General features: G+C 37.4%; 1 protein-coding gene and 1 pseudogene across 6 annotated transcripts; one reads left to right on the top strand and one right to left on the bottom strand.

Moving 5' to 3' along the window:
- Positions 1 to 29,596: 29,596 nt before the first annotated feature.
- ECT2 (epithelial cell transforming 2) lies at positions 29,597 to 92,013 on the top strand. 6 transcript variants are annotated; one of them, XM_041731444.1, is made up of 25 exons: positions 29,597 to 29,706; positions 33,879 to 34,032; positions 35,521 to 35,600; positions 35,704 to 35,796; positions 37,708 to 37,890; positions 39,258 to 39,347; positions 40,074 to 40,181; positions 41,133 to 41,206; positions 42,096 to 42,226; positions 42,364 to 42,479; positions 43,007 to 43,069; positions 44,385 to 44,607; positions 48,355 to 48,491; positions 51,974 to 52,093; positions 59,379 to 59,447; positions 61,021 to 61,131; positions 61,795 to 61,891; positions 64,340 to 64,421; positions 71,861 to 71,939; positions 72,288 to 72,407; positions 75,413 to 75,551; positions 77,464 to 77,618; positions 87,298 to 87,405; positions 88,457 to 88,603; positions 91,597 to 92,013. In XM_041731444.1, the coding sequence occupies exons 2-25, from the start codon at positions 33,903 to 33,905 to the stop codon at positions 91,684 to 91,686; spliced, it is 2,745 nt and encodes a 914-aa protein (XP_041587378.1). In that variant the 5' UTR covers positions 29,597 to 29,706; positions 33,879 to 33,902; the 3' UTR covers positions 91,687 to 92,013. The 6 variants fall into 6 exon arrangements, with proteins under 6 accessions (XP_041587378.1, XP_041587376.1, XP_041587379.1 ...); XM_041731442.1 differs by lacking the exon at positions 29,597 to 29,706 and adding an exon at positions 31,074 to 31,196; XM_041731445.1 differs by lacking the exon at positions 29,597 to 29,706 and adding an exon at positions 33,261 to 33,342 and having other exon boundaries at positions 44,385 to 44,520.
- On the bottom strand, positions 81,466 to 81,863 carry LOC121477591 (annotated as a pseudogene).
- Positions 92,014 to 107,740: the final 15,727 nt, after the last annotated feature.

The raw sequence follows: 107,740 nt of genomic DNA, 5'->3' as shown, positions 1-107,740 counted from the left end.
CTTGTCCATAAAGAAACATCAAGCTAAGGAAGGAGACGTGCAGGGGCCACACACACGCGGATGCCAGCAGAGCATAAAGGACAGAGAGATTAAGGCTGACTGGGGAAAAGGGGAAGTTTCCAAAAGAGATCATTTTTGAGAGGGTGTTGAAAGATGTGTGGGACGTTAGCCAAAGTCCGCGGGTGGGAGGGCAAAGGGGGGCAGAGGTAACAGGAAGAAAGTTGTCAGATACACAAGTGTGCAGACTTCGTGGGGACACTGAGGCTGGATTCACTAGTGTGGGACTGGCCGGGCAGGTGCCAGGTGCCGAGTACAGAAATGGGGACAGGGGGACAAGGGGTGAGGGAAGGGGTGGGGGCGGCTCCCTGCAGGGCTTCCTGGTCAGATCTGAGCAGAATAAGGAGCCCAGGAATCATTCTACAGCTTTGACTTGATTTTGCCAGATAAAAGTGGACTGAGCCTCTCTGTCCAGATTTGAGAATAATTCTGGTTTAAAACAGTTGTCCTAATGAATGAATAAATTTAAAATATTAAAAAAAAAACAGTTGTCCTGGTATGATTATTAAGAAGCGGCCTCTATCACTCTTAAATACGTGCTGGTTTGGACAGTGAGTTCTAGGACTACCTAGATACATGTCACTTGGGGACTATCAATCTATGTTTAATAGCAATAATAACAAACTTGTAATTAAATAGTTATAAACTGGGGATCCCTGGGTGGCTCAGCGGTTTGGCCCAGGGCGCAATCCTGGAGTCTTGGGATCGAGTCCCGCGTCAGGCTCCCGGCATGGAGCCCGCTTCTCCCTCCTCCTGTGTCTCTGCCCCTCTCTCTCTCTCTCTCTCTCTCTCTCTCTCTCATAGATAAATAAATAAATAAATAAATAAATAAATAAATAAATAAATAAATAAATCTTTAAAAAAAATAAATAGTTATAAACTGCAGGGAAGAGAGCTCCCCAACAGGTGTGCCCCAAATGGGTTATAGGTGGGCCGCAAGACATGGATGCTGAAGTGTTTCGTGGAGACAAAAACTCAAAAACATTTTTTTATAGCTCCTCAAAATTTATCAGCCTGCATATCCTCCTTGAGAACCACTTGTATCATCTTCTACATAAATAAATCCCGTGAGTTCTAGCACTCAAGCCCATGTGGACTGATTCCCTCCTTATTTCCTCCACTCTCCCCTGGCACACGCTTAGAAATGTAATCAAGTCTACGGCATGAAAAAAAGATTGGGAAAGACTACCCTAGATTAATTTAAATGTGGGAGCTCAAAAAAAAAAAGGTGCAGATTCAGGGACCTAGTGACAAAGTGAGCGTGAGCAGTCCCACGTGCACGGCTGGAGCCACGAAAGGTGGGTCACGAACACAGCCCCCGAGACAAAACGGGGAACTCCACCGGGGAGGACTCTGCTCTCAGGCCAGCCGGACTCAGCAAGGGAGAGCAGGAAAGTAGGAGGCCAGAACATTTGATTCTAGTCTCTGTTTTGCCAGGATGCACTAATTATGTGATCTTGAGGATGTCCTTGAGCTTTCTGAACCCCGGTTTCCTCACTTGATAAATGCACGTCATTTATGCCAGCCGGTGATCCATTATAAAAATAACATGAAGCGTGAGGCGCCTGGCTGGCTCAGCTGGTGGAACATGTGACTCTTGGGATGGTGAGCTCAAGCCCCACATTGGGCAAGAGAGTCTACTTAAAAAAAAAAAAAAGTAAAACACAAAGTTTTTTCTTTAAGATTTATTTATTTTATTTGAGAGAGAGAAAGAGAGGCAAGGGAGGGGCAGAGAGAGTCTTAAGCAGATTCCTCACTAAACACAGAGCTAGACGTGGGGCTTGATCCCATGACCCTGAGATTGTGACCTGAGCTGAAACCAAGAGTCAGATGCCTGGGTGGTGTCCCAAAACGGATTTTTTTTTTTTTATGATGTATGCCTGGGTGGCTCTCCGGTCAAGCATCTGCCTTTGGCTCAGGGCGTGTCCCAGAATCCGGGATCAAGTCCTGCACTGGGCTCCTCTTTCTCCCTCTGCCTAAGTCTCTGCCTCTCTCTGTGTCTCTCATGGGTAAATAAAATCTTTTTTTTAAAAACTGACATAAGTGAAACCCTTTGTAAAAGCTGGGGCACTGTGTGAATGTAAAATTTAATAAAAAGATGAGGTTCATCAGGGTCTCCTCTCTCTTAGGGCTGGCCTCCTCTTCCTGTGTCGACCCGGGTACCCCTGGGGTGTCCCTGATAGGCTTCCTCAAGCTTACTCTCACTCCATGCACATCCATTCCCATGACTTGCACCACCACTCATTCACCGACCCTCCAAAATCCATGTCTGCAGCCCAGCTCTCTCTCTCTCTCTCTCTCTCTCTCTGGCTCTGGTCTTGTACGTGCAAACTATTTACAAAAAGCTGTCCTGGACTAGTCCCATAGCCACGCAAAACAAGGTCCCAAACTCTACTATCTTCACTTTCAGATCTGCTTTCCCTCCATGAGGGTCACCATCCTGATGGTTCATGCCCGCACCCAGGCTCTGCCTCAGGAGCCACCTCTGCCTCCCTTCTCTCCTTCAGCCCATCAGCCAGTCTGTCAGCTTCACTGCAAGTTCGTGCTCTCACCTCTCTTCTGGATTAGTTCCTCAGGGGACTCTCACCTTCATTTACTTTAAGCTCCAGTCTCTACACTATCACTGAGAAAGACTGTTCTAGAACACGGACTTGGCTATGCGATTTCCTTGTTAAAAGTCTCTCAGTGGCTCCTTTCTCGGCCCACAGAGCCCTTCACTACCCGGCCTGCGCTTCCTTCCAGCCTTACCTCTCTGAGGTCTACACCACTTCTAGTTCCCCAGCTATCATCCTGTCCCATTGGCATGTCCCTTCTGGCTGGAATGCCCTTCCAACCTCCTTCAGGCCCCTCCCCACCTCCTCCCCCACCTCCTCCACTGGGCTCCTGCGGAAAGGCAAGCTAGTGCAGTGGTTAAGCTCTTCAGCTCACAGTGAGGCAGGCAGGAGTTGAATAGTGATTCTACCTCTCATCAACTGTGTCATCTTGAGCAAGTGATTCTTCTTTGCATTTCAGTCTCCTCTTTTGTATGATGAGGGGAATAAGAACATCCACCTCATAGAATTATAGGATGGACTCCATGAATTACATGCAAAAACCACAGCACAGTATCTGGCACAGTAAAGCCTCGCTATATGCTCTAGAGATGTTAGGGTTTGTTTTTTTTTTTTTATTGCAAACAATCAACCTTGATAACTCAGGTTAGATGCCAGTGAGAAAGGACAACAGTCCTCAATGCCCTCTGCCTGGGTCGACATTAGAGCAACCCATAAGGCCTCTGTCCATAACTCTTGTCGTTCAAGAACACCCTCTGGGTAACCACCAACAAATAGGCTTATCTCCCCTTCACCCCACTGTAAATGCCTCAAGATTAGGTGTGCGTCTTTCTCATTTTGTTTTGCCAGTTCTCAGCACTGGTTTTCAGTTAATATTTTTTGAATGAGTGATGACTTCCAAAGGGTAGGATTTTAATTTTATTTTGGAAACCCTAATTTTATTTTAAATTTATTTTAATAACCTGATAGGTTATTAAAATTTTGGACACAAATTAGGTAGAGACTACAGCTAGGTTTGCCACTTGGAAATTCAATTACATTTCTTAATTCTTTTTAAACATAAAATGGGGTAGATAAGTAATGGTCCCACATGCCATTTCATTTGGCAGTGGAAATACATACTCACTATTTTAAAAGAAGTCATTGTGCATTAGCAGACCATTTAAGAACAATTACCGTGCTTCTGCGCCTCACAGAAATGTCTTCAGGTCAAGCCCAAGTCCTACGTTAGAAATAGAACTTCCCACTAAAATAAAGTGCTATAGCATTCTTGTGCTCAGGGCTATATTTGTAGTTCTAGGAAAAATAAAAAGGAAAACTATTAATCAGGCCTTGTCTAACACACTGGGTTAGAATCAATCAGAATCAGTTGATTCAATCAGACCTTAATTTTTAAAAAATATTTATGGATTGATTTTAGAAAGAGAGAAAGGAGGGAGATGGACAGAGGTAGAAGGAGAGAGAGAGAGAATCTCCGGCAGGCTCCACACAGAGCGCGGGGTCCCATGCAGGGCTCAATCCTATGACCCGGAGATCATGACCTGAGCCAAAATCCAGAGTTGGTCACTAAGCCGACTGAGCCACCCAGGGGCCCACCCCAAAAGTATTCGTAAAGCTTGTCTGCTACCAGGTGTTGATAAAAATTCCATCAAGTCAGCTAAAAATGATCGAGATTGGCGAAATCTCTAATGTACACGAAGAAATATGTATCGTGGCAAGTCTACAAGGTGGTGGCCAAAACTTATTATTTACCCATGTTTTGGGGTCGAATTTACCTGACGGTAGCAAATGTTCCAGCTCACGAATGGTTATGTAAAAGGTTAGCAAATTGGAGTTCTGCAAGGCATCCAGCTCGGCGGGACCGAACCCTCACCCGCACAGCCCGAAAGCGCATCATGCACTTTGATATTTGGGGACACGTTACAAGGTGAAAAACCTGTTCAACTAGTTCAACAGCACTGTTATCCCTAAGAATGAGGGGAAACGCTCTGCAAAAACATCGATTTCAACAACCTGTTTTACAGTTATGTCATTAAAAAGATACGCAGGAGAGGGGCGCCCGGGTGGCTCAGCTGGTTAAGCAGCCCCCTCCTGATTTCAGCTCAGGTCATGACCTCGGCATCATGGGATCAAGCCCTGCATGGGGCTCCGAGCTCCTTCTGGAGTCTGCTTGTCCCTCTGCTCCTCCCCAACTTGCACCCACCCTCTCTCTCTCTCAAATAAATAAACAAATAAATAAATAAAATCTTAAAAAAAATACATTGTAGAGGAACTAGTAAATTGAGAAATGATCAAAGTAAGCTCAGCCCAGCCTAGCCCTTGCTCTGAACTCCCTCTAGATACCTGCTGCCTTCAGCCACCATCTTTACCTTCCTCTAAACCGTGCATAACCTCTCCCTCCTCTGAGCTTCTGGAATTGTGCCTCTTCAGTAATGCTCACCTGCAATGACCTGTTTAATAGCTGTATATTAATGTGTCTTCTGCATTCCATCAAGCTATAGGTTCCTTTAGGTCAGTTTGGCATCTTCCCAAACCTCCCCCCCATGAAGCATGCCACAGTGATAGCTGTATCAGGGGATCCAGGATGCCTTTGTTTTTTTGTTTGTTTGTTTTGTTTTGTTTTTAAGAAATTTGCTTTTCTTATAGAACAATTACTAAAATAGGAATCACATTGCGGGGGGGGGGGTTGTGCACATCAATTCCTCTTAAAGTAGGAAACCTACAAAAAATTTTTAAATAATTTCTTATCACTACATATTCATTGTAGAAAAGCTAGAAAATATAGAAATGAAAATTGAAGATATAACCCTATGGCCCAGAAAAAAAAAGAAAACCACTACTATATTAAGTTACACCCTTCTTCTTTTTCTCTGAGTTTAGATAGATGTAGACATATGTTTATGTGTGTTTTGGTATACAAGTATTATAAATGGGATAATGGTATATATATATGCTCTTTTGTTGCATTTTCCCACTTAACATACAGTACAAGTCTTTTGTAGGTCATTTAACATTATTTTACAACCTAAATGTTTTGACTGTATAGTATTTTAAAAAGCATGTTCCGTGATTTATGTAATCTTTTATTTTTCTTGCTTTCATTTTTTAAAAATAATGCTGCAAAAGAGAAAGAAAAGAAAGAAAACAAGGTGGCTAACTGTTCCCCCATATTTCTTATGAAACAGCAGTGCTGGGGCGCCTGGGGGGCTCAGTCTGTTGAGCAACCAACTCTCAATTTCACCTCAAGTCATGGTCTCGAGGGTCCTGGGGTCAAGCCCATGCCTGGCTCTGCACTCAGGGTGGAGTCTGCTTGAAATTCTCTCTCTTCCTCTCTCTCTCAAAATAAATAAAATCTTAAAAAACAAAAAACAAAACAGCAGTGCTTTTGGACTAGTTGAGCAAGGTTTCTGACCCTGTAAAATATTTCCATCTTTACAGCTATAGCTTTGCCTGTATCACTGGTGACTTTAATTCATAATGAAGGACTGTTGGGTCAAAGAATAAACATATTTCTACTGCTTCCAACGCATACTGCCAAACTCAGCAGTGTACACTTCTCAGTATCTTCACCTGTCCTGGTTTTACCATTTTGAAAAACCTTTCCTTGCACAGCATTTAAAAATCATCTCTCCCTGCGTTTGTCCCTCCAGTCTCTTGCTGACCAGTCTTCTCCACTGCCTCTCCCAAGCCTTTTGTTTGCGCTTTTCCACAGCTCACGTCTTACGAAGGCTTTGCTCTAACACTGCAATTTGCCTACCTAGTACTTTATGCCCTTCGACTCTTACAGTCAAACTGCCAACCAACTAATCTGATAAACTAATCCATGCTGATGTGAAATGGCTCATTCCCAGCGACATGTGTCCAATATAACCAGCGCAATTTAAGGGCTATACATCATCTCATCTGCAATGCATTTTATTTACCTTAAAGAGCAGTGGTTCTCAAGGTTTCCTGCACACAGAAATCACCTGGGGAGCTTTTGAAACTACTGGATGCCTGGGACTCACCTCCCAGAGATTCTGCATAAATCTGGTATAGGATAGAACTTGAGCATCAGGATTTTCAAAGTTCCCTAGGTGATTTTAATGCAGCATCTGGGTTTGAGATGGACGTTAGAGAAAGATCTCAGGTAGCTTCTTTTTAGGTAATACTGGAGGATGCCAAGGGGGGAAAAAGTACAATGAACAAAATCTCAATAATCTGAATCATCTGCATAAGATACAGGAGATAAGAGTGGGTAAGAAGAGGTGCAGCATTTGCCAATGACATGGAATAAAAGTAGCATTCATAGTTCTTGATGCTGGGCACGTGCCAGCTGTGCTAAGAAGTAGGCCACGCTTCCCGCTGAAGTGGCTTCATTGGCTTTTGTAATTGAGCGAATTGCTTGGGTAACAAACTTGATGCCATGCAATGTAGCGGTGGCGCTCCAGGTTTCAAGGAGATAAGTCGCTTCTAGTTTACATTTGTTTTACTGTTTCAAGAAAGTTGGGCAATCTCCCAGATTTTCTCCACAATCCATAGCAGAGCTTTGAAACAACTCTGAGAGGAATAACTACAAGTTCCAGGCATTTAAATACATTACTGGGGGCGCGCCTGGGTGGCTCAGTGATTTGAGCGTCCGTCCACCTTTGGCTCAGGTCGTGATCCCGGGGTCCTGGGATCGAGTCCTGCATCAGGCTCTCCTTGGGGTGCCTGCTTCTCCCTCTGCCTGTGTCTCTGCCTCTCTCTCTGTCTGTGTCTCTCATGAATAAATAAATAAAATCTTTTAAAAAATACATACTGAAGCTCATAGCAACCTTGTAAGGTAGATGTCAACCCTATTTTACAGGAAAAAAACAGAGGAGCAGAGAAGGTTAGTAAACTGCCTGGCCTCGACACCAGAGGGTGGCCTGGTTGGGATCAGACCCAGGGAGGCAGCACTTCAGCAGGCAGCCTCATACATATTTACAGTGTGTCAAGTCACATTGCCTTTTCCCCCAGGCAATTTGAAGTGACAGTGACGTTACTAAATTGCTTTACTGGGTAGAATGTGCTTCCATGTGGTCTGAATGATCTTTCTGATATTTCACAGCTTAGAAGAAAAGAGATGAGAGCCACTTCTGTGCAAACCCACTCTCCAGCCACAGTGTCAAGTGAGGATACTTGGTTACCTCATTTATCTCTGTGACCGGGCTCTACACACAGTATCATTCCCAAACACCAGATCACAGGGTCCAACGGCCTTGCCTCCGATTGGGTTGCCACCCTATAGTTGGGGAAGAATGGCTTTTCTCCAAAACTGGCTTTTCCCAAATTATACATGATGGGAAGGACTCCTTTGGTGACCTGAAATCTGAGAATGATCTCTGCAGCCAACATAGCAGTTTCTTTTTTCATGTTTTTCTTATTCTTCTTACTGTTGAAGGTCATTATAACCCACCCAGGTAAAGACCATTGTCACTCCCAAACTGCGTAATTTTGGAAGGAAGAGAGGGACTGCAGGGCTTCCTACAGGAAGACTGCCTTTCTTGGGAGAAAAAAAAAAAAAAAACCCTAGAGAAGGAGATGGTCATTCTTCCACCATGTCAGCATGACAGTCAGCAGGAGGGAAGGAAGGGGATCTATAACTTCATAGACCATCCCTACCAGACAACAGGGGACTTTGGGGTGGAAAACATGGCTGGTTTTAAGAAAAGCAAATTCCTGGGATGCCTGGCTGGCTAAGTCAGTGGTGCATGTGGCTCTGGATCTTGGGGCTATGAGTTTGAGCCCCACCTTGGATGTAGAGATCACTCGAAAAGAGATTCTTTAAAAAAATTAATTATAAAAAAATCCCTGGTAGGAAAGTGCTACAATACCCTACTTAAGGGGCCTTTTGATAGGACAAAGCCTCAGAGACTTTCTACACACAATTAGAATGGACAGGGAAAAGGAACATCAACCCTCTAGGAAAATCATGATCCGCCCCCCCTCTTTCTCTTTCTCTAGTCATTCCTGAAAAAAAGGTTACAAAATAACCTGAGATTAAGGAGGGTTAGAATAATAGGGCCCAGCTTTGGCTGCAGCTTGTGCTTTAGATTTTAGATTCTCTGGCACTAAAATTAGTGTCTCTTACTATTGAACAAAGTGCAGGCCGTTATGGAGGAAAAAGACATTCCTACGCACCCTATAATAGAAACGTCACCCCGCCAGGGCAGGCAGGAGGCCCTTGGCTCCGGCGAAGATTATCTCCTCGACAATCAAGGGCATAAAATAAGTGCTGCGGGGCAGGCAGGGAACAGGTGCACCTGCGCACCTGCCGCCCCCGCGCCCCGGGCTCCGGCCTCCTCCCGGGGCTGAGCCGCTAAGCTGCGGGCGGGAAGCGCCAGCTCCGAGCTGTGGCTCCAGGCCCTGCACCCCGCGCTGGTGGAAGGGGGGCGCTCTGCAGGCGCCCCAGCCCCAGGTCCCCTCTGCAGGAGGTCCCCTCTGCAGGCTCCTCAGCCCCAGGTCCACTCTGCAGGAGGTCCCCTCTGCAGGCTCCCCAGCCCCAGGTCCACTCTGCAGGAGGTCCCCTCTGCAGGAGGTCCCCTCTGCAGGCTCCCCAGCCTGGAGGTCCCCTCTGCAGGCTCCTCAGCCCCAGGTCCACTCTGCAGGAGGTCCCCTCTGCAGGCTCCCCAGCCTGGAGGTCCCCAAGGATGCACAAAGCCACAGGGGGTGGGGGTGGGCATCCTGGCTCAAAATGGACAGCCCAAGAAAGAAAATAAAAATCCTCGGTCTTCTAGAGCCAGACATGCAATGGGATGTAAATGCTAGCTGATGTGTCATGCAAAATAAAAGAGAGAGACATAGAGATTCCTATAGCTCAATCAGTGACATGCCTGTGGTCTACCTAGCATCCAAGTCTTGATTTCCCAACCTCATTCGCCAATAAAAAGGAACCTGGACTCTGCTGGCTCTTTGGAGAAAAGCTTGATTCCAAGGCTGGGACCAGTGAAGTACAAGGCGAGTCGGTTGTGCAAGAAGCTAAGGAAGCGCTCCAAAATGATGGGACTGGTCAGAAGGACACAGGGGACCGCCTGAAGTATCTCCCAATGGCTAAAGCTGGGTAATCTTAACATCCAAATAAATAATTAGTGGGTTACAAATAACATAAAATCCAGGAATTTATTACACATGAATAAAAATAAACAGGGAAATGCCACCTGATAAAAATAATTCTTTCAATGGGTCAAGGATAGCAGAAAAACCATTTGAATCCAGATTTCCGATGGGGGAGAGGGTGGGTGTAGAATGGGGCAAAGAACTCCAGCAGCAGAATTACCACCAGGGGATTCCCAAAAGAAAACATTTGGAAGAACTGTTTTAGGGAGGTGGTAAGAGAACAGCTCCAAACTTACTGGACACGGCCTCAAAACACCTGGCACGTATAATCTTGAGCCTTAAGATAGCCATTTAGATGGAGTCTGATTCAAGGAAGTGAAATAGTCATAAATTTGGGACTGATAATGAGATTTTTAGGAGAACATGTGTTTCTTGTTCAGAATTGGAAGGAAACATTCATGTGAAGGGCAACACTTCAACGGTATTTCAAGCATTCAAGTTTGAGGTCACGGTTTTGTATCTTTTGTTGTTGTTGTTGTAGCTACTGGTTAAGCACATGACTCTAAACAGAAAAGGAGGATCCCTGGGTGGCTCAGCGGTTAAGTGCCTGCCTTCAGCCCAAACTGACCACTGGATTTATCTGTTTTCAGGCCATCTGTAAAATAATTCAAAGTTTTACCTTGTAGGTTTTGATGTTTTCTTCCTGGCTTTTGACTTGCACTCATAAAATCGTACATCTTAGAGCTGGTGACAAACCACAACAAACCCACCACATCTGACTCACCCTTCCTTTCTTGAGCAGTAGTACAAGCTCAGTCTTAGGATGAAACTCTCGAGGCCCAGAGCACTGGCTCAGTCCTCTAGTTTGTAAGTGATGGAACCAATATTTAGTCCTCCCACCTCCCTGTACAGGACAGTTTCCTCCCTTAAGTAGGACACTAAGAGATAGAAACCAAGAAGGAACCCAGAAACCACAGTAACTCTCTGTGCTTCTTCTGTAAATCTTAAAATTAAAAAAAAAAAAAACAGAAAAGGATGTGTATGTTTGTGGGTGAATGTATAGGGTATAAGGTTAGAAGCAAATCCTTGTGGGTGATTAGAAATGATCCCAGAGATATCAACCAAACTGACCACTGGATTTATCTGTTTTCAGGCCATCTGTAAAATAATTCAAAGTTTTACCTTGTAGGTTTTGATGTTTTCTTCCTGGCTTTTGACTTGCACTCATAAAATCGTACATCTTAGAGCTGGTGACAAACCACAACAAACCCACCACATCTGACTCACCCTTCCTTTCTTGAGCAGTAGTAACAAGCTCAGTCTTAGGATGAAACTCTCGAGGCCCAGAGCAGCTGGCTCAGTCCTCTAGTTTGTAAGTGATGGAACCAATATTTAGTCCTCCCACCTCCCTGTACAGGACAGTTTCCCTTAAGTAGGACACTAAGAGATAGAAACCAAGAAGGAACAAAGAAACCACAATAACTCTCTGTGCTTCTTCTGTAAATCTTAAAATTAAAAAAAAAAAAATGGGGCCACTTTGAGACAAATGTAAATGCCTTCGGTACTTGTTTCTAATACTTCATCCGTTCATTCAACAGATACCCCTGACCTATACTGGGAGATGAAGGAGGGAGGCAAGACAATAAGGTCTCTGCTCTTTTTGATTTTTACATGCGTGGTGTGATGGAGGTGGTGGGGAGAATGTAGGAAAGATAAAGATTCTCTGCAGAAAGGTACAAGTTGGGGGCTTTGACCAGAGATTTTTATTGCCTAAAATCAGGCACATTCCATTTTCTAAAAATTCCTGTGCTCTCCAGGGAACTGAATGTTATTTTGGTGTCCTTGGTGGATCTGCCTACAAGAAAAGTGTGGTCCACGTAGATGACTGGGCATGGTTGTTGGTCCTGGGGTGTATGTGATGGAAGGTCATGACCTGGTAGCGATCAGGGGCCCAGGCAATCAGTCACCTGTGAATTTGAATATCATCTTCAAATAAATTCCAAAGTCCTTTTCTAGGCTAGTCTGGCTGTCGCTGCCTGCCTCTGTGATCACCGCTTGTCCTCCCCGCCTGTCTTCTATGCTGCAGCCACACTGGCTTCCCTCCTATCGGATGTACTAGGGCTTTTCTGCCTCAGGATCTTTCTATGTGTCACATTCCGTGCTATTTCCTCTGCCTGGCACTCTGCCCCCTGCTTTGCATCCTAGTTGGCTCATTCCTATTATTGAAATATCTGCTTAGATGTCAATTCCTCAGAGTGACAATATTTTACAAAGTTCAGGATGCAATTGGGCCCTGAAGCTTGTTAAGCACCTTCTGTAACTGCTAACTGACCACGCAGCAGTGGGATTCTTATCTTTGTCACAAAGCGAATGTAAAGGATCCACCCCTGAGTAAAGATGGAAATGAGTTAGATGGAAAGAGAATTATGTTGTTGGGTATTCATATCCTGAAGGAACGTGTTTTATAAAGTAATTTTCAAAATTTCTGAAAATATTGAGTTGATTTTATTTCAGAATCTTGTTTCAGAAAGTCTATTGAACATTTATTTGCCTGCTTAAAAGCCAGTGTTTTTAGGAGTGTTCTGGTTAAGTATCTTTTTTCCACTTACCTTTTTTTTTCTCAGATTGTCAGACCGATGCAAACAACTATGGGTAATCTGTTTGAGGCTTGTCTTCCTATAATCCCTGAGAAAGTGATTTCATACATTTTTTGTTATAAAATAGCTCCTTCTGTTTTATGGGTGCATCCAAGAACCGGATATATTTTCGTGGCCTATGTATAAAATTGTGTATCAAGGAATTGATAACATTCAAGATTATATAACATCACAATATGTCACAATAACCTTATTATCTTTGGACATAGATTGCATTTGTTTTCTAGAGTCTGCAGACGTTTACCAATGACCTACTACTACTGAACACTTGTCATGCTTGGGGGTGGGACAATATCCCTGTATGGAAGGAATTCTTAATTTAGTAGGAAAAAAATAGTAAACAGGAAAATAAAAGAAAATTTGCTAAGTTCTATGGTAGAGGTGTAGGAAGGGGAGTCTTCAAAGGTGAGAAAAGGCATATGCAGGTATACTGTGCGATCTAAGGTTTGTGGCGAGAGCATGGTACCTGCGGGGAGCAACGTCTGTTGATTTTATGAACAATACCATATAGTAAATTTTATCAGCAGAAGTTTCAGGTCTCTGTTTGTTGTCGTTTTTAAGTAGGCTCCACACTCAACGTATGACTTGAATCACCACCCAGAGATCAAGAGTCACATGCTCTGCCAGTGGAGCCAGCCAGGCATCCTTCAGGTCTGTTCTTCACTGAATTACCAGTGGAACCAGAGATAGTGATAAATGATCAGAATTTATTTCACTGATTTAATTGAATGTATACAAATCCAAGATAGGATAATCTGTGTATGCTTCTCAGGAACAAATGACTTCTATTTATAAATGTACTTTTAACAGTTACTTAAAATATCCACTGGCCTAAGTTCTTGGGCCAGGTAGTCAGGATGACATTTACATTTTAGCAATGAGACGTGCTAAAAATAAATCAAGTGGGTTATATATTCAGTTAGGCTTCTCTATTGTTTCTTGGTTCATAAACATGTACTTATCTTGGAAAAAATAAACCATTAGTTTGTTCGGATGGGCATTTACTTTTGTTAATGGGTCATTCTTTACTCACAGATTTAAAATACCTTTTTAAAATAAACTGAATTCTTGCATAAAAAAAAATATCTGACATCTAAGCAGATATTTCAATAATAGGAATGAGCCAACTAGGATGGCATATAGGTCCCACTATACTCCCAGAAAGTTATTCTTTTTAAAAATTTGAACCCCAGATTTAAGTTCTTACCTATTCCAGTGCCTGCCCTAAGCTCTATATCCAGGTCCCAACTCAGTCCTAGGCACACAGCCAAAGTTCAATAAATGTGTAGAGCTGATAAAGTCTAATACTGAGATCTGAAAGGCTGACAATGTGAAAAAGAGATCATTACTTCTCTTCCACCCCTAAATATAATTAGGTAACAAATTGAATATTACGTAGTAACTAAAAACAATAGGTCTGTTAAATTTAAATCTGTTTCTTATGCATGTATAATTTTGGAAAGTAATCCAAAATTTTGAATATCTCCTCTGAGAGAAAGAGAGAGGATTTGGAAATACCCAAATCCTTTTTTTAATAAAATTTTTATCCCTGTTTTTTTTCCCCAGCTCTATTGAGATATAATTGATACATTACTTTGTGCAAGTCTAAGGCATACCACCTTATTTGATACACTTAAATATTGCAGAACGACTACCCCCATAGCCTTAGCTAATACCTCCATCATGTCACATATTATCATTTCTTGTGGTGAGAACATTTAAGATCTACTCTTCTTGCAACTTTCAAGTATATAATATGGTATCATTAGCCATAACCACCATGCTGTGCATACCATCCCCAGAACTTTTATTTATCTTATAGCCAGAAGTTTGTTCTCTTAGAGCAACATCTCCCCATTTTCCCTACCTCCTCCCCAGGCAACCACTGGTTTACTCTCATTCTCTCTGAGTTTGGCTTTCTTACATTTCACATATAAGTGATGTCGGTATTTTTCATTCTGTGTCTGACTTAAAACTGGAAATCTGGAAGAAAAAAAAAAACCTGGAAATCTGTGCCCTTTAACCAATCTCACTCTGTTTCCCCTACCTCTCAGCCCCAGGCAATCACTTTTTCTACTACTGTGTTTCACAGTTTGACTTTTTTTTTTTTTTTTTTTTTAAGATTCCACATACTAAGTGATATAATACAGTATTTGTCTTTCTCTGTCTGGCTTTTTTCACTTAGCATAATATGCCCACAGGATCCATCCATGTTTGCTGCAAGTGGCAGCATTTCTGTTTTTCTCATGGTTGAATTAGTCCACTGCGTGTGTGCACATGCACCTGCTTGTAACAGAATTTCTCTATTCATACATCTGTTGATAGACATAGATACTTATGTTTTTTTCCATATCTTGGCTACTGTGACTAATACTTCCCATGTGAAGTGCAGATTTCTGTCTGATTTTTTTTTAAAGATTTCATTTTTTATTCATGAGAGACAGAGAGAGAGGGAGGCAGAGGGGGAGGCAGGTTCCCCGAGGAGCAGGGCACCTGATGCAGAACTCGACCTGGAGACCCTGGGATCATGACCTGAGCCCAAGGCAGACACTCAACTGACTGAGCCACCCAGGTGCCTCTCTGATATTCTATTTTCATTTCACCAGGGATATTGACCTCTAGCTTTCCTTAAAAAAAAAAAAAAAAAGATTTTATTTATTTACTTATGAGAGACACAGAGACACAGGCAGAAGGAGAAGCAGGCTCCGTGCAGGGAGCCTGATGTGGGACTCGATCCCAGAACTCAGGGGTCACGACCTGAGCCAAGGGCAGACGCTCAACCGCTCAACCGCTGAGCCACGCAGGTGTCCCAAGTCCAATGTTTTCTTACTGCTTTTCTGTCTAGATAACTTAGCCAATATTGAAGTCTCCTGCTGTCATTGTATTGTCGATTTCTCCCTTCAAATCTGTTAGTATATGCTGAATATATTTAGGTGCTCTAATGTTGGGTCCATACGTGTTTGTGTGTGTGTGTGTATGTATATAGGATTATTACATCTTCTAAGTGAATTGATCCCTTTATCATTAGGTATTAATATTACATCAGCACTATTTTAGGATTTTTCCCCCTGAAGTTTGTTACTTAGTTATAATTTGATATACATATTAAAAAATATGGCAAACTTTTGATGCACTTGTTTAAATGTTTTAAATTTCTGTTAAAGTTTGTGTCAATATAAAAATCCATTGATTTTATCAAAATAAGTACTTTTTAACAATGTTTATATTCATGTGGCAGAAAATACAGCCAGTAAAGAGATACATGGGAAAATGTTTAACCTTACTAAGAGTCAAGAAATGTAAAAAAATTATCAGGGTTCTGTTTTTCCTTCCAAAAAGTTACTAAGAGAGAGTATATCATAGATGAGAATAGATGTTATAAAAGATAGGTAAATACACAGAATCCAGTTTCCTTTTATAAATGATACCATGATATGAGTCTTTATGTGGAAGATCAAATTCCTTAATAAAGACTACTTTAAAATTATTATATATTCAAAATATAAAAAAATAAGTTTCTCCTACATATTAAGTAAGCAAGGATTGTATCTAAATGTAAGTAGAGTGCTTAGCCCTTAAAATAATTAAAAAGCAGAATACTACCACAAACAACTGCTTAGGTAATAATAAGTAAATATGTATTATGGCAACAACTAAGTTTAAAGAAATGCAAAAAGGCTTAAATACAACTGGAAGTAAATACACCCTAACCTCAGATGCATTTATGTTTATGTAGTAGAACTATGGATAATTTTAATTTCTTTTTATTACTTGGAGTTTTTCCATTTTCTTCATTCATTATTATAGTGTTTTAAAAATAACATAGAAACAGGTCACAAAAATGCCAAAGAACATTGGTACCAGAACCATCTCAGATCAGATAAACCTGAAGCTTTATTGAAAGTTATATATCTATTTACATTTATTTATTTAATTTAGAAATTGTATTTATAAAACAATCCTCTATATTTGTCTCAAAGTGCCTGTCCTAACAGAAACAAAGTTGGCTGGAAATTCTTTAGTCAGCTCTGTCATTGGCTGTCTATATGACCTTGGGAAAGTTACCCATCATTCTTGACTCTTAGTTTCTTCATCTGTAAAATAATGGTTTGGACCCAACATCTCTAAGGTTCCTTCTTGTTCCAAGAGCTATCCGTTATATGAGAATGCAAATACAAGCTACACATGTTACAAAAGGCACTGTAAATAAGGCTCTAAAAACATACTTTTATAGGAAAAATGCATAAGCTACTATGGAAAAGTAATTTATGTGTGAAAAAAACAAGAAATGGTTAAAATATAGTATTGACTTAATAAGTGATCATGATCAAATCACAGAAATGTGTATGTGGCAAGAAATTCTATTATTGAGAAAAAACACGAAGCATGATTAAAGTCTTCTAGATTCATTGGCCTAAAGTTACTTTTCTATTCCTTTGGTAAAATGAATCATTCAGTTGTGGCAATGTTAATGACTATTTACAAATTACTTTATAACTTTACTTTTATACTTTTTATAATTTATAAAAAATTACTTTATATATATATAACTTTATATATATATATACACATATCAAGATCTATACACATACTATTAATTGTATATGATGGCCTATTTCTATTAAATAAAAGTCCCATTGATTTGAGAAATTATTTGATCATCTACCTCATAATAGATGCATCTCACTAGTTTTTAAAAATTATCTTTTGGGCTCAGTTGATCCAGGGTGCGATGCGCCTCTCGATCTCGGGGTTGTGAGTTCTAGCCCCACGTTGGGTATAGAACCTATCAGAAAGAAAGAAAGAAAGAAAGAAAGAAAGAAAGAAAGAAAGAAAGAAAGAAAGAAAGAAAGAAAGAAGAAAGAAAGAAATTAAAAAGGAATCCTCTGACTTTTCATATGCTTTATAGTGAATACTTTTGGGGGCATATGAATGGGACATTATTCCAAACAAAACTTTAGGGATCCCTGGGTGGCTCAGCTAGGTTTAGTGTCTGCCTTCGGTCCAGGGCCTGATCCTGGGGTCCTGCTTCGGGCTCCGTGCATGGAGCCTGCTTCTCCCCCCTGCCTGTGTCTCTGCCTCTCTCTCCCTGTCTCTCTTGAATAAATAAATAAAATCTTTTTTTTTTTTTTAAGAAAACTTGCATGAGCATCGTAGTCAGCATTTGGTATATCCCAGAATTTTTTTGAACACTGTTGATAAATGTTGGTAATTTCCCACGTTGTGAGTTGTAGGTCTGCAAGCTGGAGGCTATCTATCTATCTATCTATCTATCTATCTATCTATCTATCATCTATCACGGTCCTACTCTCTCTCACATCTCAGACACCCAGCATGTGCCCTAGACTGTGCCATTAGCAGCACTTAAGGAATGCCCTTGATTCAAAAGAGCATTGTGAGGAAGGAGGTGTTGCGTAGAGTCAGGCTGAGAGGCACCGAGTTCTCCGTGGTATCAGAGGTGAGGGTTGCTAGTAGTGTCTGTGCTCCTTGTTTCCGGGGCACCGTGGGCAATCTGGTGGTGGCTTTGCCCCAAACAGCTTTAGCCTCTGAGAATAATTCGCATTTTCTGTTAAAAGTAGCTCGAGTGAGTTGGTTCTGTTGTTTGTAACCAAAAGCCCTTATATGGTCATTTACAGAATAAATTCACAATTATGGTGCTCAGTTTTGTTTCTCTTGCCTCTCACATTAGTCGTCCTTTTAATTGTTAACGTCCTTGATCATGACTATAAGATCATGATTCCTGGATTATTAAAAAGGATATCTTAATAATCTCCTTGCCACCAGTATCTGTTCCTTTTCTTTTTCTTTTCCTCATTTAGAAAATGAAGTGGGCAGAAACTGATTTTAAGGTGTTCTCTAGCACTAAAAGTCTATGATTTATTCCCTGCTGTTCTTACTGATTGGCTCTTCTCTGCCCAGAATACCTTATCCTAAATTTCACACTTGAGTCTTTGCCACAGAAAATAAATATGAAAAAGAATAGCCTGAAGACCAGCAGCTAAGATTTGAAGGGTAGGGCAAGGCCCATATACTGAATCTGTGACCTTGGCAACCTTGCATTAATGTGTTTTGGTTGTTTTATTTGGTACTATACCCCTCACGGTTATGAATATTTCTGTAACCCTAAGAAGAATGAGAAATAATAATAAGAGTATGAAAAGCATAAATTTAAATCCATAATATTAATATTTTTAAACTGCTTGACATATGAAGTAGTAATAGGTTTTATAATCAATATAATTTGTATTTAAGATTTTATTTATTCACGAGAGACACACAGAGAGAAGCAGAGACACAGGCAGAGAGAGAGGCAGGGTCCATGCAGATAGCCCCGTGTGGGACTTGATCCCAGGACCCCAGGGTCACGCTCTGAGCCAAAGGCAGATGCTCAACCACTGAGTCACCCAGGCGTCCCTTGTGTGTAGTATGATAAATGTGTATGTACTATTTAAGAAAATCTGACATATCAGACTTGTGATTTTTTTACTAATAATTATGAAATTTCAATTATATGTTTTAATGTTTCATTAAGTAAATAATCAATGTTTAAATTTAATTCATTTTGATTTAGTATCTTATAACTCACGTTTAAATAATTAGTGTAGTGGGATGCCTGGGTGGCTGAGTCAGTCCAGTGACTGGCTCTTGGGTTCCCCTTAGATCATGGTCTCAGGTCATAGTTTCTGTGTCAGGGGACCCAGCCCTGAGTCAGACTCCATGTTTGGCAGGGAGTCTGCTTGAGATCCTCTCTGTCTCTAAAATAATATATATATTTTAAATAAATAGCATGGGGCACCTGAGTGGCTCAGCGGTTGAGTGTCTTGTTTGGCTCAGGGTGTGATCTGGGGATCCGGGATTGAGTCCCACATCGGGCTCCTGGCAATCCCTGGTTGTACAGAATGTGTCCACATTTGAGAGGAGATATAAATAGGTGAACTAAGTGAAGCAAGTAGAGGTATAGCCCAGTAATGTGGTGTAAGCCAAGGACAGTGAGCTAAAATCTAGGTCTTCATTTTGGATGGCCCTGGAAACAATGCCTATGCTTAAATCTCCTTCTCCTGTTTCAAGAAGAGGAACTGTGCTATAATAATCAATTTTTTTCTGTCCTGAGGAATTCTAAAGTAAAGTCAAGAAATCAAGCCAGAGCTTCCTCAAGACAGTGCAATGTTGGTTTTGCTGAAAAGAATTCCTTCTTTTTGATAATCTTGTGATAATCAAACACAATTGATTTCAACTGATTTTTCTTTAGGGACTTAGGATAATAAGATAGTAAATATATTCATTACAACTCTAAGAAGATAATGAAATAGACTAATAGACTAGAAACTCGAGCTTTTTTTTTTTGAGATTTGCACTCTTATCTGTAAAGCTTATGGACAGATGACTTAATTTCTAATTTACAATTTCAGACACATGTATGAATTGTGGGTTTTGCCATAAGGTGTTCCAAGAGTTTCTGGGAAATAGAAACTTATGTTTCTTATTTTCATAGCAGGGAAACATATTTGTTCAATCTGCTTTGGAGGAGAGTTGGTAAAAGACCTTGAGTGTTCATGGGACAGTGCTTGGATGTATGTTAATGTATGCTATTGATAAGCCAATATCAATAGCAAGGGTTTGATAAGAAAAGTGGCACAGTGAGAGCTACTTTGTTTCCCTAAGTTTTAAATTATAAAAGTAATCCATGTTCACAATTTAAAAAATCAAGCAATGTAGAAGTGTTGTCTAGAGGTATCTACTATATGACATTGGCTTTTAATTTCATATCAGTGTTCCCAAGAGCAGTGATTTAATGCATATAAGTTCCTTGGTCGGTCACTTGCATGTGAAAAGAAAAAGAAAACAAACAAAAAATAATTTAATTAGGAAAATGAGACAATGTAATTTTAAAATATTGATAAACATCTCAACTCGATATGATACTATACATAACAGCTCCATTAAATCTTCAAAAAGAGAAGCAGGCAAAAATGTTAATGAAAAATTAAAGGAAATTATGCTTAATGAAGGAGAAAATAGCCTAATATTTTAATAGCCTCTATAAAGTAAGTTCAACTGTGTGTGAAAGTGAAGGTAAAAATAATGATAAAGCATTAGGGTTTTTTTTTTTTTTTCACATCTGTGACTATATCAAGCATCACAACTTTCATGTTAGTGTGCATTAGGGAAACATTTTTCTCTTTTATACATATTACCATGAAATTACCTGTCTACTGTGGATAGTGAGGATGCCGTATGGCCTTGTGAACTCCAGCGGTATAAAAAGAGAGGTGGTAAGATGAAATAGGGACTGTGTAGATAGAGCTCACCAAACCCTGAGCTCTCGGAGGGCATCAATTCGCTCTGCATCAATGATGCTCTGCATCAATTCGCTTCACAGTTGCATCCCCAGTGCCTAGCACAGTGCCTGGTGTATATAATACCTCATAACTATTTGTCAGATGAAAATAGTAATAACACTTATTGAGTGCTTTCAGTGCACTATCTAAACACCAATATTATTTTACACAATCCTCAAAAAACTCACAAACTACTTCATAGCATATCTATTAGTGCAGGAATTTATAGCTCATGGGATATGAGCTCAAAGGCATTGGGACCTAAGAGAAATTTATAGTTTGGTCGCTATAAGGCAAAGGTTAAGAACTTTTGGAATCATACAATTGCCTGAATTTTAGTTTTCTTCTGATTTACCGTTGTCCAAAATATGGAATTTCTTTTCCTGTCTGTGCTGTCTGGTCCTTAGCATCTCACACAGTTTACTTGGTCTCATATGCTTGCTACAATTTCAATAGCTCAGTCATCTGGGTTTAGAACTTTGGTTTTCAGCCACTTGACTATGATATGCAAAACTTTCTTGGTATCCATCCAAAGTTGGGTTTGCTGATATTTTGGAAGTAGAGATATTTTCTTCTGGCAAAAGCTATCTATATCTTTTGTCAAATTTGAGAAATTAAAAAAAAAATTTTGAGAAATTTTTGGCCATTGTTCCTTAACAGAGGGACTCCAGGGCCGCCTGGGTGACTCAATTAAGCGGCTGCCTTCGACTCAGGTCATAATCCTGGGGTCCTAGGACCGAGCCCCGCGTTAGGCTCTCTGCCTAGGGATGAGTCTGCTTTTCTCTCTCCTTCTCCCTCTGCACTTCCTCCTGCTTGGTATCTCATGTGGTCTCTGAAATAAATAAAATATTTTTAAAAACCCAATGGGATTCCAATTATATGTGATGTTTTTCCACAGTTCCCTGAAGCTTTCATTTTTTTTATCTGAAGTTTTTCTGTCTTGTTAATATTGAATAATTTCTATTAATCTCTCTTCAAGTTAATGGACTCTTTCTCTGACACTTACATTCTACTGTTTAGCCTGTCCAGTTAATTTTGGATTTTAATTGTTACATTTCTCATTCTAGAAAATTTTGAAAATGGAAAACAGATTCCATTTTGTTTTAGAAGTATGTTTGGTGAGGTGTTGTTTCACTTACATACAGTGAAATTCTTGAGTTTTGACAAAGGTACACATTTGTGTAGCTATTACTACAATCAAGACATGAGTACTTCCACCATCCCCGAAACTTTTCTGGTGCCATCTGTAGTAAACCTATTTCCTCACCTGTAGCCTCTGTCAATCACGATCTGTTTTTTGTCCCTATCTTTGTCTTTTTCGGAATGCTATATAAATGGGATCATACAACATCTAGCTTTTTGTTTCTGGTTTATTTCACTTACCATAATGCTCCTGAGAGTCATCCCTTTTGTTGCATGAAGATTGCTGAGTGGCATTCCATGTTTGGGATGTACCACTATCTGTTTATGCATTCATCAATGATACACATTTAATTTTTTTCCAGTTTTTAGCAAGCATGAGGACAATTTCCTCAAAGATTCTTATATGTAAGAATGGGATTGCTGGATCTTGTGCAATCATATGTTTAACTTTTTTTTTTAAGATGTATTTATTTATTTGAGAGAGAGAGCGAGCAGGGGGAGGGGGAAAGGGAGAGCGAGTAACTCCAGCAGACTGCCTGCTGAGCATGGAGCCCAAAGCGGTGTCAGATGTGGGGCTCATCTCAAGACCCCTGGGATCGCCACCTGAGCCGAACTCAGCAGGCAACCACTTAACCGACTGAGCCACCCAGGTGTCCCTCTTCCCCTATTTCAATTCAGCTTGGCTTTTATGTATTTTTTATATATAGGAGTTCATTGTGATGTTTCATTTGAAGAAATACTCAAAAAGCTCAGAAACTTAACTACAGAAAACTATAGTTTTCTGTAGTTTAAAATGTATGGCTACCACAGGGGAGGTGGAGGAAATAGGTGATGGGGATTAAAGAGTGCATTTGTCATGATGAGCACCAGGTGATGTATGGAAGCATTGAATCATTAAGTTGTACACCTGAAACTAATATTACACTGTATGTTAACTGGAATTTAAATGAAAACTTGAAAAAAGTTTGAAAATAGTTGATAAATGAATTCTTATTATAACATGTAAGTAATATTTAGAAGTTTTAAAATCTTTCCTTTCTTCCTCCTTTTGATTTTTCATTCCCCATTTCTTCTTTTGCTGATTCTTAAAAAAAAAAAATCTCAGTTCCTAGGATGTGGCAGGTATTCTACTATGGAGGGACAGATAACAAGCAGTAACATAACTGCAGGTAATAATGGCCATGAAATAACAAAAGAGCAAGGCAAAGGGGACCAGCGGTGTTTGGGGAGGGGCTGCAGTTTTGGTTGGGGTCAACTAGGCTGATGGAGACAGTGCATTTGAATAAGAATGGAAGGAGAAGAGGAAGAAAGTCATGCCTGTTATGAGGGAAGAACATAAAAGCAGAGGAAACAGCCTGAGCTAGGAGCATGTCTCCCATGTGCTCCTCACAGGAGGAGCAGCAGAGAACCCAGTGTGGCTAGAGGTAAGTAAAACTGAAGGGGAGAGGAGTTGGTGATGACGTCTGTGAGGATTGTGTTGGGGCCTTAAAGTCTACTGTGAGAACACTAGTTTTCGTATGGAAGAAATGGGAAGCCATTATAGGCTGTTGAGCACAGTGACAAGATCTGACTTACGTTTTAACAGGAATGTTCCAGCTGCTTTACTGAGAAAAGACAGTGGAGGCTTAAGGGTGAAACTGGGGAGATGAGTTTGTAGCTACTGCAATAATTCAGGTAAGAGAAGATGGTAGCCTGCAAAACGATAGAGGGGCTAAGAACTGCTCTGGATTTATTCTGAAGGTAGAGTTGACAAGATTTGGATTTGTAAAAGCAAAACATCTTGGCATTCTTGGTCACAAGCAGTAGAAAACAATTCTATCTTGAAGGGAAAATGATTGATTTTTTTTTTTTTTTTTGGTGCAGAATCAGTGTAAGGATCAGTCTTAGAATGGGCAGGAGCTAGAGAGGAGGAGTAATAGGTAGTGGAAACACTAGCAAAGATATTTGGACTCAAAGACTCTGGTCTGCACACTGCTGTTGCTATCGGAATGCATATGATTCCTACTCCTTTCCATATCTTTAGCACATGCTAAAAATTCAAAGTTCTATGAAGAGCATCTGATTGGCCGAGCTTTAATCATGGGAAGAATGTGGCCCTGTTCATATCTGTGGTAACAGAGAAGCACTACCATTTACTAAAACCATATTCCATGAGGGATTTCTCAAAAGGGAAATTGGACTATTCTTAGGAAGGAATGGTTAAATGCTCAATAGCTGGGAAAGCAACAATTGTCCACTAAAACATGATGCTAAAACATTTGAAAATTAGAAAAAAAAAAGAAAGAAAAAGGAAAGGAGAGGGAGAAATAATCTCCTTAAATGCTATTGGCCAGATACAGACATGAAGAAGAACTCTTGTATTTCTTCAGTTAATTCTTTTCTACACATAGGATTTATATATAGTTGCACTGTGCACTTATATATCATTTATCACATTTTATTTTATTTTTTATTTTTAGTTATCACATTTTAAATAATTTTCCCAATGCATTTCTATTATTTCTTACACATAATTTTTCCTTCATTATTAACCCCGCAGTTAGACTGCTTATTGCAAACGGGCATACAACTGAGATCCAATATCCACCATTTTTTGATGACCTGGTTCCATTTTTATTTCACCAGCATTAACAATTCCATTTTTTCCCATTCATTTGAACGGCAGCAATAAAACTATTGCCAAGTACAAAGTATTCAACTTGTTGCCATAGCAAATACTATTTTACTAAGATAAAGTTGCTGTCAAAACTAAACAGGCAGACTGTATTACTTTAGGATACCTCAGGTATGGGACACCTGGGTGGCTCAGTAGGTTAAGTGTCTGCCTTCGGCTCAGGTCATGATCCTGGGGCCCTTGTTATCGGGTTTCCTAGTCAGTGGAAAGCCTGCTTCTCCCTCTCCCTCCGCTCTCCATCCATACCCCCCAACCCCCACTCATGCTCTCAAAAAAAAGTAAAAAAAAAGTAAGTAAAATCTTAAAAAAAATAAGTAAAATCTTAAAAAAAAAAGGGATACCACAGATATTTATAAATTAGTTGATAGTGTGGAAGAGATAATTTATGCGTGTCAGTGTATAACATATAAAAGAGTGTAGTCAGTGTATAACATATAAAAGTGTAGGAAAACTCATGTTTTGATATGAATAATAGCCTATGTTCATAAACTATCAAGTCTTACCTGAATCAGTTCGGTACCGTTAGCATTAACTCTCTTCCACTCATAGCTGCCCTGGCTGTGGTACAAAAATCATTCAATTCTTGGGTAACTTATTTGAATGTCAAAAATGCGAATTATTTTACTCTTGAAGTAAATTTATTAATTTTGGAAATGTGCCATTTAATTTTTTCTGAAAAAATGTCATAAATAATGGGTTAGATAAAAGTAAAAATAAGAGAAACTTTCTTTAGTATCTTTGAAAAAAGCATCACTGATACAATAAAAATAAGTTCATTCATTCATTCACTCATCGAGTTATTGGTTATTTCAACAAATATTTAATTGAGTGCCCTCTGTATGCTAGGTCCTGTGGTTAAAATGGCTCTGATAGTTGTGGATAGTTAGGAAAGACCTTCCCAGGAGTGGTAAAGTGAGCAAATGCTAAAGGATGAATAGAAGTTGCCTGTTCTAGGTTAAAGGGATGGGAATCAGAAGGATTGGTAGATAGAAGAGCAGGTGCAGAAAACCTTGAGAAGGAAGGCAAGTATAGAGTATACTTGAGTATAGAACTCAAAGAAAGCAAACATGGTGTAAAATGAAGCTGGAAATGTAGGTAGAGATCAGACCATACAGGCCTAGTAAGATTGGAATAGTGCTTTGATGAGTTTGTATTTGCAAAATGTCACTCTGAATACAGGTTGGAGAATGGATTAGAAAGTAAGGTGTATTCGTAGAGAACAATTAGGACTTATTCAGGCACCACCTACTAAATGCCAGGAACTGTTGCTAGGTGCCGGAGATACGTAAGTGAACAAGACCAACAAGTCTTTTCAGTTCTTGCCGAACTGAAAGTATCTTAAAGTTTTCAGACGTAAATTAAAAATATAAGCACTATGAATAAAGATATTGGTATTTTTAGAAGTACGATGTAAAACATAAATATTAATATTTTAATGAAGACAATAGAGTCATGAAAATAAAACATTTGATCTTGATTTTGTCACTAACTAGTTATCTGACCTTGGTAAAGGAATATAGTCTCTATGGTGCTGGCCTTGGTAAAATTCAGCTGTAAGATAAAGAATGAGACTAACGAGCTGAGATTTTTTTTTTCCACTTCTAAAATTTTATTAATCAAATTACATAATTTGAAATAATGGCCTCATCGTATTTGGAAACCTCTTGCTCCATCAAGCAAAGCTAATTCTCTTTGTCCAAGTGAAACTTTAAGTGTGAAATTCGTATAGTCTTGGAAATCTGTTAAGTGATTTATAGCCTAATGATTCATATGAATAAAGCTACGATTCATATCCTAATTACTGGTTATTGAGGTATGTAAAATAGCTTCTTCTGGCTCCCAGTGATTATAATTTCTTTTTTAAAAAATATTTTATTTATTTATTCATGAGAGAGAGGGGGGGGGGCAGAGACACAGGCAGAGGGAGAAGCAGACTCCACACAGGGAGCCTGACGTGGCACCTGATCCCAGGTCCCTAGGACCACACCCTGGGCTGAAGGCAGGCGCTAAACCGCAGAGTCACCCAGGGTGCCCTGACTGTAATTTCTAGAGCATGTTTTACGGGCAGAGATGACAGGTTAAAAGATGCTGCATTTTAACAAACGTGGAAACAGGACTTTTCCATTGGAAAATGTTATTAATTCCAAGAAGGACAGATTTCCATTAAAATTTTTGAAATAAATGTCTTAAGTGATAAGTTCTTAGAGGGGTCGATTCTTTGTATACTGTGTGGCATCAAAGGTATGTACTTCAAAAATGCTTTGAGGTGGTAAGGATGCTGCCAGAAGGAGAAAAACAATTTCATAAAATCTGTGGCATCACAATGTTAATATTTAAATGTAGTAAAACATTCAATCCTATGATGAAACATTTAAATTTACTATAAAATAGTATCATTGGGTGATAACATTTCATATTTTAAAACTTGATCAAACCACATGAAAGCGTTTTAATTTTTTATGATTTTATTTATTTGAGAGAGAAAGAGCACATGCTTGAGCATGAGGGGTTAGGAAAGGAGAGGAGGAGAGGGAGGGGAGAAGAAGACTCTTTGTGAGCAGGGAGCCTGAGGATGCCAACTGGGGAGAGGGTGGGGCTCAATCCCAGGACCCTGAGATCACCACAGGAGCCAAAGGCAAGCATTTAGCCAACTGAGCCACACAGGTGCCCTAATATTTCACATTTTAAAAATAAAATCTAGGAATTATAAGGTATTTCATAACAACTTTAGGTAATTAAATCAAAGTCCACTACAACAGATATTGCAACAGATTTAATAATTTTTCAGATATACTGGTTCTTATTGTATGAGGGTAGGTGGGTATGAGGTGGAGAGATATCCCATAACTGAAAACTAACTTTCCTAACTCCCCATTCTCTGCTGCTCTGAAGTTGAAAGAAAGAGATATGGAGGGTGAGGGAATGAAGGAAAGAGAGGAAATATGAATAAAAGGGAATAAACTAGAAGAAGAGCAAGGGTGGGATAAGAGTCAAGAGAGTCCAGAGTGTCACCCAATTTGGAGATGGAGGTGGGAAAGCTAATCCTCCAAAGGAAGCATCTCAGTAGGTCTATCTTTCACATTTCACTTTCTCCATCTCCAGAATTTTTATTCTCTGCCTTTAGAAATTGTTTTATTGCTTGGGGGAAAATATGTCACACACCACTAAGTACTTAAATTCAGTTAAATTCCTTTAGTATTTTGTATCTGCAACCTGTTCACTTGGTATCCTGGGAGTTGGTGACACACAGGAATTGTTTGATGGTTTATTCTTTCAAGTTACCCCTTATTTTGGTGTATCTATCTGCCCCATATAAACAGAGGTCGACATATAAATTTAACAACTGTACTTCCAGTGAAGGGGCCTGGAGAATGAGGCTAACATTTAATGTAAAGAATCTCAGCTAGGACCTGCCTTGGAAGGGGACAAAAGCCTGGCCAAAGGCAGCAGCAAGAGAGCTATGTCTTTCCAGACCAGAGAAGACAGCTTGAGCACAGCAGGATTTCCTTAAAGGAGAAAAGGAAGAATAGATTTGGTATAGAAGAAAAATCATCCTCCCTCTGGTAGGGAAAGAAAGCAATGGAGGTCTGGGCTGCCCCAAGCTTGGAGTTGGTTGGAGAGGGGAGTAGTTTGTGGCCTGGGAGGGTAGGGCAAAGGGAGGCATGGGTGCCATTGCTCCTGTGCTCAGGGCTGAGAAGGCTGTGTAGAGGACCACCAGTCCCATCAGGCAACTTACAGGGTCCCTCAGTTGAGATAACAGTAGCAGTAATATTAACAGCTAACGGTTCTTGTATGTTCACATATGCCGGAGTATGTCTTAATTATATATATATAATTCCAATTATATATATATATATTTCTTGCAATTTCCAATATAATATATATTGGAAACCTCTTGCTATATATTTTTTATATTAAAAATATTTTTTTAAAGTAGGCTTCATGCCCAACGTGGGGTTTGAACTCATGACCCTGAGATCAAGAGTTATTATATATATATATATATATTTATGAAACCTCTTGCTATATATATAATTTTATATATATTATATATATATATTTAAAAGTAGGCTTCATGCCCAACGTGGGGTTTGAACTCATGACCCTGAGATCAAGAGTTATTATATACATATATATATATTTATGAAACCTCTTGCTATATGTATATTTTTTATATATATAAAAAAATTTTATATATATTTTTAAAAGTAGGCTTCATGCCCAACATAGGGTTTGAACTCATGACCCTGAGATTAAGAGTTATTATATATATATATTTATGAAACTTCTTGCTATAAATATATATTTTATATATATTATATATATATATTTAAAAGTAGGCTTCATGCCCAACGTGGGGTTTGAACTCATGACCCTGAGATCAAGAGTTATTATATACATATATATATATTTATGAAACCTCTTGCTATATATATATTTTTATATATATAAAAAAATTTTATATATATTTTTAAAAGTAGGCTTCATGCCCAACGTGGGGTTTGAACTCATGATCCAGAGATCAAGAGTTATTATATATATATATATATATATATGAAACCTCTTGCTATATATATATTTTTTAATTTATTTTTTATTGGTGTTCAATTTGCCAACATATAGAATAACAACCAGTGCTCATCCCATCAAGTTATATATATTTTTATATATAAAAAAAATATATATTTTAAAGTAGGCTTCACGCCCAACGTGGGGTTTGAACTCATGACCCTGAGATCAAGAGTTATTATATATATATGAAACCTCTTGCTATATATATATATTTTTATATATTAAAAATATATATATTTTTAAAAGTAGGCTTCATACGCAACGTGGGGCTTGACCTCATGACCCTGAGATCAAGAGTCCTATGCTCTATGGCTGAGCCTGTCAAGCACCTGTTTTAATCGCATCCATTAAATGCTCACAGCATGATAAGGTACTACTGGACCCTTCTAGGGAAGGACAAACGGAGGCCGGTTGCCCGCCTCCCGCCCCCGAAGGAGGCTTCCCGGGCCGCGCCCTTCGGAGGTCGGAGTCGGGGGGAGCCGGGCCCCAGGGTGCTCTCCGCCCGCGTGCGGCTTCGGCGGCGGGAATTTCCGGATGCCGGGCACACCTGGCTTCACCTGCAAGCGCCTTCCAAGGTGAAATTTCAATGACCACTTTCCTCCCCTTTCGCCTTGGCGGCCTTCACAGCATCACCGGGCGCGGCGGATCTGCAGGTGACTCAACAGGGAAACCGAGAGTTAGCAGAGGGCATCACTCATTTTTTTTTTCCCCCGTATTGTGTTCCAGGCCTTTCAGGCCTTCGGAGGTGGCCTGACAAACTCAGCAACACGAATTCAGTGATTTCTCACCTGTCGGGGACCCGCCGGAGCCTCCCTTTGCAAGCACAGGGTCCCCCTCTCTTATCGGGTGGGCTCTAAGATTAGGGCCCCGGATTCCCCTTTCCTCTGTCACCTGCACTATGCAAAACCTACCTGGCGGGAGATGGGGGGAGGGTGTATCTTTCTTAAGAGATGACGTTATAGGGTATTAGGCTTAGAAGTGGAAGGGAGGTGGGGGGGGTGGGGGGGACTGGGTGACAAGCACTGGGTGTTATGCTAAATGTTGGCAAATTGAACTCCCATAAAAAAAATTAAAAAAAAAAAGCAAGCAAAAAAAAAGAAGAAGAAGTGGCAGGGACTCGTTTTCACAGTGGCGTGCAGCAATTACGATTACGGGGCAAACGCTGGATTCTTGGCTACGCTCTGCAGGGGAAGGCAAGACCTCCCGGCGGGGAGGAGGCAGCAGGAAGCAATGGGCTTTGGCTCCAGGAGACTCTGGGATCCCCTGTGACATTTGTTCAAATGTTTAAAAAAAGAAAAAAAAAACCAAACAAACAAAAACCTCGGAGAAACCCTGAGGATGAGGTTCCCCAGCCCAGAGCAGCGCTCAACGTACATTAGGATTTGAACTAGCGGCTGCTGCTTTCAGCGCCCCGGGGGCTCGACCCCGCCGTCCCAGGTCAGCACCTCCGAAGTCGACTTTATTTATTTATAAGATTTTGTTTATTTATTAGAGTCACAGGCACAGGGAGAAGCAGGCTCCACGCCGGGCGCCGGACACGGGGCTCGATCCCGCGGCCCCAGGGTCGCGCCCCGGGCGGAGGGCAGGCGCCGCGGACCGCGCAAGCGCACTGGCAGGGCAGCAGCTCCCAGCGAGCGCTGGGGAGTCACCCGTGGGGGCAGCGATTCAACGTAGACGGCGTAGTGACGCTTTAAAAAAAAAAAAAAAAAAAAGGTCGTCTGCGGGGAGGAGTGCACGGGAACTCGGGCCGGGCTGAGGTCGCGGGGGGCAGCGCCCCGGCGGCGGCCCCGGACACACCTGCCCCGCCGCCATCCGGGCCCCTCCCCGCACACCCGGCGTCCCGACGTGCGAGCCGTTAGGGTGATTTGAAACGCACGTACCACCAATCAGCGGGCACGGGCGGAGGCCGCGGCCAATCAGCGGGCGCGGGCGGGGAGGCGGGCGGACGGCCGCGGCCAATCGGCGCCCCCCTGGGGCCCGCGGCCTATGGGAGGCCGGTTGACATCCTGCGCCAATCGGCGCGGCTTTTAGAGAGCGCGGCTCACTTTTTGAATCGGTGGTGGCCGACCCCGCGAGGATGGCGCCGGCCGAGGCGGGCGTCGGTGCGTGAGCGGGTGGGCCGCGCAGCGAGCTTCCGAGAGCGGTGAGGACCCTGTGGGGGGGGGGGGCGGGGGCCGCAGCTGCCGGGCTCCGGGGCCTCGCTCCCCGCTCACCGCGCTCCCGGCCGCCGCGCCGTGGTGCGTGCTGGGGCCCGGGGTCCCCGGCGGGCCGGGCGTCGTCAGCCCGTACCTGGTTCGCTCCTTCTGGCGGAGGGATGTGGGGGGGCGGGGAGGGGGGTGAGGAGGGGGGAGAGGGGCGCAGGGGGCGCCGCCGGGGGGAGGGATGTGGGGGGGAGGGGAGGGAGGGGGCGGGGACGCGGGGGGAGGGATGTGGGGGGAGGGGTCGCCGCCCCATCCCTGCGGTTCCGGCGGCGGCTGCCTTAATCTCCACCGGGCCTAGTGGTTTCCCTCTGCGGTTCTTCTGGCCGTGTTCCCTGGAGGAAGTCTATTTTTTTCTTTTTTTCCAGATTTTAAGGGTGTCAGGCCCTTCCGCACCCCGCCCCCCGCGGGCGCCTCCCTCCCGGGACCCGATTTGTTTGGTTTTAGTGGCTGAAAGCGCATCCCCTGCGGGCAGCCCGGGGCCCGACCCGCCGTGGGCCCGACCCGCCGTGGGCCCCACCCCCGTGGGCCCGACCCCCGTGGGCCGGGCCGGGGTGCCCGCCTCACCCCTCTCTTGCAGGTGCAAGGTCTGTAGGACGCAGACAGTAGTAGTCCCCGCCTCTCTTAGGGACACCTTCAGAGACCGAGGAAATGCCAGCGCAAGAGCTTGGAACAAGGCGTCCCTTAGGCGTTGAATGGATGTTGACCCACCGTGGTGCGATGGTGACGCTGTTACTGGTGATGCTGTCGGTGTTACCGCCCCACACAGCATTTCGTTTAGCTTCTCTGAAGGATGACTGCCTAAATATATATGTATATAAAAGTAAAGAAGTAAAAGGAAACCTAAAATGAATGTTTAAGCGACAGATTTTTGACTTCGGGATGACAAGAGGCACGTGTGACAGTCATTTATTTAGTCTAAGGCTGCTTGAGTATGTTCTTGGATGAGAGGGAAGCTCGATGGGTTTATGAGATGTGATCTGTGGTCTTTATTTAAAAAGCTTACAGGGGATCCTTGGGTGGCTCAGTGGTTTGGCGCCTGCCTTTGGCCCAGGGCGTGATCCTGGAGACCCTGGTTGAGTCCCACGTCGGGCTCCCTGCATGGGGCCTGCTCCTCCCTCCGCCTGTGTCTCTGCCTCTCTCTCTCTCTCTCTCTCTATCATAAATAAATAAATCTTTTAAAAAGCTTACAATGTGAGTCAAAACGATCGGTGTTTTTCCAGCCATAATCCAAAGCGCTGGATGTCATCCACTGCCCCCACAACTCTTGTTTTTTTTTTTTTTTTTCCGAAATTTGAAGCTATTTCAGCAGTAAATTGATCACATGCGGTATTTATCAGAGACGATTTTAATTTTTGATTACCTAGTTTGATGCCCTTTAAACAGGCATAGGAGAAAAAATGTGAACTGTTATGACGTTTTTGATTATTAAAATCTCCCTCCTTCGTTGCTTAAAGTACATTAGTTCATCTCTCGACTTGTTTTAAGGTTACAGGAAACCTTGAATGAGAGCCTTTGTAGAGTTTTTCTTTTTCATGGAAACCGTTAAGTGTAGGAGACAAAAAAGGGCTGGATGGGGATCCCTGGGTGGCTTAGTGGTTGAGCGTCTGCCCGTCTGCCCTCGGTCCAGGGTGTGACCCGGGGATCCTGGGATTGAGTCCTGCATCGGGCTTCCGGCATGGAGCCTGCTTCTCCCTCTGTCTGGGTCTCTGCCACTCTCTCTGCACCTCTCATGAATAAATAAATCTTTTTTTTTTTTTTTTTTAAAGGGGGCTGGATGGAATTTGTCATTGATTCTAAATAGAGGCTGTTAGTAACAACTATCAGAGCATCCCTTTGGAGAGGCTTAGAGTGATGATTGATGGGGAAGTACATAGTAAGACAAAAAGTCCACATTTTGAATTTTATGGAAGTTTTCAATTGTCACTCACTTTAAGATGTCCTCTATTCAGTTTTCATCACAACTGGATTTGGGTTGTGCCTTTCATTATCTTTTTCTTGTGGAGAGTGACCTGAAGAAACTGACGAGAGAATGGTTTGGAGCTACAGCATTTGACCAAGTGGCCATTGAGCAGAGAGAAGGGGGGCCAGGTCTCTGCTCTTTTTTTCCTAAAATTTGAAGCTGCTTTGGCAGTAAACTAATAATCAGAGATGCTTCCTATGAGGTCCCAGAGTAGTTGAGGTAGGACTGAGGAATTTGGGGGAGGGCAAATGAAGTAAAGAGTAAGGGGAGATCTATGTTTTGACAGGGCTTATCTGAAGGATGATGGTAGTATTATAAATGGAGATGGGAAGAAGAGTAGATTGGCTGAAGGCAAAGGTGGGGAGGAGGGAGATAGAATATTTACGACTACTTTCTGAATTTTCATTGTATGTCAGGTAATGTTCTGAGTACTTTTCATGCATTGTTATTTTTACTGTATTCCTATGAGTCAGGTAGTAGTATCTTTATTTTACAGAAGGGGAAACTGAGGCTCGGAAGTTGAATGACTTTTTTTTGGTTCAATGTTAAGGAAGATGAATGATGATACTTTTTTTTAATGAATTCTAGACATAAAAGTAGAGCCTCTAATGCTTGTTTTTGCCCAATGATCATGCATTTTTTATTCACACTTTATGTTTTTCAGCCTATACATAGAAGAGTACTAACAATGGCTGACAATAGCATATTAACATCCACTACTGGAAGGACGAGCTTGGCAGACTCCTCTATTTTTGATTGTAAAGTCACTGAAATTTCTAAGGAAAATGTGTTTATTGGATCTGCTTCATATGTTGAAGGTAAACCTGTTAATCAGCTTTAAAGCACCAAATCACAGGCAGCCCGGGTGGCTCAGCAGTTTAGCGCCGCCTTCAGCCCAGGGCCTGATCCTGGAAACCCGGGATCCAGTCCCTCATCGGGCTCCCTGCGTGGAGCCTGCTTCTCCCTCTGCCTGTGTCTCTGCCTCTCTCTCTTTCTCTCTGTGTCTCTCATGGATAAATAAATGAAATCTTAAAACAAAACAAAACACCAAATCACTATTTTAGTCCTAAATTTTCTGACTAGGAGTTTAGGATTTCACTGTAATACTGTTAAGCAGACTACAGTTATTCAGTAAATATTTGTTGACAGAATCTCTTTATACTTTGTAGATTTTTTTTAAGCTTTTATTTAAATTCCAGTGAACATGCAGTGTGATACTAGTTTCAGGTGTACAATGTAATGATTCAACACTTGCATATCTCCTGTCCTCATCACCCGTCTCGCCCCCTCCCCTGCCCTGGGGTAACCATCAGTTCTCTATAATTAAGAATCTGTTTCTTGCTTTGTCTCTCATATTTTTCACTTTGCTTGTTTTGTTTCTTAAATCTCACATGAGTGAAGTTCTGTGGTATTTGTCTCTCTCTGACTTATTTCACTTAGCATTACACTTTCTAGCACCATCTATGTTGTTGGAAATGGCAAGATTTCCTTTTTTGTGACTAATATTTCATTATATATACACCACATCTTTATCCATTCACCAACTGATGGCGAATGCTTGGCTTCCATAATTTGACTGTTGTAAATAATGCTGCTATAAACATAGGGGAGCCTGTATCCCTTTGAATTAGTGTTCTTGTATTCTTTGGGTAAATATCCAGTAGTGTGATTGCTGGGTCATAAGGTAACTTTTTGAGGAACCTCCATCCTGTTTTCCAGAGTGGCTGCACCAGTTTGCATTCCCACCAACAGTGCACAAGAGCTACTTTTTCTCCCCATCCTTGCCAACACCTGTTGTTCCTTGTGTTTTTTACTTTAGCCATTTATACTATGTAGATTTTTGATTACTGTTTGGATCAATGCTTCCCACCTTGGAAGGAGAAAGCATCTTATTGTTGAATATTGCTTCTTCCTTGTATGAGGGCAGTCTAGCTGCAACACTGTTAGAATTTATTCAGTTATGACTGGTTAGGTGAAGAGCCACTTCTTCCCTTAACTGCTTTATAAATGGGTCTCCTGAAGTTGCACGCACTGTTGAAGAGGATAGCTGTCCAAGAGAGTAAATTTTTTTTGATAAGAGGAGTGCTGATGTTTGTATACTCTGCTGCAATTTGTTTTCTCTTTCTCTAAAGTGATAGGTGATCACATTTTAAAAAATAAACAGAATTAAGTCATTTTAATTTTAGAGAATATCATGATCTCAAAGATGGAAATACATGCCAGATTTAGCCAAAAGAGGGATTAAGAACTGTTAATTTTGATGTTAGTACCTGGTAAACATATTTAAATATTTTAATTTTTAATAGAAGAAATGCCTCAAATCGAAACGAGAATGATATTGGTTCAAGAAGCTGGAAAACAAGAAGAACTTATAAAAGCTTTAAAGGTATGGAATTTTAGTTTTTTAAGGGAAAGACTATTTTTCTTCCATCAATATTTAAGCAATTTTATAGTTTACTTTATCTTATACTTAAGTCTCTTTTCCACAGACCATTAAAATAATGGAAGTCCCTGTTATAAAGATAAGAGAAAGTTGTCCTGGAAAGTCGGATGAAAAATTAATAAAAAGTGTTGTTAATATGGTAGGTCAAGCATTTCATTGCATGTGGCATGCTGCACTACTCTTGATTGTATTCTTAAATTCCACTTAATGGTGACGGATCTAAATTAGGCACAAGGTATATTTTGCACTCTGAAGCTAGATGAATAGAATCATTTATATTTATTTTAAAAATATGACTATTTCTGAAACCCCGAACTATAATGTATATTGTAAGTATGAATTCTTTACACAGTAACTTGGCATTGTTAAATTTAAATGGCGCACATATTCACAAATATATGGTGTTTTTCTTACCTTAACTCTTAGCTTTTTTTTCCCCCGTTAATTTTATGTTTATTCCAAATTCTTGCTCTATTTCCAAAATTATAAATTGCTGGGGCACTTGGGTAGCTCAGTTAAGTGTTCAACTCTTGTTTTTGGCTTGGGTCATAGTCTTGTGGTGGGATAGAGCCCCAAGTTGGGCTGCAGGCTTCGTGTGGAGTTTGCTTGAGATTCTCTCCCTGTCCCCCAGCTCTTCTCTCTTTCAAATAAAATAAATAAAATCTTAAAAATATATATATAAATCACAATAACTTGAGAGTCATCAGGGAATTCGTTTCCGCATATGAAATATATTCTGTATACCAGCTGTAGTAGTTTGTGAGAGCTGCTGTAATAAAATACTGAGACTGGGTGGCTTAAACAACAGAAATGTATTTTTCAAAGTTCGGGAAGCTAGAAGTCCCAAGATCAAGATGTTGAAAGGTTTGGTTTCTCTTGAGGTCTCTCTCCTTGGCTTGCAGATGGCTGCCACCTTTTTATGACTTCACATGGCCCTTTGGGCATGCACATCCCTGATAACTCTGTGTCCTTGACTTTCTTCTTTCTATAAGTACAGCAGTTTGATCAGATTAGGGCCCACCTACATGACCTCATTGAACAAAATTACCTTTTAAAGGGCCCTGTCTTCAAATATAGTCTGATTTTGAGGTACAGGGGCGGGGGTTAGGGCTTCAGTGTGAATTTCAAGGACATACAATTCAGCTCATCACATCAGCCTAGCAAATAAAGCCCAAAACAATTTACTGACCAATTCAGAATTTTCTTTTAAAATAGTTCCGTTCCTTTTGAACAGGAGTCATACAGGTACCTTAATATTTTCATTTTTTATCTTAGATGTACATTATAAAATATTAAGCATAAAGCCTTTTTATATCCTACATTTTGTCACGCAGCAACTTCCTGCTTATTTCATATCTCTTATTTCCCTCATATATACTGAAATGGTTAAGTTAACCTATACCCTTTTTGTAGATACTAAGTGGCATAGTATTTTTTCTATTTCTATTAATCATTCTGAAGATGATTTATGAACAAAGAACTGTTAAGTGTGGCATCATTTTCTTAGAATAAAAAGTAATAGTGGAGGGATGCCTGGCTAGCCCAGTGTTTGAGCCTCTGCCTTTGGCTCAGGGCGTGACCCCAGAGTCCTGGGGTCCAGTACTTCGTTGGGCTCCCTGCAGGGAGCCTCCTTCTCCCTCTGCCTGTGTCTCTGCCCCTCTCTCTGTGTGTCTTGTGAATAAATAAATCTTTAAAAAAAATAATACTGGATATCTTTCTAATGCATCCTACTATCAAAATATGTATATATAAAAATCATTTAAATTTTGTATGTGTATTAGATTTATAATGACTTAAGTCATGTCAAAAATTTATAATATTAATATTCAGAATTTAATATCAATATGGATGGAGATATGTATCTATAAAAATACAAATAAGTAAATAAGGCTGTTTGCTATTAAGTATAATGCTCATTGTGTGATTTACAAGTTTACTACAAATCTAAAAGTAAAAATATTGATAGTGAATTGATTTTAGGTTTAGAGTTATATGAATTAATTTTGTAATTATAAATTTTTATTTCTCATACCACCTGAAAAAAATCAAGGAAATTAAAGTGCCCTTTGTAAAGATGGAATCACTAGAAGAATTTGAAGGCTTGGATTCTCCAGAATTTGAAAATGTGTTCGTAGTCACGGACTTCCAGGATTCTGTTTTTAATGAGTTACACAAGACTGATTATAGAATTGTGGGACCACCAGTTATCTTAAACTGTGCCCAAAAAGGAGAGGTAAGAAAATATATATTTATTATGACTTTCAAGGTTAAATTTTTATTAATGAGTTTTGTGAAAATTCTTTACCAGAAAAATCCTGTTAATTGTTAGGAGTATGTAATAGAATAAGGTTAGTAGTTGTTATTCTAAGATAGTTTTTAAAATCTTCCTATTGTAACTCATAGGACTAAAAATCTTAAGACTTTTAAAATAATGACAATCATATATTTGTGTGTATATATGCACATATATGTCTTTTTTTTTTTTTTTGCACATATATGTCTTAATACCTTCTGGGGGAGAGAGAATTTCTTAAAACTTGGGTTCCAGCAATGTATACACATATATAAACTTACTTTCTTCCATAGAATGTATATACATTTCCATTTTTATTTGTTACTTCATGGTTTAAACATATTTTTTAACCATTCTTTTTCCATTATGTATATATCTCCCTTGGTTAAATTATTACTGTTTCCATTTTTATAGCTCAAAAATTGGAATCATATTTGGTTCAAGTATATGTGTAATTTACATAGTGTTCATTATAAAATATCTCAAACTGTTGTAACTTTAATTTGGAAACATTTACAATAGTGTATAGAGTCTGAAATTTTCCTAGTAGGTAAAACTTTGTGTCAAAGTATATTTTAGAACTGAAAGTTTGTGTATAAATATGTTTAAATTGTCAGTAGTAAGGTGTGTTTAGATTATGTGTGCCAAATATCAATTGGGAATTATGAGGGGTTTTTGTATGTTTTTTGCTATTTTTTTTTTTTTCAGTTTTTTTTTTTATTGGTATTCACTTCAGAAACTTGAATCCGCAGAAATAAGCAGTATATTACCAGAAAGTTACAGGTAAACACAGATTATACATGCAAATTTCTGTTCACAAAGGTCACATGTACGTCGTAGTCTAGTAGTCCACGTGTTTTCAGTGAAATCTAAAAATACTCCCGTTCTCTTTGAGCAGTATTAATTTCTTGAGATCTTATTGCTTGTCACTTGAATCCTGTAGCTGTCATACATCTGGTATAAGCAACATTTGATTTTTGGAGTGTGTAGACCATCTCTTCATATTTCAAGATGTAATTTTACATTTCTGGATTTTAAAAACAGTTTAGCCATAATCTAGACATACGCTTCTAATTCATATACCTGCACGTGACAGAAATGTGTCACATTCATATACCTGCACATGTGACAGAAATTTGTGAACAGAAATTTGCATGTATAATCTGTGTTGTATCTTGAAAAACACAAGAAATCTTGGATTAACAGTTGATTGGCAAGAGGGGGAAATACGTCTTAGCTTGAAAAAGATGTGTTCTATTCTCTACTATAAAGAAAGCTCACAGATTTAAAATTGTTATATCCTTCAGCCTTTGCCTTTTTCATGTCGCCCACTCTATTGTACGAGCATGATGAATCTAGTACTATGCTTTACTGGATTTAGAAAAAAAGAAGAACTAGTAAGTATTTTAAAACCTTCTATTCAAGGAATAATTTTTTTCCAGCCAAATAAATTTAAATTGATATTTTGTTTGGTTAATTATATCATGGTTTTATTTAAAACATATTGAAGGAGAATTTATGAATGTGCTATTTTAAATTTTATGAAGAAAAATTCTGAAGAGCATTTTAAAGAAACATTTAGTTTAAGATGGCAGGCATATGAATTAATAGAAAGACCTTATTACTATCTGGTCTGCTTAAATTGTGTTAAGTACCATTGAGCATATTGTTTGAAGTTTTTGTTAACACATTACAGTTTTTGGTGATACAAGTCCAGCCTTAATGTATATTCATTGCCCTAGAGAATTCATAGGAACTTTTTTGATTCATAAAATTTTTTGTGTTGGAGCTATTAGGGTATTACTGTAATTTGTGGGAAGAATCTTGGTGTGATATAACCTAGTGTTAAAAAAACAATCTTTTTGGATGTATGAAAGCCAGTTGTTTAATTAAGTTTTGTGCAGTCATCTCTACTACCTTATCTCTATGTATAATTTTGCCTGTGCCAATAAGGCAAATGAATCTTTAATTTTTTTTGACATAAAATTCATATCTTAACAAAAATTCTTGTATGTACCTTATAAATAAAAATTTTTCAGTAGATGCTAGATGACTTCTAAACATAGTTTAAAATTTTGTTCAAGTTAATTATAAAGTTAATGTTGCCTAATTTTTCTTTTGAGGTCAGATTGGTGACATTGGTTCATCACATGGGTGGAGTTATTCGAAAAGACTTTAATTCAAAAGTTACACATTTGGTGGCAAATTGTACACAAGGAGAAAAATTCAGGGTACGTAAATTTGAGTATTTCACTATAGCATTTTTTTGGGGGGATAGATTTAATAACAGCACTTTCATCCTATTTCTCTCACAGTTTACTGAGAATCAGAAATTCAATTTTTGCTAAGTACATTTAGTAAAAAATTTAAATCCTAGGAGTGTGGTCTTTTAGGTTTTAAGGAAGCAATGAAACCTGAGGTAGGTCTTGAAATAAGTAGGATTTGCGAATGAGTAGGGTTGTGGAGGTTGGTAGATGGGTAAGGTTTCAGGCAGATAATTAATATCAGCAAAGGTTACTATTAAGTGTTGGTGAATAAGGGAATTGGGAAGTGTGCAGTTATTTCGCTCTTGCCTAAATGGTCTTAAGAACTGAGCTATCTTGTATAATGGCTCTAAGGTTTAACTAGTGAAAACTATGAAAGAGCAGGAAAAACTACTTTTATTAGAATTAAAATCTTAGTTTAAGATTGCTCTTGAATATCGTAGGAAGAGCTTATCACCTTGTTCCCACCCTCCATCAGAGTATTTATGTAAAAAAATGGTAATTTGGGGGAATGTTGAATTCCTGAGAGGTATACTTTTCAATTCATATCTTAGTTTCTTGTGACTTAATCAGGTATTTTGTTTTGTATTCCTATCTTGGGGGTCAGTACTTCTAAAGGAGTAAACACGGAGAAAAGAGAAATAGAAGTATAGTAAAATAAAGATGAACTTTTAACTTCAGAGTTGTATTTATTTAAAATAACAAAATGATTTGGATATCATGGAACTTGTTCTAAATTATTTTAACCTAACTTGTATGATTGAAAGACAGTTTTTCTGTTAATGTTTCTTTATTTTGTCATAAAGCAGGTGAATAATGATTTAAAACTTCAAAAAATATGTATAAAATTGCTTAGAAATTCCATGAATGCAGTTATTTAAGGTGAAAATTTATTGTGATTAACTTTTATGTATTTAGATTGCTGTGAGCCTGGGCACTCCAATTATGAAGTCAGAGTGGATTTACAAAGCCTGGGAAAGGCGGAATGAACAGTAAGTGTTTAGAAAATCAGTAGTTCATGATTTGAATTAAATGTTATGAAGGTAAACTCATGTGCCCAAAACCCTAAATTCATAGAGAGTACAGACAGAATGAATTCAGTCTTTGGGTAGCCTAATGAATAAAGTCTAGGAGGAACAAAGTTATAAAAACATAAAAAATTTAAAGACATATGTGGTTATCTTCAGACTTTACCTTGTGGGATAATTTTGATTATCATTAACATTCTAAAACTCTTAGGTAATAGCTTAATGAATCTGGATATTTGGGTTGTGTTATATTTTTTTCACTCTGTTTGGTTACATTCTACAACTCAATACCTTTTTTTTTTTTTTTTTTAAATTTTTATTTATTTATGATAGTCACAGAGAGAGAGAGAGAGAGGCAGAGACATAGGCAGAGGGAGAAGCAGGCTCCATGCACCGGGAGCCTGATGTGGGATTCGATCCCGGGTCTCCAGGATCGTGCCCTGGGCCAAAGGCAAGCGCCAAACCACTGCGCCACCCAGGGATCCCTACAACTCAATACCTTGTTAAGCTTTCCAACCTCATAATTCCTTGCTATTCTATTGCATCATTACTTAATATTTCATAAAGCTGTAGAACCCCTGGAATAGATAGAAAATTTCACGTCCAGAGCAAGGATTTGGATCTTTTAAAGACTACTTCTGATCAAATTTTATCAGAATTTACTCCCGGATGACTGAGGACACATCCAAGTGTTTTTTTAACTGATGTTTTTGTGAACATTTCAGGACCACATGTAAAATATTTTCAATAAATAGATTATACTAAAACTTACAGAATTATTATAGATATATAAATTGATATACTTTCTGAATTTAAGTTAAGCTGGTTTTAGAAGAGTATATTTTGTTTTTAGGGATTTCTCTGCATCAGTTGATGACTTTAAAAATGAATTTAAAGTACCTCCATTTCAAGATTGCATTTTAAGTTTCTTGGGATTTTCAGATGAAGAAAAAACCAATATGGAAGAAATGACTAAAATGCAAGGTAGAATTTACTATAATTTAAAAAGTTCATATTTTTTTCCCCACTCTTGGTTAATTACCTCCTGGTGAATATACCTCTTTAAAAATTCAGTTTTGGAGATAAATAGTTTGACTTACGCTTGTGTGCATTTCTTTTAGGAGGTAACTGTTTACCTGTTGGAGATGAAAGATGCACTCACCTTGTAGTTGAAGAGAATATAGTAAAAGAACTTCCATTTGAACCTTCAAAGAAACTTTATGTTGTCAAACAGGAGGCAAGTAATTCTAGAATGAGATTGGCTTTTGTTTTTAGAGTTTTATTTTTATTTTATTTTTTTATTTTAAGTAGGCTTCACACTCAGTGTGGGGCTTGAACTCACTATACCAAAATTAAGAGTTTCATGCTGAGTTTCAACTCAAAATCATGAGTTTCACTCATGACTGACTGAGTCAGCTAGGAGCTCCAAGATTGGGTTTTTAAAAATATTACTAATTGCTTCTCTGATAAGATAGATTTTTTTTTTGAGATTTTATTTATTTGAGAGAGAGAGAGAGAGAGATAAAGAAAGAAAGAAAGGAAGGAAGGAAGGAAAAGAAAAGAAAAGAAAAAGAAAGAGCATGAGCAGGGGAGAGGCAGAGGGAGAAGCAGACTCCCCACTGAGCAGGAGGCCTGACATGGGGCTCGATCCCAGGACCTTGAGATCATGACCTGAGCCGAAGGCAGATGCTTAACCAGCTGAGCCACACAGGTGCCCCTGATAAGATAAATTCTTAATTAAAAAGTTTTTCTTCTCTCACCTAGTGGTTCTGGGGAAGCATTCAAATGGATGCTCGAGCTGGAGAAACTATGTATTTATATGAAAAGGTATGTATTTTTGTCCCTTAGTCATTCTGTGATTTTGATTGTATAAAGATAACACTTCTATCTGAAAAGAATATTATATAATTGGCATGTTTAAGAGTTTGTGAATAATTGAACAATTAGATATTGAAGAAGTTTGTGTAGATTTAAGCAAAACTATTCAGTGCAGTAGAATTATTTTAATCTACCATATGTCATTTTGTGTTTCTTCTTAGTGATACCATTATGAACAGTAACATTCCTATCTTTAGAAACTTAGAACCTTAAGGGAAAGATAGATATACAAACAATTACAGTGCTGAATATGTGCTATAGTTGAGTTATTATTTTAACTAACCTCACTCAGAGACTCAGGCAGGACTGAAAAGAGCAAACACATGTTGAACCAACTGATTAGGCTAATCTTGCAAGGACATTCAAGTTAGACAGCAGGTGGGAGATGATGTGAAGATTGAAAGTACCTTGAAATAGCAAGTAGTTCAGTATGGGTCTTGAAAGGAGTGTGGGAAAGAAGGCCAACAAATAAAGCTTACAATTTAGGTAGAATCAAGTAGTTTTTAAAATGTTAAGGAATTTGGGTAGTATTGGGAACCATTGAAGTATATTAAGGAGAGAGATGTCATTGGAAAAATAACTCTAGTAGTAGATTGTAGGCAAGGAAGATGCACCTGTCACGCTAGATTGGGGAAAGAGTGTATCATTTACAAAAACGTGGCATAAAGGTATAGAAGTAGGCTTTAAGGGAAGATTTTCTTTAGTGGGAGATTTAATTTGAACGAAATATTGAAGATTGAGGTACAGATTTATTGTATTACTATGAAATCTAGATAGGTTCTATATTGTCTTGTCTTCTGACTCTTGTTCTCAGTGTAGAGTTCTTGACCATAAAGTTTAAAAACTGCATTAAATTCTAGCAGAGAGCTTTTAAAGTCAAGTATTATTTGGCAAATACTGGAGAGCAATATGTCCAGGCACTGTGCTAAATGCTAAGGATACAGTGAACGAACTGTGAATGGTCCCTGCTCTCCAGAGTTATTGGCCTAACAGGGGACTAGACAGTAAACAAGCTTACAGATGAATATGTAATGGTGATAGAACTGAGAAGAAACAGAATGAGGTGCTTGGGGTTAGGCAATTACAGTGGTCCCTTGTCTATTATGTTTTATGAATCTTCTGAATTTCCTGGCAGAGTGTATAGTTGTAAAATCATTGTGCAAAATCCAGATTTTTGTCAGACTTGTAAATATAGTTTTCTTCTGTTCCTGTCTCAGTGTAGAACCAAGGAAGTAAAATTGAGCTTTTGTGCTTTTGATTGCAGGCTAATACTCCTGAGCTCAAGAAATCAGTGTCACTGCTTTCTCTAAATACCCCAAACAGCAATCGCAAAAGACGTCGTTTAAAAGAGACACTGGCTCAGCTTTCCAGAGAGACCGACATGTCGCCTTTTCCTCCCCGTAAGCGCCCATCAGCTGAACATTCCCTTTCTATAGGATCACTTCTAGATATCTCCAACACACCAGAGTCTAGCATTAACTATGGAGGTAATTCACATTAAAAAAAATTGGTCATTAAAATTTAGTGGAATGCGGGATCCCTGGGTGGCGCAGCGGTTTGGCGCCTGCCTTTGGCCCGGGGCGCGATCCTGGAGACCCGGGATCGAATCCCACGTCGGGCTCCCGGTGCATGGAGCCTGCTTCTCCCTCTGCCTGTGTCTCTGCCTCTCTCTATCTCTCTGTGACTATCATAAATAAATAAAAATTAAAAAAAAAAATTAAAAAAAAAAAAAATAAAAAAAAATAAAATTTAGTGGAATGCAATAATTGTTAGAATATAGATAAATCACTACTACGGTGAATATGAAAGGTTCTACCTTTTATTATGCCTTTGTTCCAGCTGAGGAGAAAAGGCACACAAAAATGCTTCCATTTAATGATTGTTTACTATATGCTAAGTGCTTTCTATATTTTATTTGTATATCACTCTAGAAAACGATAGAGCTATTCAAAGAACAAATTCTTAACACCAGCAAAACAAGATTAGTGTCGCATGAATTGTGGAGAAAATAGGTATGATGAAATCAGCAGAGGCTGAGCTCAGTTCTCAAATGATATAGAGAGGCCCTGTAACTAACTCTTCTCTCTTGATCATCAATTTTTCCCTCTACTTTTGTTTTATGATCTACACACAAATATGTCTTGTTTTTTAGTTTTAAGAAATAGTCAAAACGTCCCCTTGACTCCCTGACACTCTCTACTTTATACTCCATTTCTCTTTCCTTTTGCATGAGTATTCTTCAAAGAATTAACAGTGATCTGTTGTGGCAGTTCCTTGGTTTTCATTGTCTTCTCAACCCAATACGATTGAACCTTAGTCCCTACTGCATGAAATTGCTCTTGCTGAGATGACTTTTTTTTTTTAAGATTTTATTTGAGAGAAGAGAGTATGAGCAGGGGGAGTAGCAGAGGGAAAGAGAGAGAGAGAAGCAGACTCTCTTCTGATCAGGGAGCCTGACGTGAGGCTTGATCCAGGACCGTGAGATCATGACCTGAGCTGAAGGCAGACACTTAATAGACTGAGCCACCCATGCATCCAAGATGGATAGGTTTTATGTAGTCAGCAGCATTTAATGCATGAACAGCTGCTATATGCTTCTCCAACTGAGTCAGCCAGCTGCCCCCATTTTTGCCTTTCTACATGCAGCACTTAGGTCTCTAAAATACATATAAAGTAGCTCATGCCCTCCTGTGCTTGAAGTCATTCAGTGGCTTTCCATTACCGTAGCTTTTGAGTTCCTATGTGATCCTTTCTCACCTACCTCCAAACTTATATGATGATGTGCTCTTCTATAATACTTGAAGCTTCAGTCACACTTATCTTTGTTATTCTTTGGATATTTCCACTACATTCATACCTCAGGAACTTTATACTTTACCTCTTTGCCTTAAAAGAAATCTTCCTGGGTTTCTGCAAAGTTAAGTCCCCGTTCCAGTACTTCTCACTAATCCATTAACCTAGTGGTTGTCTTCAGTAGTAGTTATTACTGTTAGAAATTAATATTTTTTATTTGCTTCAGAGTGTAATCTTTAAGAGAACAAAAACCTTGTCTAATCCTTTGCTTTGTTCTCAGTTCCTAGTACAGAGTAGATACTCCCTAAATACTCATGGAAGGAATTGAGTGTCAATTTATAGTAGGCCCAGAAAACTGAAGTGGAGTTGAGAAATGAGAGGGGCAAGAATACAAATAATAGGATACAAATTCAGATTTTAGGGAATAGTGAATAGGTGAGTTTGCCTAGAGTATGGGAGAGTAATAGTTAAATTGAAAAGTTAATTGTGGCCTGATATTAGAGGACTTTGAAATCAGACCGGTATGTCTGAACTGCATATTGTCATCAACAAGGAATTTTAGAAACTATTGAGCAGTGGAGTAATTGGTTGAGTAGGTAATTTTTAGTGGATTATTCTGAAGATGATTAAATGGATGATTAAAAGAAAGACAAGTTAGAGATGCCCAGACCATGAAGTAATCCACAGTGGCTTGGGCCACAAGGTGATAAAGCCCTGAACCAGGATTGCTAATAGAGTAAGAAGGATTGTGGAGAGACTGATGGAATAGAGTGACAGGAAGGGAATAAGACATTAAAATAGAAGACATGTTACCATGTCTGCAAAAATCGAAGTCTGGATTTTAGAGGAAGACAGTGCAGTTTTAGAGAATATCCAGGTTAAACTGAAGTACAGATGTCTAGTAGGTATCTGGAAAAATTGAGGTTGGTACTTGAGTGGAGGATTATGATTAGATACATGGGTCTGAGAATTTACTGGTTCCATAATTGTGGACGTACTGGGCATGAGATGGTAAAAGTTTTTATCATAAAGGAATGAAGCTTGAATATGCAGTTTAGAAGACAAGAGAAGAAAATGAGTCCCTGAAGAAAACGGGGATGATACTATACTAATATATTAGGTGTTCTGTGTTGAATCCCCAGTGTGTAGATCACTGCCTATACATAATAATTAAATTGGGCCAGTGTATGTCAGATTTTTCCTCTTGAGATATGTAATGGCAGAAACTCTTGGGTCTGGAGAGTAGTCTGACATAATGGATGGCAGGTTGGAAAATCTTTGATGTGTTAGCTTTAAAAAGCATTCAAAGCTCCGTAGTACACATCATTGTTTTAATAATGTTTAAAGTTGGTATTGAGTAAAACAGATACACTGGGACTGCATGTTATTTTTTTCATGTCATTCTATTGTATGTTATAATTTGTTTTCCTGTTTAAGAACTTATGAGATTTTGTACTAATGTTAAAGTACTTTAACCATATTGATAGTAAGAAAGTGTATTTTAAGTTTTTGTGAGATTTCATTTTTAAAAACTGCCTATAAAGTATGCTAATATGTCCTTCCACATGTGTTGAACTGGATGTTTTATGTTCTTTTATGTTAAGAACTAACAATTTGCAGTTGATGTTGTTGGATTTTGTTGAGGAAGGTGTCTTCCTAACAAGTTTTGTTACAATGTAATCATAACCTTTTTATCCTTTAACTAAATATTTTTATATAGTTTTTCATTTTTACTATTTGAGCTCTTTATTTTGAAATAATTTCCAATTGCAGGAAGCTACAAAAGTAGTATAGAGATTCTAGTACTCTACTCAGAATTCCCAAGTGCAAATATCCTGCCAGGATTCCTTTAGCATTCATTCATTAATTGTCTCTTTCTGTACACACATGGATTGTTTATAACTGCACTGTTGAGACTAAGTTGCAGGTCTGATGTACTTCTAAATACTTAAGTGTGTATTTCCCCAAATAGAGGGACATTTCTTGCACCACTACATACAGTACAGGTGTGTTAGAATTAGGAAATTGACATTAACAGTATGACTGTTAATTTTTATCAGTTTAATACTCTTTTTAGGAAAAGAAAAAAAAGTTCTTTTTTTCTGGTTCAGAGTCCATTCTAGGATCATATGTTGTTATCTCTAGTCTCTTCTAATCTGGGATAGTTCCTGAACTTTCTTTGTTTCTAATGACCTTGACTTTTTTTGAAGAGTATAGGCCAGTTATTTAGTATAATGTCTGTCAACTTGGAGTCATTGATACTTTTGACCATTTTTTTTGTTTTTCTGGCCATATCCTTATGAGGAAATTTTACTTTAATGAAAATCTAAATGGGTGTATTTCTAAGAGTGGGTATTCTTCCCCTTTTTTTGTTAAGTCTACATAATGTCTCATACTTTTATTTGGTTTTCATTAAATCTTTCTTCTTTTTTACCTTTTAGAAACCCCAAAGTCTTGTACTAAGTCTTCTAAAAATTCCACTCCGGTTCCTTCGAAGCAGTCAGCCAGGTGGCAAGTTGCAAAAGAGCTTTATCAGACTGAAAGTAATTATGTAAATATATTGGCCACAATTATTCAGGTAAGAATTTGGTTGTAAAATGATCCCTGTTCCAGTATTTCAACTAAAAAAAAGTCTAAGAGATACTGTTTCTTACAAGAAAATTACATAGAGGCACCTATGTCATTCGGTGGCTCAGTCGGTTAAGTGTCTGCCTTCAGCTCAGGTCATGATTTCAGGGTCCAGAGATCAAGCCCCATGTTGGGCTCCCTGCTCAGCCATAAGTCTGCTTCTCCTTCTCCCTCTGCACCCCCACCCCCACTTATGGGCACATGCTTTCCCCCTCTCTCTTTCTTTTTCTCTCAAATAAATAAAATCTAAAAAAATTATGTAAGCATAGAATTGGAACTTAGGTATTAAAAATGAAAATACATAACTAACAGAAAACTTCTATTGGGGAAGTACCATACGATGAATAGAGTAGCTTCTATTCATACAGAAATAGTATCATTTTTTATAGTGACTAAAAAGAGAAGGATCCTCAGTAGATGATCTCTGAGGGGACTAGGTTTTATTTGATTCAGAACTTTGCAGGTTCCCTGTTACAACACTGAATTTATATACATAGATAAGGTAGGTAACTTGTTTTATTTAGTACCTGTATGTATGTGAAAAACAATAGCAATGAAGCATAACAATATGGATGTAATTTTTTTAGTAATCGTGTCAAGTTTCTTAAAGCATGCAGTGGTTAGTCATAAATGTTAACTCATTACTGATCATTAAAATGTACTGTGAAGTTATTGCTGAAGAAAAACAATTCTAATGGATCCTTATAGGATGAAATTGAAGAAGATATGAAGAATAAGCTGAAATTCAAGGTTCTGAAAGACAATAATAGGACATTATTTTGGCATCTGGAGAAAGAGGGAATAGATTTGTTTTAGGTAATGAAGGAGATTGTCAGGAAAATAAAGTTGATACCATCAAGCTTGTCTTTGAATAGAAAAATAATAGGGAGTTTCTGATTGGGGTTAATTTTTACCTGACCTCTATTTGAATTCTTAATATAACTCATTAGGGTTCAATATAATAGGCTTTAGTAGGCTTGTGCCATTGATGAAATTCATGGATAAGAAATGGAAAGGCTTCTTTTTTTGGTATTCATGGAGAGGTTATTCTTCACAGTTAATTTGTTTAGCAGTAGTCAAGGGTTTATGAGGCCCTCTGCTGTATTAAACTTCACTGTTTTAAGTCAGCTTTACTCTTCTTCCTCAAGGGAAATCATTCTAGATGAGTTTCTTGTTGAAGTTTTTATAGTCAGCCAAAATGTAGTTGAGTAGCAGAAAATCCCCTTGGCATATATTGTTCATGTACTTTGGTAGCATTTATTACCCAGAAATCTAAATCCTTTCAGGCCATGGTAAATGCACTGGAGTTTCAGAATTCTAATTTGCATATCAATAAATTCACTAAAATGCCTTTTTAAAAAGCCTTTAGAATGATTAGACTGTACATAGTTTTGTACCAATGTGCTTACTACAAACTCACCTAAGATTTTCTTTAAAAGATTGTGGTCTAAATTCATAATAATGTTCTCTTCAGACTTTATTTTAGGTGATGTTTTCCTCCCCCCCCCCCCTTTTTTTGGAATTAGATTTGGAATAACTTAATTTTAATTCAGCCCCCAAATTAATGAATATCCGGAAGCTTCTTTATTTTGTGTAATACTTGGGTGCCTGCTAACAGAAATTATTGTGCCAGATGTTAAAGAGGATTCCTATTTTAGAGGAACTTAGACTGGAAGAGGAGATAAAACATACATACCTAATTATAATACCAAATGGAAGGTTATAAGCATCATGAAGGAGGTTTAGTTAAGGTATTTGGAGATTTGTGGGGTGAGAATGTGACTCTTCCAGCTTAGGGAAGGTGTTGGGCTAGAAGCTTCAATGGGTTGAACATTGGAAAAAGTACCATAAAGAAGATAAAAATTGATGTGAATTTTACTTAAAGATTTATTTATTTATATTATATATAGAGAAAGATAGTGTGCATATGGGAGGGACAGAGGCAGAAGGAGAGGGAGAGAATTTCAGTCAGACTCAGAGCTCAGTCTCAGGACCCTGAGACCATGACACGAGCCAAAACCAAAAGTTGAGTGCTTAATTGACTGAGCTACAAGGTACCCCTGAAGTGAGTTTTAAAGTATGAGTATGATTAGTACATGGAAAGAATATGGGTAGGAAGTGTATTTGAGATTCTGCAAACAGTACAGACAATTGAAGATGTATATCATTGAGGGTTTTATGACTAGTCTAGGGGCATTAGCGTTTAGGTGGGTTAAGGGGTCTAGAATAGGGGTAGGAGTGGTTTTAATGAGATTTGAGATAACGATGCCTATGTCAAACCAGAGAAGGCCTCTGTATATAGTGTGTTAGGTCATCCGTAATCTGGAGAAGAATTTTTGATGGGAAGGGGAAGATGATATCTGACTTGGATTTTAGAACTATAATTTGGTTCACTTTGAAATAGGTATTAAAGAAGGGAAATTATGGAGGCAAGGCCAATTTGAAGGAGATATATATATATATTTTTTTTTGGGGGTGGTAAATAAACATAAAGAATTGTTCTTAAAAATAGTAATAATTCATAATCTTCATGTAGTCCCTTACTATTTGTAATGTATTTTCATTTAATCTTTATCTTTTTCTTTTTTGCTTCATTTCCTTCTCCCCTTTGCACTATTGGCATTCATTTTACTTGAACATATATTAAGACCCCAACAGTAAGTTATTATTTTTAGTTTAAATCGCCTGTTGAAATGTTTATTTGTTTGTTTGTTTATAAAAGATTTTATTTATTTATTCATGAGCGGGCTTCCCATGCAGGAGCCTGTTGCAGGACTCGATCCCGGGAACCTTGGATCGCACCCCGAGCCGAAGGCAGAGATGCTCAACCACTAAGCCACCCAAGCATCCCCAAAATTTTATGTTTTAAAATATCATGTAGTGAAATTGAATATGGATTTTAGTACATGCAAAAATTTATATAATCTCTATTACAATCAGAATATAGATCATTTCTATCCCCCCCAAAATTCCTGGTACTTCCTATTCCTTTATAAGTCATACCCTTTCCTTATTGCAACTCCTTGTAAGCACTGATTTCTTCTTTCTCACTATAATTTTGTCTTTTTAAAAAATGTTTGTACTTAAGGATATGTTTGGAAATAGCTGATTGCTTATTGCCTTCTTATTAACTTGAAAATACAAATTACTCTTGTATTCTAATAATTTTAGTGAATTGTAGAACTGTGTGATAAACTTGCATGAGATTCTAACATAACAGAAGAGTATGTATATACACGCAGATGAATAAAATAGGATAAAATAGAAAATGTTATAAGAAAAAAGTCTCATATTTAAGGAGAAGTATTTTTTTCCTTTTTTTTCTTTTCCATCAACATTTCCTTTCATCACTGTCTATATTTCACTTTTTTTTTTCCTTTCCCACAATCTATCCAAACTAGTCTTTTTTTTTTTTTTTTTTAAACCTTTTAGTTATTTCAAGTACCATTGGAAGAGGAAGGACAACGTGGTGGGCCTATCCTTGCACCAGAAGAGATTAAGACTATTTTTGGTAGTATCCCTGATATCTTTGATGTGCACATGAAGATAAAGGTAAATTTGTTTATGTTAGGTTTGTAGTAATTCTTTTTGGATTGTGCTTATATAATATTTTTTTCAGGTACTGTTGATTGGCTAAATGAGTTTTTTACCTAAGACTTACTCCCTCGTTTATTCCTTTGAATCATTTATGTCCCTGTGCTCCTATGCCTTATTAAGATTTGTTTGCCTATTTTTTGATTTTTGATTAATCCTGAAAATAAGGAATTAAACCTTATGAAGTCTTTTCTATAGAGACATGTGGTTACTAGTGCTAATTTTCTTACTGTTCCTCTCAGGTTGTAAGTTTTGTTTTGCTTTGGACAGTTTGATAAACTTTGAAGCTGGAAGAGACTTAGAGACCATTTTGTTCATTTCTCTATTTCTGGTCAGATAAATATAAAAACCACATAAGACAATCCTACTCTCATTTTAATAATTTTTTTTTCCTTTGATGAAGGGTCCCTGATTTATAAGTATCAGTCTCTTAGAGTTGGGGCAGGTTTAGCTGAACTCTTAAAAGTAGTTAAGCTTTATTTTCTCTTATTTTCCTATATAAGGTGCTTGAGCAAAATTGGTCAATTTTCTCCTCAGAACACCTCATATTAATGTTTAGTCCATATTCCAGTAAAAAGATCAATCTAAATTATAGGATGTTTTCTTTTTCTTTATTTTATTTTTTTTTTTTTAAGATTTTATTTATTTATTCACGAGAGACACAGAGAGAGAGAGAAAGAGAGAGAGGCAGAGGGAGAAGCAGGCTCCATGCAGGGAGCCCAACATGGGAATTGATCCCGGGTCTCTAGGGTCAGGCCCTGGGCTGAAGGCAGGCGCCAGACTGCTGAGCCACCCAGGGATCCCCATATAGGATGTTTTCATACAAGTACATTAAGTTACTTTTGATTTTATTGCACATTATAAAAATATTAGAAGATCTACAAGTTTATAAAAATGTAATTTATCACTTGTATTTTGTACCTTATCAAAATGCATAATCATCTTTTAGTTATTTCTAGATCTCAAGGGAACTCTGAAAGAATTTTTATTTTCTTAAAAAGCTACAAAATTTCAGCCTAGTTTATCCTTATTTCCAGGTAGGTTTAATCTAAATATTTGAAAAGTATTCTTGATATATTTTTTCTTTGTAAGAAACACTGAGAGTTGTAAAGGTAGGATGGGAAGGTAAGTGGGTTTTCATCTTGGTGTTCTAGCACCAACTTATGGACCAACTTGAATTTGTGTCATTTAGTTGGTCTGGGTGTACAAGTACTCTTCAAATATAAAATGTTATACCTGTTACGTGTATAGGATTATAATTTCAATTAAGAATCATGTTCTCTGATTCACTGGAGCTTTGAAAGTGATTGGCACTCTAGTTTGTCATGTGTAACATAATTCTTTAAGCTTTTTCTAGAAAGTTGGATTACCAATATTTCAACTATTAAGTTGTTTTTTTAGCTGATTTCAGATTTGTCACACATTTGAAAATTTCAGAACCTGGGTGCCTGGGTGGCTCATTTGGTTAAGCATCTGACCTGGGTGGTCATGCTCAGTCGTGAGATCAAACCTTGAGTCAAGCTCCATGCTCAGAGCAACCTGCTTGAGATTCTATGCTTCTTCCTCTCCTCCCTAACTCCCCGCCCTCCCCCCCCATTGCTCACACATTCTCCTTCTCTCTCTCAAATAAATAAAGAAAATCTTTAAAAAATTTTCAAAGCCTGTGCTCTTTTTACCATGAAACCAATACATGTCAAACATTTGTAAAAATCAGTGGTAAAGGGGAATAGAAAATGCCCATAATTCCATCACCCAAATTAAAAAAAATTTTTTTTGTATTTTCTTTTTTTTTTTTTTTAATAGTAGTTTTTTTTCTCTTTTAAATGTATCTGGCCATCAAGCATTGCCACATCTACTTGGACAGTGTAAGAAGTTGGTATTAAAAAAAAAAAAAAGAAGTTGGTATTATTGTCTACATTTTACAAATGTGAAGCTGCTACACCCAGAAATTAAATAATTTTTCCAAAGTCAAGTCATCTTATAAATGCTGGATCCAAGATTTAAATACCTGTTTATCTGACTTCAAAGTCAATTCTTTTAAACCCTATTGCTAGCTTGCTTTTTTTAAAAATTGAGATACAGTTGATGTGACATTGTATTCATTTTAGCATTGGAGATAATGATTTAATATGTGTATATATTGTGATTACCACACTACATTTAGTTAGCATCACCACACATAGTTACAAATTCTTTTTTTCTTTGTGATGAGAACTTTTAAGATCTACTCTCTGAGCAACTTCCAAACCTGCAATACAGTATTGTTAACCACAGTTACCATGCTGTGTGTTACATACCCATGTCTTACTTATAACTGGAAGTTTGTACCTCTGACCACCTTTGTCTATTTTGCCTTGCCACCCCCACCTCCACTCCCCACCCCCTGGCTCTGTCAACCACTAATAAGTTCTCTGAATCTGTGAGTTTGGTTTTACTTATTATACTTAGTTTGGGTTTTTTTAGATTACACATAAGTGAGATCATATAGTGTTTGTCTTTCTGACTTACTTCACTTGATATAATGCCCTCAAGGTTTATCTTTGTTGCAGATGGCAGGGTTTCCTTCCTTCCTTCCTTCCTTCCGAATTTATTTATTTATTCATGAGAGACACAGGGAGAGGAGAGGCAGACATAGGCAGAGGGAAAAGCAGGTTCTCCATGAGGAGTCTGATGCGGGATTGATCCCAGAACCCTGGGATCATGACTTGAGCCGAAGGCAGACGCTCAAGCACTGAACCACCCAGGTGCCCCAGGATTTTCTTTTTTATAGTTTAATAATAATCCATTTTCTATACATACAAATTTTCTTTATCCATTCATCTATTGATGGACACTTAGGTTGTTTTATGTTGCTTCTTGATATACTCTTTTAATATGCAAAGGAATAAATGTGTCCTAAATTTGTACAGTTTTTCATATCTTGTTAACAGTATTCTGGGAAGCACTGCTGTGTATGTATTTTATGGTATTGCAGAGTGGTTACAGGTGTGGGTTGTGGAATAAGACATAAATGGGTATGAAGTCAGGTGGTTAAGTGCTTCAGTTTTCTTATCTGCAATATGGGATAGTTAGTCTGACTTGGAGGCTGTAGAATTTTTATTTTTATCTTTTACATATTCAGAAGACACTAAGCATAGTACTTGACACTATGAGCATTCAATAAATAACAGTAGCAATTCACGTTAATAATTTAAATTCAGAAGTGAAGTAAACCAATGTTCAGAAGTTTTGTGAAGGAGTAAAACTAGTTTTTACCACTGTGTTTATAGCCATTGTGCCTGGCACTTAGATTTCTGTTAGTAAATGTTTGCTGAATGGTGGTCATGCTGTTTTTAAATGTCCAGATGAGGACTGGAAGTCTGTATTTACTTATTTAGTTCTTGGCTCTTTTTTATTTTTTTTTTTTTAATTTTATTTATTTGTTATAGAGAGCGTGTGTGAGCACGAGTAGGGGGAGGACAGAAAGAGAGGGTGAAACAAACTCCCTGCTGAGCAGGGAGCCCAACGTGGGGCTCAGTCCCAGGACGTTGGGACCTGAGCTGAAGGCAGACATGTGACCAACTGAGCTACCCAGGGGCCCCTGACCTCATTATTAATTTGATTGCAAGGGAATTCACTGATGATATTTAGATTAGGATGAGAATTTTTGAGATTGTTATCAACATCTCTCTTTTCCTATATGTGAATATTTGCTTTTTAGGATTTATCAACATTCATCCTTGATGTACAAATGCCTACTTTTGCATGGAACTATGTTGAAACAAAAGAGAAAGGGATTGGATAGAGTGCTTTTTCTTTGTATGTTTATCCTTTATTAATTTTGTGGAAGTGTGAAGGTACCCTGTGCTTGATTCAGGAACAGGTGTATGTTGGGAAATCTGCTAATTTGGTTTATTGTGCAATGAGCTAGGTAAAAGAGAAATCCATCTTATATAAAAGTAGATAGCAGTGCAGAAGAAATCTGAACAAGGAAGAAATGAAGGAAGTAGCTCTTGGTCCCATCTGTTTACTTTCTCTGCTTTTCTAACAGGCTATGGGAGCTCTGCTTTATGTCTTAGAACTGTAGAGTTCTGCTTACGGCCAGGAGGTAAACTTGGGAGAATCCTATGGAGAATTCCTGATGTGTTATGGACAAAGAGAAGGAGATGTATCCCAGGGTCTGTGCTAAATTGAGTGAAGCATTTTCCCACAGGAGCATAGTAAGAAATGGTGGCACTATGAATAATGCTCTTGGGGGCTTACCTGCCCATCTGATTCCCCATTTCTAATGGAGAGGAGCTGTGGTATCGATCAAGTGGAATAATGGAATCTGGAGTTAGACTGCTTGAGTTTGAATGGTGGTTCACAGCTGTGTGATTTGAGTCAAATGGCTTGATCTCGCTAAATAGTTTCTGAGGTTACCATTCATGAAGGCAGAAATGCTTAGTCAACAAACATTAGGAATTCAAGGTTCACCAGAAATAGACTGTTTCAGAGTACCTAGAGATTATATTGCTTTCTGATAGCAATGTTCTTATATAAGTATATACAGCCGTTTTAAAGTTTTTTACACTTTGTTTTTAAAAAGATTTTATTTATTTGAGAGAGAGAATGTACACGAGTGGGAGGTGGGAGCAGAGGAGAGGTACATGCAGACTCCCTGCTGAGCAGGGAGCCCAAGGTGGGCTCAATCTCAGGACCCCAAGATCATGACCTAAGCCAAAGGCAGACACTTAACTGACTGAGCCACCCAGGCACCCCAGCTTTTTACAATTTATAAAAAGGCCACTAGATCATATTGCCAGAGTTGTAAGGTTTTTCTCTTTTGTATTACAGCTTTATGAATATTTTGTGTACTTTATATTAAATACATAGGTAAATACAGTTAATAATAGCTTACTCAGGACAACAATCTGTTAAGGATTCTTTTCTTTTTTTTTTTTTTTTAACATTTTATATTTAAGTAATCTCTACCCAGTGTGGGGCTCGAATTTATAATCCTGAGATGAGGAGTCATATGTTCCACTGATTGAGCCAGTTAGGTACCTCTCAGGATTCTTCTAAATACTGAACAAGTTTTTAATTAATTTAATCCTCTGAGATAGGAATTATTATAATACCTCATTTTTCAGAATAGGAACTTGAGACATGTAGAGGTTAAATAACTTGAACCAAGGACACAGAACAAACCCTAGAAGCATTATTTAAAACTATCTAGTTAGTGTCAGAACCTACTACATTATATTGCCCCAAGGTTAGTCTTATTTATAAACTTTTTCTTTCTTTTGTTTCTTTCAAATGCTGTTTTAAGTTAAGTTTTATTTCTTGATTTTTGGGCTGTTAAAGTACTTTTCTGCTATCAGAAGTAATTTTTCCCCCTTTTAAAAACTTTTCTGAATCTGTTAATATAGGACAGTGGTTAAACTACTTGGTCTCAGGATCCCTTTTAATTCTTACACTATTGAGGAACTTTTGTTAATATGGGTTTTATCTATTAGTATTAGCTATTTGAAATTAAAATGGAAAATTTAAAAGTATTTTTCAAGACGCTTCAAATTTTTTAACAGCTTTATTGAGGTACATTATATATGTCCTTAAATTCACCTATTTCAAATATACTATTCAGTGAGTTAATGACTTTACTAAGTGATGCAACCAATCTAGTTTCTGTCTCTATAAATTTGTCTTTTTTGGACATTTCATACAAATGCAAATATATAGTATATTGTATCTTATGTCTGACTTACGCGTAGCATTTTTTGAATTTCTTGTATGATGCTGCATGTTAGTACTTTGTTCCTTTGTATGGGCAGATAATATTCTATTATTTTGAAGTACAAAAGTTTTTAATTTTGATGAAGTCCAGTTTATCCATTTTTTTCTTTTATGTACTGTGCTTTTGCTTTGATATATAAGAAATTTTGCCTAACTTAAGGTTTTAAAGATTTTCTTCTATGTTTTCTTCTTAAAGTTGTATTGTTTTAGCTCTATAGTTAGGTCTGTAATCCATTTTGAGTTAATTTTTGGCTAAAGTGACAGCCCATCTTTTTACGTGTCTTCAGTCTACTTTAAAAATTATATCAATAAATTTAAAGTTATAATAACTCATTATATAAGTAGCATAAATAACATAATCTTTATAGAAAATAACTAATTTCCAAAGCAGAAATAGTGAGAAGAGTGACCCTGACATTTTTCCTGTCTGGCTTATGAGAAGACTATTTATCATACAGGCTTCTGAATTCAGTCTGTTGCAGTATCACTCGTCTTGTAGCCTGTAGGAAACTCTATTGTATACTTGTGAGAGAATTAAAGTGGGAAGTCAAATAGAGCTTTAGTATTGTAATGAAAATAGTTTTAATCTCATGAATCCCACAAAAATAGATGTCCTGGGGGGCCTGTGGTTGACACTTGGAGAACTTTTGGTTATAAGAGCACTTGGAGAACTTTTGGTTATAAGAGCTTGTGGATTAATTTCTACTTTAAAGTCACTCTTAGAATTTCAGTTAGGGAATATGTCATTTCTTGGCATCTCATTTTATCCTCTGATTTGAGTTTTATTACCTTATGCTTTTAAATGTCTTCTAAATTTTTATAAATATTTAATATTTTAGGATGACAGTAGAGGAGTTTTATAGATCAGGAATTACCAAACTATGATTGATGGACCAAATCCAGTCAGTTTTGGATTTTGGTAAAGTGTTTTGCTTGTTTTGGTGAAGAAAGCCTTATTGAAACATGGCCACATGGGTTGTTTATGATTTGTCTATGGCTGCTTCAATAGTACAAGGACAGAGTACTTGTAACAGACACCATATGGCCTGCAAGGCTTAAAATATTTACTATCTAACCCTTTAAGTAAAATTTTCTGACCTGTCAGAGATTATAGTTTCAAATGGCTGATGTTAAATAAGATGCTTTAGCAGCAAGATGGAAAGTAGTTTTCTATAATTAATAATGCCAATCAACTTTATAGTTAATAGGAAAAGATGTTGAGCTGTCATATCAATTTGGAAAGTTAGGCTTAGTCTTACTGACTTGATACTCTTGATATTTTCTTAATTATTTTTCAAAGGATATTTTCCTGCTAGCCAAGAAGCTAATTCCTTGTTGAGGAGAAAGAATGTGTTATATTAATTGTTTTGCACATCAAACTGAGATGCTTTTTAATGTAAGGTGCTACTTTGAATATTTCAAAAATATTGAAGAATGTTTAAGGCACCGCCAAGTTCAAGCTTAAATGTTTCAATTTGTGCTCTTTCAGGATGATCTGGAAGACCTTATTGTTAATTGGGATGAGAGCAAAAGCATTGGTGACATCTTTCTTAAATATGTAAGTATTTTACTTCTTTTTTAGGCTTTCAGGTTAAAGCATCATCTCATTAAATACTCTCAAGGGAATGACAGGTACTTGTTTAAATGTAAGAGCTTGCTTTCAAAACTTTGACATAGTTGTGTTTGTAAAATAAATTGGAAGTGTTTTTGTCTTATGAAACATAGAAGTTAACACTTTCTTGATACCCCGAGGTCATTGTTAGGAGCACTGATTGTCATACTGTGCTATAATCATTTTATTATGTATCAGGTTATTTGCCCTTCGTTAATGGTTACAGATTAATGATTTTTTAAAAATTTTCTGTAGTTTTCATTCTTTTCTTTATAGTTGGTATCATTTTTGCCGTTACTGTGTCTCCTCTGCGTAAAAGCTTCTAATGAAGTGCTATTTCTTTACTAGGGTAGGAACTACATAGCTTAACTTTTTCAAATAAATTAATTTTGAAAGAGCTGCAGCGAATAGGGTTTATAAGTGTCTTTTAGTCTCTGAATCTAATTTATAGTTTTCGATGTCTTGAGTTCTGGCAAATAAACTTTTCTTTTCTGAAGCCTCCTTTTAACTTCTATCCCTCACCATATAGTCTTACATGTTTTTTCTGGTTGGTTGAGAATTCCAAAGAAGAAATAATTATCACATTCCTTTTTTTTTTTTTTTTTAAAGTTTCAGAGATAGAATTTCGTGATTCATCATTTGCATATATACAACATCCAGTGCTCATTACTTCAAGTGCCCTTCTTACTGCCCATCACCCAATTACCCACCCCATCCCCCCACATACCTCCCCTCCAGCAAACCTCAGTGTGTTTCCTAGAGTTAAGAGTATCTTATGGTTTGTCTCCCTCTCTGATTTCATTTTATTTTTTCTTCCCTTCCTCTATGTTCATCTGTTTTGTTTCTTAAATTTCACATGAGTGAAATCATATGATGTCTTTCCTTGACCGACTTATTTTGCTTAGCATAATACCCTTTAGTTCCATCCACATCATTGCAAATGGCAAGATTTCCTTTTTTTGATAGCTGAGTAATATTCCATTGTATATATATTACCACCTCTTAATCCATTCATCTGTCAATGGACATCTGGGCTCTTTGCATATTTTGACTATTATGCCAGATATCTTTTTGATATCTGTTAGTCTTCTCGATTAGCCAAGATGTTTTTCCTTTTTTTGTTGCTTTTTTTGGGTAATATTATTTGATCTATTAAATGGTGGCTTGGATTCATCAATAAATAGCATGTTCTTGGATACTAATTACTATATTCTGAACTTAATAGAAATTTTTAAACTTGGTCATGTTTATGTCAATACAATAAGCATTAGTATACTTTCATTTTTTAGTCTTCATTTGCTTTTCAAGTTTTAGGCTATGTGTTGATGCATTTTGGTTAGCAGTTAACTCATTAATGAGTAATTCATAAAAGTTCTATATTTAACTTGAGAAGAAACTTATTTTAAATTTTTCTTTTGCATCCAATGAATCAGATTTTGACTATTATTTGGCTTTAAATTTTCATTATCTAAGGGTAACATATATAACAAATTAATGTGGTTTTTTTCCTTCTTCCTAGTCAAAAGATTTGGTAAAAACGTACCCTCCCTTTGTAAACTTCTTTGAAATGAGCAAGGAAACGATTATTAAATGTGAAAAACAGAAACCAAGATTTCATGCTTTTCTGAAGGTAACTTACATTTCTTGAAAATAAAACTCTGAGAATAATTTCTGAAGGAGTGCGTTTAAATCATACTTTTAGTAAAAATTAACCGTGTAAGAACACTTGAGTGTTTAACCTTTTAACTTTAGGAAGACCTGAGAGTGGCAGTGATATTAGGCTTCAGAAGATTTAGATAGCTAGCAGAGGCCATGGGGGGAGCTGAGTAGTGAGAATATTGTCTGTAGGTACTTATATTTTTTTTAAGTTATGCATGGTTTAGTTCTCAGACTTTTTCAATGTGATTTGCTTTTGCCTCTAAGTGCTTTATTTTGTTTACTCAATAGTATCTGCATAATTAATACTTCAAAAACCAGTGGGTTTTTTTTTTTGTTTTTTTGTTTTTTTTTTTTTTTTGTGAGTGGTGTAGACTCAAGTGAAATTTAGGATAGAATTTATAGAAGAAATGTGCAGAGAAACTCACTTTGTGTTTAAGATGTTAATCTTTGAGTAGCCAAGAGTTCATTTCAGGCCCTGGAAGATTATTCAACCACAGTAATCTTCTAGAGAATCACTGCCACCCCATCTCTTCTATTAGTTCTTTTCAGGGCACTAGTGATGAGGTGTAATCTAATAAATGTAAGGTGTTTAATATTTGCAGAAAACCTTTTTTTATTGTGAAATTCCTTTCAGATAAATCAAGCTAAACCAGAATGTGGACGGCAAAGCCTTGTTGAACTTCTCATTCGACCAGTACAGAGGTTACCCAGTGTTGCATTACTTTTAAATGGTACTTGTCTGATCTGTTTTCAGACTGTTTTGGATGTTTTTTAAGAAACTGTTTTGCTCTAACAATTTTGAAATTCTTTTCATTTTATAATTTTCTTAGATTTCAGCATTAAAGTTTATGTCTTATATAGAAAATATCTTTATGGATAATCTTAAAATCACAGGTAATTCAGGCTCCTACAATGCCTTATTTGTTACCGTATCAATTACATTGACTATTATTTTAGTTTTTGTTTCTCTACAGAAACAAAACTCTCTTATATTTCATGGCGTGTCACTAATTCAGAATCAATTTACATCTATGTAAGTAAAAATCACCCATAAAATCACAAGCAAGAGATAATTCATGTCTCAAATTATTTAGTTCTTCTCTTAACCTTAAGTTCTGTATACTTAGTCTAATGCTTAACCTTTTTCTTAAATTGTACAGAACACTCTTGAAGCCTGCATCCATTTAATCTAGAGCTTAAACAGTCAAAAAAATTTTTTTTACAAAGTTAAATTTTTTTTTTCAAGATTTTACTTATTTATTCATGAGAGACAGAGAGGCAGAGATATAGGCAGAGGGAGAATCAAGCTCTCTGCAGGGAGCCTGATGTAGGATTTGATTCCAGGACCCTGGGATCGTAACCTGAACCAAAGGCAGATGCTCAACCTCTGAGCCCCCAGGCATCCCTACAGAGTTAACTTTTTTTTTTTAAGAAAAGGTAAGGAAGGCTTTAAAAAAAAAAAAAAAAAGATTTTATCTATTCTTGAGAGTCAGAGAGAGAGAGAGGGAGGGAGAGAGAGAGAGGCAGAGACACAGGTAGAGGGAAGCAGGATCATGCGGGAGTCTAGGATCACGCCCTGGGCTGAAGGCGGTGGCACTAAACCGCTGAGCCACCCGGGCTGCCCCAGAGTTAATTTTTATGAATAAATTTTGCTTATAGCAAAAGAAAAGCTTATATATATGCCTTTACATTTAGCTGACTAAAGTATTGAATATTTTTAGGACACGGTTAGTTTTTATATTTTAAAATTAAGTATGAAAACTAAATTACAAACCGAATTAAGCACATTGTATGGATAGTAGATAAGGAGGCTAATTTTGTGACTGTTTAATCATTTCCTTTTTAAAATATTTTAGGTACAGTGCCTGGGTGGCTCAGTTGGTTCAGCACCTGCCTTTGGCTCAGGTCAAGAACCCAGGGTCCTGGGATTGAGTCCCGGATCAGGCTCCCTGCTTAGTGGCAAGACTTCTCCCTCTACCCACCTACCTGCTTGTGGTCTCTCTCTCATGCTCTCTCTTTTTCACTCTCTCAAATAAATAAAATCCTTAAAACAATATTTTGGGTAGTATATGAATTATAGTAGTAATTTAAAAAATTGATCATTTTCTTTTAAAGGTTTTTAAATCTAGTTTAGAATAGTTTATAAGATGATTTCCCCCATCTTTAAAAGCTGTCCTGCTTTTTTAAATTCTAAGGAAAATATATGGACAAAGCAGTGTGATTTAACTTTACAAAGCAGTGTGGTTTTTTTTTTTTTTTTTTTTGGATTATTTGCTTATCTTCATTATTTTTCATTATGTACATGTAGAAATCCATCAAATAGTTTCTAAGCCTTTCTCCTATCATTCCAACTTAAAAGAGTGTGTGGGTATGGTACTAGGGAATCATCAGATGGGACATGGCATAGGGAACTTAACCTAGATAAGAATCAAAACATCAGCATGTCATGAGCCTCTAAGTTAAACAAAACCTGCTTTCAAGGTTACTGAATGCTCTCTGTGATAGAGCCATGGGCTCCAACATGAAATATATAATGACTTCTCAGCACTATGGAGAGAGTTTGAGGAGCCTAGGTGTCCCCAAACTTTACTAATAGGGAATTGATACAGCAGTGTAAGAAAACCTGTACATATTCTGGAAATTTAGCCAATAAAAAAGGTGGAAGAAAAAAATCTGTGAACAAATGTGTAAGAAGAGAGTTCCTAAGGGAACATTGCATAAAACCTTTTTTGAAGTAAAGCTTAGATAATATCTTTAAAAATTAACCAACCTATATCAAAATGGACAGTATTTTATTTTTTTTAAAGATTTATTTGAGAGAGAGAGAGCATGTGCGCATAGTAGGGGGAGGGGCCAAAGGAGAGGGACAAGCAGATGGGTCCCCACTGAGCTCAATGACATGGGGCTGTATCCTAGGACCCTGAGATCATGACCTGAACCAAATCAAGCACTTAACTGAGACACCCAGGTACCCCAAGATGGAGGGCATTTTGAAGTCTTAGATAAAAAAAACTTTTTTTTTTTTTTTTTGTTACTATTTTTCTAGTCCTTTTTTAAATTCTAAGGAAAACATATGGACAAAGCAGTATGATTTAACTTTACAAAGCAGGGTGGTGGGTTTCTTTTTTTTTGGGGGGGGGGGATTTTTCCTCATAAAAAAACTCATTTTATCATAACAGATCTTAGGAAGCATACAGCTGAAGAAAATCCTGACAAAGGCACTCTAGAAAAAGCTATTGGATCACTAAAGGAAGTAATGACGTAAGTGGATTATTTCAATTTCTTATTGTTTCTGAGATTAAAATGGAATTGTAGAACAATTAGAATCATGAATGGAGAGAAAAATATCAATAGCAAGTTTTTATAAAGTGATGTCTAAATTATTTTTCTAATAGTGTAGAAAATGATGAGAGAGAAGTATTGTAAGAATACATTGATTAATAGAAAACATTGATTTCTGAAGGTATTAAACTATTCTGCATAGAAAGTAACAATGATTTAGAAATTTGATAATGTGAGGGGCAGCCCAGGTGGTTCAGCGGTTTAGTACCACCTTCAGCCCAGGGCATGATCCTGGAGACAAGTCATAGCATATTCTTGTCTTCGTTTAAACTACCCAAATGTAACTCAGGAAGTTGACTGTGGTGAAATAAAAGAAAAGATTCATAATACTTTATAATACTTCTTTTGACTTTTATTTTTAACTTCTTATTTCTTACCTTGAATTTAATGGAATATAAATTGATAGGGTTGGTTGTAGATGTACTAAAAGTATAAACTCTGTGGAATTGACTTGGATGCTTGATTGTTAAATTTAGGCTAATTACTGTAGGTCTAACTTGGAGACATAGCTCTAATCAGAGATGCTCTTTCTTTTTTTAATTTAAGTTCAATTAATTAACATATAGTGTATTATTAGTTTCAGAGGTAGAGTTGTTCAGTGATTCATCAGTCTTATATAACACCCAGGGCTCATTACTTGGCGTGCCCTTCTTAATGCCCATCACTCAGTTACCCAGTCCCCACACCCCCAACCCCTTTAACAACCCTCAGTTTCTTTATTTTTGTTTGTTTGTTTTCAGTTTGTTTATTTTTAAGAATCTGTTAGGATATGTCTTCCTCTCTGATTTCGTCTAGTTTTTTTCTTCCCTTCCCTGTGTTCCTCTGTTTGTTTGTTTGTTTGTTTGTTTGTTTCTCTCTCTCTCTCTCTCTTCTTTCTTTCTTTTTCTTTAAGATTTTACTTATTTATTCATGAGAAACAGAGAGAGGCAGAGACACAGGCAGAGGGAGAAGCAGGCTCCACGCAGGGAGCCCAACTTGGGACTCGATCCTGGGTCTTCAAGATCATGCCCTGGGCTGAAGGTGGCACTAAACCGCTGGGCCACCAGGGCTGCCCCTTTGTTTTGTTTCTTAAATTCCAAATATGAGTGAATTATGTAATTGTCCTTTTTTTCTGATTGACTTATTTTACTTAGCATGATACCCTGTAGTTCTGTGCATGTTGTTGCAAGGGGCCAGATTTTTTTTCTGATGGCTGAGTAATAGTCCATTGTGCATGCGTGTGTGTATGTGTGTGTGTATGTATGTATATGTGTGTATATATATACACACATATGTATATATATAATCTACATATACATATACATACACACCATATCTTCTTAGGGGGTATGCCCCATGTTGAGTGTAGAGATTATTTAAAATAAATAGGTAAATACACTTAAAAATGATCTTTCTTGGGGATCCCTGGGTGGCTTAGCGATTTGGCGCCTGCCTTTGGCCCAGGGCACGATCCTGGAGTCCCAGGATCGAGTCCCACATCGGGCTTCCGGCGTGGAGCCTGCTTCTCGCTCCTCCTGCCTCTCTCTCTCTCTCTCTCTCTCTGTCTATCGTGAGTAAATAAATAAATAAATCTTTTAAAAAATGATCTTTCTTGATTATTATAATCAGAAATAAAGGCTGTTGTATTAATTGTTTTGCCTTATAGAGCATGAGGGCACTTCAACTCTTCAGAATTTATGTCCTCACCATGTTTAATAGATTTAGTTAAATGACTTCTGAGATTCCCTGATGTGCTTCTATATGAAACAGAGTTTCTTAAAGTACTTGAAAAGGAGCTCTTAGAGCCTTTGCTAGCTCTAGAGAGAAGGTCTGGCAGTAGAATTATGCTCAAGTTAGCGAATACCAGCCTCTGTTGCTGCTGAAAGAGCTATGCATATTTTGTATTTTGCTTATGTTTGTATTTTATATGCCAATCAGCTAGCCTTTATGCTTTTGCTTTGTTATTTTGGGACCAAGGATAATAATAATAGTTTTTTTCAACACTTCAAGGTTTAACATACTCTGCACATAATTTAATTTGAACCTTTCAACAAACTATGAAATAGATGGTCAGCATCAACTTATTTTTACAGAAGAGAAAGCTGAAAGATTATTACTTACTTTTTTTTTTGAGAATAACACTTTTATTCTCTATTGACAAGTCAGACTGGGGTGACTGCAGAATGTAGGTCACCTATAAAATCCAACTTCCTAAGAAGACTTCTGAAATACAAAGTAGAAGAAAAATTCTCTTCTGTGTTGACAATCGCACTTAATTGCACATTTTTTCTGACAGCTTCACTTTTACATGGAATTTTTGAACATTTATTTTATTTTTATTTGTATTTTTATAAATTTGAAAGATTATTACTTGTTCAATTTACCTATTTGGTGTGTAGAGTACTTTGCCAGTGTTATTTTGATGGTAGCTTTTAGTATTTGTTATTTATGTATAATATGTACTGTAAACAAAGATAGAGTAACCCAAATAGGGAATAGTCATTTGACCTGTTGTTTCCCTTAGAATAGTATCAGTTGGCTGCTATAGAGATAATGAGCCATGCTGATGAATAGGTGATTAAATATTTCTTTCTTTTTCAACATTATTTAAGCTTTGTGGGAATTTAAGAATCTAATATATCCTTATCCTCAATGCTGTGCTCATAATAGGTCTTCAATAAATGTTGAGTTGTAGGAGCTCCTATTTCAATGTTGAATTGTGATGCTGATTTATAAACCTAATAGAGTTTGACCACATCTGAGTTCATGAGATTTTTTAATATTTAGCCTAGGTTTTAAATGCTTATTACGGTTGGTTAAAACAACTATAATTTTTTAGGTAAAGGAAATAAAGAGATAGTGCCAATTAACTAGTCTTTGCCATTTAAGCAAACCAAAACCCCCTAAAAAGAGATTCTTACAATGTTAGTTATACATGCGTAGTGTATACAGATTAATTTGTTATAGATCTATGCTCTAGTAGCTTTAGTATATATGTGTTTTATGGTTTCTGGTTTTTTTTTTTTTTAACTATAGGTGCTTCAAATGTAGTTTGAATAATTTTGGCATATATATATATAGATATATACATATCTATACACACACACACACACACACACACACATACTCCTGAAACCACCATCACTAACTGCCATCAAGATAAGGAACATTTTGCTTCCAAAAGTTTACTCCTGCCTTTTGGTAATCTCTTTTCCTGCCTCTCTCCCAATCTGCCATCCCAGGGCAACACTGCTGTTTTTATCAGTTTACTTTGCATCTTCTAGGATTTTTTTTGGTTTTTTAAAGATTTTATTTATTAATGAGAGATACAGAGAGAGAGGCAGAGATAGAGAAGCAGGCTCATGCAGGGAGCCTGACGTGGGTCTTGATCCTGGGTCTCCGCCTAAGTGTAGGATCACACCCTGGGCAAAAGGCAGGTGCCAAACCACTGAGCCACCCAGGTATCCCTAGGATTTTATTTAAATAGAAGTAGACAGTATATTGTCTTTTATCAGTCTTCTTTCACACAGCATGATTATTTTGAGATTAGTCCTTACTGTTGCTTTTATCAGTAGTGCTTTTTCCCTATTATTTTCTGTGAACAAGTCTTTGTATGAATATATGTTTTCCATACCTAGTGGTAAGAATAGCTAGGTCATATAGTAGGTGTATGTATAGCTTTTAAAAAATTGCCAAACTGTTTCTAAAGTAGTTGTACTATTTCACCTTGCTACCAGTGGTATATTTGAGTTTCAATGGTTCCTTGTCTGATAGGTGATTTGCAAATATTTTCTTATACTCTGTAGCTTGTTTTTTTCTCTTAACAGAAAAAACAGAATTTCTAGATTTTGTGAAGTCTGAATTTGTTATTTTTATGGGTGGTTATTTTATCAAAAAAAATTTTGGTCTAATCCAAAGTCATAAAGGTACTTTTTTTTTTTCCTGTTTAAGAAGTTCTTGTGGTTTTAGTCATTAGGTAAAAATCAGTTAGTCTGTGATCCACTTTGAGTTAATTTTTGTGTAAGGGCCAAGGTATGCATTGGTCATTTTTTTTATGTGGAAATCTGTCTAGTATTTATTTGTTGAAAAGACCATCGTTTCTCTACTGAATTGCTTTTGCATCTTTGCAAAAGATGTGAGGACTTATTTCTGGACTCTTAATTCTATTTCATTGATCCATACATCTATGATTATGCTAGTACCACACAGTCTTGATTATTGTGCTTTGTGTATTAAGTTTTAAAATGGGGAAATAATCTTCCAACTTTATCCTTTTTAAGATTGTTTTGACCATTGTGGATTCCTTGAATTTGCATTTGGCTTTTAGAATTGGCTTGTCAGTTTCTGAGGATGGCAAGGGGTGAGGAAACTTGAACAGTGGGGAATTTGATAGAGATTTTGTTTTTCTTTCAACAATGTTTTAGAGTTTTCATTCTAGAAATGTCATACTTAGGTGAAATTTATTCCTAAGAACTTTATTCCTTGATGTTTTAGTAAATGGAATTGCTTTCTTAATTTTATTTTCAGATTGTATAATGTATAGAAAGGCAATAGAGTTTTATATATTAATCCTCTACTCTGCAACCTTGATGAATGTGTTTTAGTTCTAATAATTTTTTAGTGGGTTCATTAAGATTTTCTGTGAATAAGATCATGTCATCTGCAAATAAAGATAGTTCTTTTTTTCCCTTTCCAGTCTGGATGCCTTTTATTTCATTTTCTTGACTAATTGCCCTGGTCAGAAGCTCCCCTACAATGTTAAACGGAAGTGGTGAGAGTGACCATCTTGTTCTTGTCCTGTTAGTGATTTTAGCGGGAAAGCATTCAGTTCACTGTTGAGTATGATTGTAGCTTTGGGACTTTTATAGATTCCCTTTATTAGTTTGAGAAAGTCCTTATTTATTTCTAGTTTGTTGAGTGTTCTTTACCATGAAAGGGCATTGGATTTTGTCAAATGCTTTTTTTGTGTCCATTTAAGTGATCATGTAGTATTTGTCCTTTATTCTATAGGTGTGGTATATTACATTTATTTATTTTTGCTTGTTTACTCAAGCTTATATACCTGGGATAAGATCTTACTTGGTTAATGGTGCATAATCCTTTTTATGTGTTCCTGGATTTGTCTTGCTGGTATTTTGTTGAGGATTTTGGTGTCTATATTCATAAAGGACATTGATAAAAAATTTTCTGGTGATGTCATCTTCTAGTTTAGATTACATTGGAAAGTATTTCTTTCTCTTCTGTTTTTTGAAAGAACTTGGGAAAAATTGGTACTAGTTCTTAGGTGTTTGGTAGAATTCATCAGCGAAGCCATTTGGGCTTTAAAATTACTAATTGAATTTACTGTTATGGATCTATTCAGACTTTTTATTTCTTGAATCAGTTTCTATAGTTTGTGTCTTTGTAGGAATTTGTCCATTATGTCTAAGCTGTCTAATTTGTTGGCATGCAGTTGTCCATTGTTCTCATAATCCTTTTTATTTCTGTAAGGTTGGTAGCGATGTCCCATCATTTATTTATTCCTGATTTTAGTAATTTTTGCCTTTTTTTTCCCCTTGGCCAGTCTAGCTAAAGGATTATCAATATTGTTAATCTTTTCAAAGAACCCGTTAATTTTGTTGATTTTTCTGTTAGTTTTTATATTCTCTATTTTAATAATTTCTACTCTATGATTTCTTTCTTTCTGCTTGGTTTAGATTTACTTTTTTTTCTCCCCCTTGGTGTCTTAAATCAATTACCTGACATGTTTAGGTAATTGATTTAAGATATTTTTTATTATATGCATTTATAGCTATAAATGTATAGGGTACTGCTTTAGTTGTATACCATAAATTTTATATGTTATGTTTTTGTTTTTTCTCAAAATATTTTCTAATTTCCTTTTGATTTCTATTTGGCCCATTGGTTATTTTGGAGTGTTTTGTTTAATTCCCACATACTTGTGATTTTCCAAAGTTTCCTTTTGTTATTTCTAATTTTACTCCATTGTTGTGGGAGAAGATATTTTGTAATATTTCAGTCCTTTCAGAATTTTTGAGGTCTGTTTTATGGCTTAACCTGGAAAATGGCCCACATACACTTGAGAAGAAGGTGTATTTTGCTGTTGTTTGGTAGAGTATTTCTGTCATTTAACTTTCAGCCTATTTAGGTCTTTGAATCTAAAGTGTGTGTCTCTTATAGACAGCATAAAGTTGGGATTGCCTTATTTGTCTCCTGTCTCATAAATTGACTTCCCAGTGTCTTGACAACTATGTTTGTTTGTTTCTCTTGCTCTCTCTTTTTCTTTTTTTAAAAGAGAGAGAGAGAGAGAGCACCCTACTCATGGTGGGGAGGAGGTGGCTGGGGCACAGGGAGAGGGAGGGAGAATCCCAAGCAGACTCCATAACCAGCACAGAGTAGAGTCAGGCTTGATCGAAGGATCCTGAGATCATGACCTGAGCCAAAATCAAGAGTCCGATGCTTAACCAACTGAGCATCCCAGGCTCCCCAGACTTGTTTCTTTAGATTTTGATGGTTTTTCATTGGTTTCAGGAAGAAGGTGTATCCTTTCCTTCCTATTTCATCTGGTATGGAAGCAGTAGTCTTAGTTTTTGTTTCAGTGAAATGATTAGCATGTGACTTGGGAATGACCTTCATAAAAGCTTAAATGAACTTATATTTAGAACTTCTGTTAACCTGAAGTTTGTAAAGGTTTAAACATATTTTAGGAAGTATATAGCGAGTATAGTAAAAAAATAATAATAATATGGAAAGAAATTAGTAAAACATAATTTTCTGAAGGATTCTGTGAAACTTTATTTATTTTTTTTTTTAGAATTTTTATTTATTTATGATAGTCACAGAGAGAGAGAGAGAGAGGCAGAGACATAGGCAGAGGGAGAAGCAGGCTCCATGCACCGGGAGCCTGATGTGGGATTCGATCCTGGGTCTCCAGGATCGCGCCCTGGGCCAAAGGCAGGCGCCAAACCGCTGCGCCACCCAGGGATCCCTGAAACTTTATTTTTTAAGATTTTCTTTATTCACATGAGAGACAGAGAGAGAGAGGCAATGACATAGGCAGAGGAAGAAGCAGGCTCCCTGCGCGGAGCCCGATATGGGACTCGATCCCAGGACTCCAGGATCACAGCCTGAGCCAAAGGCAGACGCTCAACCACTGAGCCACCCAGGCATCCCTGTGAAACTTTTTAATATTGTAGGCTACTTTTAGGAAGTATTTTAACTGATTTTAGGATTTTAGGAAGTATTTTAACTGATTCAGTTGTCAGAATTAAGATAGACCACTTGCAAGATCTCTTTTAGTGACATAAGATATCTTTGTATGCAGTTTTCATAATGTTTTAAAAGTTGAAGTTTTAAAACTAAACTTTTTAATCTTTCAGCCATATTAATGAGGATAAGAGAAAAACAGAAGCTCAAAAGCAAATTTTTGATGTTGTTTATGAAGTAGATGGATGCCCAGTAAGTATTCATTTTTGATGATTGTCAATTTATTTTCTTCTTAATTAGGTTCTATAGCTTTAATATGAACAGAAGCTTAGTACCTTTTTCTTTTCTTTTTTTAAAATTTATTCTAGAGGTTGGGAGGGAGGGGAAGAGAGAGAGAGAAAGAATCTCAAGCAGATTCCACATTGAGCACAGAGCCCAAATGGGGACTGATCCCTGAGATAATGACCTGAGCCAAAATCAAGAGCCAGATACTTTACCAATTGAGCCACCCAGGTGCCCTGGCAACATTTTCTTTTAAATTATAACTTTAAAAAGATTACTAACAAGTGATTACTTATATAATATTTTAAATCTATACAGGCTAATCTTTTGTCTTCTCATCGAAGTTTAGTCCAACGAGTTGAAACAATTTCTCTAGGTGAACATCCCTGTGACAGAGGAGAACAAGTAACTCTCTTTCTCTTCAATGACTGCCTGGAGGTAAATTTGTGCTTAATATAGTATAATAACACTGCTGATTTGTGTGACCTGCCTGAACATTTAAAGCCAAGCTTTGATTGAGGTATAATACACAAGCTAAAGTTAATTTAATCACTTTTTGAGACCACTTGTTTAATACTATTAATAAAATGCTTTTAAAGAGAAGGCCTAATACTAAAAAAAGTATGATAAATTTTTATGACTTAAAAGCCAAGTCATAATGAAAATCTAGTTTATTTCCATGCTAATAAATGCTTTGGTCAGAAATTTTAAGAGTTTACTGTTTCTGTGTATGTTTGTTCAGGACCTATGAAATAATTTGAAATTGAAATTTTTCAAGTATTTTGTTGAAGATTAGAATAACTTGATTATTTACTATGAATTACAATTCCCCGATTTTTCATTAAAACAGCAGGTTTAGGGTGAATGAGTAGTTAGTATATCAGAGGGGTGCAATGATTATAATTCTAAAATTCTCATCTATTAAAACATTTCCTCCATATCAGTTCTGTGGGCAAATGGAATCACCTTCGTGTGCTTTTCCAACCCTTTTCTTAATAGTGTATTTTTAAACAACTAAACAGTCAAATGGGAGATACAAAGATGTGTATTTTCCTTCATATCAGAAGAGAAAACTGTGTATTTTGATAAAACAAATATATTAACCAAAAGACTCCTTTGACATTTCTGTTACTTGCTGTTGCTTTCATTGAAGTGATTTGATGGGTTTCCTTTTTCTTTAAAATCTATACCTCTTCCTTTTATCGTTTTTTACTTCTCTTGACGTGCTGCACTCTTGGTTACATTATTATTTAAAGTATAAAATACAAGAGAATTTTAGAGAAACCACCATGTGCAGTTACAGGTATAATAAAATCTCACCAAAGCTTGACTTATGTTAAATGCAGAGTTTTGTTGTAGTGGGGTTAATAAAAAATGATATTTTTATTGGTCAATAATGTCACAAAACACAAAAGACAGTGAAAATACTACACATAATTGACCATACCCTGAGGTAAAAAAGTCATAAAAAATCATGAGACAGATAATTCTGAACTACTTTGTCACCCCATAAAGAGAACGTCAGCCTGCTTTGCTTTGGAGAACAGGGGCAAGGTGAAGTCAATTTCCAGTGGGGTTTCACTGTACATAGTTGCTCAGTACTTCTATTTATTTGCTTCTCTTAAAGCCTTTTTAAGGTTTTTCCCTATTGAAGTGCCCAGATCACCTGGCTCCACTGTCTATACTTCCTGCTAATCCATTCTGGGTTTTATCTTCTTAATCCTGAGAGAGTTGTGCCTTACTTTAAATTTTTGATCATATATCTTTTTTTAAATTCCATGAAGTTTTCTATAACTTGCTCGTTGACCTACCTACCACTTTAATTCCTGCCATTGGTTATTGTCTGTAGCTTCTGAGTCCATTATGTGATACCCTGGTTCTTCATCTCCTTTACCTTAAATCCACTAACTTTTTGTTCTAGTTTATTTTAGCTGCCTATGTTAGAATCATATTGACTAAAACAGTTCTATATTTCACATTCAATTTGAACTTTTAGGTTTATAATTCTAAACTTTTATTCTTCAGCTTTTTTTTTTAAACCTTAGCAAATTTGGAATGATGAATATGGTAAAAGTTAGAAACATTTAAAATGGATAAAATCTATATTGACTTCTCTTAAATTTGACCGTTGATGTTTTACTGAAGCTAAACTAATTGAGGATTCACAGACATATTTTCCTTTTTATATTTTATCTGTGTTTTGAGTTTGTATCTTGATGTGCTAGCATTTATGTCATCAGTATTGGCACTTATTTTTCCTGTATTAATGTAAACTAACTTTTAATATTTTATATGTAGCAGATCTGTATCATATTTCTGCTTCAGTGTGAATATGATTGCCATTTGATCATTTCTTTTTTTTTTTAAAGATTTTATTTATTAATTCATGATAGACAGACAGACAGACAGGCAGAGGGAGAAGCAGGCTCCATGCAGAGAGCCTGACGCGGGACTTGATCCTGGGACTCCGGGATCACGCCCTGGGCCAAAGGCAGGCGCTGAACCGCTGAGCCACCCAGGGATCCCCATTTGATCATTTCTGATTAGCCAATAGGGTAGTGCATTTTAGCTAAACTTTGTCACATTCATGATACTGACCGGTCTCAAATTCATTAAGTAACTTACCCTAAATCATTTTGTGTTAATGTCTTTAATTGATGATTATAACCTCAGAAAAAGATGTTCTTTTAAAATGGCGAAACAATACAGTAGGCTTTCATGGAAATGAAAATGATAAGTTTAAAGACCTTATAAAATTCACAGAATTCAGTACATTATGAATCACAAGGTCCTTTGTGATTTTGCTCCTGTCTTCCCCCAGACTTACTTTACCTATCTCTTCCTCTTGCAAGAGTTCCCAGTTTAGGTAAAATTACATCTTAACACTGTAAAACCTTGAGTTTTTAATTTGTATCATTTGCTTAATGTATTGTTCAGTTAGTTTGTTACTTCCCCTGCCTCTTTCTCAATGGTATGTAAGTAGGAGAACCAGAGCCATTTCTGTGTTACTTATTTTATTGTCCTCATTGTCTTGTGCAGGGTCTGAGTTCATTGAGAACTCTGCTGTTAAATCAATTATCTTTTCAACCCAGTACTGAGGTCCCAGACCAACATTCCTGAACTCAAGGCTTTTTGTCGAAGATTCCTCTGTCCTTCAATGCTATTCCTTTTCAGATGTTTCTAAGTTCTTTCATACTTCTGGGACCTTTTGCATAGATCTTTTCCTTTGGTCTGTTTTCCTGACTTTTAGGCTCTTAAATATATGAGCATTTCTGCTACACAATTACATGGATGTATGAATTTGTCACATGGTAACTCTGCTTATCATAGTAATTCTAGAATGACAAATAGATGAATTGCATGTAGGTTTATATGATTAATATCATTTTTAAGTATTTGGCCTTTAATTGTTTCCATATGAATTTTTTTTTTTTTGTAATCAGATAGCAAGAAAACGACACAAGGTTATTGGCACTTTTAGGAGTCCTCCTGGCCACACCCGACCCCCAGCTTCTCTTAAGCATGTTCATCTAATGCCTCTTTCTCAAATTAAGAAGGTGCTGGACATAAGAGAAACAGAAGGTATGCTCACTGGATAAATTGTTAGCTAAGTGAAAATAGTTTATATCCATTTTAGGTTTGATTCATTCTCATGTTTTTATTTTTGTTTTTATTTTAAACTGGTAAATTATCTTTTTAATTTTAAAAATTTATTTATTAGGGAGAGAGAGAGAACGAGTGAGCGCATGTGTGAACGGGGAGGGGCAGAGGGAGAAGGCGAGAATCTCAAGTAGACTTTCCACTGAGCGTGGAGCCTGATGCAGAACTCAATCTCATGACCCTGAGAGCATGACCTGAGCTTAAATCAAGAGTGGGACGCTTAACCAACTGAGCCACCCAGATATCTCTAAACTGATAAATTATCTTTAAATATAGTTGGTTAGTTTTGGTAAAGTAATTTTTCTTCTATTTCCATCTCAGCTCTTCTCTAGGAACTTACTTGGTATCTTATTTTCTCAAATGAAAATGCTATCTCAACCTGTGGGATTTCTTCATCCCTAAGGAACAAAGAGCTTTTAAATGGTTAAATGTCAAGATCGTGCCCTAACCTAGCCTCTTCCACAACAAAACTTACCTTTATTCAGAATCAAAAAGAAATCACCGGTCTATCACATGTGCTCTGCATCTTATTCTTTCCTTGTTGTCAATGGCTTCATTGCTAGGAATATGTTTAGGATATGACCTGGAAAGAAGTACATGAATAAATGTACACAAAGTAACTATGGTAGAATTAACATGGGTCAGATGTTTATTAAGGAAGGTTTTTACTCAACTTTGTTAGTGTTAGGGAAGGTTCTCTGAAGCCCTGAAATTACCAAAATTTTATACCTACCAAAAAAAGTATCATCTAGGGATGTGTGTATGGCCATACTTTTAGATTTTAGACATACATTTTTACAGTGTAAGCTGGTTCCATTACTGATCCCATCCTCTCATGATGGAAGACTTTGAGTTTATTAGAAACAAAACTTGAGCAGCAGCTTATGTTGCTATCTATTAGGTTGTCAGATTCTGGATCTGTTAAGGGTTATAATAGTGCATTTATTTAAGTCATCTCCATATTTTTAGATTTGAATTATAGATTATAATTATTTAAAATAGGTTCTGTTTTAGCATTTTGGTCCAAAAATATTTTTTAACAGTTTTGATATTTGGACACTTTATTTCTTTAAATTAGTCTTGTAATGCCATTTTAATTTAAAACTTAAATTCTGGAATTCTAAGAAATGATATAATTAATTAAAAAAACTATCATAGAAAATATTAAATTTCATAGAAAATATTACATGTAGTATATAGCGTCAGTAAATTATCATTGTTGGTTTCTCACGTAAAACTTAGTATTACAATGGAATATTCCCCAGCCATTAGAAATGACAAATACCCACCATTTGCTTCGACGTGGATGGAACTGGAGGGTATTATGCTGAGTGAAATATGTCAGTCGGAGAAGGACAAACATATGGTCTCATTCATTTGGGGAATATAAAAAATAGTGAAAGGGAATAAAGGGGGAAAGGAGAAAAAATAAGTGGGAAATATCAGAAAGGGAGACAGAACATGAGAGACTCCTAACTCTGGGAAACGAACCTAGGGGTGTTGGAAAGGGAGGTGGGCGGGAGGTGGGGGTGACTCGGCGGGCACTGAGGGGGGCACTTGACGGGATGAGTGCTCTGGGTTTTATTCTGTATGTTGACAAATTGAACACCAATAAAAAATAAATCTATTTAAAAAAAACTTAGTATTATAATTCTATCCAGTTTTCAATGTAATATGGTGATATTCTTTGTCCAGTTAAAAGTTGAGGGATGAGGAAGGGTGGAAAAGAGATAACTGTATTGGAATTCTATTGCTCTGAGGAAACTAAACTTGCATACATCTGTCATTTTCCAGGGAGTAACACTTAATGTTTGTAATTATTCTGAAACCCTAGATTGCCATAATGCTTTTGCCTTGCTTGTGAGGCCACCAACAGAGCGGGCAAATGTGCTGCTCAGTTTCCAGATGACCTCAGAGGAACTTCCAAAAGAAAACTGGCTAAAGATGTTATGTCGACATGTAGCCAATACTATTTGTAAAGCAGACGCTGTAAGTTCTTAAATGACTATTGTAATGAAAGTTTTAACTTGATTGCAATGCTTCAGACTAACCCTGTACATTTCTAATGACTCTGCAATTATGGATGTAGGAGAGTTTTAGTTTTATGTGTATTGAGGAAAACTGGTTTAAAAAGTTGTTTTGGAAAAGATTTTTAAAAAATACACACGAGTCCTTCGCTTACAGGTAGGCCCTTCAAAACCTAATAACTAACTCCTTTGCCTTTTTGACTTCGTGAAGCTTTTGGGACTTGTTCTAATGTACACTGTGATTTTTGTTGGTGCTCTTTGACCTGGCTGTTTGTAAAATAGAGGGCATCTTGTTCTGTTGTTCTTTTATCTTGTTGAAAGCAATAGATGAGTTGTAGCAAGTTGTTTTTTCTGTCAGGCAAGTTGCCAACCAGTTTTCTCAGTCCAACTTCTGAAAATCAAATACCATTATGAATATATAATTATCTTATTCAGCTTAAAGTGCAGATACATGAGAAAATCAAATTACTGAAGTTAAATCACTCATAGGAATCAGATAGCCTGTAGTACATCTTGGATGAACTCTAGATCCCTTTACAGATAATTTTATTTCTTCATTATACATGGGAGAGACATGTGATAAACAGGTATAGACTCTTTCATCTTTGTACAAATGACATAGAGGAGAATGTATTGATAAATGACCCTTTTCATTACAGTAGTACTGTAATGAAGATTGCCTTGCACATTCCTGTTGGAGTAAAATGTTTATTTTATCTTGCTAAGTCTAACCTTGAAGGCTATTGAGGTATAATTATAGTGGTTTATAGAGTAGGTAATAATTGATTAAAACCTCCTACCTAAATGTTGAGAACACTTAACAGACTTTTTTTTAAGCAGAAAATTTCAATTTCTTTTTTCAAAAGGTGACAGGGAAAACCAAGGAATAAATTTGACTGATTTATCCTAATTTTCATTTATAGGACAATTCATCTAGCAGGATTTTTTTTTTTAATTTCTATGGGCCAGCAATATGTTATAAATAAAGGATTGTTGCATAAAAAGATTCACAGAAGCATAGGGGATATGGCAGTGCTGGCTAGAAAAATGATGGAGACAGTTATAAAGCATACAAAAGTGCTCATTGTTAGGAGGAGTTTTTTTTTTTTTTCATAGTTCAAGGTATGCATATATAAGAGATCTTTGCAGTATAGTGACTGCCTGTTGTAGAAATTACTCGTACATTGATCATGGCATCAGACTAGATGGCTTATGCAATCCTTTCCAAATTTATAGCCATAATACTGAAGTGCTGTTAATGGGAAAATTTCCTTAAAATACAATCTATTGATTACTAGCCACAGAATGGCTAATAATTCTAGAACTAAAATATAAACAGCTAATGGAAAGATTTCATATAAGTTAGCCACAAGATGGCAGCAAACGTTTAACTATGTCCTGATTTATACTGAAACCACAAAATTCAAGTTGTGAAATTTTGTTAACTAAGAAATATTTCTCACTGACTTGAGTTGACCTCTTTCCTGCATTTAAAATACTACACATAGTAAATTTTAAAAAGTCCGGAGTTGATCTCTTACCATTTGATAACAACTGCCATGTTGAAGATAAAGTATTTCTAAACACACACATGCACACACACAATGTGAAAGATAAAAATTTCTTGATTCTTTGAATCAGTAGTTTTTTCCTTCTATTACACATTTGGGTTCTCTGAATAATTGGAGCTTACTTAATAAAGAGTAAAAAATACAGCTGTTTTATTCTATACTCTCATTCTTCATACCCATATTTAAGTGACTTAAGAATTTTTAAGCTGAAATAAAACCTAATCTAATCTCATTATTTTACATGTGAAATTAAGGCCAAGAGCATAAAGCTCACATTAGAATCCAGGTATTAGCTGATTCTTGGTTAAACTCTTGCATAGCTTTTCTCCCCATGGATATGATGTCCCATATTCTGTTAATTTAGAATGTAAAGATTAGAGTTTTAATCTGTTGAATTTTATCTCTCAGAATACTTAGGTATGTTTGGTCTCTGGCCAACATGTAACCTATAAGTGCATGGTTCATACTCTTAAGGTTCATATACTGCCTGAGGTCAGTTGGTAGCTTTCTGAAGCCACTGCAGATTTTTAATTTTTAATATCAGAAGTATAATTTATTGACAAGTGGATTTAAGCAGTGTTACTTCTTCACTCTCCCCACTTTTGAGTAGTTTAGAGGAAGCAACTTGATAATTATTATTTTTTAAGATTTTATTTATCTATTCATGAGAGAGAGAGAGGCAGAGACACAGGCAGAGAGAGAAGCAGGCTCCATGCAGGGAGCCTGATGTGGGACTTGATCCCGGAACCCCAGGATCACACCCTGGGCCACAGGCAGGTGCTAAACCACTGAGCCACCCAGGGATCCCCAGTAACTTGATAATTAAATGCCCAGTGCTACAGTTCAGTTCTTTTACTACTAATTCTTTGTTTCTTTTAAAAATCAAATTTTTACATCTTGGTCAAATCACTACTGGCTACTTTTGAGCAGCAATATTCATTCTTAGAAATTCTGGTTACAAGTTTTAAGAACTAACTACGTAAATAGACTGAAAGTAGAACGTATATGAGAAGAGTTTGTGTTTCTGAGCCGATGATATTTATAATGGAGTTAGTATGATTTGTATTTACAATTCTGCTGGTTATTAGCCATACATAATAAGTTCTTGATATAAATATCTGTTATTGGTACTACTTTAATTTGGTCAAGGCAGTAGCGGTAAGCTATAAATATGATTATAGAGCTTGAGGAAATCACTGAGGCACAAGCTCAGGGAGGCTTTATGATACTAGAAATTTTTTCTGTGTTTGAGGACTAGTGGGAGAAGAAAGCTTAGGGGAAAAAGGGTCTGATAACTCACATGAAAAAGGATCTCATTAGCTTAAGATGTCAGAAATGGTGGAAAATTTCTTTTGAATTAACACCAATGAGTAGGTCTCTGAAATCTGTAGCTAAGATTCAGTTTCTCCTGGAATTAATATTAATGTCACTCAGTGGGAGAAATTGATTACTACTTTCTAATCTTAAACTCTGAAGATCTTTCTTTTCTTTCTTTTCTTTTTTCTTTTCTTTTCTTTCTTTTTTCTTTCTTTTCTTTTCTTTTCTTTCTTTCTTTTCTTTCTCTTCTTTCTTTTCTTTCTTTTCTTTTCCTTTTCTTTCCTTTTCTTTCCTTTTCTTTCCTTTCCACACAGAGAGAGAGAGAGGCAGAGACACAGGCAGAGGGAGAAGCAGGCTCCGTGCACCGGGAGTCTGACGTGCGATTGGATCCCGGGTCTCCAGGATCGTGCCCTGGGCCAAAGGCAGGCGCTAAACCGCTGCGCCACCCAGGGATCCCCCAGATCTGTCTTTAGAACTAGTCTTACGTATTTGTGGATTTGGGGCTCATTGAAGAGCTTCTCTTTCTAGCCGTTGATGCTTCAGATATGTTGAGTAAATCATGAAATGGTTTTAGGATTATATTAGTATGTTATTAAAAATGTCTTATTTATGGTATAAATTTTGTTTTTATTTTGGAAATTTAGAGGAATAGAGTAAGGTGGTTTTTTTTTTTTTTTTTTTTTTTTTTTTAAGCGATGTCTTGCCTTTAGTGATACTTGTTTTTTAAACAGTCTGGTATATGGTAATGCAGTATTTTATTCTGTTAATAACTAATGTTTGAGAACATTTATAATATTAATGGAACTTAATCTAAGACAAGTTCAACTTTTTTTGCTTTTCAATATTGGGTATTAATAAGACATGGTCAAAATAATTATGGTCAAAATTATTACATCAAAAACTTTAAATGCTTGTTAGTCTTTATATAGTTTTGACATAAAGTTCTTTGGTTGCAAGAAAGAACATTTAGTTGACTTCACCAACAGGAACTATCTCTTAAGGTTGGGCTGGTGTCTTGGTATTTCTTCTGCTGTTGATTTTTAGCATAGTTGTCTGTGAATGTATGAATGGAGTTGAGTGGAGAGGTACTCAATCAGATTTATTCATAACTGATTACTATAGTAATGAGAAGGTACACAGGTAGTACAACTGCCTAATGTTTTTGAGACCAGTAGATTAAGCCTAAGGAGTTTAGTCAAGATTTAGGAATAAAAGCCCCCACAAGATACATACAGTATGAAGCCAAATTGGGAGCTTAAGAAAAGAACAAAGCCATAAATCACTCTTTCTGGCAGTGGTAATGGTGAATTTCGCAGCATTTTCCCTGTGACTTTAGACAGTCTTAGCGCATAGTCCCTCATGGAAGTGCCTGTCTGGGAAGCTTGACAGGGGCAAGAGAGGAAGAACTGTGGGGAAGGCCAGGTCACGACAGTGCCCCCAGAGTAAGGTTTTCCACTATTTGGAAGAGAGAATGGAAACTGTTGGTAAAACAAAAAGACTAATAGAAAAAAACCTTGGGGGATCCCTGGGTGGCGCAGCGGTTTGGCGCCTGCCTTTGGCCCAGGGTGCGATCCTGGAGACCCGGGATCGAATCCCACGTCGGGCTCCCAGTGCATGGAGCCTGCTTCTCCCTTTGCCTGTGTCTCTGCCCCTCTCTCTCTCTCTCTCTCTCTCTCTCTCTCTCTCACTGTGTGCCTATCATAAGTAAATAAAAAAATTAAAAAGAAAAAAGAAAAAACCTTGGAATAATGAAGCTAAGTTGCCCCAACTTTACATTTTTGTCTGTGATTTGCCCTACCTACCTTCCCCTATATAGAGAGAACTAAAGGAAGTGGAAGTACTTCATCTTTACATCTTAGCAAACAGCTATATTGTCATCTCAGCCACTGCAACTACCTACATGCTTACCTTTCCAGTCATCCTGAACTCAGGGCTTCTAGAAATGTAAAAGACTTCATATCTATCTACCCTAATCAAATTAGAAGTAATATATTTGTTCATTGAGAGAAAACAGGAAGCCATCTGCTCTCTTTTCAGTTCATAGGTTATTATATGCTTAATAATAGTTAAGATAGCAATAGAAAGACTGAGAATCTCTTTTCTTTATTAGCAACTGTTTAAGGATTTAGTTTTATATTCATTTTATGAGTTTTACTCTCTAAATTGAAAAATAATATTTGCACATTAAAAAATCAAATAGAGAAAAGTATCCTGCAGTAAAATATACATACCTGCCCCACTAGTCTTTTTTTCAGCAGTGCAATTTTTGATATTTTCATCTGTTTTTCCAGAAAAAAAAAGAAAAAAAGTGTAGATATATCCATTTCTTATTAGATGTATTCCTAGGTAAATTTCTCTCTATAATTCTATTCGTGAGATGTTTTTAAGATTTACTTTTTTTTTTTTTTTTTTTTTTTTTGAGAGATCATGACCTGAGCTAAAACCAAGAGTCTGATGCTTAACCAACTACACCACCCAGGTGCCCCTTCAGTGTTTAGTTTTTAAAAAATATCTTGGGTTGATCAATTTAGAATGAACATTGATGAATTATTTGTATTTTGAAAACAAAACATGAAGAAAAAGATATTTGTGTCAAAACATCCTTTTTCTGAATTTGCTTCTGTAGGAGTATAAAAAACTTCTATCAAGTAAGTTTTTAATATATATGTGTTGATTAAATGAAAGCCAGTTTGAAATGAAATCAAATGAAACTAAAATTGAAAATGAAATGAGAAGAAAATCAAATTCATAAAACTAAAGTTACAGCTGTGCTTAGTTTATGGTGTCATATGTACAGCAATGTAGGAAATGTGATCCCTCTGCTATAAAGTGTTGGAAATCTTAATGCAGAACCTTGCAGGGGTATGTGAATGGGGATGATGGAGATTCAGGGATAGGCAGAGCTTGAATCACAGTCTTGACTGCTTTGTTTCTCACAGATTGTCGAGAGATGTTAACTCTTCTGTTATTTTGCCAGTGATTGTCTAGATAACTAACAAGAACCAATTGAAAAAATATTAGAACTTGTGACAGTTTAGTTTAGCCAAATAAAAAATAAATACATATCAATAGACTTTTTTTTAAAGACTTATTTATTTTAGAGAGAGAAAGTACAAAAGAGTGTGGGGTGGGGCAGGGGGGGATACAGGCAGAGGGAGAGAGAGTCCTAAGCAGACTGCCTGCTGAGCCAGCACGGGGCTGATTTAACAACCTTGAGATCAGGACCTGAGCCAAAACCAAGAGTTGGAGTCTTACCCCACTGCGCCACCCAGATGCCCCTCAATAGTTTTTCTCTATGCTGGCAGTAACCAGCTAGAAAGCATGAGGAACAAAGACCCCTCTTTCCAATAAAACTTGGTATAAATTTAGGAAATTTTAGTATATATCTAGGAATAGTCTTGTAAGAAATAAATGAGAGTTTTCTATTTTAAGAAAACTGTATAATACTTCACAGAGAAATCTGTGACGCTCCTGAATGAAAATGCTGACTAGCGTAACGAAGTCAACTCATTATAATTCTTATAAAATCCTTCAGTAAATTTCTGGATTTTGACAGAAGGATTCCAAAGATAATTTTTAAAGAAAAAGCAACAATAAAAAAGTAAAGATTAGTACTCCTTTTATGAGCTATTACATTGTATTTTGAAAGTTACAATGATCAGAACACTACTGCACAATGGAAAGGATAAAAGTCCTTGAAATAAGACTCTATTATACGATAAATGTAGTACTTTAACAATTTAATAGGATTGTTAACATATGGTGCTATACTTAGGGAAAATTAGATGTATATCCTAACCTTATATCCACATAAGCTTATAGGTAGATTTCAAAAGTTAAAAGTGAAACCATTTCAAAAACCTGTAAGAAAATGTAGGTGTAAGTGGTGAATGTTGAATCGGTTGGTTGGTTTTTTGATGTTGAGTTTTAGGCATTCTCTATATGTTCTGGATATTAATCTCTTCTCATATATATCAGATATATGATTTACATTTTTATCCCATTCTGTAGATGCCATCTACTCTATTTGTAGTGTCTTTTGTACATTTACCAGTTTTTATGAAATCTAACTTTTCTGTTTTTCTTGTGTTGCCTCTGCCTCTGTGGTATATCGAAGATAGCACTGTTAAATCCAGTGTCTTGAAGCTTTTGTCTTCTAAGAGTTTTATAGTTTTAGCTCTTTTATTTAGAGCTTTGATCCATTTTGATCAATTTTTGTATGTGGTATAAGGTAAGGATCCAACTTTATTCTTTTGCCTGTAGATATCTAGTTTTTCCAGGACCATTTGTTAGAAAGACTGTCCTTTTTCTATTGAATAGTCTTGATGCCCTTGTCAAATCATTTGACCACATTATAGGGGAGTTTATTTCTGAGCTCTCTATTATGTTTTTTATATTCTATATCTTATGTCAGTGTAGTACCATTTTGATTATAGTAGTAGGTAGGTTTGGGTTTTTTTTTTTCTTTCTGTTTTTTGTTTTAAGATTTATTTATTTTAGAAAAAGTGGGAGGATGAGGGGAGGGGCAGAGGTAGAGGGGGAGAGACAGAGAGAGACCTTCTCCAGCAGACTCCTGCTGAGTGAGGAGCCCAACGTAGGGCTCAATCCCATGACCCCAATGTGGGGCTCAGTCCCATGACTCAAGATCATGACCTGAGCAGAAATCAAGAGTCAGATGCTCAACCAACTGAGCCACCCAGGCACCCCTTAGTGTAGTAGGTTTTTAAACCAAGAGGCTTAAAAAAAATAAAATTAAATAAATAAATAAATAAACCAAGAGGTTTGAGACTTCCAACTTTGTACTTTTTTTCCAGGATTGTCTTGGCTATTTGGGCTCCCTTGTGATTTCATATGAATTTTGGAATGAATTTTTTTTTCTTTGCAAAAAAATCATTGGGATTTTGATAAGGATTTCATTGAATCTGTAGATTGCTTTGTGTAGTATTGACATGTTAATGTTAAATCTTTCAATTCATGAGGACAGGGTGTTTTTCCACTTATTCCTCCCTTTTTAAATTCCTTTCAGCAATGACATGTTATAGTTTGCAGTTTATGTCTTTCATCTCTTTGATTGTTCATTCCTAAGTATTTTTTTGATGTTATATTTACTTCTTAACAAAAAGGAAATAGAGGCACTTTGTGTTAAAAAATAATGAAATGATAACATTAATTCTCATATAATCAGAAGAGACATTTATCATTCCTTGATATAGGAATTCCTTCAAGTGATATGGAAAAGAGCCATAATACACAGCTAATTGAAAAATATAAGATATAAAACTGAATAGAACCATTCTAATTTTGTTAAAATAAAAGAATTATGCATATAAAAATATGTGTAGGAAGTGTTTAAATGTAAATAGTAAATAGGACACTTGTGGGTAATTTTATTTTATTTTTAAATTTTTCTTCCAAATTTTCTATAATGGAAGTGATTTTTTTTTTTTTTGACTCAGGAAAAAAAATTATAACATTTTAAAAAGTTACTGATGATTTTAAGTACTATTATCTGATTGGGATTAGTAAGCAACTGAGTCATTTTTAGCTAATGGATGAGGTGGAAAGACAAGGTCTAGCGCAGACATGACGGATTTGCTTGTTTTAAGAAGCTTTGGCAGAACCAAGCCTGTCTATGTGATGTCAGTGGTGAAGAGCCAAAGCAACCATTTATAATTGTAGAGTATAATATTTAAGACTATTTGTTTATAAGGGCGTTTAACATTTTATTTCAAAGGACTACTGTGCATTAATTATCTTGTTTTATGACTCCTGTGGGTTAAGTATACCAGATATATTCTACATTTTGTATATGAGAATATTTTCAGAAAAAACAATATCCACAAGGTTTTATAAAATTCTCTCTAGCCACAGAATGGCAGTGGTGGAAGATAGTCTTAATAGTGCTAGACTAGTGGAGGAACTTGGTGATTCATGACCTAGATCTACAAATTTAAAGTGTAAATTGGTTATAGGAGTATGCAAAAACATTTTATCTCACCTCCTTTTTTCGAAAAGCCCAACCCAAATATAATTTGAGCAAATGATATTTTGGATTACTTGGAGATTAGTTGTCTCATTTAAGGTTAATTTTCATTAGTGGCTCTTGGCCTATATGAAATTTTTTACTCCTTTTAGAATGTAACTTAAGCGACAAGCCCACTCCTTAGAAAAATGTCCTTTGCATTTTTGCACACACAGAGATTTGCATGTGATTTCAGGAAGGTTGCATACCTCCTTATTTCTATCCATTGCCACTTCTAGGAGCTCTTGATTACAGATTCAGAACCTCCAATTTAGAATCCATCACATTTTAGTTGAGGAACAAAGGAAAAAGTCTTAAGTTTTAATTTGAGATTATCTCAAGGAAATTTGTTTCTGATGTTGGTTTTGTAGTGGACTTAATACTTAAAGCATTATGTCCACTGATTTCCAACTTGTTGGTTTTAGGGTTGTTAAAAAGATTTTATTTTGAGTTTTTTTTTTTTTTTCAGTTGGTTTGGTGTCCATAGTCCTTGTAATGATTTTTGCATTTAGTGAATGCTCATGTTTTACTGTCCTTAAATTAGTACATTTCAAAGTTGAAATTATGCCAACCATATAAAAAAACCTGAGTTGTTTCATTTGTATATACTCCCATGTGCTTAAAGCTTTGATTTTAGAAACAGTTGTGTATTTTTATTTTTACTTATTTATTTTAAAATAATATAAAAGTGGTTGTTTTTTGTTTGTTTGTTTGTTTGTTTGTTTTGACAGGAGAATCTTATATACAGTGCTGATCCAGAATCCTTTGAAGTAAATACTAAAGATATGGACAGTACATTGAGTAGAGCATCTAGAGCAATAAAAAAGACTTCAAAAAAGGTGAGTCTTAGCTTATTATTTAACATATCACCAAAATGTATTTTTCAGATTATTTGAAAATAATACTGCCATAAACCCCAGTATAAGGATGGTCTGTATAACAGAGCTATTTTCTTGGTTCTAAAAGGGCCCATAGAGCTAATAGTTTTAGTTCAGCAAATTCTTTAGTGCAGTAATTATAACAACTTGTTATCCCCCCCATTCTTGTTAGTGCTACTTCTATGCCCCGTGCTTCACTAGAATGTCCTGGTGCTGGTTTAGATGTAGATACATATACATCCATCTTAAATATTGCCTGGGGTCTACTCCTGACCATAAGTACATTTCAGTCTCCTAATGATGAAGACCACTTCCCTTTTTACCTTGTCAGAGTTGAGGACTATGTAAGAATGTTGGTAATGGGGCTGTTTATTTCAAATGGGCTCCGTGCTGGGTGTGGAGTCCAGTGTGGATCTTGAATTCACCACCCTGAGATCATGACCTGAGCCGAAATTAAGAGTCAGATGCTTATAACTGACTGAACCACCCAGGTGCCCCATGTAATGGGACTTTTTAAAGGTAGAACTAGAATTTTAATATTTTGAGCAATTTTGTTCTTTTTGCTTTTGAAGAGAGGCCATCTACTTTATTATTTAATCATCTTTGTATCTCCCAGCATTTAATGTATATTATTATACCAGATAAGCATGTTAAATAATGATTCAAATGAACTCTTTCTCTTTTTTAATAAATAAATTGAGGTTCAAGTGGCTTTGGATTAAAGATTTCACAACTAAATTTTAGCAGAATCAGATAAAAACCCTGGTTTCTGATCTCCCAGGCCAGGTTTTTCTTCCTACTTTCTTCCTCACATTTGGCTGTAGTGCTTGATAATTGCAAGATGGAATAGTCTACAGTGTGCTACTACATCTTCTTACTGTTTTGTCCAAAGAAATTCCAATTCTGCCATATACTATTTGTAGAAAAACTTCATGTATATTTGGCTTTATGTTCTTATCAGTTGTGTTAGATTTATCTAGGCTTAATTAATTGTAACTCTTTTTAACTCTAGGTTACAAGAGCGTTCTCTTTCTCCAAAACTCCAAAAAGAGCTCTGCGAAGGGCCCTTATGACATCCCAAAGCTCAGTGGAGGGAAGAAGTCCTTCTAGCAATGACAAGCATGTAATGAGTCGTCTATCTAGCACATCATCATTAGCAGTAAGTGACTTTGGTCTAATGGCCTAAATGACTTATTCGCATTTACGGAGTTGGTATGGAATTTGCTAACTTTTTCAAAATGGAAGTCTTAATGTCTTTTTTTTTTTTTGTCTCTTGGGTAAAGGTAACAGAAAAACTTCACTTAATGAACTAGAGACATACTTGGTGTATAGTTTGATATGAAATTTTATTGGGATTGAGGTACATTCAAAAATCTCTAAGAAAAGAAACATTTGGGCAGCCCCGGTGGCCCAGCAGTTTAGCGCCGCCTTCAGCCCAGGGTGTGATCCTGGAGACCCGGGATCGGGTTCTACATCAGGCTCCCTGCTTGGAGCCTGCTTCTCCCTCTGCCTGTGTCTCTGCCTCTCTCTCTCTCTGTGTGTCTCTCATGAATAAATAAATAAAATCTTGAAAAGAAAAGAAAATTTCAGTTAGGCTCATCACTTTAATAATGTAAACAATGATGGTTCTGTTTATAGAGATTGGCTCCAATAATACAGCAGATTGGGCTTTTTTTGTTGTTTTTTTACTATTTTTATGATGAGTAGAATATAACCTCTGAAGCCAAAGAATGATGTGGATTCTAAATTCATATGTGTATATTCTTAAATTTTTCCTGAATAACTCAAATTCCTAGTGGTGTCAGAATTATTAGACAATTAATATCAGGAACATTTCTAACATTTATTACTGCCACTAAGTATGTGAATGATGTATCTGTTCTTTGCAAAATTATTATTGATCTAACCTACTAAGGTTAAGAAAAGCAAGTGATTGACACTTCTTAGTTGTGTGTCCTTCAGCAAGTTTCTTCTCTTATCCTCATTTTTGCAGCTGAGAAAAAAAGAGGCTAATAGTACTTAACCCTGTAGTGTTACAATAAGGACTAAACACACATACATACACAATGTGATTATCTAATGAGAAGCAATTTGAATAGTGGTTAAGAGCATGAACTCTGGAACTCACATGTTCAAATCCTGACTCTGCTGTTTGGTAGCTGTATGACTTTTGGCAAGTTATTAAAATCTCTCTGTTTGGATTTCTCTATCAGTAAGATGAATTTAAAGTAGTAGTTGTAAAGATTAATTACGTTAACATACGCAAAGGGCTTTGAACAGTTCTTGGAATATAATAAGTGGTTTAGCATTTTATGAATGGTTACCTTTTGTTATATGAAATTTATAGATGAGGTACGTAACATAACTCTTATTTTTTTAAAAGCTAGTTAGGTCTAAGTCTTAACTCAAACACAGTTAAATGTATGAGTATGTTTATACAAATTTTGGAGGAAGATTAACCTTCCAGTGGAAGGGAAGTTGTGCTTGACAATATAGATATATGCAAAGAAATTTGATAAATGAAAATGAGTTAATAGACAATACAGTAAGGCCAAAGTACTGTCCCTTGTTTATGTCCTGCATCTACATACCTATGTAACTCTTATAAACATTGCTTTTCAAATAGATGTAATTGGAATTCACAGAAAATTTTTAGAAAATTATTTGTAGCTTTTGTCACTTCTTTGTAGATAACATAAATAAGTATGTAAAATATCTTTAAAACATTGATGTCCTCTTCTCAATTGCTTATTTCTGTTCTAACAGATTGTCCATTCTGTTTCCACAAGCAATATAATTGGATTTACTAAGCATGTTTATGTACAGCGCTCAAACTCTACTGGTGGGCGCTCTCAAAACTCCTGGTTTCGATCTATCCGTCATTCTGCCTCACGAGCTAGTTTTTCAGAGATACTAAAAGGAACTATTGATTTTTCAAATTTCAAAAAAAGTCCTATCCAAGTCATCCTTGATATTTGTGAAGAATTAGGAGATATGCCAACCAGTAATGGAAACAAGCCTCGTGAAGTTTAATGTGAGCTTATTAGCTATTTGAAATTTGTGTTTGTGAAAAGAAGAAAGTATACTTTCTTCACTGAATCATTATTAAGTGGGTGGGGACTTAGAAATTAGAAATTTTCCTATTTATGAAAGTGATCATTTTAAGGAATAGTAATAATTTTGATGTAAAGTAGATTTTTATTCCAAATCTGATTATTAATCTTAGATTTATGGCATTTATATAAAATTCATGCTTTTTAATACGGCAAATCATAAACGCTTCACTTGAAGAAACTTTAAGCTTTTATACTATCTTCTTAAATCATCTTTGTTATCACTTAAATGGTAATACTTTACCAACGTAGCTCTTTAAATAAATACTACATTTTACTACGTTGTTGATGAGAACTTACAATCAGCTACTTGGTTGGCTCTAGATTTACTTACAGTTAGACATTCATATATGTTAAAGCAATAATAGCTTTCTTTATAATTCATCTTGATTTACACCCATTCTTCAATTTTTGGTGTTCTTGTGCATGTTTCTTTATTATTATTGAAAATTCTGATGATATTTAACTTTGACCTCTGAAACAAATATAGATAGCTTAGTAACTTAATAATCTTCAGAAGTGCTATATTTTGCTGTTTTTACATGGAGCAAAATTATACACATACACCTATGTATGAATTGCACACGTAGTACAAAAACTCTCTAGGAATATATGACCTTTAATTTTAGAGAACAATTTTTCATGAAGTAATTTCACTCCTCTTAATTTTGCTTTATGATTAAGAAGAAACTACTAGGGCTTGTCTTTTTACCACAAAAACTTACTAATTTATAATTTTTTTTAAAGAACCTGAAACAGTCTTTAATATCACACAGAAATACCCTATTACCAGTAAGCCAGTATCCCAGTTGACTTAATATATAATTAACCAGTCTGTGCTTTTTTTTTTGTTTTTCAGAATGCTAAAATACTTTTGTGGTTTTTTCCCATCCCCTAATTTAAATTCATTTATTTAAAGAGTTTAGAATTTTCAGATGTTTTTAAATTGTTACATTAAGTTGTAAAAATAATCTGCATGATGCTAAAATGTTTTTTAAGAAAATATTTAAATATAAAAATATTTGTCTTGTCTTTACAGGGTATCCCATCTCCCTCCCTTATCAGCCTACCTTCCTTCTTTGAAAGAAGAAGTCATACTTTAAGCAGATCTACAACTCATTTGATATGAAGCTTAAAGAAACATCTTAATTTAAAGCAACTTATAAACACTTCATGTTCAAATAAGAAACTGACTTAAATGGTACTTGTCATTAGCACTTGGTGAAAGCTGGAAAGAATATAGATAACACTAAAACTGTCATTTGATTTTCTTCTTGAATGAGTAAGGTTAACCTCTTACATATTTTTGAGTTAATTCATGTAAAAATAATATTGATTTTGATGTAATTTTTCTTTTCACTCGAATCCTTCATTCGAAGACCAATAATTTAAGTTATTCATATTAGTAGCCTTGCAACTTGATAATAGTAAATAAATTATATTGGTGAGTACCAAATACTGCTGTGACTCTCTGTGTATAGTGTCCATGAATGAAGTTTTGGAAATTCCTATTTGTGTATCTCAATTTGTGAAGAAATTAAGTGATAATACAGAACTTACTAGATAAAACACCACAGATTTCTGGTTAATAGTGGGGACTTGTTTCAGATGTGCTGTTTGAAGTAGTTATTTAACTATTCTGTTGCAGTTTATTTTATTCTCTAATGTTTTCAAAATGTAGAGTGTGGGTTTTAAAAGATTTGCCCTTATTAACAAGAATAATAATTAAAGGAGATGGTTTTAAAATATTTTTGCAAATTGAGATAAGAACAGAGAGTTTAAAAAATAATGTATATTTTGGCAAACATGGTATTAGTATATACTTATAACTTTTTCAGGGTCCATATATTTTGAGTGATTTTAGCCACTAGCAAATCTTCATTTAGTTTGATAGTGTGAGGAATTTTATTTTGAAGGGTAAGACCATGGGGAAATTGTGGTATGGACTATTATATACTCTATGAAATAATTCTAAAATTGGCATCAGTTTTACTAATCTGCTATAAGATACGTAGATACGTGTATGGTCTACCTTTTATTTTGGTCTCATAGTTAAGTGTAAAATTGAAATACATTTATTTGCTGTTGTAAAATATCTTTCAAACCCTGATGTTAATTTTCACAATAGTTTTTTTTATAGTCAGTGATACAAAATAATCAAGTTCCTATGAATAAATGCATTTTTATTTCCTATCTGTGTAGGAGAATATGCAAACTTTTGTCATTTAACAATTTTCAGTCATCTGCCTTAATAGTTGACTAGATTTTTTCTATGCCACATATTTGCCATTTTTAAATAGTAAATCACTCTTTATATATTTTAAAAGCAGTTGTATTAGTAAGAACTTTGTAAATAAATACTTAAAACTCAAGTATATTTTGTTTCATGTTTTTTGTTGTTTTGTAAAGAATTACTTAGTTTAGAGAGAGAGAGAGGGACAGCAGGGAGAGAGGCAGAGGGAGAGAGAGTCTCAAGCTACTCCCTGCTGAGCATAGAGCCTGCTGTGTGGCTTAATCCCTTGACTCTTGAGATCATGACTTGAGCTCAAATCAAGAGTTGGATGCTCAACCATCTGAGCCACCCAGGCACCCCTGTTTCGTGTTTTAATCAATTCCTTTACACAAATTTTTATAAGTCAGTATGAATGCTTGCTTCAACTTCTTTCATATATTTGCTTGAGTATTTATTTTATTCATTTCTCCATTAATATTTTTGAGCATTATGTATACTGAGCTTTATTGTAGGACTTTTTTTTTTTTAACGATTTTATTTATTTATTAGAGAGGCAGGAAGAAACAGACTCCCCACTGAGCGGGGAGGTGGATGTGGTTCTTGATTCTCAGGACCCTGAGATCATGACCTGAGCCAAGGTCAGATGCTTAATAGACTGAGCCACCCAGGCGCCCCAGGACAGTAGCTTTTAATCTGGAATCTATTTTGTAGAATGGAGGCAGTGAATCTTATGATAGTTTATAAAAAAAAATTGTGTTTAGTGCATGTATGCATTTTTCTGGCAGAAATTACACAGCTTTTATCATTTTATTGGAGATGGAGCTTTGATTTCTTCCAAAAGTATGGTGTTTCCAGGGAGGGGAAATGACCTGAGATAAGGCATGAAATTGGAAACATTGGATGAACCCTGGCAAAATATTAGCAGGTAGTTAATTTTAACTTTAACCCCTTAAATGCCTCTTGTTTTTCTCAGTAATGATTCCTGCTCCAGTATAGTATTTTTGGTATCCCCATTACAAATTAAAGACCGTGTGCGTATATTCTTTATGTCAACATGCTTTATCATGTTTGGATATTACTTAGAAATTAACCTTTTATTCTCTATTGAGAAAATGTTTTAGTATTGATGTTTAATCTGTTGCATTATATTAATATATTTTGTAATGTTAACCCATTATTGTATTTGTGGGTTACACCATATAAATCCATGATGTATTGAATATAGAACCATATCAATAAAGAATCACATTCATGAAAGAGACATAAAATGTTTAATTCTATAGCAAGTTTGAAAATGTGTTGGACCTAGGCAAAGTATAGCCAAAGTTGACTCAAAAGGAAGTAGAGAATTCTAATGGCCCAAAAAATAGCACAAATTAGGTAAATATGCACTGTTGAAGAAGATGCAAATTCCAAATGATTTTAAATCTGAGTTCTAGTATTTAAAGACTACTTAATGTATAGTAATAGTCATACTTTGCAGAATTAAAAAAGATTGGCAGCTATCCAGTTCATTTTGTGAAGTTTAACATAAGCTTTATATCAAAATTTTAAAAGAATAATCTAAGAAAGAAAAGTACTGATTAATTTCAATTATGGATATAGAAGCAATCATTCTAAATAAATGATTAACAATTAAGTCTAGAAGTAAGAATACAGTCTAACCGAATATGTGACCTTTGGATGAGTAATAAACATAGCAGGTCTAAACTGGCATAATGATCATGGTAAATGGAACTCAGTGCTCTTGACTGAAGGAGCCTTTTAGACTCACGCAGTTTGATTCAAGTTTATTTCTCAGCTCCACCATTATGGAGCTGAAATGGGAATGAGGTTTCCAGTTGGATCCAATATCAATGCTAAAGAGCCTTTTGAATTGTTGTAGGGATTTTGTTACATCAAGTAGGGTTCTTTCAAGAGTGTAAGTGTGGTTTAATATTTTGGAAGTTTACAAATACGACTTATTGACAATTTATAGGAGAAAATACATGATTGATCAGTAGATTCTGTAAGGTCATTTAATAAAACTCAGCCACTGTTTTTCATAAAATTTCAACTAAGGCCTTTGGGCAACATCACTAAATACAGTCAGAGTTCTTCTAACGGAATTATTGAACATTTATGAAATACAATTTAAAAATAATTTTAGTATATAACTGAGGTTAAAAATATGGAAATTGCTTGTTGTGAGGAATTGATCGAAATCCAAGCCAATAAAATACAGGTTGTGTGTGGGGGTGTGTGGCGGAGTGAGGGGGGCGGGGAGTGTAACATGACAAATTGTTTCCAGAATGTGTATGGAATTACAGAGGGTTAAGAATGACCAATCAGTTGAGAAACTTACTCTGTCAGGAACAAGGTTTATTATAAACCTGTAGTATCAAGACGGCAAGATATTGGAAGTCTCAATGCACTGAACACAAATTAATGGGTCATAATTAAAAACTGATAAACAAAAGTGGTGCTTTGAAACAGTGAAATCTGTCTATCCAGTAAGTGGTGCTGAGAAAAATCTCTTTTTCTTTAAGAAGAAAAATCTAATGTCTTCACATTCTATACAAAATGAATTCCAGGGGAATTAGAGATTTAAATATGAAAGGTAAAAACTAAAAAAGATTTCACTAGGTAATATAGGAGAGTATCTTAATCTGTCCAGGTTTGGAAAATATTGCTTAAATGTGTCATCATAAGGGATCCCTGGGTGGCGCAGCGGTTTAGCGCCTGCCTTTGGCCCAGGGCACGATCCTGGAGACCCGGGATCGAATCCCACGTCGGCCTCCTGGTGCATGGAACCTGCTTCTCCCTCTGCTTATGTCTCTGCCTCTCTCTCTCTCTCTCTCTCTCTCTGTGTGTGTGACTATCATAAATAAATTAAAAATGTGTCATCATATTTAAAATTAATTTTAGTGGGAAGGATTGGTAAATCTGTATTAAAACTCAGAACTTCCAGTCGTGAAAACACACCATTAAGAGCAAAAGTCACAAAGTATATGTTCACAATATATGTAACTGATGGACTCATCCGGAATTGTATTATAAAGAACTAAAAAGCCAAAAAACATAGACCTCCATGTGGAAAAACCAGCATTCACGGTTGAGAAAATCCAAGGGGTTAGTGTTCTGGATCGTATAGTAGCCCTGTTTCTAATCTTTTGAGGCACATCCATCTCCTTTCCATAGTGGCTGCGCCAACGTACATTTCCACCCATAATTCAAGGGTTTGCCTCTCCCCACATTTCTGCCACCTCATGTTACTTCGTACCTTTCCGGTAATGGCCCTTGTAACTGATAGGAGTGGATATCTCCTTGCATTTCAGTTTCCATTTTCTTGATAATTAGTGATGTTGAGCACATTTTCATGTATCTCTTGGTCATCTGTATGTCTTTGGAAAATGCCTTTTTGGGTCCTCTACTCATTTTTAAATTGGACTGCTGGTTCACTTTTGAGTTATAATACCTGATTCGCAGATACTTTCTTCTGTTCAGTAGATTGCCTTTTTATTTTGTTGACTTCCTTCACCGTAAGAACCTTTTTAGTTTGTTGTAGTCAAAGCTTGTGTATTTCTGCTTTTATGGATGGCCTTTGCTTTTGGTGTCAAATCCAAAAAAAAAAAAAAATCATTGCCAAGACCAATGTCAGGGAAACTACCACTATTTTTCTTCTAGGAATTTTATGGTTTCATGTCTTATATTCAAGTCTTTAATCCTTTATGAGTTAATTTTTTGTCTGTGCTGAAGATAATGGTCCAATTTGATTCTTTTGCTCATGGCTAACCAGTTTTCCCAATACTATTTATTGAAGAGACTGTCCTTTCCGAACTACATTCTTGGCTCCTTTGTTGTAAATTAATTGGCCATATATTCATAAGTTTATTTGTGGGCTCCTCATTTGTTCCAGTGATCAATGTGTTTTTAATGCCAATACCGTACTGTTTTGGTTACTATTGTTTTGTAATATAGTTTGAAATCAGGGAGTGTGATGACTATAGCTCATAGTGTGTTCTTTTTCACGGTTGCTTTGGCTATTTGAGTCTTCAGTGGTTCCATATGAATTTTAGGATTGTTTGATCTGTTTCTATGAAAAACACCATTGGAATTTTGATAGGGACTGCGCTGAATCAAGATTGCTTTGGATAGAATGGACATTTTAACAATATTCTTCAAATCCATGAGCATTGAACCATCTTTCCATTTATTTGCATCTTCAGTTTCTTTTATTAATGTCTTATAGTATCAGTGTACATTTCATCTCCTTGGTTAAATTTATTCCTAGGTATTTTGATTCTTTTTGATGCATCATCCCCTCCTTTAAAAAAATCCTCTTTCCTCCTTTGGATTTCGTGTCACTACTTTTCTCCCCTCCTACCTATTGAGCTAACTCTCAATGTATATCTTTGAATGTATAATCTCTTCCCATCCCTGACATGGACATGCTTCCCAAATATTAATCTTTGGGCCTTATTTCTTTGCATCTTATATACTCACATTACACTTTTATGTATGTATGTATATCTCTATCTCTACATTTATATTCATATGTATATACATATATCTATGATACTATTTGTAAAACATCCCCTGATTTTATTTTTAAAAATTTGTTTTCCTCCAAACTTTTATTTAAATTCTAGTTAGTTGGGCAGTCCTGGTGGCTTAGCGATTTAGCGCCAACTTCAGCCCAGGGTGTGATCCTGGAGACCTGGGATCGAGTCCCACGTCAGGCTCGCTGCATGGAGCCTGCTTCTCCCTCTGCCTGTGTCTCTGCCCCTCTTTCTGTCTCTGTCTCTAATAAATAAAATTTTTTTAAAAAGTTAAGAAAATAAATTCTAGTTAGTTAACATACAGTAATATTGGTTTCAAGAGTAGAATTTAGTGATTCATCACTTAACATATAATAATACCCAGTGCTGGGTTGCCTGAGTGGCTCAGTTGGTCAAGCATCTGACTTCAGCTTTGGGGTCCTGGGATCGAACCCCGTGTCAGGCTCCCCGTTCAGTGAGGAGTCTGCTTGTCCGTCTGCTCCTACCCCTGCTTGTGCTCTCTGTCTCTCTCCCTCAAGTTAATCTTCAAACAAATAGAAACAATATCCAGTGTTCATCATAACGGGTGCTTTGCTTAATACCCATCACCCATTTAGCTAACCCCCCATCCCCTCCCTCCATCAACCCTCAGTTGTTCTCTATTGATAAGAATCTCTTACAGTTTCTTACCCTCTCTCTTTTCCCCCTGCTTCCCCTGTGTTCATCTGTTTTGTTTCTTAAATTCCACAAATGGGTGCAATCAGGGTATTCATCTTTCTCTGACTGACTTACGTTGCTTAGCATAGTACACTCTAGCCCCATCCATGTCACTGCAAATGGAAGATTTCATTCTTTCTGATAGTTGATTAATATTCCATTGTAGATAATACACTGCATCTTCTTTATCCCTTCATCAATTGATAGACACTTGGGCCCCTTCCATAGTTTGGCTGTTGTTGATAATGCTGCTATAAGAATCAGGGTACGTGTAACCCTTCAAATCTGTTTGTTTGTTTATTTATTTTTATTTTGGAGAGAGTGATACAGTACAAGTGGTGTGGGGGAGACAAAGCGAGGGGGAGAGAGAATCTTAAGCAGGCTCCATGCCCAGCATGGAGCCCCACACAGGGTTCAGTCTCACGACTCTGAGTTTAGGACCTGAGCTGAAACCAAGTTGGCTTAACCAACTGAGCCACCCAGGTGTCCCCCGAATCTGTATTTTTTTATCCTTTGGGTAAATACCCAACAGTGCAATTGTTGGATTATAGGGTAGCGCTATTTTTAACTTTTTGAGGAACCTCTAGACCGTTTCCCAGAGTGGCTGCACCAGCTTGCATTCCCACCAATGGTGTAAGAGGTGGGAATTTCTCCACATCCTCACCAACATCTGGTAGTTTCCTGTGTTGTTAATTCTAGCTTTTTCTGAAAGGTGGGAGGTGCTATCTCATGTTGATTATGCTTTTATTTCCCTGATGATGACTGATGTTGAGCGTCTTTTCATGTGTCTGTTAGCCCTTTGGATGCCTTCATTGGAAAAATGTCTATTCACGTCTTCTGCCCATTTCTTACCTGGATTTTTTGTTTATTGGATGTTGGCTTTGATAAATTCTTTATAGATTTTGGATACTAACCCTTTATCAGACACATCATTTGGTGAAACCTCCAATTCCATAGGCTGCCTTTTAGTTTTGTTGAACATTTACTTTCCTGTGCAGAAGCCTTTTATCTTGATGAAGTCCCAATAGTTCATTTTTGTTTTTGTTTCCCTTGCCTCTAGCGATGTATCTAGTAAGAAGTTGCTATGCCAAGGTCGAAGAGGTTGCTGCCTGCAGGACTTTTTTTTTTTTTTAAGATTTTATTTATTTATTAATGAGAGACACACAGAGAGAGGCAGAGACACAGGCAGAGGGAGAAGCAGGCTCCATGCAGGGAGCCCGACGTGGGACTCAATCCCGGGACTCCAGCATCACACCCTGGGCCAAAGGCAGGCACTAAACTGCTGAGTCACCCAGGCGTCCCTGCCTGCAGGATTTTGATGGTTTCCTGTGAGAAACCAAACATTTAGGGCTTTCAACCATTTTTAATTTTTTTTTGTGTATAGTGTAAGAAAATGGTCCAGGTTCATTCTTCTGCATGTGGCTGTCCAGTTTTCCCAACTCCACTTGTTGAAGAGACTGTCTTTTTCCCATTGGATAGTCTTTCCTGCTTTGTCGAAGATGAGTTGACCATACAGTTGTGGGTCCATTTCTGGGTTTTCTCTTCTGTTCACTGATCTTTGTGTCTGTTTTCCTGCCACTACCATACTGTCTTCATGACTACGGCTTTGTAACTTAGCTTGAAGTCTAGAATCATGATGCCTCCCACTTTGCTGTTCTTTTTCAGGAGTGCTTTGGCTACTCAGGGTCTTTTGTGGTGCCATTCAAATTTTAGGATTGTTTTTGTTCTAGCGCTGTGAAATATGTTGGTGGTGTTTTGATAAGGATTCCGTTAGATGTGTAGATTGTTTGGGCAATATAGACATTTTAACAGCATTCTTTGAATCCATGAGCAAGGAATAGTTTTCTATTTCTTTGTGTCCTTTTCAATTTCTTTCATAATTGTTCTATAGTTTACAGAGTATAGATCTTTTACCTCTTTGTTTGCTTTAATCCTAATTATCTTATGGTTTTTGGTGCAATCGTAAATGGGATTTATTGATTTATTTTTTCTGCTGCTTCATTTTTGTTATATAGAAATGCAACAGATTGCTGTATGTTGATTTTATACCCTGCAATTTTGCTGAATTCATGTATTTTAACAATTTTTGGATGGAATCTTGGTTTTTCTACATAGAGTATCATGTTGTCTGCAAATAGTGAAAGTTTTACCTCTTCCTTGCTGATTTGGATGCCTTTTATTTCTTTTTGTTGTCAGATGGTTGAGGCTAGGACTTCTAGTACTGTGTTGAACAGCAGTGGTGAGAGTGGGCATCCCTGTCGTGTTCCTGACCATAGAAGAAAAGCTCTGTTTTTCCCCATAGAGGATATTAGTTCTGGTTCTGGGTCTTTCTTGGATGGCTTTTATGACATTGATGTACGTTCCATCTATACCTACTTTGCTGAGGGTTTTTATCAAGAATGGATGCTGTATTTTGTCGAATGCTTTTTCTGCATCTATTGAGAGGATCATGTGGTTCTTATCCTTTCCTTTATTAATGTGGTGCATCATGTTGATTGATTTGCAAATAGTGAACCACCCCTGCTACCCAGGAATAAGTCCCACTTGGTCATGGTGAATAGTTCTTTTAATTACTGTTGGATTCGATTTACTAATATCTTGTTGAGGACTTTTGCATCCATGTTCATCAGGGATATTGGCCCATGATTGTCCTTTTTAGTTGAGCCTGTCTGGTTTTGGAATCAAGGTAATACCTTTGGAATCAAGGTAAGGCCTCATAGAATGAGTTTGAAAGTTTTCCTTTCATTTTTTGGAACAGTTTGAGAAGAATAGTTATTAATTCTTCTTTAGGGACACCTGGGTGGCTCAGCGGTTAGGTGTCTGCCTTTGGCTCAGGGCGTGATCCTGGTCCCAGGATCGAGTCCCACATGGGGCTCCCTGCATGGAGCCTGCTTCTCCCTCTGCCTGTGTCTCTGCCTCTCTCTCTGTATCTCTCATGAATAAATAAATAAAATCTTTTAAAAAAATTCTTTAAAAGTCTGGGAAGCTATCTGGCCCTGGACTTTAGTTTTTTTGTTTTTGTTTTTTTTTTTAATTACTAATTCAATTTCTTTGCTGTTTCTGGGTCTGTTCAAATTTTCTATTCCTGTTTCAGTTTTGGTAGTTTGTAAGTTTCTAGGAATTTGTCCTTTCTTCCAGATTGTCCAGTTTGTGGACAATTTTCATAATTTTCTCTCGTAGTTTTTTGTATCTCTGTGGTATTAGTTGTTATTTTTCCTTTCTTATTTGTGATCTTATTTATTTGGGTCCTTCCTTTCTCTTTAATTCTTTTAAAGAACCAACTCTTAGTTTCGTTGATCTGTTCTACTGTTTTTTTTTTCTTTTTCTTTCTGTATTGCTTATCTCTGCTCTATGTAACCTTTAGTATTTCTCTCCTTCTGCTGGCTTTACGCTTTATTTGCCGTTTCTTTTCTAGCTCCTTAAGGTGTAAGGTTACGCTGTGTATTTGAGACTTTCCTTGCTTCTGGAGGCTGTAACTACAACCTTCCTTCTTAGGACCACCTTTGCTGTGTCCCAAAGGTTTTGAACTGTCGTGTTTTCATTTTCATTTGCTTCCATGTATGTTATTTCTTCTTTAATTTCCTGGTTAATGCATTCATTCTTTAGTAGGATGCTCTTTAACCTCTAAGTGTTTGTGGTCTTTCCAAATTTTATCTTGTGGTTGACTTTGAGTTTCATAGTGTTGTGGTCTAAAAATATGCATATGATCTCAGTCTGTTACCTACTGAGACCTGATTTGTGACCCAGTATGTGATCTATCCTGGAGAATGTTCCATGTGCATTCGGGAAGACTGTGTACTCTGGTGCTTTAGGATGGAATGTTCTGAACACATCTGTGAAGTCCATCTGGTCCAGTGTGTCATTCAAAGCCCTTGTCTCCTTGTTGATCTTCTGCTCAGATGATCTGTCCATTGCGGTAAGTGGGGTGTTAAAGTCCCCTACTATTATTGTATTGTTATCCACGAGTTTCTCTATGTTGGTTATTAATTGATTTATATACTTGGGTGCTCCCAAGTTAACCCGATTTAGTGCCACCTCACACTTTGTAGTTTTAAATCTGAAGTCTCTTCTTTTTCCTTCACCCCGGTAGTACTGTTTTCCTTTTTTTCTCCCTCTTTATCTTCCTATGAGTGGCATCACCCTATCACCTGAGCCAGACACCTGGGAATCATCCTACGCCCCAGCCTGTCTCTCTTCCGTATTCTTCATAGATCCCACTCCTTAGAATCTTGACATGAACCCATGCCCGCCTCTCTATTCCCATTGCTGTGCTTATTTCAGGTGTATGTGACTTTCTCCTGGATTTATGTGGTCATCTAGTCTTAGCCTGCATTCCACAAAAGCATAATGTGGGGAAAGGCTGTGTTGGGGGGTTTTGTTTTGTTTTTGAGGTGGTTTATCTTGGGGAGTAGGAATGGAGAAACAGAGATTAGGAAGTGTCTGATTTGCCTTCTAACTGATATTTTCCTTCTGCTGTCCATCCATTAGAGCCAGAATAATTTTTTTAAAGATTTATTTATTTGAGAGAGACAGAGCATGCACGTAAGTGGGGAGGGCGGGGGGGGGGGCAAAGGGAGAAGGAGAGAGAGAAGCAGGCTCTCAGCTGAGACCGGGGCCCTGGGATCATGACCTGAGCCGAAGGCAGGTGCTTAACCAACTGAGCCACCCAGGGGCCCCCAGAGTAACTTTCTCAAAAACAAATGATTCTGTTATTTTCATGCTTAAAATGTTTCAATGTCTCTGCTGGAGACTTCCAGAAAAATATATGTTTCTTAGAATATTATAATGGTCCTCCCTTTAGGATCTGCCCCCTTCCTACTTTCTTAGAGCCCTCATTCACCACTTCCCCATATAAAACCTTCCCAGAATATTCCCCACTCTTACTCTAGCTCCTTATCAATACTGAATCCTCTTCCTAGAATGCCCTTCCTCCCCTTTTTTGCTTAACTATTTCTCTCCTTTATGATGTCTTACTTGTTGCTGTACTTTTTCTCAGGCCCACTAGTTCCCCTGCTACATGTTCTAGCAGCATTCTGTGTTTGCCTTCACCATAGAGCTTATATTGTGTTACTTCCAGGGGACGTGGTGGTGTCTAATTTATCCATTAAACTATATTGTCAATTCCTAGCATTCTGACAGGTAATAGGTGTCCAATAACTACTGAAAATTTCCCAGTATTTTGGGGAACGTGAACCAACCATATCTCTGAGGTGAAGAATGACCACATTCAGTGTATGTCTAAATACCTTTGGGGTTTTAGTTCCTCCCAGCAGGTGTGAACCAAGTATGTTCCTGTTAGATGTGCCGTAGGAAGAACGCGGATTGTGAGCATTGCTTGGAGGAGGGTTAGGTAAAGAGACGAGAAAGGTGGCAGCCCTGCCGTGCTGGAAGGGTCCAAAGAGTGGTCTTGTTGTTACTGCTGGAAACAGCACTCAGCTGATCACCTGCAAAAAGTGTGAAGACTGATAACCTTTGGAGCAATCCATTAGAGAAAGTGTTTCAGCTGTCCACATGCTGGAGCTGGAAAAGCAGCACGTGAGCCCGGATGCAACTGGGCTGTGAGCCAGGATAATTTCTGTAGAGTCTGAAAATGTGACATAAGGCACTAATATTGTACCTCCCCAGGATCTGGGCCTCACTGCCAAGAGGAGTGGCATTGCTGGAAATAACCCTGGGAAAGTGTAGCAGAGACTTGGGAAAATATTGTAGGCTGAGAGATTATTTTTCGCTTCCCAATAAATCTGCCAGGCTGAATTCATTTGCAAAAGAATAGATTAAGCTTGATTTGTTTGGCTTTTGTGGTTTCAACTTCCCTAGAATTAATTCATGCCAAATTTATTATAACTTTATTTTTTTAAATGAAGAACTGTATAATTTTCTACTTGATTAAAAAATAATAAATGCATATACCATTCCGGTTTTAGTGTTTCTAAAGGTGACTTCCCTAACTTTAAGTAATACAAAACACGGCTGTTTCTTCTACTGTCAACTTTAGGCATTATTTTTTAGCTGCACTTCTGAGAGAGGCTGAAAAATATGTAAGTTACACCTTCTCCTCTCCCCTCTTCCAACCCCAATTTATTTTTTGATTTTCCACCTCCAATTTAAAACAACTGTTATTTTTGTTTTATCTTTTTATTATTCTAAGTGAAACAGCGTCTCATAATTCCCAAGATTTTTTTTTTTTTTTGAGTGCGGGGAGAGGTAGAGGGAGAATGAGAATTTTAGGCAGGCTCCACTCCCAGCATGAAGCCCCACAAGGGGCTCGATTTCACAGCCCTGAGATCATGCCCTAAGTTGAAATCAGGAGTCAGACGCTTAACCGACTGAGCCACCCAGGGCTTCCCCTCCCAATGATTTTTTAAAAATATTAAATTTGGGATGCCTGGGTGGCTCAGCGGTCGAGCGTCTGCCTTCGGCCCAGGTGTGATCCTGGGGTTCCAGGATCGAGTCCCACATGGGCCTCCCACAGGGACCCTGCTTCTCCCTCTGCATCTCTGCCTCTCTCTGTTTCCGTCATTAATGAATAAATAAAAATCTTGAAAAAATAATATTAAATTTGAGTGCATTTTTATTAGCCCTCAGCTCATTTATCTTCACACTGGACCTAAGAAATCATGATTCCTTCTCTTTTTCCACACATGGAAACTGAGGCACAGAGCAGTTACGTGACTTGCACGCGGGTACCAGCTAACAGTGTAGTGCTGGGATGGCCCCCACGCCTGTGCTAGTGAGCGCCACTGTTTCCCGCAGAGGAGCCCTCTCATCCATCTGCCCCTGCCTTCCAGAAGCAGCTCCCCCAAGTCCTGTGCCTTGGCCGTGGGCAAGGCGGTGCTGGGTGTGCCCTGGTGCACACGAGGCGGGAGGCAGGAGGGCCTCCTGAAGGAGGTGGGGTATGATGCGGGTGGGGAGCACTCCCAGTGGGCGCTGGGAAACAGTGAACTCCATCAGGTCAGCATTGGCCACATTTACGTTCCGTTGACATCGCGAAGTCTTGCAGATTCGGTTTAACAGGTGGATTCAAAGTGTGAACGTGGTACAGCATTTACTCTGTTGTGATGGAGTGAATGTCGTCCTACGTGGGGACAACTGCTGTTAGGATCATAAATTCAGGGTTTTAAAAAAATAAATAAATAAATAAATAAAAATAAATTCAGGGTTTTAATCAATCAGGATGAATGAACCTTGTATCCACTTAGTCACTGTTGTCTGGCTCTCAGCTTCTGGTGGCCTCTGCTGAACCAGATTAAAAAAAAAGAGTCCCATTTTAATACTCTGTTACGTTTTCAATAAGGTTCTGCAGTGTAGGTGGATGGGAAGCGTGTGACAGTGCCTTTCTGCTGTGAGGCCCAAAACGGTGTGGTCCAGGGGTCGAGTGCGCGGCTAGTCCAGGCTGATGACATTATTTTTCTATGGATGTGCTTTTCCCATTTAATTAAAAAAAATTTTTTTAAGTTTTATTTATTTATTCATGAGAGACACAGAGAGAGGGGCAGGACAGAGGCAGGGTCCCTGCGGGGGAGTCTGATACGGGACTCGATCCCGGGCCCCGGGGTCACGACCTGAGCCGAAGGCAGACGCTCAACCACTGAGCCACGCAGGTGCCCCCCTTTTTCCCATTTAAATGACACGATTGGTACATACGCATTTTCGAGAACTCAGAGGCACTAGTGAACAGAAACAAGAGTCACGAGAACGAGTGTCCCATCTTCAGGGATAGTTACTCCTGACCTTGTATCCTCTTATATTCTTCTCACATGATACTGGATATGTCTTGCCTTCTGATCTCAAAATCTTTGTTTAAATGACATAAATCCGCCCCCCCAGCCCCCAGCCAAATTCACTGTCTGAAAAGAGAACTCGTTAGAGCCAATCCACATGTCGCAGCAGCCAAGTGTTTGTGCACAAAGTCGGGGCGGGGGGGGGGGGACTAGCCTGCTGCAGTGGATTCTCAGCTCCTCTGCTGAAAATACTGACTGATCTGCGTTTGCACACTTCACACATGCTGCACGTTGTCTCATCGGATCCGCACATCGTGACATGAAAACGTCTCCCGGGAATGCCGAAGAGCCTACGGAGAAAGTAGATGGGCCCAGGAGGAGCAGAAAACTATTGGCAGAGGTGACTGAACTGCAAGGCACATTTTTAATGTTGGTGAAACTTGGCAATTTTGGAGGCGAGGGCCATCGCGCACGCTCATTTCGGGAAAGGAGACACAGGTGCTAGCACACAGGCCATCCAGGGCAGGCTAAGCGCTGTACAGTGACTGGGATGTGGAGCTAAGGCCTCCGCTTGCTGTCGCCACTTCAAACCCCCACTGCCTTTTGGAGACGTTTGAGGAGTGCGTTGTCTGCTCCGGGGTACTCGGCTGGTAAAGATCGGGGTGACCAGGGCAGTGATCGGCGATCACACGAGGGGCTGACTGGCTCCATTCAGCAGGGTACGCAAGGGCGGAAAGCTTGCAAACGAGGCCCCTTTGACAATCGACAGTGCGCCCAGATGGCCCGCAAGTGTCGGCAGTCCTGGAGGTGGTGTCCTGGCCATCCCCGGGCCGCCCGGCGTTGTGCCCGATGGTGGCCTCCGAGCCTCTGAGCCTCCGCTGGAAAACAACCAACTCGATCATGTCAGCATTGGTCACGTTTACGTTCCGTTGACATTGCGAAGACAAATGGTCTGATGCTGCAGGCAACGCCGCTCTGGGTCAGGATTTACGGAAGAGTTTTGACGTTCAGAAGGTCTGGAGATTCATCCCTGGGTTTGGCAAGTATCCTAACGAATAACCAACACGTGTGGGAGACACCAGCCCCGCAACTGTGGCTGACTTCAAGGCTTGGAGGCAGTGATCAACACCACGCAAAGACCCTAAATCTCCTGAAGGAGGCTAGAGTTAGTGAAGTGGGTGGCGCAGAGGATTTAGGGCCAGGGCGCTTGTTTCCCTTGATAGTCATCCTGGGTCAAAGCAGAGAAGGAAGCAAGAGCCGTAAATACGTGTTGCTCCTCTTTGGAAACTCAAAAGTCAGTAGAGGCAGGCGAGTAAGCAGGCATAGAGGCACAAGACCATGGGTCCATTGGAGACCGCGAGGAACTGAGGTGTGTCCTGTTTTAAGGGGGGTGGGGGGTGGGGGGCACACTACGCAGGTTTTGCCAACTATCATTATCCAGGAAATAAAAACTACGTGTTGCCAAAATTTTTGGATTTTTCAAGAAGAGCTGGAAGTTTCCATTTTCAAGTCAAATTCCCTGATCTTTCCACTGTGTGGGTTAACAAAGTTCAGGCCAAGCAAATATATCTATAGACTAGATTTAGTCCACGTGTAAGTTGTTTGCACCCTCTGGCCTTTCTTTTTCTTTTTTTTTTTTGAGGGGAAGAAAGATTTATTTATTTATTTGAGAGGCGGGGGGGGGGGGAGGGAGAATATGCAGGTGTAGTGAAAAGGGACAGAGGGAAGGAGATCCTAAGTAGACTTTGCACCGAGTGCAGAGCCCAGTCTTGGGGCTTGACCCCCGAGATCGTAACCTGAGCCAAAACCCAAGAGTCGTAGCTTGACCCACTGCACCAGCCAGGTGCCCCCACCCCCTGGCCGTTCTAAGAGCACTCAGTGTGCACATTCCGGGGACCCCGGAGCCCTGAGATGGCCTGCCACCAAAGTAGGCTTAAACTGACACAGCCCGTCATACTCTTGTGAGAATTTGTACCATAGTACAAGGATTTA

Source organism: Vulpes lagopus, chromosome 17 (genome assembly GCF_018345385.1).
Source record: "Vulpes lagopus strain Blue_001 chromosome 17, ASM1834538v1, whole genome shotgun sequence".
NCBI classification, from domain to species: domain Eukaryota; kingdom Metazoa; phylum Chordata; class Mammalia; order Carnivora; family Canidae; genus Vulpes; species Vulpes lagopus.
The sequence above is the reverse complement of the archived record's forward strand: the minus strand, read 5'-3'. Positions and strand labels throughout refer to the sequence as shown.

What these genes read in the sequence shown, in the direction of transcription:
- ECT2 (XM_041731444.1), top strand. Translation starts at nt 33,903, where the DNA reads ATGGCTGACAATAGCATATTAACATCCACTACTGGAAGGACGAGCTTG. An exon ending in AACTTATAAAAGCTTTAAAG is followed by an intron (nt 35,601 to 35,703) that starts GTATGGAATTTT and finishes TCTTTTCCACAG; the next exon opens with ACCATTAAAATAATGGAAGT. An exon ending in GTCTAGCATTAACTATGGAG is followed by an intron (nt 44,608 to 48,354) that starts GTAATTCACATT and finishes TTTACCTTTTAG; the next exon opens with AAACCCCAAAGTCTTGTACT.